The 129,785-nt window shown below is 52.9% G+C and overlaps 4 protein-coding genes across 25 annotated transcripts; 1 reads left to right on the top strand and 3 right to left on the bottom strand.

Moving 5' to 3' along the window:
- Window positions 1–5,086: 5,086 nt before the first annotated feature.
- ISLR2 (immunoglobulin superfamily containing leucine rich repeat 2) lies at window positions 5,087–13,397 on the bottom strand. Of its 3 annotated transcripts, XM_046010364.1 has the most exons (4): window positions 13,280–13,397; window positions 12,853–12,949; window positions 10,243–10,353; window positions 6,446–8,855 (listed from the first exon to the last, which is right to left on the bottom strand). In XM_046010364.1, the coding sequence occupies exon 4, from the start codon at window positions 8,832–8,834 to the stop codon at window positions 6,588–6,590; it is 2,247 nt and encodes a 748-aa protein (XP_045866320.1). In that variant the 5' UTR covers window positions 8,835–8,855; window positions 10,243–10,353; window positions 12,853–12,949; window positions 13,280–13,397; the 3' UTR covers window positions 6,446–6,587. The 3 variants fall into 3 exon arrangements, with proteins under 3 accessions (XP_045866323.1, XP_045866320.1, XP_045866321.1); XM_046010367.1 differs by lacking the exons at window positions 12,853–12,949; window positions 13,280–13,397 and having other exon boundaries at window positions 5,087–6,929; window positions 7,429–8,855; window positions 10,243–10,486; XM_046010365.1 differs by lacking the exons at window positions 12,853–12,949; window positions 13,280–13,397 and adding an exon at window positions 10,952–11,095.
- Window positions 13,398–24,601: 11,204 nt separating this feature from the next.
- PML (PML nuclear body scaffold) lies at window positions 24,602–64,044 on the bottom strand. Of its 14 annotated transcripts, none has more exons than XM_046008009.1 (10): window positions 63,814–64,044; window positions 61,397–61,863; window positions 44,846–45,426; window positions 43,276–43,346; window positions 43,138–43,170; window positions 37,967–38,101; window positions 37,313–37,571; window positions 36,187–36,239; window positions 28,233–28,383; window positions 24,602–27,155 (listed from the first exon to the last, which is right to left on the bottom strand). In XM_046008009.1, the coding sequence occupies exons 1-10, from the start codon at window positions 63,940–63,942 to the stop codon at window positions 26,368–26,370; spliced, it is 2,667 nt and encodes an 888-aa protein (XP_045863965.1). In that variant the 5' UTR covers window positions 63,943–64,044; the 3' UTR covers window positions 24,602–26,367. The 14 variants fall into 14 exon arrangements, with proteins under 14 accessions (XP_045863965.1, XP_045863964.1, XP_045863967.1 ...); XM_046008008.1 differs by having other exon boundaries at window positions 36,187–36,245; XM_046008018.1 differs by having other exon boundaries at window positions 27,008–27,150; window positions 36,187–36,245.
- A 166-nt stretch (window positions 64,045–64,210) lies between these two features.
- Window positions 64,211–75,728, top strand: STOML1 (stomatin like 1). Of its 7 annotated transcripts, none has more exons than XM_046009823.1 (8): window positions 64,211–64,611; window positions 65,548–65,605; window positions 67,877–67,983; window positions 68,972–69,121; window positions 69,430–69,633; window positions 73,496–73,691; window positions 74,096–74,308; window positions 74,825–75,728. In XM_046009823.1, the coding sequence occupies exons 4-8, from the start codon at window positions 69,041–69,043 to the stop codon at window positions 75,016–75,018; spliced, it is 888 nt and encodes a 295-aa protein (XP_045865779.1). In that variant the 5' UTR covers window positions 64,211–64,611; window positions 65,548–65,605; window positions 67,877–67,983; window positions 68,972–69,040; the 3' UTR covers window positions 75,019–75,728. The 7 variants fall into 7 exon arrangements, with proteins under 7 accessions (XP_045865779.1, XP_045865780.1, XP_045865778.1 ...); XM_046009824.1 differs by having other exon boundaries at window positions 64,211–64,450; window positions 64,982–65,605; XM_046009822.1 differs by having other exon boundaries at window positions 64,211–65,605.
- Window positions 75,729–92,662: 16,934 nt separating this feature from the next.
- On the bottom strand, window positions 92,663–116,247 carry LOXL1 (lysyl oxidase like 1). Its single transcript, XM_046007153.1, has 7 exons — window positions 114,787–116,247; window positions 100,845–100,953; window positions 98,127–98,264; window positions 97,517–97,673; window positions 96,871–96,966; window positions 95,148–95,263; window positions 92,663–93,007 (listed from the first exon to the last, which is right to left on the bottom strand). The coding sequence occupies exons 1-7, from the start codon at window positions 115,940–115,942 to the stop codon at window positions 93,001–93,003; spliced, it is 1,779 nt and encodes a 592-aa protein (XP_045863109.1). The 5' UTR covers window positions 115,943–116,247; the 3' UTR covers window positions 92,663–93,000.
- Window positions 116,248–129,785: the final 13,538 nt, after the last annotated feature.

Genomic DNA, 129,785 nt, shown 5'->3' on the forward strand with positions numbered 1-129,785 from the left:
ACCACAGTTTGTTTTTTTCCCATTCTACCCTTGGTGGCTATGTGGGTTATTTTCAATTTGGGGTATTACATACAAAGCCATGACGAACGTTCCAGCACTTGTGTCCACCAAAAGACCCGTTTGTCTTTCGATGGGATTATGTGCTCACTTCTATCAGAGAGATGCTGAGAGTGAAATTGCTGAGTCATAAACTATAATGTATCTTTCACCTTCATATACTGTCAGATATTTTTCCAAAATAGCTCTACCCATTTACATTTAATCACGCATAACTTTTAAAATTGGGGATAAAATGGCTATTTTGAGAAGTAAGAGAGACTGCAAGAGAAACTCTTTTTCCAGACAAACTTGATTATCAGCAGCAAAATTAGCGATATATAAAACATATTATCCTTCACTTAATCTGATTTATAGAGATATCAGAAGGAGGTTTGGTTTTATGGCTAAGAGCTCTGTTGCAAAGTACCAACCTCAGTCCTGCAAGTCACCAGCTATATGACTTTTGGCAAATGACTAACCCTCTCCGCTTTTGGTTTTCTTTGCCTAAGTTGGGATAATAATATTATCACCACACAAGATTATCAAAAAGATTAATAAAGTAATGATTATAAATTCCATACTATGTGTGTCCCTGAAATATGGTAGGAGTTCAATAAATGTTATTAATAAGTCATTTTAACTTAATTAATTTTAATTACTCATTGTTTATATTTACTAGGTGACCATTAACATTTTTAGTCTGTCTAAATACACAAAAGTCACTTTTACTAAAAAAAAGCATTGATAATTAATTCTCCACTCCCATTCTTTCCCTATTTAAACACTGATCAATTCTTACGAAGTTCCTCTCTGATGTTTATGATTGTGGCAGTTTTTCTCTCAAATGGCTGGACGCCTTGAATGGCTTTTAGACTCAATTTAAGGACTGGTTTGCTAGAGTGTTCCTAAGAGAAAGTGCATCTAATTTACTAAAACCAAATTAACTCTTAATACACAAGGGGACATGTTTAAGCCATAAACAGTTGATAAAAATATAAACATTTGTTTTCCTTATTCCACGTGGACCAAAACTTAATTATTAAACTTACATTCACATGTCCAGACAAAGCATGAGCAATTAGCACAATTTAAAAAATCATATCATCTTCAAATTACCTAAATTACTTGCTCAACCAAGAACGGTACAAAGTCTTTCCAAGTGATTTAACCCAATGAGTTGGTTTTATTTTCTGCCCATCATGGTGTCTCTGGATGGCTTTTTAAAAAAATCTATATCAAGTCTCATTAGGAAAACTGGCCATATTTAGAATTAAATGCTAATACTGCAAGACATTTTCTAATTCAATCTCTTTTATATGCCAGTCACAGCAGACCTTCCATTTTCAGTGCGTAATTCTCTACCGAGTCCTAAGGCAAAAAATCTTGTCATTGAACATAGATGTGTAGGTAGGTGTGTTACAAACGCAATCAATTAATTGACACATCACAGCTGAAATGGGTCTGCTTGCCCTGTCCCCAATCCTCCAACAGAATTGCTCTTGTCAATATCTTCATGTTGGCAATTTACAAGTAAAGGTATTTGTTAGGTCAGATTTCATAATTTAGGGTGCTCTACTTGGGGCCTTTCTTAGGTCCTGGTCCCTGAGGTTGGCTTTTTCGGTAGAAAATGCACCTCATCCCTGAAAGGTAAAGGTCCTCCAGTTTCTCTCGCTCAGTTTCTCAGACATCATCATTCTTTCTCTGCGGATGATGTCTCTGTTGGGCAGAGGATCTTTCTTTCCCCGTGGAGAATACCATAACTGGGGCTCTGATATGAACGAATCTGGGGCAAGACCCTTGTAGCAAGACGCCATCCCCTTTCCTTTCCCTACCAAAATGTTCTGCCCTGAGATCAAGGAGGGAAAATCAAGATTAGCCTCACCTCCGGGGATTAACTGTCCAAACATTTACTGACTTGAGTAATCTTTAGAAATGTTAGCTTTACTTATGGCTGTTATTCCAGTGTCATGGGTGGAGGGCTGCCTTCCAAATACAAGATCGGGAACACGGGGTGGCTGGTGGGGGGGGGGAGGGGTGTTGGGGGTGTGTGGGGGTGTGTCTGTTCCAGATGCTTCTTTCTCAAAGAAGCCCTGTATCCCTTTGTCCTTTTGTGTTAATGGACTTTCCCTAATGATCTTCATGATGGTTCTCATTCCTGCTGATCTTTAGGAGACACTTGGGGGGGAGGGGGGGCAGGGGGGGGACTCCTTTCAAATCACCTTCCTGCAGACAGGTTTCCAATCTGATTCAAGGCCACATCCTGGGCATCTGGTTTCTGTAGCTCAGAGAATTACTGCTCCTGATAAATTGCTCTGAGTTCCAAGGCTACCGCTGTCATATTGCATTCTCTGAGCATTTTCCAGGTCCCCTCAATAGGCGCTTACAACACACACACACACACACACACACACACACACACACACACACACACGAACTCCTAACCCACTCGATTCCATTCCTTTGCCGCATCCAGCTAAGTTTTACGACAAAATACACAAGAGAGAGAGCTAAGCTGGCACAGGACCTGAAGACAGGAAAAAAAAAAATCTGCATTGAATGGAAAGCTTTACAGCTTTGGAGTGAGGGATGGAGGTGGTACACATCAGCAGACCTCTGCGGGATCTCACGGAGATTTGAGCTTTATACCGCTCAACCCTCTGTTACTTGGGGGGACAGAGCAAGAGTGAGCTCCTCATTGTGCAGGAAAATAGCCTTAAACAATGGAATGTAGAAAGGGCCCACAGAGACGCCCTGGCTGAATACAGGGGACCAACCTCAAAATATCCAGAGGCCCTCACTGAACAATGGGCAGCTTACAACCAGGCCCAGTTACCAAAAAGGCAAATTCCACAGTTACCATACCTGCTCACCTTCCCCCTCTTAAAAAACAGCCCCCACCCACTGCCTCAGTTGCAGACAGCTGCTCCTCTGGGGCCCACCCCCTGCTCCCTTGGGTAGATTCAATAAGCTTCTGTCTCCTTTGTTCTGCCTCAGGTGAATTCTTTCCCCTCCCACCCTGCCACTGGCTTCCACCCAATCGTCACCCCATGTTTGAGGACCCTCATCTGATCTGGACAAACACCCCATATAGACACCACACCCAGCACTGGGTAGGCATGATGGAGCTCCTAAAACACCTGAGGAAGGAATGACGTCTCCGCTGGGCAAGGCTTCAGGGTTCCTTCCAACCCTGGGCCTTTAAGAGATTCTTCAACGAAGAAATAAGGTAGATGCAGAAAGAAAAAGAAAAGAGGAGAGAAGGGGAGGAAATGAAAGAATAAAATTTAAAAAGAGATAGCAAGGAAGGCCAGAGGCTGGAGAACATTCTGTGTACGTGCCAATCATCCTTTTGCACAGAAGCTGGTAAGGGCCAGAGGGGACTGGTATCCCAGTGGACAGTCAACAGGGTGTCATGGCACCCTGATCCTCCACTTCCAGCACCCGCCTAGTCCCATCCTGGGAGCTGAGCCTTTGGGCCTGGCTTTGCCCTGATAGCACTAGGCTAGCTCAGCCATGGGTGTCCATCCATTAGGAAGGCTGGCCCAGGACAAAGGAGGGGAAGAACTCTCAGAACTCTGCCTATCCGTCTGGGGCACTCAGGGATCTAGGGGGTCTCCAGCAAACCCCTAATCCTTAGGGAGGACAGGAAGGATCCCTTCATTCCCCTCTCCCTCTATACCCATGACCAGAGAACTGGGTTAGGCCCAAACTGCTAAGCACTCACCCGCCCAGCCAGGCCTCTGCCCAATGCAATCATGTGGGTGGATTCCTGAACCAGCTACAAAAACTGAGCCAGTCCCTGCCCCCTGCTCAAAGGCAGCATTTTCAAGCAAAACAAAGCTCTTACAATACAAGATTATATTTCTGAGCTGTGTCCCCAACAGTGAGGTGAGCTGCAGGGGCAAAATGGAGCTGTGACTCTCAGAAGGGACTTGTTCTCTGACACAGGTTTGCTGGTCTGAGCAGGGAACCGAGGCTCCAGCCCTGGGAAGAATCCCAGCTTTGAAGAATCCCGGTCTTTGCCAGGAGACAGGCTAGGATAGGAGGCTGGGTGTTTGGACATGGGCCCAGTCCCCAGCCTGCACTGGTCCAATTAGGAAGTCTTGATACTCACTGTCAGGGTGAGGAAGAAGAAACTGGAAGCTGGAGAGTAGGGATGAAATCTCGATTTGCTCCCCTATTTTTATGCCTTTCCTCTTACACCTCCCTTCCCAGCCACTTCCTATTCTGCAGGGGGATTCAGCTGGAACACATAACCAGCCCAACCCAAGCACCAGAGTCAGGTCAAGACCACTGGCTCCTGCCATTTCTTTTGCCTGTTCTCCTCAACACAAGAAGCCTCACTTCTAGGACGATTCAGTCAACCAGATTCTACTCACCTCCACTCACCCCAAGAGACTCACAGACCTTGTCAGTTGTCCATCATTCACTGAGCACCCCCCAAACATAAACACACACACACACACACACACACACACACACACATACACACACAGAGGCACACGCTTGGGCATGCGCACATGCCCCTGTGAATTCCCCCACTGGCTTCTCAGAGAACAGAGGGACTGGAGTTGAAACAGAAATGAGGCAGTCTACACACACACACACACACACACACACACACACACACACACACCATCATAGCGACTATGTCAACCCAAGGAGTATTTGGCAGCTACACAACACACTCAGGCGCAACCCCCCCCCCCACACACGCACCCCTGAACTGCATTTCAGTCTGCAGGGACCACCCCACCCTCCCTGAAGCCCCTCCCACTCATTTCCAGCCTCCTCAAAGCCACGTGGTTTCGCCCCCGGCAGCCCGGAGTTGGAGGCACTAAGAAGGAGCGGGTGCCGGGTGCCGGGTGTAAACACCTGGCAAAATCACAGGACAGTCCAAGCAACACGAACTCACACAAAGGATCCCAATGGGAGAATCCTGGGGGCTCCCTCCTTCTGCGGTTTCCTCCAGCATCCCCCAGGCTTCCTTCCTCTGTCTCCCCCCCCCCCCCCCCCCCCCCGCGCACAAAGAGTCACCAAGCCCAGATCAAATCGATTGTTTTATTGACTGTTTACATACAGATGCCTTTAGAAAAGGGCGCGGGCTCCGGGGAGGAGGAGCTACTCCGCCCCGGGCCGCACTTGTGCTGCACTTCGCGGACTGGCAGGTCCCGACAGCCGAATCCACCCCCATCCCAATCCCGACGTTTACCTTCAAGAATAAAAAAAGGACCCCGCCCCAGTCGCCGCGCCGCGTCCACCCTCCCGCCCCCTCCCTCCCCGCCCACCTGCCTGCCCGCCCGCCCCCCTACACTACACGGTCACACTTTACAGAACACAGACTTCTCCTACAGAGCACGCTCGTCTAGGACTACACGCCTGGCAAATAACTGTTCTCATGGAAGGAAGGGCGGGGCGGGAAGACGCGAGGACCCAGGGGCTTTTCTCCATCCGGATCCCGAGGCACCGTCACGCGCAGGCTTTGTGCGAACCAGGGCGCAAGCCCTTGCGCGAAACCCGGCCCGGGGAGACCGCAGTTGGCTTCCTTTGCCCCCAGCGCACCTCCACCGGAGGTCTGGGCCACGTGCAGCAGCGGAACCCCAGCTGTGGAGTGCTTGAACTCCAGAAACCCCAAGTCACCCACAGCGAAATTCACGCAGGACCAAGCCCACGCTCTCTGCGTTAAAAGGGAGCATGATTCCTCGGCGCTTTAAGTTAGGAGAGCCGGAGAGAGAAAACGGATTCCCTGCTCTACTCCCTCACACACATCCAATTTTCCCAGAGGCTGGGAAGGGGGTGTTAGCACCGGACCCGGAGCGTCGCTGTCTTTGGAAGGAAAAACAAACAAAACAAAACACGAAAATATGAAAATCGGAGCGCGGAGCTGAAAGGCGCCCCAGGCACCGGGCTTGGCTCCAGCTGATTAGAAGCGGATTGCGGGTGGGGGGACAGAAGGGTTTGTTTCCCAGTCGCAAGGGGGCTTTAAAACTAAAACTAGGGAGTTGCCACGGATTTCTGGCTTCTGGGACCTGCATCCCAGAAATGTTGGAGTAGGGGTCCAGGTGGGACCCTACAGCGCTCCACGCAAGGGACATCTGCTGCGGATCCCGGACTGACCCCACGCCACAGCATTACCACCAGATATTTCCGTGGTCTCCTCTGTTTCCTCTGGTTCCAGAGCCTACCGTGGGACAGGCTGCAGATTAGATATTGCAGATAACAATTAGGGTGGGAATGGAGAGGCGTGGATTCCGCTTCCCGGTCAGCGGGTGGTGCATTACAGGGAGAGAGGAGAGCGAGTAACTGTGCTTGCCGGGGAGGGGAATTGAGCCCTCAAGGACAGTGGTGATAATGGGTGGCTGGGAACTGGTGCAGTCATCCCACTCCCCTCTCCAAGTCCCCAGTAATGAAGGTCGGGGCTGGTAAAGGGGCGGAGTAGGCGAAGGTTGCGGGTGGGGTGGTGGGCGTACAACCTGCCAGCCCGAGGCTTCTTCTCCCAGGCACCCAAGGTGGGGGATGGGAATGGGCAGGCTGGTGGGGCTGGGGGTTCAGCCTGCCGTCTGCCTGTAATTGCCATTAATTTCCTGGGCGATGTTGACTGCCTCAGCGCCCAGGGGCAGCCGATCACTGTACTCAGAGCCCGCCTCGAACTCCTCTTGGTTGGCCTTGGACTGGGACTCCGCCAAAGAGCAGGCCACCAGACTCTCCTCCCTCTGCAGGTCCCCACCTGGGTCCCCTTGCTCCGCGTCTTCGTCGAGGCCCTCCCCGGGAGCCTCTTCTGGCTCCACGACGTCTGCCTCGCCGCCTGCCGGGTAGCTTTTCTCGGACTCGAGGTAGGAGGCACGCGGGTCAAAATCGGCGGCGATGCGTTTCTCCATGGGGTCAGGGGCCTGTGGCCGCAGTATAAGACGATAGGGCTTACCGGGGTGTTTGGCCAAAAGATGGCAGCAGGCGGCACCCAGCAGGGGCACGGTGGCCAGCACCAGGAGGAATACGCTCACCGCCACGATAACCAGCAGCGAGGGCAATTCCTTCTTGGTGGCAAACACCACTTGCACGTGGCAAGCCTCCCCGGCTAGCGCCAAACACACTGAGTAGTTAGTACCAGGCCGCAGGCCGCGGAACCAATAGGCGTTGACGCCCTCCTCCACGCGCGACCACTGCACTGCTGCGCCACCCCCCGCTGGGCACAGGTAGAGCAGGCGCAGCGGCCGCCTCCCGGGCCTCCCGGTTGCCCCAGCCCCGCCGGGCCCAGATCCCCAGCGGGCCGCCAGCGGCGTCAGCTGCACGCGAGCCTCGCGCTCCGCCACGTCCAGCGCGATGACACCCAGCTCAAAGACGTGCTGCTTGAGCTCTGCGCTCTGGTTGAATGCGTGATTGGACACGTACCGCGAGGGGTCCCCGTGGCCACAGCGTTGCTCCTCCGCCGGATCCACAGAGATCTGGTCTTCTGCTTCCTCTCCCTCACCTGCCTCCTCCTCCTGCTGCTCCGGCCCCGCCTCCGTTTCCCCGAGGAGGCTAACCCGGGCCAGGCCTTGGCCTTTGATCTTGCCCTCGGGCTTGGAGGGTAGAACGCTGTTGCCCCGGCCTTTGGCTATGGACTTGCGTTCAGAAGTAGGGGCCTGCCCTTCAGAGTCTCCCCCGGCGCCAGGAGCGTGCTTTGGGGGCCCAGCAGCCGCCACTGCCACGCGTAGTGAGGTGGAGTTGGCACCCAGCTCATTGTGGGCTCGGCAGGTGTAGACGCCTGCTTCCTTGGCACTCAGGAGGGGCACCAACAGGGAACCGTTTGTGAGGGCCAGGAAACGTGGGTTGGCTGGGGGCGCGGGCCAAGCGGGTGCTGGAGTCGGGGTTGGGGCCTCCGTCTGCGTGGGCCCGTCCCCATCTCCTTCCTCCTCCCCGTCATCGGCCCCATCTGCGTTGTCCTCCCCGCTCAGGACGGGAGGCTCTAAAACTATGGTGCCACCCGGGATCTGAAGTTGCCATTGCAGGCGGGGTGTGGGGTGTCCTTCCGCGACGCAGTGTAGCATGAGCGCCAGGCCGGCGGGCAAGGGGCTGCCCGGGGCCTCGGGCGGGGGCTCAGCACTCAGACGCACGCTGGGTGGTACACAGGACAGGGCAGGCAGGCGGTGCACCGGCACCCCCTGCAGCGCGGGAGGCGAGGCGCACGCAATGGAGTCGGGCTCCGGTAAGGAGACCCTGGTGCTTGCGGCCCAGGCCTGCAGCCACACAAGGCTGCAACCGCAGTGGAAGGGGTTGTGATAGAGTTGCAGATGGGACAGTGCACTTAACGCGTCAAAGGTGCCAGGAGCCAGGGTTCGCAGCCGGTTGTTGTTGATGCGCAGGGAGCGCAGGTCGGGCAGCGCACCGAGCGCATCCCGGGGCAGCGAGCCCAAACGATTGTGGTTCATTTTAAGCAGCTGCAGCGCACTCAGGTTACGAAGGTCGCTCCACGGGAAGCTCGATATGAGGTTGTGGCTTAGGTCGAGGTTCTTGAGCTGGCTCAGCACTGCCAGGGCGCCGGGCTCCACCGTGCGCACCTCATTATGCGCTAGCCACAACGACGTGACCTGCGTGACGTCGGCGAAGGCCCCGCGCCGCAGCACGGTGATCTTGTTGGCCGACAGACTCAGCGTGGTCACGTTGGCCGGCAGTCCTTCCGGCACCTCGCGCAACTCCTTGTAGGCGCAGTCGGCGAACTGGTGCGCGTACTTGTCCACGCAGGCGCACGGCTCTGGGCACGCTCCGGCCACTCCTAGCAGAGCCCAGGCCAGCCACAGAGCCCGCAAGGGTACCATCGCGGATACTGCGGATGGAAGCTGGGGAAAGAGGGGAGAAGGCGACTTATGAGATCCAGCCTCCCTCTCCCTATTAAGATCTGCCTCCGCAAACCCGTCAGGGGCAGACCCTGTCCCCAGGAACCTTCTTCTCTGTGCCCAAGAGTCTCTCTTGGACACGAGTGGGGCGCAATAAAAGTCTCAGGATTCAATGCATGCTCTCTCTCGGGGCCCTGACTTCCTTTTTCTAGCGGACTTGTGCCTCGACCCCTACCCCCCACCCCCACCTACCCATTCAGTCTGGCATTCCAGAGACTCAGCCGCTCACCTGTCTGCTCTGGGCTCTACCCTGACCCACAGGTGTGTTTCTAAGCCTTCGTTTAACTCCGTGACAAGGGTACACAGAAAAAGTATTTCTGTCTGTGGCCTGTTGTCTTTCCTCAAGCTCTTTGTCCCACTCACCGCATTCGCACTCACGCCCATGCATTCACACAACAACACAAACACAGCCTGGGCACCACCATCAAACTTGCAACTTCTGCAGGGGTTTAGAGGTTCACAGCACATTTTCTAGCACACAAACACAACGACACCCAGACATGGACACACTATACCCTGGAGACCTCATTGTTCTTTCAGCTGAACCTAGCATCCGGACAGGGTTCTCCACTGAGGTGCTTTCCTGTTCATTGTGTGAGCTGACAGACACAAGGACACAAGTCCTCACACGAACCCACCCGCACACAGGCAACACAGGCGTTAGCTTGCGCATGCACAATAGCCCTCCACTGAGACTGAAATCCCAGCGGCTAGAGAACTTGAGGTGGGAGGGAGGTGGGACCGGCGGCAATAGGATCCCAGCCACCCCTCCCCCCATACTGAAGCAGCCTGCCCTGGGCTGCAACTCCCTCGAGGGGAGAACCAAGGTTGCTGTATCAACTTCTGTCTGAGGAAGGAGGTCCTTCCCCATGCATGGACCTGGAACATTGAGGAGGATGTCACTAAAGATTCAAAGATTCCCCCCTCCCATCACGGAGGAGCCCAGGCAGCTCCCAGAGGGTATAGGGGTCCCCAATGGAGAGGTCATTGTGCAGGATTCTGTCCCTTTTCTACAGCTCCACGAAGCCTAGCACACTTCAACCCCGCCCCCCCCCACCTCCCCCTAAAACCTTATACCCAGCCACACAAACGCGCTTTCGCGCTTTCGCGGAGACTTCCCGCTCCCACCTAGAACTCCCTGCAGGTTGGGCAGAGCCCCTCCCACAAGCCCATCTTTGGGAACTGGGTTCCCTCACGCAGCCCTTGCTCCCGGGGGAGGGCCCCTCCCCACCCTTCCGTGTCCCCCCCTCCATAGCACCAGCGGTTTACGGTACCCCAGGTGGGACTACCCAAACCTGGGTTGAGGTTGTGGGGCGGTCCCGCAGCTTACCCGCTGCTCGCTGACTCTCCACGCACTGCCTTCGGTCTGCAGCCCCTTCTCCAGACTTGAGGTCTCCGAGCCAGGACACTGCCCAAGGGCGCTTTCCACATCTGTTGCTGGCTGTGGAAAAGACAGGGAGGGGCAGAGAAAGGGACAGGTAAGTATGGGGACCTCCCTAGCCCTGAAGTCCCGCTTCAGCTTTTCCTTCAGCGTCTGTTCCCCCCACGTCTGGCTGGCTGCAGACTAAAGAGAGTCCGCGCGCGCTCCCGGCGCGGCAGGGACGCGCACAGCCTCTCCCACCTCCCGCATCATCCACATTTGTTAAAGCCGTAGAGGCTCTCCCTGAGGCTGAGACACGTTGGGCTCAAGGGGCACCCCCCACACTCACCGCCCTCATCTGGACTCTTCCCAGTTCAACGTACACCCATACCCCCACGTCCCTCCGCATTTACACATCTGCAGACGTTGTCACTATGCCTAATTACATCGCCATCCTCCCCCCACAATGTTCAAACACATTGATACAGACACACACAGACCTTCACACCGTCCGCACACTCGACCTTCACATGGTAGAATTATCCATCATCATGTAATAATAACCGAGTCAATGTGTTGAGGCCTCCTGACATTCACACACATTTTCAAAGGCACACCTTCACTCGGGACACTCACCATTCTCTCCCTCCTGCACGCACACACTTTCACGCTCACTCACCCTCACGCGCGGGTCCCGCCAGGGCCGGGGAGCTTCGCTGCTAATTGAATGAGAGCCGCTTTTACGCCCCGCAACACGTGAGACAAACCATCTTTGAGGAATTTGGGGGAAGGCAAGGCGCACGACTGAAGGGGGGTGTGTGTCTTTGCCTTTAAACTCTTTTTGCAAATGCCGGCTGTGGCACCGACAGACCTGAAGTAGGACCTGCTGCGCTGTGCGCAGCCGGGCTCCCGCGGACCCTTCCTTCCCTCACCCCCCTCCCCACTACCAGCCTCCTCCCCGAAGCCACGTTCAACACGATGCATAATTGATAGTGTTAGCAGAGCGTCTCACCCTTCCTGCTATTTTTGCTTGGATCTGGGTAGATGGTCTCCCCCGCCCCCCACCAGTCCAACGGGAAGAGAGGAAAGCGCACGACCCCGCGAGGCGCCCCGGGAAGAAACGCCTGGACCCCAGCCCACCGCCGCCCTGGCCAGCTTCTTAAGCCATACTCTTTTAAGTCTCGTTTTTTGTTTTTTGTTTTTGTTTTGTAGCTAAACAAGCGCTTGAAGCCCTGCCGCCTGTGCGCCTTCCCAGGTGCGGTGGGTGCGCTCCCCAGTGGGCCAGCCTGGGCGCACCCAAGTGCCTCACCCTCGGGTCTTGCCAGCTCCGGGAAAATGGGGCCCCGGGGCTGCGGCAGACAACAGCACAGGGATGGTTACAAAACGTCAGCTCCTCCAGAGCAGTGTGGGCTGGGAACTTAAGGCCGGAGCATCTCTCTCACTGTCCCTCCCTCGCCAACGTCTTCACAGCCTCACCAGCAAACACACCATCAACCCCACACACTTAGCCCCCAGAGCCTCCGCGGCCCGCCACCGCCAGCATGTCTCACACCCTTACACAACAGCCGGCCTCGGCAGATTCGAATACTCGCTGTTCCCGACTCCCGCTCCCTGTCTCTGGCGAAACCCCGACATTTCTTTAAGCGACGAGGAGGTGGAGGCACAGGAATGTCGAGGCATTTGGCTAAAACTCTCCTTCACTGCCCATTGCAGCCCCAGAGACAGAGTTGCCGGCCAGAATCCAGAAGGGGATACTGGCTCCAGGAGACCCCCTCCTCCCTGAGAGCCTCCGCCCTTCCCCGTCCTTTCCGTAGACATAGAGCTCTCTCGGGGCACGCGCAGCCCCCAAGCCCTCACCCGGGGCCGGGTGGTTCTCTGGCTGGTGGGTCGATGTCCCGGGTTTGGGGCCTCTGAGGAGATCAATCTTCCGATTTGAGTGTTGAGCATTTTAATGAGCTGGGGAAGTGGGGAAGAGAGACGGCCGGGGAGCGCTGAAGCTGAAGAGACTATCCGACTCATTCCGAGGATCTTTTGTAAATTAAATATGAACCGACCTGCGCTCGCACGCTCTGCATCCCTCCCTCTCTCCCACTCCTGCGGACCAGAATTGAGAACCCAGAACTTCACTCCACCTGCCTGGGTCTGTGGTCCCCACAGACGACCTGGGGGAGGAGGCACAGGGACGCCCTGAGAGGGATGGTGTCTTCAAGGAGGGTGGAATGCTAAGAGCACCTGGACTTTGCAGTGGGACAGCGCAAGCAGCTCCTTAGTCTGCTACCTAGGCCAGGGAGTGGCGCGGTTGGCGGGTCTGGTACAGCCTCTTTGTCCGCGGGACAAGGGCGGGGGGCGGGGGTGTGTGTGCGTATTGAGAACGCTGGGTGGGGGGCGTTTCTGCGAGTCTCGGTCCTGGAAGAGGGGTCTGGGAGGTGAAGGACCAGTTGCAAGGATGGACAGTCAGGTCCCGGGTCGTCGGTCCTGGAGACTTCCCTGGGCGCGGGGGAGGGGCGCCGGCCAGAGAGGCTGGGACCGAGGCTCCGGCGGGGAGGCGCACAGCTTGTGGACCTTCCACCCAGTTTTCACCTCTTTTCTGGTTCTTTTTGCCGTCGTCGTGGAGGCGGAAAGGTAGGCAGGCGGGCGAGGGACAACTTGGAAGCGCTGATGTACTAGAAGACAGAGGCTGGGGAGGAGCAGGGAGAATGGGCTCGCTCATTCTCTGCAGAGAGCTTCCCAGGCCCGCAGGGACCCGCCCCGCCAGCGTCCCGGGAACCTCCCGGGCCCGCGGGCCAAGTAAGACCCCTTTTCCTAGGCTTACTTGCCGGGGATGCAGAAGCCAGGGGAATCCGACAGGGACACAGGGCTCCCCGGGCCAGGAAGGCGGCTAAGGATGTGGTGGCCACCCAGACAAGAGCTCAGACTCCCAGGGGTCCCTGCGACACCCGCCCACTCTCCAGCAAGCGCTTTTGTTCCCCAGCCGGCCCCGGGGGGTGGGGAGGAAGACAACCCTTACCCCCGCCTTCGACCCCGGAGCGCCCAGTGCCTGCCCTGGCAGAGTCCGCCGAGGCCTGGGATGGGAGCCACGACTCCAGGATCAGCCTCTGGGCTCAGCTGGGAGAGCACCGCACGTTTCGCCCCGCGCCGCCAGGGCGCGCAGGAGCAGGTCTGATGTCTATAATGTTAATAACGGTACAGTTACTAAGGGGCTGGGGAGCCGAGAGCGAACACACCACCCCCGCCACCGCCCACGTCTTTGATCGTTAAAGAAACAGGCACCTAATCAGGTGCGTGGACGTAGGTGAGGGAAGAAAAGAGATTCAAGGTTCTAAGCCGCCAGAGTTGGAGGGAGGAGGGGGTGTCCCAGAATCGGAATCTGGGGAATCCGGACTCAGGCTTTTTGACCAGACTGGGGTCCAGAACTTAGACAGACGCAGGAGCCGAGGGCTGTGGCTCCGGGCAGATTTTTGTGGACTGACTTCTAACTTCGACTTCTCCGACCCGAACGGTCTGGAGGGTGGGGCGGGTGGAAACCCAGTGGACCCTCGCAGTCGTTCCCGCGGCTGTGTGGACTCAAGGTTTCGGTCCAAGGCCTGGTTCGTGAGCGCCCCCTGCTGGACACCGCTTGTTGGGCGCAGAGGCTGGGGCAATGGTATCGGGAGGCTGGAGCGCCGCCCTAAGCCCTGTGCTGTCCCTGCTCCGAGGTCCAGCAGGCTGGGGGCCGCTTACCTAAGGCACAGAACCTTTCCTTCTCACGCCCACCCAGTCTGCAACTTCCTCTCCTCTGCCCAACACCGCCACAGCCCCCGCTTCGCACCCCGTTGTGTTCCCTGCACCAAGGGCACAATAGGCACCCCCAGAATGCCGGCTGAACGAATAGACCCTCCTGGGAGGAAACCTTCCTGTGTGCCTTCCTCACCAACAATCCCCCACCCACGCATCCCGGGCGGGGTGAGCGCTTTCTCTTTGAGACCTGTGGGAGGGTTCTAGAACACAGCCCTTAAGTCTTCTGACTTTGTCAGGAACCTAAAATGTCGAGATCTTGAAAAAGAAAATCTGTTGGCTCTAAGGTGGGGGAAAAAAAAAACCCTGCGAGATCGGAAGTCATAGATGCTTTAATGAAAAGTTCCCAACATATAACATTGTGCGAACGATTCCGTTGGCGACTGGCACGCGAGTGATATCAGGGATGTGGGAAGGGCCTCGGAAAGTCATTAGATGGGCGTCAAATTCTTGATGGTTGGCAGCAGGCTCAAGACATCCATCCCGCAGCTGCACTCCCGCAAGATCTCCATAACGCTCAGGGCTCCCACCTTGCAGCTCTGCACTTTGTCCCCCGCCTACCAACACACCTTCATAGTATTCCCACCTCTCTCCCTAAGAAGCAGCTTTCTTTTCTAATTTCCAGCAGAAAGCTCACCCTTCTGGGAAGCCAGTGCCAGTTTATGATAGTACCCCCACCCTAACCCGTCCATCTCTCCCTCCCCTTGTACACATTCAATGGAGTGTGTAGGAGGAAGGGTTTTAGCATCAGACTCCACCAGGTGCTAGCTGTGTGACCTTGGCCAAGTTACTTAACCTCTCTGTTCCTCAGGGAGAAAAAGATCATAAATAAGAATCTCTATTTTATCAGGTTGCTGTGAGGATTCAGTGAGTTAATGCATACAAGGCACCCAGTACTTGGCACTTAGTGCTCAGAAAGGAATTATTTTTTTTAACAACAACCAGAATTAGCTATTATTATTACCTTCTAGAGTTGGGTACAGCTATGATGAGATGTTCCTTGTGTCCTGCCTTCCCCACAGGGAGAAGGACCTTGGCCCTGACCCCACGTCTCTCCTTACTCCCTCCCTGCCCCACCCTCCATGGCATAGGCAACAATCAGAATTACTATTACTATCGATCGATCGATAGATTGTTAAAGATCTCTAGTCTCAGATACTGAAACTCAGATTCTCACGCTTGTAGCTGTCACCAGTGTGCCTTTTTGGAAAGAGAGACCTGCAGCTGCAGCCCTGGTGGAAGGTTTTTAATTAAAACCACAATCTGTTTAAGTATTTATTGGGCACTGTGACTTTAATTATTTTCCAGGGAAAAACAACAACAACAAAAAATCCACATTTGCATATGGGAAGGCTGTTGATTTCAGAGGGAAGTAGCAACTGGTGGCAGTTTGCTGGAGGCAACTGGGAGGAATTTCCTAAATGGTTCAAATGAAGCTCGACATTATTAATAATCTGGGATCCAGTCCACAACCTTCCTCCTAGTGCTTTCAGGAAATTAGCTTAACGTGCTGGCAAGGCCCTTTATTGCCATCAAAATTAACGACAGCTCTTCCAGTGGCATTTCATGTAATTATCTGGGTCTGTGCTTGTCTTGCTGAAGATGGGGAACCCCTGCCTCGAAGAGGCAACACTCCCATGGGTGAGGGGCAATGTGCTTAGCTGTTCTGCCTGGCCCAGGCAAGGCTGGGTCTCCCCAGAGTGGGAAGTGGGGCCACCAGCCCCTTCATAGTAGGGTGCAGCCAGGTGAAGGAGGGTTTCAATCTGCAGATAACAAACTTCCCATCATGAAGTGTTTTAAACTCTGTGGGTATCATCTTGCAGGGAAGAAGCAGAGCTGGCTTCAGGCCTGTTTGGTTCAGTGGCCCAGTGATATCAGCAGGCCCAGACTCTCTCTCCTCTGCCACCCCTAATGGGGCTTCTGCCGGAGACTCATGTCCCTTGATGCACTGGAAGGCTTCAGCAGCAGTTGGGGTGACATGCTTGGTGGTAACAGACTCGTAGTGGAACAGAGAGACTGGATTCCCTTTCTAGAAGCCATAACCTCTCCTTAGGTCTTATGGACACCTATTGGCTTAGGACTTCTCATCTCTGAGCCAATCAGTGGTCAAGGGGATTGAATTGATTGGCTGAGAGTGATCATCTAGCCCTGAAATGGATGTTGAAGAGTCAATCCCAAGATTATCTACAGGCAAGAAATCCCCTTTAAAGAAAAGCGCTGGGGGGAGGGGTGGCATGAGAGAGTAATCTACTATTGTGTCAAAATGAATTGAAATGAAACTGACCGTAACTGTAATCAACTGTATTGGACACCATGTTAGACGGTAAATCGGAAGAGACACCTTATCGGGACATCAGACCAGTCTACGTCCAACGTCTGTGGCTAGGATCAGGGTGCAGTGTGTGACCAGGATATAGGGAGCTCTCTGGGGTAAGGATCCATACAAGCTAGAGAATTCTTTGCTTTCACAGAATTCTTGAAACGATAAAAATTTGTTCTTGGAAATGCCTGTGCTGGGATCCAAAGCTATTTTGGGAGCCGTGGAAGCTTGAGTCTTCAGTTGGATATTTATGAACAGGAGACGTTTATGAACTCAGAGATGTTCCTACATGACTTCACATCCTGAGTACGTTGCCCAGTCCCATGGCAGGGAAGACAGGCCTTTGCTGTTGAGGTGGAAGACAGGAGGAAGAATTGTCCCCAGGTCTTCTGAAGAATATGGAGGCAGTGCAAAGCTCCCACAGACTCCTTGCATGACCTTACGTGACTCCTGTCCTCTCTCCTGCTAGGTCTCCATGCTTGCAAAGTTAGGAGGGTGGGGGCTGGGTGAGCTCGGATCCAGTGCTGCTGAGTTCTGGCTTCCTGCAGGAGGAGGTCTTTGGAAGGTCTGGGAACCATTGCTTGCCTTCTTCCTCATGTCCCTGGACGATTTCTTTGTTCTCTCTCCCATGGTACTGCACCTGCCTCATCTTTCCAGGTCATCAGCACACCAAGGCCAGGAGCTAACTGCCCCCTCCCCAAATAGCTATGCATTGTTCTGAGGGCAGGGAGAGTCCTCTTGCTACAAATTACATCTTGAAGGCCCTTCACATTGTAGGGTTCAGGGCGTGTGTGTGTGTGTGTGTGTGTGTGTGTGTGTGTGATCATTAGAAATTAAATCTGATCACTGAATATTTCAGAAGCCTGGTGTGTAGGCCCAGGAAGAAATGCCAAGGTTGCCAGGGGCTCCCTGACCAGTGGGGGCATGCAGAAGCAAGACAGGACTCTTCTTCAGTTCTGGCCACTCCTCTCTGCTCTGAGGCCCTCAGTTCTCCATCGCCTGAGGCCATCAGTGGAGAGAGGTCATAGTGAACACCTATTCTGAGACCCCCTCCTGAGCACCCATTAGGGACCACAAGGGCAGGGGCCAGGGCGTGGGGGATCCTCCTTCACCCTCCAGACTGAAAGCTTCTGGAGGGTCACCTGGAGCCTTCTCCTCTATGGTCCCCACCAAAGTCAGACCAGCATGGATGGGGCACTTGATAGCACAGAATAAATTAAATTTCCTTCGGGTTATCTTTAGTCTCTCACTGGCAACAGGCTCTTCCTTTGTTTCTGGAAAGAGTTTCCTAGAAGCAGAGCTGCTATGGGGATTCACGCACAAGCCATGATTGAGGAAATTTCTTAGCAGAGACTGGCAGGGCTCGAGAAGGGAAGTGGGAGATGAAGGGGAAGAAGCCAAGCCAGTGTGTGATTTCAGGAAGTCTCCGCCACCAAGGCCTGATCCCGGGGAGTTCTAGGCATAAATCACACCTCAGAGAGATGCACAGCAGTCAAACATTGGCTAGGGAATGCCTCCAGGGATGGAAACTTCCAGGCACTTCCTTCTCTCTGTGCCTGTGGGGAGTCAGCTCCAGTAGCCAAAGGGCAGGCCTAGGAAGAAAGCCACAGATGTGAGCTGTCAGAAGCCAAGCCCTGGGAAGCCAAGGGAAGGATGTGCAGAAATGGGTCTGCTATGTCCTTCATCCCACCGGCCAGAATCCAGCCTCCCCCATGTTGCCAGGCACTCTGCTTGCCATGGGGGCAGCTGTGAACCAGGTGGATTCTGTCTCTGCCCTCGCTGACCCAGAAAGTTCAGGTATCCTCAGAGAGAGGAGGTTAGGAGGCTGCTTAGGAGGTCTTTGGAACTCTGAGGCAGAGGTGGCCTCTCTGATGGCTGTTTCTGGGTGGGAAACATGCCCCCATGCAGGTCTCCTGTACCCTGCTCCAAGGCTCCTGGGCACCCGACGCAGAGCCCTACCATGTCTGGGAAAGACTGAGGCTGTGCCCTTGACTAGAGCATGTCCCAATTACTGACAGCATGTCCCAGAGAGGGACAGCACCTCCTGGCAGGCAGCTGGCTGGGATAGAGATTAGGAGGAAGGACGTCCCCCCCCTCAGGTGGGTCTTGGCAGGTCTCTTTCTGCACCCAGGGGAGGCCAGTTCTAATGGCCATGTCTTGGAGACAGCCAGGTACGATTCAATGTAAGGAGGTCCAGAACAGGAAACCAGGGAACAAGGGGCTGACCTTGCTTTTCCACTGACTATCTGAAAGGCTTTGGGAAAGTCTCTCTCCCTTCCTGGCCTCAGTTTCCCTTCCTGTCCCATGGGGCTAGACATACCTCTCCACCTTCCTGTCTCAGCTGGGACAGGAGCTTAGATCTGTCACATTCTTGCTCCCAGGCCTTCCCTACTGATCTAAAAGGAGGAAGCATCCTTCCAGAGCAGCGACTTCCCAGGAGGGACAGCCCCCTCCCTTAGTTCCTGACAGAGTCCTCTTTGAAGTGCCCCAAATAGGTTTTCCCTTCGAGTCAGTGAAGCCTCAGCCTCATCTCCCTGAGCCCTTATCTCCAGCCCCAGCTGGAAACTTGATGTATTTATTTGCTTTTCCCAGGACCTCTTCTGTCCGACCCACATCTCTGCTGGTGCAGCAAAAAGTGATCTTCCTGCAGAGGGCTGTGTCTGGTGATCAGGTGGGGGCTGAGGAGGGAAGGGAAGGCAGTAAATCCCTCCAGCCTGTGTCTGGTGACCAGGTGGGGGCTGAGGAGGGAAGGGAAGGCAGTAAATCCCTCCAGCCACCAGCCTGCCGGTGACCCCATTGTCCTCGTCATCATTGTTGTCGATCTGTATCCCAGGGGTAGAGGAGACAGTTGAGGCTTGGAGAGGTGGGGACAGAAGTACTGAGAGAAGTAGTTGGGGCAGGGTCTCTCAGATCTTAAATGGGTCCGAATTAGGAGAGGGAGAAAGGGAGAGAAGGGGGGGGAGTGAAGGAGAGGGGAGCAGGGAGGGCAGGAGAGAGAGGGAGGGCAGGAGAAGGGAGCAGGGGAGAGGTAGGGAGGAAGGGAGGGAGGAAAAAGAGAGAGGGGAGAGGAAGAGGAAGGGAGGAGAAGGGGAGGGCAATGACCAGAGGAAGCCCACAGGGCTTTCTGGCGGTGGGCACAGGGTCTTCTCTAGGGTACTGGAAGTATAGACTTATTTTTCATTCAGTGTTGCCAACTCACAAAGTTTAGGGCTTTATGTATATTATCTCATTAGTCCTCATCATTTCCGAAGTATGTATTATCACTTCCAGTTTGCATATGAGACCCCAGAGACTAAGTAGCTTGTCCAAGGTCACATGTAGGATTCTGAACCAGGTCTTTCCAAAACCCATGTCCTAACCACCTGGTACCCTTCCTGGCTCCCAAACAGACTCAACCAGGACTCCACCTCCGGCCCAGCCTCCCCTGCCCTCTGCCTCCTCCTTGGGTGGTCTGATTGACTATAGAATCAGTCTGTTCTGGTGTAGGCCTGGGCCATATGGCTATAGAACTCCAGGAGAGAGTCTTTTGGGAAAATTCTATCCCCAGGCCCTCTGCACTCAATCTGGTCAACAGTTTCAGACACTCAGACAGGTGACATGGGATTTCACAGTTATGTCCTCTCACGCTTGTTGGGCTGGCTAGCTTCATGGAAAATTTCTGAGGTTAGCGAGCTAGCTTTTGTAATCTGCTTGGCTATTAAGTTTGCGATATTTATATTTATAAACTGACTTTAGTACAGTCCAGGCAGCGGGTCTTTAAAGAATTCCTCAGGGCTGAGTTTAAGGAAGTTCCCTGAGCCAAGAATGAAGGAATTTGCCCTCCACTTGTCAGCAAATGTGTTTTGTAAGTGTGGGTAGAGACTTCAAACTTCGGGGTTTTTTTTGTTGGTTTTGGGTTTTTTGCTTTTTGTTTTTTTAGAAGGGGCGTCTCAATTGAAACCTAGACCCTTCTCCCAACAGAATCACCACAGGCATTGGCTTTAATCAAGTCTGAAAGATCTGGAACTGACATCTGGATTTGGATACAAAACTAAATGATGGGCCTGCCCTCATCTCCTCCAAGCCTTAGGCTCATCCCAGGACCAAGGCTACTCCAGGGAAGTATGTCCTTACAGATCTCTGCTCGTGTTCCCTACTGGTTTCCTGCAGCCCCTTCCCACCTCATTCCCACCCAAGGCACATGGTGGGGTTAATACCCTCCCCCCCAAGGACACTTTCCCATTGTACCTGGGGCTGGGGCCTTACCCTAAATCATGCATTCTCAGTGGAGGAAATATTACCCCACAGAGGATGAAAATGGGTTCAAGGGAGTCCCACTAACAACCTTAGATATGTCAATGGTTCCTGACCCTCCAAAGGACCACGGTATATAAACAAATAAACGGTACATGCGTGTAAGGAAAAAGTAGAATGATCTCTATTTGCAGATGACCTGATTTTGTATGTAGAGAATCCTAAGGAATCTATAGGGAAACTGTAGTATTAAAATTTCACAGGGACGGTGCGTGACTAGGTAAAAATATGTCTAAAGAGGTTCCTTATGGGGGTAATAAAAATAAAAAGGTTTGAGAAGCACTGCTCTAAAAGAAAAAAATATAGAAGTAGTAGAAATTCAAGTGCTGGAACCAGAATGTTGAGATGTTGGCTTTCTTTTTTTTTTTTTTCAAGTTTGACTTGCTTTTTAATATATATTTTTTTTTTTCAAGGAGATGTTGGCTTTCTAAAGGTTGAATTTCACATCTTGTGAGACCAACAGACCAGGAGGGTGTGGGAAGGAGAGGGCAGAGAACCGCCCCACCCCTCTCCTTCCCACCCCCACCCCCCCCCCGCCCCTCTCCCCCCACCCCCCTCAAAGAGGCAATGCACCAGGCAGCTGTGGGCCACAGATGGCTCCAGTCTAGACACAGGCGCCCTGCTGGGCTGACCCCAAGTTGGCCTCGTACAAGTTCAATGACCTTGAGCAAGGTGCGTGACCTTCCCGCCCCCCACCCCCACCTTGTGTTCCTCTGCAGAAAGAAGGCGATGACGTAACTGTAGAGGGGTGCTGGCGAGACAGCAGGAGGTTACCTGTGCTGAGAAAGCATTGGGAGCACGCGGTTACCTTCCAATTGTGTCCGCTGGGGGCAGGGTCAGCTCCCGGCTGGAGGCTCTGGCTCCGGGATTGGACCATGGTGGTGCCTCTCCACCCAGGGGTTCGGTGAACTCAAGGGGAACCTCTGCGGTGTGCTTTTATTTTATTTTAATTTTTTAAAAGATTTTATTTATTTATTTGAGAGACAGAGCATGAATAGGGGGCTGGGCAGAGAAAGAGGGAGAAGCCGACTCCCTTGCTGAGCAGGTAGCCAGACATGGGGTTAAGACGTGGGGGTCCGAGGTGGGGCTCTGACATAGGGCTCGATCCTGAGACCCTGGGATTATGTATGACCTGAGCTGAAGGCAGTCGCTTAACCAACTGAGCCACCAAGGCGGCCCTGTGAGGTGCTTTTAGAAGGGGATGCTGGGGAGGGAGGCAGGCCACACTTAGGGTGCCATATGAGAGTTTCGTGGACTCTTCAGCTGCCAAAGTGACATAGGGAGGCAATTAGAGTGACTCTAATTCTGTTCCTTTTGATTCTTACCTCCGTTGCTAAACTTCATCACCAAATGTGCCCCTAAATTTAATATAGCCCCAATCCTAACCCGAGGCTTTACTCCAGCTTCTTCTTCTTCTTCTTTTTTTAAAGATTTTATTTATTTACTTGAGAGAGAGAGCAAGCATGAGGGGAGTAGGGTCAGAGGGAGAAGCAGACTCTCCACCAAGCAGGGAGCCCAAAGCGGAGCTCCATTCCAGGACTCCAGGATCACAACCTGAGCCGAAGGCAGTCCCTTAACCAATTGAGCCACTCAGACACCCTTTACCCCAACCTCTAACCCCACGCCATCCTTACACTAGTTCTAACCTGGGCCCTGACCTTAGCTCCAAGCCTCATCCTAATTCCACTTGTAGGTAACCCAGGATTTCCCCACATGAAGCCACAAGTTTTGCTATACCTGTGACCCTCCTCAGCTTGTGGTTACCTAATTTTTTTTTAGATTTTATTTATTTATTTGACAGACAGAGCTCACAAACAGGCAGAGAGGCAGTCAGAGAGAGGGCCGGGGGGGGGGGGGGGGGGGAAGCAGGCTCACCACGGAGCAGAGAGCCCAATGCGGGGCTCGATCCTAGGACCCTGGGATCATGACCTGAGCCGAAGTCAGAGGCTTTAACCCACTGAGCCACCCAGGCGCCCCCCTAATATTTATCCTTAAATTTGACCTTTAAATAATTTCACTTTAGCATCATTCTGAGCAACTATATTCCAGAGATCACCGTTTTGATAAGCTGGCTATATTTTTTTCTGATAGATGTTAAAATAAACAAAACAGGGTTAATGTTTTTGAACTGCTTCTCCACGCACCATCTACCTGAGGCTACCTCCCATACCACCCGCAGCGTGCGGGGTTCTTGGGAAAAGATGGAGCGTTGTGGGAGCCTAAGCCTCACGCACCTCCACACCTCGTCTAAGCGGAGCAGTCGCCGTAAGGCCCGGCCACGCGGGGCTGCAGCGCCCCCTGCTGGCGGAGTCCGAGAGCAGCTCCAGCTTGGCTCCCTTCCCTCCGGGGTGGATAGGCACAGGGGCTTGGGGACACGTGTCGTGTGGGGTGGACATAAACCTGAAGTCAGAGGATCCAGGATCAGGGGCTGGGCCTGCTGGGAGCTGTAGGGTGCAGGGTAAACCCTGAGAGAGGGAGAATTGTCTGGGTTGGGACTAGCGGTCAGGGCGAGTCTGGGTAGGAATAAGGATGAAATGGGGTCTGTGGGGACTGGAGGAGGAGGAAAGATGGGGGAGGGGGTACCAGGTAGCAGCTGGGTGTTGTACAGGTAGAAGGAAGAGCAAGGTTGGAATTAAAGCAGGTTTCTGAGCAACGTTCCTGGGGATGTGAGCCCCTGGGGCTCAGAAGGAGGCACCAGAGCAAGCAGGGCTGGCCAGGGCTGAGCTGAGCTGTCACTAGAAGACTCTCTGCTTCAGGTATGCGTGGCTGAAGCCCCCCATTTCGGTGTGTTGGGGACACAGAACCACCCACTTCTCAGCCACTCCAAGGTCAACTCCCCTGCTCTCTTCCCTGACTCCCTTGGACTCCCACAATTGTCTGCTCTGCTACAGATCTTGCTTTTTATTCCCCGAAGCCAAGCCCATGTATATTTCTTGCCAAAAGCTAAGATCTATTAATTTCTTGTGACTTATGAAGAAATAAAACTGTCATCTTGGTTGTTTGTGAAATAAGATCCTATATTTGTGTGGTTCTTCACACATTAAAAACCTATTTCCACATTATTTCATTGGTTCATGCAAAAGCCTGAGGGAAAAATGATCGACGTGATCCCATTTGACAGTCAGAGCCTGTGAATCAGTGAACTTAACACACCAGACCAGTCAGAGGCTGTATCGTGAGGACTGAAACTCAGTGCCCTGACTTTGAGCCCAGCCAAGTTCATGGTTAGCTGACATGGGTGAATCTGAGATAGCATTCTGAGGCACAGAGGACACATTTGGATTTGGCTCTTAGAGACGAAAATTCCCCGAAGAATTTGGGTATCTGCGGCATGCAGTTGGAGTTGGGGTGGTGGCTCCAATCCAACAACATCACCAGGCTGCTTACTCAGGCCAGGCGAGGGCCACTTCCCCCACACTGCCTGTGCTGTGGGAATCCCCAGGCATACTAACTTAGATTCCATTGGTGACACCCTGGACAGCGGCACATTAATTACAGTTAATTACACATGGCTAATGTCCTGGGCTCCCCTCCCCCTTGCTGGGGGTTTTACTGTCTCTGACTCTGGGGACATACACAGGGATGCAAGATTACCCAGCACCGGGCAGAGGTGAGGTTCTTAGGGACATCCCTCTCTGGCTCCAGACGCCCTCTAGGGGGTGATTCGTGAAACTAGTGCTTCTTTCCCTCCATGTGGCTCTTCTTTGGGGAGATGATCCTTGACAGGCCCACCCTGGGTCTCCCCCTTTGGAAGGGGGAATTCACATCTGTGAGGCTCTCAGGACTGAACAACTAGGGGCTCTCAGCTCTGCCGAGTCCTGAAAGGATGCGACAAAGGGCAGTTCTCCTGTGTCCGGGAGTGTACCCTCTTCCCCAGGCAAGAGGCTGCTCGGTGGCTCCTGGAGTGGGCTGAGCAGCACTGGATTGGAGGATCAGACTTTGAACATTCACATCTTTATTAGAGGCTGTGTAAATGGAGAGAGGGCAGAACAGCCCTTTGTTATAAAACTTGTGGCCAAGAACTCTGCAGGTAGCAAGCACGGTAAGAGCTGAAAGCCAGTGGGTGCTGCCCAGGTCAGGGCAAGGTTGAAGGCTGAGGATCTTAGCAGTGGCCCAGGTGCTGCCTTGAAGTGGCCGAGATGGTCACTACAGCCAGGCTGTGGCCCCACCAGCCTGCTCCCACAGGAGCTTCTGGGCCAGCACTTGCTTGGAACGCGAATCCTAGTTTAAATGCATCAGAGCTCACTGGTCAACCGGCCCTCCCACTGTGGTAGCGAGTTCCCATGCAATCCTTCAGGGCATCTCCAGGGCACCTGCTGGATGGGGGCTGAGCTGTCGGCACACGGACCTCATCCCTGTGAAAGCTCAGGAAATGGATGTTGGAGGCCTGGGCTGTGTCCCAGTCGCAGGAGACAAGGAAGAGGGAAGAGAGGGGAGCAGTGTGGGGGCAGTGGTTCTGCTGGTCAGAGGGCAGGCCCTGACCTGCCTCTGTTCTGCTCCTGACCTCTGATGTGACCACAAGATGGGGGCCTTGGCTTAGGACTGAGAACTAGGGTTTAAGTTGAGAACCGTCCTGCCCACTGTCTTGGTGGCTGCGGTCCTTGTCTAAAATCTCAGAATGGCAGAGCTGGATGGGAGCCCATTTAGCAGGTGGGGGGATGCCGGAGTGCAGAATGGGGTCTTTTCCTAGGTCACCCTCCATTTGCCCAGTCAGGACCAGGACTGGTTCTGCCATTCCAGCCTGCTGCGCGTTTGGGGAGCAGTCTATCAGAGCACTGGTTCTAAGTATTAGCGGGCTTCAGAATCATCTGGAAGACATGCTAAGACAGCCCGCAGGGCCCACCTCAGAGAAGCTGATTCCAGAGGTCTAGGCTAGAGGCTCTCAGGGGACGCCAATGCTGTGCGCCCCTATGTAGCAGGCAGTGCTGGGTTAGAGGACAGTCATCGGTGGGGCTGAGGTCGGCAGCGCAGAGAGAGCGAAAGCCATGCTGAGAGGGGCTGGTGGCTCGAGGACAGAAGAGTGAAACCTGACTGTGAGGAGGTAGGTCTGCGTGGCTAGAAGGAATGCGGCAAGCTTGGAAGAGGGACAGGTGTGGGGCAGAAGCGTCTGTCTCTGCAGACATGAGGGGTGAAATGCATTTGTGTCCCAAAGAAGTGACCAGAGAGCTGGCCTTCAGATAGGCAAAGGGTGGGAGAACCCAAACTCATGACAGCGGCTTGGTTTGAAAGGCACTTGGGTACCTGTGGGGTGTTTTGGGCAGTATCTATGGGGCCTGTCAGCAGGCCTCCTAGGGCAGCGACCGGGGGTCAGGGAGGGGCTGCAGGGACACTCATGGGAGTAGCAGGTTGGGTCGCTGGGGGCTACTCAGCCCAGAGGCTGGGCCTTCTTTACTCCCTGGTTTTGGCTCCTGGAGGAGAGGAGCCAGGTCTCGAGGGAACCAACCCACGGTGTTCCCAAAGCCTGAAAGGGGATCTGGTGCCCCCCAGGGGGTTAGGACTTGGGACTTGCTTGGATTGGGAACCTTCTCTGTGGGGTTTTTAGAGAAGGGTAATTTGGTCCCAGAGAACTGATTCAGAGCAAAGGACAGCTGGGTGCGAGGGAACAGGACCCACCAATGCACTGATGGGCAGTGGGGCGGGGGAAGGGGGCTGGCTCAGGGACCCCATGCCCCTAACCCCAGAGATCCCGAGCCAGTCTGGGCCTTCTCTCAGCTCTGCTGACACACCCCCCCTGACAAGCTGTGGCCAGCGACAGGGGCGGTGAGGCCTTCTGCTCGGGCCGGGCTGGGCTCCTTGGACAGGTTTCTGAAGTAGGTGCCCAGGGCCTGCAGGGGGCTGGTGCCCTGGGTGGGGGGCGACGAGGCAGCAGACGGGCTCAGGTAGCAGCTGTACTGGTGCAGGCCCCGCTGGGGGTCACGGCGGTGCACGGCCAGCAGCTCGGTGAAGCTCACGTTGTGCAGGGCCAGGAGGCGGGCCTGGCCGCGGGATAGGATGGCTGCCTGCACCAGAGGCTGCAGGGACGCAAAGCACTGCAGGCTGCTGAAGCAGTAGACGTGCCGGGCTAGCTGGGGACTTGGGAAGATGTCGAGGAGCCGGAACAGGTCCCGCAGGGCCAGCACGGCGGCCAGGGCACTGCGCTCGCTCATGCTTCTCGCCAGGTAGGTCTCGGCCAGACTCTTGAGCTTGAAGCTGCTGGCCCCGGGCACCAGCTCCCGGACGAGGGGCCGTGCGGCCAGGAAACCCGAGATGACCTCCTCAAACTCCCATAGCCTGTTCATGTCCTCCAGGACCCGGAAGAGGTTGGGGAGGCCGGGTCCCCACAGCTTGTAGCAGGCCAGGATGGGGCGGTTCAGGGAGCCCAGAAAACCAAGGAAGTGTTGCAGCCCCACCTCCAGGGAGACGGCCTTGGAGTTGGTGCCGAAGAAGGACTTAGGCTGGATGAGCACGCGGAACTCACTCTCCCGGTTCACCGCTGCCAGCTGGCTAATCTTCTGGGCTGGGCAGGAGAGAAGGGCAGGGTGAGGTCCCAGAGGCGTGGGGGACACAGGGTGGGAGCAGGGGGACCTCTGGGGTTGCAGTCCCGCCACACAGAGACCCCACCGTGGGACCTGCCGGTGGGAACCAGACATCAGCCTCTGAACAGCTCTGCCCTGGCTCTCATGGGTACAAGGGTCAGAGGGGAGGGCTGGCTGCTCTCCAAACACCCGCCACGCACCTGCTGGGAGTCCAGCGGCCCCTTGCCCTTGCCACCTGCCCCAGACATTGCCAAACAGTTTAGATCCAGGTCCCTCCTACCCGCCTTCGGTTACCCTCACCCACCAACATCAGGGCCCCTCTTTGTCTCCACTGTATCCTCCACTCCCTGCCCCAGCCTCCAATCCCATCGGTCACTGAGCAAAGACTCCTGGCCGGTCAGAGTCCCGGGACACACGGCCCACTGGCCCAATCTACTCCATTCAGAACTGCCCTGTGAGGTCTGCCAATGACTTCCCTGTCCTAGGGCAACAGCACTACTTCTGCCTGGCTAGGCTGGCCCCATGCTGGGGCTGTGCCACAGGGTGGGCTGGGCCCTGTGGGGTCAGCGAAGGGCACTGCAGGGAAGCACCGTGGGGAGCTGATGGGCTTCCAGGAGAAGGGGTCATTTTCCCCGTGATCTTGGCTGTCAGCCTCCCGGTGCGGCCCACCTGTGGACCGGGCTCTGTACTCAGAATTCTGCAGCCATGGCCTAAGGCCTTGCTTGGATTTCTGGCCTCATCATGGTACTTCCCACATCGTGTTGTTTCTGTTTAGAGGGGCGTTGCCAGGGTTCTCTAAGAGAAGCGCTGGTCAGTGAGTTCATGGAGGCACCTGCTTCAGGCTTTCAGGCGCTGGTCGAGACAGAGGTCTTTATTCCATCAGCCAAGTGGGACAGCCAGAGTCCCAGGGAGACGCAGCGCCCTGCCTGCTCTCGGGCCGCAGTTACTGGCCAGAGCTCTGGGCTCTCCTGGGCCCAGGACATAGCTTTGCTTGCACTTATCTGGGGCACTTGGAGACTAAGCTAGAAAGGGGTGCGAGGGGCCAATGGAGAACCCACTTTCACTGTCAATCTTGAGGTCAAAGAAAACCAGGGGCCTGTCTTCTGCTTGGGGGCCGGCGAGGCTCTCGTCCAGGACCCTGAGGGAGCTGGGGCCCTCCAGCTGGAGGTCACTGGACCTGCTGCTGCTGTCATCCAGCTCTCGGGAAGACTGCAACACAGAAAAACCAACAGGTTAGGGGGCCGGAGGGGGAGGGCGCATGTTGGCAGCATGAGCACATGCCCATGAGCAAGTGTGTGTGTGTGCGTGCATGTGTGCGCACAGTGTGAGTGTGGGGACATGAGCTAGATGGTATGGCTGGGGGCATCTGCACACACGTGGGAACAGCAGGATATTGGGAAGGGGAAGGCGTGTGTCTGAGTGTGTGTGCAGGGGGACGTGTGCACAGGAACGGATGCGTGTGTGTGTGTTTGTGCCTGTGAGGGCCACGGGTGAACCATGCTGTAGTGAGTAGGAGTGAGAGGTTGAGATCACATAGGCGAGTGTGTGTGTGCATGTGTGTGTGTGAAAGCATGAGTATGGGAAGAAATGCAAATGTCAGATGTGTATATCACGTGTGAATTTGTGAACCAGCATTGACAAGTGTGTGGGAACGTGAGCATATGTGAGTGAGTGTGCCCATGGGTGCACGGTGCTAGGCATCGAAGCTCAGGGAAGGGACAGCTGCTGTGGTGGTTGGGGCTGGAGGGGTCTGTGCTCCCTTCTCTCTGAACACTCAGAAGAAACACCATGAACTTGGGACAGGAGGAAGGAGGCTCATCTCAAACCTCATAAGTTTCTCTGGAAGGAGCCAGGAGCCTGGCTCTTGTCCCCATGGCCAGCCTGGGCCCTAGTGTCCTGCACAAAGGGGGAGAGGAGGGCTGCTCAGCCTCAGGAATGCCTCGGTTAGGTGGACACGCAGAGCCGGGAAGCGAGAGCCATGGAGAGAGAAGTCTCAGGGCCTGGAGACCCATTGTCATTTAGTATCCAGGAGCCAGCTGCTCCGGGAAGCCTCACGCCCAGGGCTCCTCTAGCCTGAGCACCCAGGCCAACAAGTTTCGAAAGGTCTCGGGTGGGAGAAGGGCTCCAAGTTTGTGGGGCTCCCAAGGGGCTGTGGCTGGAGGGTGGGAGAGCTCTCCCCAAAGTGGCCAGCTCATCATCTGCCAGCTGCCTCACCCAGAAGGTGTCTTTGGCGGCTTGCTCAGAACTTCCTGGGAATGCCACCTGGGGATGTTAGCCAGAGTCCAGCAGGAAAGGACACGGCCGATGCCATAAGGCCACGTGTCACAGGGCTGGGGTACTACTGGGACAGAGTCTAGAGCAGACATCAGGTGCTTCCTACTTCTGGACCACCTCTGGCAGGGTGATGATGTTGGCCTCCTCTGGGGCTACCTGAAGCTTCCAAGAACAAACTCTGGCTTCTGGCTAATGCCCCTGGCTTGGGAGAGAATAAGCATGGGTTTAGGCCCTCTTCCTCTCTAGGTGAAACATTTTAACAAAACTTCAGCCAAGAGCAAAGCCATTACTAAGCACTGGGTACGATGTGTGGGATTTTCCTAGGAGTGCCTGATTCTTACTTTTTTTTTTTTTTTTTTACTCTTTTTGCTTTTCATAGCCCTACCCCCAGGCTCACCAACTTCCTCCCAGTCACTGATTGAAAAAGACATTTACTATGCATCCATCTAGAGCTGGGCTTGCTTACAGAAGCCTGGCCGTGAGGGGATTCTACACATAAGGTCCTGATTAAAGTCTTCGTCAAACGCCTGGCACATCCATATCCCTGAGTCCACCATGCAGCAAAGGTTTCTTCTGCATGCCTCGCCTCGCCTCTGAGTCTTCTGTCTCCTGGTCCCAGCTCCCTTTCCTCCCTATAAGGAGCCCTCTATAGGTGTCCTCCTCCAAGTTGCTGGCTGGTGAGCCAGAGATGCCGCCTTCCTCCACCGAGGGAAAAATCCAGGTGTTTTTTTTAATCTTCAGCCTTCCAGAACTTGCTCTTGCCCTTGGGCTGGTGGAAAGAGCTGGACTCTTCTTGCTGTGTCCTCCCCAGAGCTGAAGAGCTGTCTCTTTTCCTGAGTCGTCTCTGCCACCCACCGACAGGGCACACCGAGCTTTCTCTTCTTCCTTCCTCTTTTTGCTCCCAACATAATTGCAAAAGCCCGCGCAGTGGCCCTGAGGGCCTCCACCTGTCCCTTTCCTTCTGGAATGACTTCTCAGGCCTTAGAGCCACAGTCACCTTTTCGGATAATCCTCTTCCAAGATTTGAGCTCCCCTGGAGAGCAGCAGAGCTGTCTTTGGGCTAAATCCAACTTCATACCAGAGTTATTTATGATGGCCATCAGAATCTCATTCTTAAGGCCTCCCATTGTCCTGGGGTCATTTTTTCTCTTACAGTGGTGCAACATCTTTCATCTGGCTCCCTTAAAGAAGGGACACTCCCCTTCTGCTGAGTCGGCCAACGGCGGGAAGGCTGGAACTTCCAGCCCGGCCTCTTCTTCAAGTTCTTCCTCACCCTTGGAGACTCTTGCCAAGTGCCGCTCGGACACAGGAATGATCTCGCCAGAATGCCTTCTACTGAACTCCAGCCGGCCCATCCACTCAAGCCTTCTCCCTGCCTTAAATCCCAGCAACATGGCCAGGAAGTACCGGCATGCTTGCAAAAGGTGTTTCTAGAAACCCAGGTTTAACAAAAGGACAATCAGCAAGAGAGGCTCTGGTGTAGATGTCCTCCTGTCCCCCTCCCCCTCACGAGGGGAGCACCACTGCTGGGCTTCCATCCACAGTCCAGGTAACTGAGTTGTCTGGGTACAGAGCATAGAGGGATAGTAGCAGAGAGCCAGACCCAAGCCAGGAAGAGGACTTTTGTTGGAAAAGGCTTGAGATCTGCTGGGAAGGGAAAAGGAATGGTGGAATGGGAAATGGAGCGGGGAAGACGAAAGCTCGCGTGCACAGCCTGGAAAGCGAGAAGGAGGAAGCTCCAAGGAACTAGGGAGTGGGCTAGAGGGGAGCCGAAGAAAAGAGGAAGAGGGCTTGAAGATGTGCTGCTGGGTTGGGAGTCAAAGCCCCTTTGATACTGCTTGCAGTGCAAGGACACACTAGGTTTTATTTCTTCATTATACTCGGTTAATGGACTGTCTTTCTTTGACTGCAGAACGGCACTCAGACGGAGCCATGGGGAGCCCACGAGGTTTTCAGGGTACACCTGGAACTAGGAGACACATGCAGTCTGGCTCGTGAGCTACAGTTCACTGGTCTCCAACAAAGATCAACTTAGTGTGACAACTGCGTTCCAAATCCACACAGCGGGCCTCCCGGCCGCACCAAGCATACCCGCAGGAAATGCCGGCTTGACACTTTCCTCACTTTCCACCAGTGTAGGAGGTTTCTCTAGCGAAGACTCCGCGTCCCCCTCTCCCCTGCCGTATCGTATCCCAGGATGTATGGGTCACCTCGGTTCAAGGCTAACACATATGCGAACCACAGATCTGCAATCGAATCCCCAATTCTGGGGTTCTCCCCTTCTGGCTGTGCATTAGCGATCTCAACAACTCCAGGTGCCCGGGTTGCACCCCAGACCAGTTCAATTACAATCCATGGGGGTGGGACCCAGGAATCTGTCATTGGTAACAGCTGCTGCCCCCTCCTCCACTGGCCCCCCATACCTGGCCCAAAGACTCCAGTGTGCACTCAGGGCTCAGAACTACTGTCCTCCTGATTCAGTCCACGCCTGGTCAGCAGCCACTCCGACAGGAGCCAGACTCTTAGCATCCGGCCACCTGAGGTTGTCTAGACTGTACCCGCCATTCATTCTTATCAAGAGTCTCCAAGCTCCTGAGGAACTTTCTCAGCACCCAAGCTTCAGTGACAGGTGGGATCAGTTTGGCAAGACATGCATATTGCTCTCTCATGCAGACACAAAGCCCCAGCTCTTGCAAAGTGTGGAAGCCCCCAAATTATCTCCCACATAGCTGTGAGCTGGGTCATCCTGTCTGCTAGCCTGTGGTCCCTGCTGCCCTCCCACTCCATCCCCACGGATCAGCTGTCCCCCAGAGGCCTCCCTTCTACTGCTGGGCACCACCGCCACGTTGGTCACGGACCACCCCCTCCTGCTTCCACTTGGTCCCGCTCCTGCTCGACACTGGGGCCAGTCACCTGTCACAAGAGTGGGTGGGAGCATTCTATTTTTTCTTGCCTCGGACCCTAACCTGGGGACCACGGCAGAGGGACTGTGGCCCCCCCTTGTGTTCAGTCGTCTGCCCTCAGGCCTGGCCTGACCTCCCCACTGCCTCTTCCAGCTCCCAGATGGCTCTTCTCGCACAAGCAGTGTCTCCCTGAGCCTTGGCCGCCCAGCTGGGCCTGCACGGAAGTCCCCAGGCGTGTCCCCGCTAGATTCCAGCAACTGACACAGCGGCAGCCTGCGGTGGGCACCCTTAGGCACCTCGTACGCTTGGAAATGTGCTGTCCTTGTAGGCCAACTTTCTCACGTGGCAGGTGGGATGAAGGCCATAGAGCGGGAGTTTTGGGGTGTTCGGGAGCCTGGAGCACCTGGCGAAGGATGCCCTGTTCCCCAACCAACTTGCTGCGGGTACACTAGGAACGCCAGGGACTGGAAGGGGGCATAGGAGGTAGGTGAGCCGTGCATGAAGGGGGCCTCATTGGTTTTCTTTTTAAATATATGTTTTATAAAGTTTGGGACACGTGATGGTCAATTTAGAAAACATGCTGTCTAGGGACACCTCGGTGGCTCAGTTGGTTAAGTGTTTGCCTTCTGCTCAGGTCATGATCCCAGGGTCCTGGGATCGAGGTTCCTTGCTCAGCGGGAGTCTGCTTCTCTCTCTCTCCCTCTATCTGCGGCTCCCCCTGCTTGTGCTTTCTAACAAATAAAATCTTAAAAAAAGAACAAAAAAACATGCCGTCCGAAGAATACCAACACAGAAGCAGTGGTCCTTGGGCTCTCCCGGACTCCACAGCTGGTCTCCAAAAGTGAGTGGCTGCTTCTAATTATTTTAACTCTTCACGACCTAAAACGAGCCTCCCTCTCCTTTCTTGAATAACTGCAGACATGAGCTAGTGCCTCACTGCGGACAGCTGAGGCTGGACTGACGCCCGCCCAAGACTGCTGGTTTCCATGCCTGCACCCAACTCTCGCGAAGTCTGGCAAGCACTGGTGTTGCCGTCCTTTCTCAGAGTTTCCTTCCCAGGCTTCTACCTCTGCCCCAGGTCTGTTCTGTTTTGGGGGGCTTCTGGGATAGAAAGAAGTGCCCAGGGTTCAGAGGAACGTAGACTATGGAACGGTTAAGACTGAAAGTCTGATGGGCGCTGAGGAACAATCGAGAGGGGCCTCTGCTCATGTAGCCGAGCTGACAGCGTAGTGGACTGAGAGGAGCACACGGACGAGTCTGACGGCTCTGTGGGGCAACCAAGCGCAGACCTTGCAGGGCTACGGGCTATCTGTCCTAGTGTGGCAGCGAGGCTGCCCGGCATCAGCAGCCGCGGGCATGGCTGAGACCACAGGAAAGGACACACTAGGAAGAGAAGAGGGCTGTCACTGGAAGAACAACATGGAAAAGAACAGAGGCCTGACAGGAAGGAGGACAAGGAGCAGCCGCCAGAGCTGTGGGAACTGGGGTGGGGAGGGCAGGGGTTCCCAAAGTACCTGAGAGCTCGAGAGACAGGATGCCGTGGTCCTGTCCCTGTGGGCCAGTTCTCGGTAGGGTGAGGTGCAGGGGTTGGCCATGGGGCTGAGGGCTGCAGTGGGTGGGGTGAAGACCCCAGAGAGGCCGGGGTGCTGGCTGTTGAAGTCACCCAGAAAGAAGGCTGGCCCTGGCTCAAGAGAGGACCCGTGGGAGGCAAGGGCTGGAGGCGTGAAATGATCTGGGGAAAGGGGCGTTCCCCCCTCAAGACCTGGAACCTCAAGGCACCGGGGACCTTTCCAGATGGTGGGACCAACACAGCCCAGGAGGCACAGAAGGTATTGATGCACCACGCTGAAGCTCACGGGGGGTGGGAGGAGGGGGGACGTGGTCACCAAAGAGCCAGTTGCAGTGCCAGGAAGACATAAAGCCATCGGCAAGAGAAGAGCTAAGTCCCCCAGGGAATGTGATGGTCATGGAAGAAGGGTTTGCAAGGGCAATCTTTCAACACATATTTATTGAGCAGCTGTATCTGCCGGGTCCTGGGATCGACGCAGTCCCTGCCCTCATGGGCTCAGGTCCCGGCAGAGGCCCCGTGGAAAGCCTTGGGGTGGTGGGATGGACAGTGGGAGGTGCAAAGGGCGACAGGTGCTTCCTAGTTTTGGGAAAAGAGGTGCGGGAATGGGAGAAGTAGTGACCCAAATCTCAGTTGTGCCCTTTCCGGGCAAGAGGGCTGACGTCTCCCTGCTGAGTCCACACAGCCTTTCCTTCCTGGGTCTGCTCCCTGACTACAATACACAGGACGCCTGTGGTGCACAGGGCCTTGGGTGCGTGGGCCGGGCCAGGCTGCGGGGTGGAACAGGGGCTGCTGAGTGGCTGCATGGTGCTGGGAGTAGCTGCATGGTGGCCAGCAGCTGTAGAGGACGGAGGTGCTCGGGGCTCTCAGAGGCCTGTCTGAGGGGGGCCAGGCTGGTGGGGGAGCCTCTCCAGAGGGCAAAGGAGTGGGAATGCAATGGCAGAGACCTCCAGTGGAACCCGGGCTACAGGGTTCTCCAGGGGGCTGTGTCAGAATCCCTGGGGGAGATTCCTGCCCTAAGAGTCTGGGGTACTTTGCCTCCCCCCATTCTCCCCGCTGACAGAGGTGTCAAGCTGGGCAGCCACAGAGGAGAGAGGAAGGGCAAAAAAGTTGTTGAGCCACTGAGCGACAGGGGAGCCCCGGAGGGAGGAGCCGAGGGAGCGCACTGCTCCTCGAGCCCGGCGGCGGTTGCGCTGGCCCATGGCCCTCTGGAGACGGCAAGGACCCTCCTGGGCAGTGGCAGGATGGCCGGGAGACCCCGTGGTGGCAGGGGTGGTGGCCTGGACCTCAGGGGGAGGGTAAGTCCACCCGGGTTTACAGTACACTTTGAGGGGCAAGCGGAAGATACGATGAAGACGGGTGGTTCTTTGTGCTCTACGTGGCAGGAAGCTGGTCCCACGGCGGTGGCAGATGGTGGCATCCTCCTGGTGACTAGCAAGCTGATGGGGAAACTCGGCCTCAGACACTGCAGCTTGCTCGGCGGGACGGTGGGAAGACCAAGCTGGGAGGCGGCATGCGCCCGGTGGCAGACGGGAGGCCCGGTAGAGGCGGTAAGCTCCTTGTGCCCTTGGCAGGGGGTGGGCTGGCGAGGAATGCGGTGCAGCGGTCTCCATGGGCTCCGTGCACTTTCCAATACAGAACCTCAGACTGAGGGCTGGAAGGGACCTCAGGGGCCACCCAGTCCAACCTTTCACTCTGTTCACATCCCCTCTGCCCCAGCCTCCATTAACCAACCTCCAGGGACGGAACGGTCGCAACCCACAAAGGTACATGTTCCAACAGGGGACGGCTTTAACGTTTTTGCTTATGGAGTGCAAACTTGCCTATTTGGGTCCCACACGGTGCTCCCCATGCCCTCATGGCCCTGCACTGACCCTCACTGGCTGCAGGTTAACTGGGGTATGGGCTCTTGGCCACCCTCCTCGTTGAGGACTTAGAGGTTAGAGAACATGGAAGGAAGCTCCAGACTAAGGCATTAGCTAGTCCAGAAGCGAGACGGGGCTCTGTAAGGAAGCACACTAGCAGCATCGCAGAGGACAGATGGTCAGTGAGGGCTCCTGCCCCCGTAGGGAGGGAAGGAGGGTTGGGGTGGTCCAGGACTGCAGCTGGCATCTGGAGTCTGTCCTCAGGACAGCTCAGGACTCACTGCCTCGCTGGAGGACTCCTCAGGCGCAGGGCAAGTCTGAGAGTCACCTGCTGTGGCTGTGTCCCCTGGGACATGGAATGGGGGGAGGCAGGAGTCCAGGGCTGAACTTCTGGACCACTCACCGAGTTTTCAGCATCTGAGTCTTCTGAGCTGCTGATCACCACGACTCGTTCCTCTGAAACCGGGCAGAGGGGACAGTGTTAAGGCCCTGCCAGAAGGCCCAGTGAGTGGGGCCCGGGTGCACTCCATGGGACTCCCTACGGGCCAGTGGATGAGGTGGGCCATGTGTGCCCTGCAAGGGGGTGGACGGGAACATCCACCGAGCATGCCAGTATGGATCTATTTATTCCAAAGGGCTTTCCGTCACTGCCCACTGTGCCCTGTGAGTACTTAATTCAGCTGTCGGCCCTGAATTCGGAATCTGCTCCCTGTACAGGCTGCTTGGCAAACAGCCCTTGGTTTAGAACCTCCTGCCATCCTAAAGAAACACATTGGTTTGTTCCAAGCCTCAGCCTCCTGAGCTGAGGTGTTCGAATTAAAGATACTTTATTTGGTTAATCAGAATCTTTTGATTACCAATAGCATTGTTAGCAAGGAATGTCGGTCAGGGCTCAGTCTGGGACCTAGAATGAAAACAAAGGGGGCCTCTAGGTGAAGCAGATCTTGGAAGAATGGTCTTGACCATTCCAGAATTCCATTAGTTAACCTGAGCTCATGCCCGAGGACTCCCTATCTGGCAGTGTCCGTAAGAGACATCCAGGACAAATGAGGTCCTTGATACAGGTGACCTCTGCAGACAAATTTGGGAAGTGGTAGGTGTGGACTTCCCCCCCAGGTCTCTCTGGGCCCGTGCTAGGGTCCAATACACACTTCCTGGGGAGACCCACCTTGGGTGGGGGCGCAGTGCTGGGCACTGCAAGGGTGTGTTGGGGGAGGGAGCTACAGAGTCCCTCATGTTTCTCGCATGGGAATCCCAGCAAGTCACCTGGTGAACTGTACCATTCTCACCCCCCAGGCAAACCGCGCGCTTTCCCTGCCCCACCTGGTGGCAGCTGAGAGCCCGACACACAGGGGATGCAGGGGGTGGGCTGGCGAGGAGTGCGGTACAGTGGTCTCCATGGGCTCCGTGCACCCTGGGCACCGGCACTGGGCTCCCTGGGAGGGGTGAGGATGTAGAAGAAGGTTCCCATCCCGCCCCCGGAGGATAGCTCGCAGGCCACAGCCCCTTCTGCCCAGCTATCTCCCTACCTGCCTCACTGGCATTGCTGGCTGCATGGTTGTTGTTGGGCAGAAAGCCCTCGCTTCCCACAGTGGGGCCTTCGGGGCTGGAGGGCCCATCCAGGTGGGGCGGCGAGACTGCCTTGGAGGTGCTGGGCCTGGGCTGCTCCGGGGAGCTCCGGGCCAACCGTGTCTCCCTCTCCTCCTCAGACTCCATCTTGATGGCCTTTCTGGGGCACTCAGTCTGGCAGGACTTCCTCTTCTGGGGCGGGACTGTGCTGCAGACCTCCTATGCAGTGGGGAGTCACAGGGCCAGGTTAGCAGCTTTGAGGGGTGCTGGGGGGTGGGCGGAGACGCGGATCTGGGAGGCAGGGGCCTGTGGCCCTCCCCCTTTGCTCTCCTGCCAGGCAGATCGCGTCTCTCTCCACATAGGACGCCCCCTGGGCCACCAGGCACACTGGCTGGCTGCTGACCATGGACTCTGCCTGCCCTGGAGTGGCTCGTGCTTACAGGGGAGCTTCCCGGCAGCGTGGCCCAGGCGAGGGAGAGAATAGAGTAACAGAGTAGGTGTTGATTAAGGCCTGGATTCTCAACACCGCCCCCCCCCCCACCCCTGCCACCACCCTGCCTGCCTGGTGGGATCTGGGCCTCCAGGGACGGAGGGGGCGGTGGAGAGACCCTTACCTCTCTGCAGGAGTCTTTAATGGAGTAGGCGTGAACCGGCACTGGGTGCACCCCGGGCACCGGCTGGACCAAAGGCATAGTCTGGGTCTCAGCCAGCTCTGTGTCCTGTGCCAGAGCCCTCTGCACCTCCTCTGGCTGTGAGGTCCAGAAACAGGAGAGACATTAATGAGCAGGTGGCGAGCCCCAGGGCCTAGAACCTACACCTGGGGTGACCCAATCCCCAGGGCCCCCTGGGGACCAGGAGTCCTCCTCACGCCCTCCATGACTTCCCCTCTTCCTGACCTTGAGGTGCTGGCATTCAGGGTCACTTCAATTCCTGGCATCCTAAGTCCCCTCCCGAGACTGTACAGACCAACAATGCCTTAAGGCTTACTCAACAATAGCTCCCCACACAGTGCTCGCTCCTGATGGAAACCACTCCTCTACAGGTGCAAAGTTAGAATGGTGAGGAGACCCTTCCAGGGCACTTCCCTGTGACCTGCACTCTGCCCCTGAGCCTTAACGCCACCTGGGTCAGAACAGCAACTACACACCTTGGAGCTATCACTGAAAACTCAGGGCTCGGTCCCCCTCTACAGAACAGGAATACCAGTAACCTCTGTCACCGGTAACATCTGTCTCACGGGAACATACGGATGAACTCTGCTGTGCTTGGAGGAGCCGCTGACACTTAGTGTCACCAATGACACTGATGGTGAAAACTGCTTTTAGAGCTGTGCTGTGCCGGGAGCCGTGTGAAGTGCCTCCTACACCCAACCCAAAAGGAAGGAGGGAAGGGGCAGGTCCTTAAACATAGAATTTCCATATGACCCAACAACACGACTCCTAGGAAGAGGCCCGAAGGGCTGGAAACAGCTGTTTCGATGGAAACCTGGCACACGAGTATTCATAGCAGTCAAAAGGTGTCTATCAACCGCTAAGCGGATATACAAATGTGGGACAGCCACTCAGTGGAGCATTATTTGGCCGTAAAAAGGGACGGAGCTCTGTATTTGCAACCTGGATGAACCTTGTACGCCACGTGAAATGAAAAGAAGCCAGCCACAAAAGGACACGTTGTAGGGGTCCATTCATATGACTATCCGCAAGAGCTAAGGGACAGAGAGCAGGTGGGATGCCGGGGTGGAGGTGGGGGAGATGGGGAGCGGCCACAGCATGGGGATGAGGCCCCCTTTTCGGATAATAGGAATATTTGGGAACTAGGTGGGTGGGGTGGTCGTATAAGATTGTAAGCATACTAACTGCCCCTAAACTGTACCCCCTAAGATGGCTCAAATGGGGCATTTTCCTCTATAAATTTAACAGCAAAAAATAAATAAATTATACTTAAAAGAAAGAAACAGGGACCATCCTTGATCATTGCCAATCTACAGAGAAGCATCAGAGGCACAAAGATGAAATGACTTATTTCCCAAGGTCCTGGACCAGGGCTGGAATCTCATGTTTCTGAAAACAGCTGGGGGGGGGGGGCGCTTCCCCGAGCCCAGCTGCACTGGAGAAAGCAGGCGCCGGGCTGTGGGATGAGGAGGCCAGGGGTATCTTTCCTCACAGGGACAAGCTCCGTCCCTCCAGCGTGGTAGAAAAGGGGTCAGGCCCACCCGCACAAGGGAACCTGTGCTAGGGGCAGGCAGGGGAAGCCCAGTACAATGGGGCCCCCCTGTACAGGGACGGGAACCCCCTAGGAGGGGCTCCTCTTGGTATCGAGCACTTTGATGAGGGATGTGGGCTTCCACATCATTTGCTATAATGGACTGACTTCCTTTTCCCCTCCTTCCCTCCTGGGTTTCTTTTCCTCGACATCTGTGCAGAAAGGAAGGAGGGTTGTCTCTCTGGCTCTGAGCAGAGTGGAGCTGGGGGGGTAGGGGGGAGAACAGTGGAGCTCCCGGGCCTCTAGGAAAGTATACAATCTCTGCCGAGTGCTCCGCGCCAGTGGTTTTCAAACTACATTCTGTGACCCATTAGCGGATCACGAAAGCAATTCAAGCACGACTCATGTAACAGATGTAATTTATCCTGCAAAACTTCCATTTCGGCTACAATTATGCATGTGCATATCCCGTAGACTAGATTCAAAATATATTTCTTTACAATGGGTAGTGGTCAAAAATCGAAACCACCTCACACCCAATTTGGACGGCTATTATTGAAAACTGGGGGTGAGATGTAGAGAAAATGGAGACCACTGTCAGTGGGACCACAGCATGGCGTAGCCAACTGTGGGAAATTGCATAGTGACTCCTCAAAACATTAAAAATAGAATTACCATATGATCCGGCAATTCCACTGCTAGATAAATTTTATGTTATGTGTATTTTATCACCATGAAGAAATTTTTTTTTTTAAGTTGAAAAGGTCCTTTTGTGTCTGGATTTACAAGTCCCTGGTAGGTCAAAGACTCTGTCTCCACGTAGGCTCTGGACTCCCCACAGGTGGGCCTGGGTTCCTCTCTCTGCCTCTGTCCCACCCATGACACCCCCAGTCCCAGGTTCATGAAGCAGGGGACACACAGGAGGGCTCACTAAGACAAAAAATCATGATGACTCACTTCCAGTTGTTTTACAGTTTTACAGTTGTTTTTTAGCTTTTTTTTTTTCATGAAAGTATTTTAACGTCATTATAGAAAGAGCCAATCCTAGTCAAGCCTACTGCTGTTCTTCTCATCGCCTCTGTGTGGGCACATGACCCCAGCGAAAGTAAACCAACCATTTCAAGAGGGATCAAGGCCTGATGCCGGAAGCCCAGCTCCTGCCTCGTGAGGCAGGGGCTTCGGCCCAAGAGTGGCCTTTCTCCAGGCACAGCTGATGGACCTTTCTCCTGAGACCGCCTAACCACGCCTGCCTCCCAGCCTTGCTGGAGCTGCTCCACTGGTCCCTTGGGCTCACAGTGTGAAACCTGTTCCTCTCCCCCAGCTCCGCTGGCCTGCAAGTCCCCTCCTCCAGCCAGCTACCAAAGCAAAAGCAAGATGCTTTGCAAAAAAAGAGCATTCTTCTCATGCTCCAAGTTCAAACTGCGTAGTAGTGGATAGGATAATGAGAGGTAATGTAAAGACAAAGACCTGGCAAAAAGCTGTTAATTAACCAGCGACTGGCACCTGGAAAGACAGCCGAGCTCCGTGGACCTGGGGCGCTTCGCACAATTATTCAGAGGATTTTCATGGGGACATTATTCATCCTTATTCGTCCGAACAACCTAAATATGCGTCGGCAGGAAACTGGCTAAGTGAAGAATGCTACATCCATAAAACAGGCCACGGTGCACGTGCAAAAAGGCAGCAGGAATCTCCCTACCTACCCATAGTGTAGGAATTCCAGAAGATTCCAGAATACTTCCTTGGGTGAAAAAGCCTGGGTACAACACTCTGAATATAGGGTATTATGCTACCTTTGTCCCAAAAAAGAAAGGAAAAACCGATGACCTGTAATCATATTTGCTTGTAATGACATAAAGAAATTCTGGAGGGACACGTAAGAAATAAATAAAGACAGGTATGTGGGCATAAGAAGTGGGAAAATAGGGACGAGGTGGGAGTGAGACATCATGTATCTCTTTCTTTCTTTTTCTCAGTCCAGATCCCGTGTGTGCAGGTTCGGGGCAGCAAGGTGCCACATGTAGTGTAATGTGTGGAAATTCGGGTTATGCACAATTACAGTGTTTTTCGCATTGCCTAAATCATTGCAATGCTGACTAATGGGAGAGCTCAAATGAGGAATGGGGTAAGGAGAAATGGGAGGTGAGTATCCTTCCCACCTCAAAACAGTGGTTCTCAACTGAGCCACAAATTACTGTCGCCTAGGGATCAAAAAAGTATTTTAGGTCCTATTTACATACAGTGAAATGCAGAAACTGTAAGTGTACACATCAATGACATTTTACAAACTGGTGAGTACAGCTGACTTCCTTATCACTTTGTTTTTCCTTCTGACCATGTGATTGCATGACTTATCCAAAAAACAAAATACAATGTCCTTCTTGACTTGTCAAGCTATGTATACGGGGATGCAGTACCCAAAGCAGTTAGCAGTGGGCTTCTAGTCCTACCCCTAGCTTGCCGTGTCACGTGGCTCTGAGTTAAGTCACCCTCTCTTTGGGCCTTAACTTCAGCCTGTGCAAAAGAGGTCCCTCCTAGCTCTAAAACTCTCAGAGCCGAAATCCTGCCTGCCTCTTCCAGGAAGCCTGTCCAGATTGCCTCTGTCTCCTGCAATCCTCTCCCCTAAAGGCCATGTATGGCCAAGCCAGGAAGGCTCACCGCCTGACTGCTACCATCAGAAGATCTGCTTTCCATGGAGGGCTGATCAGTCCAGGGCCCACATCCTTGACAGGCAGGCACATACAAACCTGGATGACCACGCCGCTTGTTCTAATGGGGAACTCTGGAAGCTCAGCCCGAAGAAGACAAGCACACAAGAGGGCAAGCCAGAGGAGTGCCACTGCATTTTCACCCTGGCAAGCAATCTAAGAGCAGTCCAGAGATGGGAGTGGCTGCCTCAAGAACTAGTGAGCTCGGGGTGCCTGGGTGGCTCAGTGGGTTAAAGCCTCTGCCTTCGGCTCGGGTCGTGGTCCCAGGGTCCTGGGATCGAGCCCCGCATCAGGCTCTCTGCTCGGCAGGGAGCCTGCTTCCTCCTCTCTCTCTGCCTGCTGCTCTGCCTTCTTGTGATCTCTGTCTGTCAAATAAAGAAATAAAATCTTAAAAAAAAAAAAAAAAAAGAACTAGTGAGCTTCCTGTTCGTGGAGGTGTGTGTGTGGACAGCCACAGGTCAAAGGTGCGGCAGAGGGAATGCCATCATTAGAGGGGGCATGGACACCACCCAATCCTGAGAAATTACGGTCTTGCATCTATGCTGGTCCTGAAATCACACCAGTGAAACTTCAGGTGCTGGGACTGAGGTCTGATTCCCAGCCCCGTTCTCCTCTCCAAGAACCACGTGTGGGGGAAGAGGAGGGGAAGGCCCCTATGGTGATTCCAGGAAAAGGCTCACGTGTCTGGGATGGGGTACAGAGTAAGGGAGAGGTCATCTACCACATCTGTCAGAGCCACCCACCAGTGACCACCTTCTTCACCTCCTGTCCACCCCTTCCCGAATCCATTAAGTGCGTTTAGGAGCCCAGCACCAGTCAGTTCGCCGTCCCTTCCTATATTCCCTCCCACCAAGAGCTCCAGTCCAGCCACTCACTATTCCTCTTGGGCACTCTCCCTCTTCTACTGCCTGCAGACATAGGGACAACAAGACTCAGTTTCCTTCCTGCCAGAGGGGAACCTGACTGCCCTGCTGGACCCTACCGCCTCCCCTTCACACCTCAACCCATCTCACCAGGTCAATGTCAGGAGAGTCCCTGGGAGTGTTGGCAGCCTCTGGGCTGGCTCGCCGGGGTAGAGTTGCATCTGGAGAACACAGAAAAGGTTACAGGCAGGTCAGGGACATCCCTGGTGAGAGGCATCTTGGATGGGACAGTGACCGAGGAAACATTCCTTCTTGTTTTCCTAGAAACTCATGCTTCAGGGCCTCTCATAGCACTGGGGGAGCTCCACGGAGGGGCTGTCATTTGGAAGGACAGCTCCCTGACTGTAGGGAGCATGAACCCAGCCAGAGAAGAGAGAGGGGGGGCAGTAGAGTACAAACCCCAGAGGGGCACCCTCTGTCCATCTCCTGGCCACCACCAAGGCAAAGTGTGAACAATCCTAAGGTTATCATTGCTCACTGACCTCCCTGCATACAGTGAGAGCTTCACGATACTCTTGTGATCTACAGCCTGATTTCTATTACATCTAATCTAAATTTTTCACGCTTCAGAAAAGAGCTCCTTGCCCCTCCACTGCCTAGTTACAATATGGACGACAAGCTGTTTAAATCTGCTGGTGTCACTTCCTGTGTCCAGAGTAACATTCACTGCCTAGGTGGAGAAGGCACAAGTCCATGTGCACTCTAGGATTATACTTTTACAAGACCACTTCCCTGAGCTCTGAGGATAGCAGTGAGTGAGGGATCCCTGATCACAGGCCCTTGCCCAGATGCCTTCAGATTGTGTTGCTACCCACTCCTTTCTTGGAAAGGGCATCCTCACACCAGTTTGTCTATCTAGAGCTCAGAGTTCAGTTGAGAAGTTCTGTCAAAGAGCTTTTAAAGCTTCTTCACCCTGGAGGCCCTTTTGGATACCCCTCTCCCTAGTGTCTCTTGAAAGCCTCCCCGACGTTACCAGCTCACACAGAGCTGCTACAACTCCAGCATTTGGACCGCAGAGCCGAGCACTACCTTGTTCTCCAGCTGTGTGATGTGCTCCCATCTGTGCCCTGGTTGGGCTGGACAGCTCTCGAGGTCAGAAACTGGTCTGCTGTCTACTTCCCAAGTGCCCAATACCAGGCAGGGCCCACAAAGGTGGGCAGCTGGTCCGGATGACTGGCCATCCTGGAGGCAAAGTATCTCCTCCACTGAGCCAAAGCATGGTTTTAGGTAAACATCTGACCACCCCAGCGGGTTTCCTCAGCCCCCTTCTGCTCTAAGCTCACGTTCCAGTTGACTTCTCTGTTGCTAGACAGAGGGCTTAAGCGAACTTTCTAGAGTGATAACCCTTTGGGGCTAAAATGCTAGTGGGTCTGGTTCTCTGCTTTGTATTTTCTTAACTTCTCCAAGGGTCACAAGATCACAGCTAATCCAAAGGGTCTTGCAAATTAGTAAAATATGACCCCTCTGGGAGGCTGCAGATTCCATGTCAGAGCCTACTCTCCTCCTTATCCCGCACTCTAGAATCGACGATGTGAGCAAACCCTAGACTTAATAAAACAAAAACCAAAAAAAACCCAGTTTCCTTTCCTGTCTCATGTCAGAGCAAAGCAGAAGCTCTTAAGTGGTAAAGGGGCTGGTCACGCGGTGGTTCGGTGCTTACCTGTCCCCTGAGTGATGCAGGAGACGAGTTCCTGCAGGCGCACTTTGAATTCGTTGAAGCTGTCGGTGCGCACAGAGGTCTGCAGGTTCTGGGGCTCCTCCTGGCGCAGGCGGCCAAGCGCTTCCCGCAGGAAGCCATGAAGGTCCAGCACCTCCTGGTCAGAGGCGTAACGTTTCATCCTCTGCACCAGCGAACCTCCCAAACGGATGCGCTGCAGCACAGTTTCCAGGCGGCCCAGCTGGCCCGCGATCTCCTCGTAGCTGCGCTGGTACTGCGCGCTCACCCCCTCCAGCAGCACTTGCTCCTGGGCCAGCACGTGCGTCACCAGTTGGCGCACGTGTGTGTGGATCTGCTCCTCGATGTCTGCGCGCGCGCGGTCCAGCTGGCTGACAGCCGAGCGCATGCGCGCTTGCGCCGCCCCGAAAGCATGGTCCTGCTCCTGCAGCGCCTGCGCCATGGCGTCCAGCTCCTCCTGCCGCTGCTGGATCTCGGTGCTGATGTCGCACTTGAGCTCGCTGTGGATGTTATCCAAGAGCGCGCACGAGCAGCACAGTGGCTTGGAGCAGCCCCGGCAGTAGATGCTGCGGATACACAAGGCCGGCTTAGTTTTGGGATCTCCTGTTCTCCCCCAACCTCTCCCCCCTTAAACTTCCGTAATTAAACACCTCTTCAAAAATTACAAAACTTTGAATCATGGTATGTTTCTAGGTTCGTGGTTTTCCCGATTCAGTGTGTGTGGGTGTGTGTTGTTTTTAAGATTTTATTTCTTGATTTGAGAGAGAGAGAGAGCACAAGCTGGGAGGGAGAGGGAGAAGCAAGGCTACTTGCTGGGCGGGGAGCCCCATGGGGTTCCATCCCAGATCTCTGGGATTATGACCTGAGCTGAAAGCAGCCTTAACCGACTGAACCACCTAGGCGCCCCTCAGTTTGTGGTTACGGTGCTAGCCTCCAAATTACCAATAAAACATTAGAACATAAAAAAGTTACTAAGGCAACAACAGCTAGCCTTCGTCTGTGAAACAAGGCACAGATACACAAAAAGTTAATCATCTTCTCACACCACTTCTGAATTTCTTTTCCTTTCTTCTGAGGCAACCAGATGAGCATCTGGGTGCATGCTTCGACAACTCTTCACAAACCACTTTATGCAAATTGCCAGACAATGCAGCTGCTTGCAGGATTTTAAGGACTCGATACATTTCATCCCATATAAGGCTCGGTAGAGTTTCCATGGGGAAAATTATCCTTATCCTCATTTCACAAATGAAGAAACCTAAACATTCAGAGGTTAAAAAATTGGCTCAAGTGTCTACAACAATTTTGGTGGGTTGATGCTTGTTCCTCAAAACAAAAATAAGATCATGCTGTGAATGAGATCATGAGTAATGACTTTGCAATTTCCTCCTCTAATTTAACTTTTTTCAGGACATTCCTGGAGGTGTAATAAATATAGATCTTACTGTATTCTTACATATATTCTTTTTTAATAGATTTTATTTATTTACTTGACACAGAAAGAGAGAGATCACAAGTGGGCAGAGAGGCTAGCAGAGGTGGCGGGGCGGGGGGCAAGCCCCTTCCTGAGGAAAGAGCCCGATGTGGGACTCAGTCCCAGGTACAATAACTTGTCCAAGGTCACACACTTCAGTGATAGAGTCCCGAGGCAAGGTGTGGTAGGCAGAATAATGTACTAATTCCCAGAACCTGAGTATGTTACCTTATATAATGATAAGGACTTAGTCCATGTGATTAAGTTAAGGATCCAGGATAGGAAGATTATCCTGGATTATCTGTGGATGCAATGTAATCACAAGGGTCCTTATAAGGAAAGAGGGGGAGGCAGGCAGGTGTGAGGAGGAAGATGTGATCACGGAAGCAAAGGTCTTGTGATGCTACCTGCTGGCTTTGAATATGCAAGGGGGCCATGAGCCAAGGAAAGCAGGCAGCACCTATAAGCTGGAAAAGGCAAGAAAACAGATTGGCCCCAAGAGCCTCCAGAAGGAATGCGGCCCTACTGTGACCTCGATTTTATCTCCGTGAGACCCATTCAGACTTCTGACCTCCAGAGGTAGGTAGTAACAAACCTGTAAGGTGTGAAGCTCCTATATGTCTTTTAATTTGTTACAGCTGCAATAGGAAACTAACATAAGACCCCAGGCAGTCTGGCTCAAGTCCCTGGTCTGACACACCGCGCAACATCCCCTCTTCAAACGCTCCCAGAAAAATATTGTTGATCACTTCCTCAGAAAGTTTGCTGTGATTTATTCTCATTAGCAGTGATAGTCAGCCCACTTGAAGCCAGGAGAAAGGATTTTAGCTGGAGCCACTCTGGCCTTAGTTACTGAGATCAGCTTGTCCTGTTGGCCAGCCAGACTCCAAAAACTGCCGCCAGTCACCAGTCCTCAGCTTTGCCAGCTCCCAGCCTCCCCAGATCAGAAGAAGGCAGGGCCTCAAGCGTGAACCTCTTGATCAAACACAAGACACTTATTCCAGGCCAGCAGAGGTTTCTTGGAGAGCCCCGAGTGTGAGGGAAGCACGCGGGCTGCAGCTAGGTCTAGGGCATTCAGATCCGCCAGCCTGGGGAAATCTAATGTAAGCGACAGATACCCATCACAACGAGGCAGGGCCAGGGACTGAGGTTAAGTGGCAGCTGAAGCAGAGAAAAGAGCCAGGCAAACGTGGATCTGACCTGGGCTCTGTGCCTTGGCAAGTCACTTAACCTCTCTGCAGCTCGGTTTTCTTATCTGCAAAACAGGGATAATCCCCAGTTCATAGGGGAGTGCCACAGAGGATCAAATGAGAGAAGTGCTACATAAATGTTCTCAAAGGCTGTGATGACTGTAATTGACTGAACTATTAATACTCACCAAGATACTATTAACAAGAAATGCTGAGCAATTGTGAAAAGAAATAATTGCAGAGGGCAGCTTGGCAACAGACATCAAAATCACTTGGCAACAGTCATCAAAATCACGAACATATTTATCCTCTGACCCAGCAATCCCTGTCCTACGAATCTATTCTGTAGCTCTATATCTAATTTACAAAGTAACATCTGTACAATGCAACACAGTATGTAAGAGCAAAGAACAAAAACAGGGGTAGGTAAAGAGTTTCACAAATTAGGATTGTATTCCATACAGTGGAATGCTGTGTTGCTCTAAGAAATCGAGGAAGCTCTTTATATGGAAAAATCTCCATGGCAAAACGCAGATAATAATAGGAGCAATAGAAAGATTAAATGAGTTTATATATATATACACACATATACATATATATATATATATATATAGAAGGTTAGACTAGTGGCTAGCATACCATGAGTGCTCAATATTCATTATTATTATTATAATGTATATTTTAAATAAAATTGGGGTGCCTGGGTGACTCAGTCTGTTAAGTCTGCCTTTGGGTCAGGTCACGATCTTAGGGTCCCAGGACTGAGCCCTGAATTGGGGAGAGGGGAGTCTGCAGCTCCCTCTCTCTCTGCCCCTCCCCCTGTTCATGTTCTCTCTCTTTCTAAGAAATAAATAAATAATCTTTTAAAAAGAAAGAAATAAAATAAATAGGATGCCACCTATTGGGTAAGAATGAAGAAAAGTAAAAATACATTCACATTTGATTGTATCTGAATAAAAACATCTTAGAGGGACACACAAGTTAATAAAAGTGATATGGATGGGACAGAGGAGAGGTGGAGTGAGACACTTCACTGCAAGCCTTTTAAATTGGTATCATGTTTGGGGCACCTGGCTGACTCGGTCTGTTGAGTGTGCAACTCTTGTTCTCAGGGTTGTGAGTTTTGAGCCCTACATCGGGGGTAGAGATTACACTAAAATATGTTTTTGTTTTAATGAAATCCTGTGATTACTTTCATGTTAGAACCTTGTGAGTGTGTCACCTATTTTTTAAATGAAACAACAGAATACTAATCAACGTGGGCAACTATATAGCGTGTAGAAATATAGGAAGAACTAAGTAAAATCTGCAGTCACTTTCCTGGCTTTGGACCCATGGGAGGGGCTGAGTCTGAAGGTAGCCTCCCTTCCTTAGAAAGAGTGTTCCAAGCCTGGGAGTGGTACACCTAGGGTAGCCTGACTGGCAGGAGAGCGAGACCTTCCGGGTTGAACACAGTCTCCGCTGGGCCCTATTCCTGAGCCCATCTGCCCTGAATGGGATGTCCCTAGGGAAAGTGGCCCTCACTCCCCCACTGGCTGTAAGCATCCCCGTGAGGTGGTTGGCCTACAGCAGGGCCCCTGGGTCTGAAAGCCTCCAGCCTTCTGAGAAGACTGAGGTGCGGACCATAAAGAAGAGTGAGCCATCAAGGGGCTCCCACCTGGGACCAGGACCGAGTTCCTTGGCCTAGGGTTCTTTCGCTCTCCCTCAAGGAACACTCACCGAGCACCAACGGTGTGCCTGGATGTGGGAGGCAAGGGGAGGTTGGCAGGTGCCCACGAGAAGCTCCATGACAAAAGCCCAAACTTACCACAGACATAGAGAAGACTAGCTCTAAAGCAAAATGACAGTTATTTGCTCTCAAAAGAATGTACTAAAAATAGCATAAAATTAACAGGAAGTTGCTCCAGAAGGTGGCCGGAATGCACCAGAATGAAGAGTAGAAAATTGCTTAATTCTATCCCAGCAGTACGAACAAAGAGAAATATGGAAGAAATTTGCATGCTCCCATTCACAAACAGCAATTTTCAAATGCTTAAAAAAAAAGTAGACATAATCTAACAAAAAATATACATATGGGAAAAAAGACAAAATTCCACTGAGAGAAAAGTCTAAAAAACAGAAAGATGTGGGGCCCCTGGGGGGCTCAGTGGGTTAAGCCTCTGCCTTCGGCTCAGGTCATGATCTCAGAGTCCTGGGATCGAGCCCCGCATTGGGGTGGGGGGGGGGTCTCTGCTCAGCAGGGAGCCTGCTTCCCCTCACCCCCTTGCCTACTTGTGATCTCTCTGTCAAATAAATAAATAAAATCTTTAAAACAACAACAACAACAAAAACAGAGAGACGTACCCAAGGTCCCAATTGGAGAGGCTGAATATTAAGATTAACAATTCTTCTCAAGTTAATATAAAGGTTTGAGGCAATTTAAATCAAATTACAGATAAGAATTCGAAACTTCACCAACTGATTCTAAATTTCACAAGATGGGAGAAATAGGATGGGATAGTTATGAAAATTTGGGGAAATCAGCATCAGGAAGGGGAATTTTCTCTGCCAGATAACACAAGATAGAACGACTGTTTTTAAAAGAGAATGTGTGGGGCACCTGGGTGGCTCAGTCGGTTAAACATCCAACTCTTGGTTTTGGCTCAGGTCATGATCTCAGGGTCGTGAGATCAAGCCCCACAGCTGGCTCTGTACTGGGCATGGAGCCTGCTTAAGATTCTCTCTTTCTTCTGCTCCTCCCCCCAAAGCACATGCTCTCTCTCTCTCAAATAAATACATAAAACTTAAAAAAAAAAAAAAAGAGTATATGTGTGATGCTAGCCTCAGAGTAAAGATAAAGATTAGCAGAACAGATCACATAAAATCTGGCATCGATAAGACTGTGACTGTTTATGGAATAAAGAAAGCATCCACACTAATGGACATTAAACACTTTCATTCAACAACTGGCATGGAGAAAACTGGCTACCAGGGGGCAAAAGGCAAGTTAGAGCTTGCTTCACACATCACACTACAACACATTTCTGATGGGTTACAGAGTTAAGTGTGAACCGTGACACCAGGGATACGGTAGTTGACTACTTATGATGGTGAAGACCTTATAACCACTGAAGAAATGGGAGAAATCCCACAATCAACAGATGCAACTACCGAAAATTCAAAATTACGTATTTTCTGGAAAGACATTCACAGCTTCCTATCATGAGAAAAGCAAGTTATGGAATGCTACGTGCTGTTTGTTTCATATTAGATGATTATAGAGATTGCAAGAAGGAGAGGAAAGAGTGTATATTGGTGGGAGTTAGTTACTTCTTTCTCTTTCTCCCTCCCCGCCTTTTCATCCATTTAGATCTCCCCAAAATTTCCATAATCACTTTGAAGTGAAGGAGTTCAGACTTTAAATGGGAGGCAATGGAGACCTCAAAAAAACGTTCCATCTAGGAATTACAAAGTTCTTCCTCTTCCTCCCTGAGACGGATTGTTTCGCTTATCCGTTTACGACCATTTGGTGAATTGACTATGTTGTTGGTATTTTAATAAAAGCCTCAACATGTTTCCTGGGTTCTCAGTCTCCCCATAAACTGCTGTGCCAAAGGCCATGTGACAGCAGGAAGGGTGTGGGTTCTGGAAGTGGACAGCCGTGGGCTCAAATCTGAGCCGTTCTGTTCCTAGTGACAAGGCCTTGAATAAATGACTTTCTCTCTCTAGAGTCTGAACTTCCCCATCTATAAAATGGGAATAGATAAGGACACCACTCATGGACTGTTGCAAGGACAAAATGGACTTGTGTATGTGAAGTCACCCGAATAGTGGCCAGGTCCACATTGGATATTCTGGAACCATGAAAGAACAAGAGGCATGAGCTACCCCCGTACACATGACAGGCATAGCCCTTCTATGGGTGTGTGAACCTCTTAACCCCGATAAGTAAGGAAACATCACACTGAGTGTGGTCTCTGGGCTGTCCCCTTCCCACTGTGGTCAGGCCACCCCAGTGCAGCCACACCTCCTGCCAGAGACCAGAGCGGCATGCCACTTCTGCTGTTCTAGGAAACAGGGTAGCTCAGAAATGCAGGAGGCAAAAATCCTATGAAAATGGGAGCTGTAGAGGAGAGCTGGCCCCAGAGCAGGACTCCAGGGCGGGGCCCGGCTTTGCAGAATGGCAACCCAAAAACTCTCTCCTCTACCACCCTCCCTCCACAAGAGTGGTGGGGAGCTTTCCCTTGGGTGGTGTTAGCAAAAGGAACAGCCTCCGTTGCAGACTCAAATGATCAGCTGGAGGGCGAGCAAAGGGACCCATCAGTTATTTACATAGGAGTAGGAACTCATTTAATCAGACGGGTTTCCTGCACTCTGCTGGGGAACAGAGTTGAGGAAAGATTTCTGAAGCCGGGAGAGGAGCTGGGTAATTGCGGAACCTGGGTACTGAGAGTGAAAGCATTATTCCTGGTCACCTCCCCTTCTCCAACCCTTCGCTGGTTGAGAAGGTGGTGGCAGAGACGGGAGAACCTGAGGGCTCAGAGAGGAAGATGCTAGAAAAGAAGGAGCAAGGAAAGGAGAGAGGAGAAAGCCTTGTCTGTTTTCCACTATGGTCTTACGCCAACCCCACACCCAAGAATGATGAAGAGGAAGTTTGTGCTTTTCCTTCCCCACTGGTTTCTAGGCCATCCCTGCTCCCATGTCAGAGGGCTGGCATATCCATGGTGGACAGCGTTCTGAGAGGCCACATCACTGCCCTACTTATCCAGAGAACGGCACTGCATTGAAAGGCCACTCAAGCCAAAGACCAAGGGGACCGTCCCTGCCCCCTCCCCATTTTAACAGCTCATCATTAATTCTTATTGATTCCTTTTATGTACCTAAAAAAAAAAAAAAAAGGTTATTAAGCACCAACTGTATGCAGGCATGGTGCTAGGATATAAAGGTAGAATCCTGGTTCCTAAATTTGTCCCATCAGTTCCCATTGCTACCATCTTTGTTCTTGCCTCAGTCGCAACTTATCTACTTTGGCGCTGTCCCCTAAGGCCTCTCTGCCTCTGGTCTCTCCAATCAACCTTTCCCAGTGCCACCAACATGGTATTTCTCCAATGTGAGGACCATCACACACTCAGAAGTACAGTCAAGACGGTATCAAGCACAAGACATTTTTAAAGCATCTTATGAGTTCTGTGTTAATAAAGGAGATTCAATTTTTGGAACACTGTGAGATAACAGGGGAATTCACTGAGTTTTATAACAACACACTACAATTATACAGTATTGAATACCAGTGAACTTTGATGAAATAGGAATTTACGTGCCCAGAAATGTTGCAAGACAGCATGACAAGGTTTATCACACAGACGAGTACAGTGGTCATCAAACTATTTAAATCTGATCTAATTTGGGGTGCCCAGGTGGCTCAGTCAGTTGGGCACCCGATGTTTCGTTTCTGCTCAGATCAAGGTCTCAGGATAGTGAGGTCTAGTCCTTCCATTGGGCTCTGTGCTCAGTGGGGAGTCTGCTTCTCCCCACTCATCCTCTGCCCCTCCCCCCACCATGAGCACTCTCTCTCTCTCTCTCTCTCACAAATAAATAAATACATCTTTATATCTGATCTAGTTTCAGTAAAGGAGATGGCAAAAGAGATGGAAACAGCTAAAACAATCGATTAATTAAAGCCATGAATGAGAAAAACATTACTTGACGATTAAGTTAACACTAACTTAACACCTGTTATTAGTTAGGTGGCATATGGTATAAAAAGGCAGCTCTTCTACGGAGCCATACCGATCCTGAAATACTTCTCCAACTCTAACAGCTTTGGCAGAACAAATCCAAACACAAAATATGCCAAAGCAGGAATTTGTTACAAAATTCAAAGACCAAAGTTAATCATTAAATGTTAATAGAATCTGGTAAAATAGAAAACAGACAGTGACTCCTTACATGTAGGAAACAATTTTGATAGTCTCAAGTACTTTTATCACAATGCATACAAAATGATTTTATGTAACTCCGAATGTATACTGTGGTTCTGACAGTCATTACTCATTCAATGATCATGAAATAAATCAGTTCCCCCCAAACTGTAGTAATACTGTTAAGATTATGAACAGGGAAAGCCTGGAAATAATAAGTTAATGATTGTAATACCATAACGGTGATAGAGTAAATGAGGAAGAAAAGGAAGAGGAAATAAAGAGGAGTAAGAAAATTTCACTGACATAAAGAGACTTTAATTATTATTATTATTATTTTAGTCTCTAAGATTTTGTTTATTTATTTATTTGAGAGAGAGAGAGAGAGAGAGGGAGTGAGAGCAAGATGTACAAGCAGAGGGAAAGAATCCCAGGCAGACTCCATGCTGATTTGGAGTCTGATGTGGGGCTTGATCTCTCCACCCCAATATCATGACTTGAGCTGTAATGAAGAATCAGATGCTTAACTGACTGAGCCACCTAGGCCCTCTGAAATAAATAGAATTTTTAGATTGAAGGAGCCTGCCAGGTTCCAGAGTAATCTGATACAAAGCGCTCAACACCAAGACAGTTTGGTTAAATTAATAAACTTCAAGAAAACATATCTTTAGGTATCAAGACAGAAAAAGCAAATAAATTTGGCCTCAGTCCTCTCCTCATGAACATGGAATGCAAGACAATGCAGCAGTCTACAAAATTCTACAGGCAACGGCGTGTAGATTACATTATACCGAGCGAAGGTATCACTCACGCAGAACAGGAACTGATAGACATTTTCTAGGAATTTGGACTGCTTACCGACAACATCCATCCAACTAAGAGCTTAATCAAAGTAAAGAATTTGCAAGAGGGAATGCCAGAGTAAAACAGCCAGGGCCATGCCTGAGAGCATCTTAACATAGAATCAAGACAGGTAGATGGCAGTGGTCCATCCTGATCTTTCTCAGCAGAGACTCCATTATAAAAACAAGCTACAATGACTCCAACCTCTTAATGTATTAGCAACATCTATATAGTTTTTGCTTACTGTTAGATATTTTAGGAAACATTTTAGGATGAAGAAATAGTTCTTTGAAGTTTAGTAAGTCCAATTTTACTTCAATATCTTTTGCTTGTGTTAAAGTCAAGGGAATTTAAATTTATTATTGCTTAAACAGCATGCTTCCTTTTAATAATCCACTTCTGAGGGAAAAAAACACTGAGTTTAAAAAGCAACTTGCCGGGGCACTTGGGTGGCTCAGTGGTTTAAGCCTCTGCCTTCAGCTCAGGTCATGATATCACTCAGAGTCCTCAGCAGGGATCCTGCTTCCCTCCCCACCCCCCCACCTCCTGCGCTTGCCTCTCTGCCTACTTGTGATCTCTGTCTGTCAAATCTTAAAAAAAAAAAAAAGCAAATTGCAGAATCCCTTTTTGTACCTCAGTCTGGTTATGAGCTGCAGACTGCCTGAATGCAGCAGTGCCGGGAAGGGTACACACAGTCTGCAGTCAGGAAGCCCTGCTCCTGTTTGGGCCTTAGCTCAGACAAGATCTCCTATTCCGGTGAGCTCCCATTACTGCATCGGCCTCTCGCCTCATTTATACAATGGGAACAGTTCTCTGTTCCTCAATAATCTTTCAAGAAGGTATGAGAATAAAGGCGACAACCCAGGAAAACCAGCTCAAAAGACAGGAAAGTATGGTTATATTAACAATTTATGTATTAACTCCAACCAGAAGAGCCCATTCTCTGCCCACAGAGGAAAAGGGAAAGCTTTCTGTTGGAAGGGGACTGCCCAAGTGCCAAGGGGTTAGGGAGTTCCTTGAGGCTGGCTTCAAACCTGTCCAGCTGCACAGATAGTTAGCTGATACAATCAGAATCACACTCAGACTAGGCTTAGAATTCGGGAAGAGACTTTTGCTCTTTCCCAGTGGATTTAAGGATGAGGGCACATACAAGGGCCTCTGGAAATGCTGTGCTCATTTGGCAAACAGTAGGGAGAAAGGCTTCTGTGAATGGAGCTGACTGGGAGGAAAGCCACGTCCCAAGAAACATAGAGAAAATAGGTCCTGGTGACACGATTTGAATACCTAATCAAGCCGGGTCAGAAGGCAGCCACAACCTTATTCACCTCGTACAGAAGCCATTCATTCATTTTAGCTTAAGCCACCAGATAAAAATTTGTCACCAATTTACATATTTGTTTCAGCTGTAACTCATACAGAAGACCCTCCTCGAGGTACAGTTCACATGTCCCTATAGCCACACATTCAACCAAATCTACTTTTGAGCTCCACTCCACCCCCCCAATCCCACCTGCCTCCGTGAAATGAAAAGCAGTTGCTCTCGGTGATGGAAATAAGTCCCCTGGGTGAGTTCATAGGAAAACTTGGAAATGGAGTACTTGACCGTGCCCTAACTCCTGGCAGCAGCCTTCTTCCTGTCCACGTGGTGCTCCTGGGCCAGCTCTCGATCCCAGTAAGATCATCATTCCCCAAGAAGATGCAATTTACTGATAACTTCTACAGAGGGTACCAGGAAGGCCCCAGGCAAGGCCGGGACTAGGAGGCCAGCCACACACCTGCAGTGCAGACTTTCAGGAGGCACTTGCTTGGTTCATGAGGTCAAGGGGGCTCCTTAGAGGTGACGCCTGCGGCACCTGGCCTTCCTCTCCTGAGCTCTGACCCTCAGCGGGCCCATCAGGATGTCTGTTCCATTCCCTTCTCAGTTAGCAGCCCTTCCTTGCCATCAGCTCTGCAGCTGCATGCTGTCTGCCTCAGTCCTGAACTTCCCCTTGGCCTGTCCAGCCTGCTTCTCCCTGACCTGTTGTGACTCACACCACCGTCTGGTCTTGGGAACTCTATCTCCAGTTTATGATCTCATCACACCTTTCAAACTGGATTAATAGGTCTTTTGTTTTTTTCCACTCAACTAATTCAAATGCTTTCTGGCTACAAGCTTTGATGGCCCTGGACTCCTTCCCCTACCCCATCCAGCCAAGCTTTGGGATCTGAAACCCAGATATGGGTCTCAGTTCCCACTGCTGGCCTAGACCCATCATACTCTTGGGTTGAAGGCACTCCCTAGCACTCCCAAATACACACGATGGAAAGGCTGGCAGTCACCTTGAACTCCAGGTCAGGCAGACCCTGGGAGTGTGAGATTTGGACCTCTTCCCCAGCCTTCCATCTCTCCATTCTTGCAGACCTCACCCCCACCTGGACTATGGGCTCCATCTCCTAATGAGGCTCCCTTTTCTCTGGTGCAGATTTGCTTCAGTCTCTGCTGGTCAATCTCCTCAAATTCTTTGTGGAATGGGGTGATATGTAAATAAGCATGTAGCCAAACAAACAAAAAAATACGGCCCTCCAGGTCTCCCAAATTTACCCACTTTATAGAACCATGGTACAGAGAGAATCTGATCCTCCCACCCTCTGCCTTAACATCCATCAGTGGCTTTCAAAAGAGCCCCCCCCCCGCCCCCGACCAAGAGTCCCCTTCAAAGTATGTTCTCTAGGCCATTCACTGGTAAAACAAGGACTGCATAAAAAAGGAGCGAGCTGAGAACATTCTATGTCCCAGAAATGACAGGACAGAGTCGTCCTAACTCCAAGCCCCCCATGTCTGATTCCAGCTCCCCCTTCCAGCCCCTGCTTTCAGGCATACCCTTTACTTACAATTCCTGAAATGCAGCAGACTCCCTCGTGCATCTCTGCCTTTGTACCTGCTGCCTGGCCCACCCCACCATGCCCCTGATGCCATTTGTCCTTTTTTACGTATCAGGCTAAATGTGACAGCCTCTTGGAAGGAAGCTGCCTTCCCCAGACAATGCCTTTTCTAAGGGGACTCACTTTTGTGCCTGTGCACCTCCTCCCTTCTGCCCTCAACAACGGACAGAGCATAGACACCAAGGTCAGCCCTGTGCCGAGCAGGGAGAGAGTTAAGGGACAGTGTGAAATTATGCAAGCCCAGAGTGAGAAGGTTTCCTGTTGGTACTTTACAGCCCTAATGGTTAGTTGCAGATCTGGTTCTTCTACCAGACTGTGACCTCACAGAGTACCAGGCCTCTATCTGTTCACAGTTACACCCCAGTGCCTAGCGGATGGCCTGCCACATAGAGGAAGTAGGCCGGCAAGGGTAGTGGCCCCAGGGCAAACACTCCCAGGGTGAGTTCTAAGTCTAAAGTCACCTCTGGAGCTGCTCCCCAGCCAGAGTCCTAAATCAGCTTGGCATCAAGGGATGGAGTGCTTATTACTGCACTGTGACCTGAAGAAAGCTGTGGGTTATTTATGGCACTGAAGTTTCAGGCAGAAAACAGAAGTTCAGGGTTTCCAGTAACCACTGGCTAATTGTGAAACAATGTAAATTTTGAGTGTCTGTGTATGATGTTCAAAAAAATATACATCTTTTTTACTTAGCGAGAGAGAGAGAGAGAGAGAGAGAGAGTGTGTGTGTGTGTGTGTGTGTGTGCAGGGGAGGGGGTGGGGCAGAGGCAGAGGGAAAAGGAGAGACAGAATGCCAGGCAGACTCCACCTTGAGTGCAGAGCCCTGTGTGGGGCTCCAGCCCACAACCCCAAGATCACGACCTGAGCCAAAACCAAGAGTCAGACGTTCAACAAGTGAGCCACTCAGAAGCCCCTCTGTATATGATTTTTAGGCATTATGGTCAGGTTTTTGAAGCCATCCACTTTGCTCAGGGGACCGGAATCCTGCCCTCTTGGTGGTCCAGCCTTGCCCATTGTACCTAGAGAAAAACCCACTCCACCCCCTACATCAGACCACTCATAAGCCACTAAGAAGTAAGAAATAAGAAAGGGGGAAGAAAAGAAAAGAAAAGAAAGGGAACATCATTACAGTTGTAAAGGAAATTTTTAAGAATGCAAGATGAACTGGAAAATTTTCCAGAAAATCTAACCCAAGACCCATAACAGACCAATACCAGGGAGAAAATCTACTCTTCAAAAAAAGTACAAGTTTCAGATAGTTTTTTAAGAAACTTCTACAAACCCAAACTACATATGTTCTTCAGTTGTTCTAGAACAGAGCAGAGAAATTTTAGGAACTTAATGTTGACTTAGTACTTAATATGTGCCAGGCACTGTGCTAAGCAATTTGTGTGTGTGTGTGTGTGTATACCATGTTCAAAAAAGCTTACAAATTTACTAAAAGAGATTAGTAGAAAATAAGTCAAAAACCTTGAAAGAAAGCATATGTATTCATAAAAATTGATCACACTTATAAATACAGATAATAGCCTAAATAAAACAGTATTGAATAGAACTGAGCTATGAATTAAAGTAATAGTATATCAGGACCAAATAGACTTTTTCCTCCAGGGAATTAAAAAAAATGGCTCAACACAAATATTGTTATATAATTCATCACACTGAAAGGTCAAGGGACACTTTCATAGAATCCCAAAGAACACCCAATCCTGAGTTAAAAATAAAACAAAATAGCAGCCACACACAAAAAAACGTTAAGCTAGAAGTGGGAGGCAACTTTCTGAACGTGATTTTGTAAAGTTACCTAAGGAAGCCAGCAATAAAGAGCACAGTATACAAGAAAAACTCTCATGAAAGATAGGAGTAAGATAAAGTAGTCTTTTCTTTTCTTTTCTTTTTTAAGTTGCCTTTTCTAACCACTTCCTCTCACTCTTCAATGTTATTCTGAGGGTTCTAGCTAACAAAGCTACACAGAGGTAATATGTGTAAATCCTGGAGAGAAAAAGTTTTTATTATTTGCCAATGGTATGATTTGTTTACCTAGGAAATCCAAAAGAATCAATGGGAGAAACTTACAAGAATAAAAGAGCTCAATCAGATGGCTGATATAAAAAATTGGGAGGCTTAGAGGATGCTAATGATAACCAGCAAGAAATGGTAATGGAAAAGATTTTATTCACGGGGTCACTAAAAATTATAAATTTAACTATAATTTAAAAGTCCAAAAGTATATCCATAAAACTATAAAACTCCAAAGATATAACCAGAGATGACAACTCTCCCCAGATTCTATACAGTTTCAGTCAAAATCCCAATGAATACGTAAGTTTTTTTTTTTAAGATTTTATTTATTTATTTGACACAGAGAGAGAGAGATCACAAGTAGGCAGAGAGGCAGGCAGAGAGAGAGGGGGAAGCAGGCTCCCTGCTGAGCAGAGAGCACCTTGATCCCAGGACTCTGAGCCACCCAGGCACCAGGAATATGTAAGTTCTGAAACTGCATCAACTCTAAGAACATAAGAAAAGCAAAAGCCCTCCTGAAGAAGAATGGGAATTTGGCCCATGCAATTCCCTATGGCAGTAAGGATTAGCATAGCAATAGTCGGATCATCAGCACAAAACAGGTATTTACAAACATAGTGATTGCTTGGGCATTTAGTACTGGATGGAATGGGCATTTGAGATGAAGGCAAGAGTGGATTATCCAATAAAAGTTGAGAGGAACCAGCTTTCCATTTGGAGAGAAAAGCAAGGTGAGGCCTCCTACTTTATACCACCAAGAAAAAGAAATTCCATTTGAATTAAAGGTTCAATTATAAACATAAAACCATGAGATTGTTAAAATAGAATATAAGAAAATATTTTTAACATTGGCCTGGGGAAAAAAATTTTTTCCTAGCACGATCAAAGCAGGACACCACGCGGAAGACAGTGAGGAATTGGATGCTATAAAATGAAACATTTAAACACAATCCCTCACAGGAAATGAAATGACCAAGGTCAACAGGGGAAAACGTTTGGACTGTTAGTGGCTCTGAAATTAGAGACTAATTTCTCGAAGAAAAAAACCAAACAGGCAAAGGACCGAAATAGGCAATTCACAAATGAAGGAAAAAAAACAATGGCCAAGAAACATACCAAAAGCCACAAAATCTTAACAACAAACAGGGAAAATCTAAATTCTAATGTCTGTCTGTCGAGGAATCTGCGCGAGAGGCATTCTGGGAGAGCAGGTGGTACAAGTTCAAGCAGAGCCAGAAGCAAGCCACAATCAGTTTTAGGAGGAATGCAGTTCTGAGTGTGTACCCAGTGGGCAAAAATGCGTTAGCTGCACAGATCTCCTAAGGAGCGCTGCTAAGAACCTTACAGGAGCAGTCTCCTTAGAGCAGGAAGAGTTCATGTAGGTATGCTACCTTTCTGGCTAAAAAGGAGGAATTAGAATTTATAAGACAATATACCCCTACCTGTGCATATATTCATAAAGGAGCTCTGGAAACATTCAAAACTGGTAACAATGGTGAACTGTGGGTACAGGAGAAGTGGGAGGAATTCAGCAGATGGGGACAGAGTGACATGGAGACTTTGGCCCCTCTCTTTATAAACTGTGTAATTTTTTAAACCATACAAATGTAGTCTCAAAAATGCTGAATTAAAAATCCTGTACTGTTCAATAAAAATAATTTTAAGTAGATTCAATAGTTTGTTTGTTTCCATATAGACATTCCGAGATGGCAGGGTGTTACGGTTTTGACATAACTTCAGACAGAAACTAAACTACCTGCATCTCATTGAGAGTCTAACCAAATACCCACACTCCCTGGCGGTGACATGGAAAATTCCACTGTAAGACTTTCTAAAGGGCAATTTGGTAACATGTATCAAAGTGTAAAATTTTCATACCCCTGCACTGCAATAGCATTTCCAAAATTTACCCTGCAGAAATGAGGGGATAAGTGTTAGTAAAGATGACTCTGTGGTATTATTTATTACAGGGGAAACGGTTAACGATTACTATCCATTTGCATAGGCTAACATAAACCGTGGGCATGGCCCCAGATACTGTCTGTCTGCAGACCACACTCTTGAGTTGCAAAACCCTGGAAGCTCCTTATCTCACATTTCCAGCCATGTGACCCTTTGGATCTCTGCTCCCCCACACTATCTACCCTGCTCTGGGAGGTGCCACCCTACCATGGGCTAGCGGACTCACCTCGTCAACATAGGGGGGCAGTGGATGGGGTTGGAGCAGAAGATGTTGTTGGACTTGCGCATGCCATCGAGGAACTCCCGCACCGACTGGCCACGGAGCTCTGCCAGGGGCCGGACCTCGTGCTTGACGAACCACTGGTGCGCCTCGAAGCACTTGGCACAGAGGAGCTTCTCACACTCGAAACACCAGAAGTCCGCGGATTCTTTGCAGCGGTTGCAAACGGCCTGCACATCCACGATCTGCCTGTACACTGATAGGCGCCGCTGTAGACTCTCGAAGAAGATGTTATCCAGCACCAGTGAGTCGGCGCCTAAGGGCCCAGGCAGCTGGCAGATCGGGCACTGCAAGCTTGACGCCTGTAGGCATCCCGAGCACAGCGTGTGCAGACAAGGCAGCAGCTTGGGGCACTTGGCTTCTAGCTGGCACGCCTGGCAGCGCAGGAATTGGAATTCCTCTTCCAGGGTTTGCTGGGGGACCAGAGAGGTTGGTGTGAGCCTGAAATCCAGGAGTCCCCACCCACCAGACCGGCTCCTGAGGCTGGGAGTGGGACTCCATATTCCATTCCGGGCAGTCATTGGATGATACAAAACCCAGGCTTCCCAGGACCACACTCCCCCACTTACTCAGTTCTTCCTGCTCTCACCCCCCAATGGACTGAGCATCTACTTCGCATAAGACACAGTACTGGCCCTGAGATCCACGGATGGATAAATCCCTGCCTTCCTGGGACTCCGTGTAGAAAGGAGATCCATTAAGAGCATCTCATACAGCATCATGTAAAGTACGTCCTGTGGTTTGGTGGCACCTCAGAGAGTTAAACACAGGACTACCATATAACCCAGCAATTTCATTCCTAGATATATTTCCCCAAATAGCTGAAAACAAGTACCCAAACAGATACTTGCACACCCATGTTCGTAGCACCGTTAGGCACAAGAGCCAAAAGGTAGAAACAACCCAAGTGTCCATCAAGGGATGACTGGATAAACACAAGGGGTCTACACGTGCAATGGACTATCATTCAGCTTTAAAAAAGGAAGGTGGGGGTGCTGGCTGGCTCAGTTGGTGGAGCATGTGACTCCTGATCTCCACCTTGTGAGTTCAAGCTCCACCTTGGGTGTGCAGAGGTTATTTAAAAATAAAATCTTTACTGATAAATAAAAAGGAAGGGCCTTCTCATACATGCTATGAGAACCTTGAAGACATTATGCTAAGCAAAATAAGCCAAACACAAAAGGACAAATACTGCACAGTCCAGTTATATGAAATATCTAGACTAGGGAAATCCACAGCAACAGAAAGTAGTTTGGAGGTTACCAGGAGTTGGGACAAGGGGGTAATAATGAGCTACCACCTAAGGAGTACAGTTTCTGTTGAAGGTGATGAAAAAACTTCTGGAAACAGATGGAGGTGGGTTACCCAACACTGTGAGATGTACGCTTAAAAACAGTTAAGTTCTTGGGGCACCTGGCTGGCTCAGTCGGTGGAGGAGGCAACGCTTGATCTCAGGGTTGTAAGTTCCAGCCCCACATGGGGAGTGGAGATTCCTTACAAAAAATAAAATCTTTAAAAACATGGTAAGTTTTACGTTATGGATATTTTATAGCAAAAATAAAAAGTGCTTACTATACAGTACCTGGCCCATGAGGAGTGTTCACAATTAAGTAATACCACTCCTATTTCTAATAATGCAAATTATAAAAATCACTGCAACCTGGTGCTTTCACGAAGGGGAGCCCAAAGGGCCTGGGAGAACATAGAGCAAGGGATGTAAGTAAGTAGCTCCTCTGGGGGAGGAAGGCAGCTGGGGAGTTTGTCCGAGAGAAGGCTGAGTCAAGTTTCCGGGAGGACCTTGTAAGCCCCTTGCGGGGGTGGACTGGGCATGCAGAGTGCTCCAAGAAAAGGATCCTGGAGATACCCTAGCGGAGAAACCACCACAGGAGCTCTGAGGCCTTAGCCAGGGCACGTCTCTCACCCGGGCCAATTTTCCACTTTCTGACCTGGGAACTTGGGTTTTGGTTTTCCACACCTGGGACATGCCCCCGGCTCCAGGCCTGCGCAACTGGGCTCCTCCCGCCATTCTCCTTAATCCGTGCACCTTCTCCCCAGGCAGAGGTTTAGGGGGCGGGTCGCCAGAGTGGGCAGACAAGTCCAGTCCCAAGTGTCAGGGACCCTCAGCGTCTTGCCCCCTGTTCGCGGAGAATCCCAGTCGAGAGAGGCTCCCCTAACTCATCCTGCTGCCCTTTTCCACCCTCACGTACCCTTACCCCAGCCAAGAGGGTCAGGACCCAATACCTGGTTTTCTCTCTGTGTTGCTCTTTAAGGTACTTGGTCAAGTTGCCCTCTTCCTTCCCACCTCTACCCGCACCGTAAAAATCAACAAAGCCTAAACCCCATCTCCCCAAACCCAGTAGTACCTCCGCGGGGCTGGGGCTGGGCTGGTGGCCTTCGGGGACGGACTCCGGGGGAGGCATGGTGGGCGTGTGGGGCAGTGCGGGGTCTTGCTGGGGACCCGGAGATCGGGCGGGTGCAGGCTCCTGCTGCATGGATCACAGCAGTTTCGATTCTCGGTTTTGAGCTTGAGGGGCGGGAGGGGAAGCGGAACGAGAGGCGGGCGCCAGACGCGGTAGTCTCCTCAGCCGGTCCGAAAGGGGCGGTGCCCGCTTAGGGCCCGCCTCCCGAGAGGAAGTGAGACAGAGCGAGGGGCGGTTCTAGGGGCGGAGAGACAGGCGGCGGCCTTGGAGGACACGCCCAGAGCCGAAGGGAGGATTGGGAGCAGAGGAGACGCTCAGCTGACCTGGGGGTAAAGAGACTTTGGCAGAGCAGAGTAGAAAGAAGGCGGCGGCCGCCCTAGGCTTTGGGCCCAGTAGCTGAGTTGAGCCGCGGTGGCTCTGCTTTGGAGGAACTCCAGGTCTAATGGAAGAGCAACAGTTACCCAAACAGAGGTTTTCACACAATAGAGGGACTGGCTGGAAAGGAGATCCTCAGCTGGGACTTGAAGGAACTTGGGATGGGTCGGGGAGAGCTTGGAACAGCACGTGCCAAGGCCTGCAGGTTTGAAACAGGAGAGTCTGTTTAAAAACTAGTTTTCATTATTTCGTTATTTTCAGATTTAAGAGGGGACCCATGAGGGGGATCAGAGCTAAGAAATTGGACCAGGTGGGTGACAGTGAGTTTAGAACCCAGAAACATGATCCAAAATGCATGTTGGGACGGTAAGTCTGACAACCTAGGACGGTGGCCTGGTCTACGACAATGGTTGTGGGATGCAGAGGAGGGATCTGAGAGATGCTGGGAGGACACTGAGTGGGGCTGAGGGGAACAGGACGGTGCCTTGGGTGACAGCTAGAGAGATTGGTGAGTCTGAGGCAGAGGAGCAGGGAGGGAAGGAGGAGAGGTGGTGAGCAGATACGAAGACAGTGAGGACAGAGCAAGTTAGCTCTTGACCAAAGGAGAAGCATGCCAGCTCTCAGCTGGTGAGGGGAGAAAACACCTCTAGGCAGCTTCACTGGGCCAAAGGCTCTGGCTTCAAACATCAAACCATCCCAACCACTGTGCTAACTTCTGGTACAATTCTGTGCTCAGTTCCAGTTTGCAGCCGACTAGGAATGGTGATGGAACCCTGCTCCCGTAAAGCTGATCTTCTGGCCTGTGTGGGGAAAGGGAAAGGGAGGGAGAGCCAACTTCCCAGGACCCTGTGAGGCCTCAGGGGCCTTACCCTACCCTCCAGCCTCCGGGCTTTAGAATTGGGCCATTGAACTAGGAAAAGCCAAAGATGGTGAGCAGCAGCTGCAGAAGGAACCTGGAAGGGTCCCTGTTGGGTCTGAGGAGGCAGGGCTGTCATGTGGCTGAGACAAGGAAATCTTTATTAATTTCTTATTAATCACTTTCAAAGAGAGCAACATTTTAAACTCCATGTTGAAAATCATTGCTTCTCAGAGTAAATTTACCATTTGCATTTAGATTTTCTCAAGCCATGGAGAGGCAAGTTACCTCTAGGTCAGGTTACCTCTGGATCAAGGGGTGTGCTGTTTCTGGATTTTTGTGATACTCTGGAGGGCCTGCTCTGGGATGCTCTGTGCTGTCCCCTCCTTCCTCACTTGCTGTGCTCCCTGAGGTCTGCACATGAAATTTCTCTTTTTGTGCCAAAGTTAAGGCCCTCCCGCCCCACCTTGACCACGTGAGGCTGGCTACGGGCTCATTCAACAGGTTAAGTGTTGAGATCCATTCTGAACCAGGCTTGCCGTGTTGTGGGAACGCAAGGAGGAATAATTTGCGGGCTGTGCCCAGGAGAAACCCTGATTCTAGATAAGACACCCCACACACTCCCACCCCAGTATGTGACTTTGGAGCGGGAATGCTGAGAAGGCTGGTAGCATTTCCTTGATTCTGGAGGAAATTCGGCTCTGAAATCCCACTCGCAAAGCTCACCTTGCCTTCCAGCTCCTTTTCCAAGGCCCGGCGGGAGCACGACTCCTGCGGGCTCGGTCCTCCCGGCGCAGGGGGCGCTGTGGGATAGCGGGAGCCGGCCCGGCTAGCCGCCGCCTCCTGCGCCCGTGGCCAGTGAGACCGGAAGCTGCGGCCGACAGGGGCGGGCCGGATAGTGGCCGGCTTCTCTGGCCTGGCACCGTGCGGGGGCGCGGGGCGTGCCCCTGTTAAGAGCCATGCTCGGCAGGTCCGGGTACCGGGCGCTGCCCCTGGGGGACTTTGACCGTTTCCAGCAGTCAAGCTTCGGCTTCCTGGGCTCGCAGAAGGGCTGCTTGTCCCCGGAGCGGGGCGGCGTGGGGCCGGGGGCCGGTGAGTGGCCGCCCAGCACAGCGGACCCGGGGCGGGGACCGGCTGGTACCTTCAGGAGTCAGCCGGTCTGGCGCCCTCGCGCCCTAAGAGGAGACACCGAGTGTGGCTACGGGGCGTGGAGAAGGGGCTGGACCAGGCATTGGGATGCTAGCGCTCACCCGCCCTCCCTAGGGCTACTGGGCTGCTGGCCCGGAGCTCTGTCATCTTCTAACAGGCCTCATCCCTTCCTTTATCCTCTCGGCACTTATCAGTCCTTTCTTTAAGCCTGGGAAGGGATTTCAAATTTCTCATTTTGAAGATGTATTTATTTATTTGAGAGAGAGAGAGGGCGGGAGGGCGGGCGGAGGGAGAGGGAGAGAATCTCAAGCAGATGGGAGCAGATCTCAGGAACTGAGATCATGACCTGAGCAGAAACCTACAGTCGGCAGATTCACTGACTGGGCCACGCAGGAGACACCTCAAATTCCCATTTTGACCAGAAAGACCCCAGAGTCTCGTCATGGGAGGTCACCAGCGCTCTAAGGGTGCTTGGCCGCAGAGAAATGGCAAAATCTTGATTCCAGATGCCTGGAGTTTAAACATCTTCCTATTTCTTGGTGGATATGGGCAGGCCCTCGGCTGCCTGTTGTGTCAGCTTTGGTCGTCTCTTGCTCCAGAGCCTTGAGGGATTCCCTTGGCCCCAGGGCCAGATCCCACATGACGCAGCCCGACAGGCAAACCCTGGAGGATTTCTGGTTGCAGGAGGGTCTCCTGACCCTCCTGTAATGACAGCTGACCCTCTCCAAGGCTTCCTTTCCTGCAGGAGCCACAGGGGTCAGAGTCAGACAGGAAAGCATCCTGGGGTTTGGAGAGCCCAGAGGTCATAGTGTTCCTGGAAGTACTGAGCAAAAGCTCTTGTCTGCTTCCTGCCCAGGCTTGGGAGGAGAAATATACCAGAGGATAACCGTGCTAGATTCTGGGGCTCTCAGCTCCATTTTCATCGTGGGCTCTTGGTTCTCCAAGGAGCCAGGACCTCTGATCTCAGATGAGCCTCATCTTCCTCGTTCCCACCTCCTACCCGAAGTCACTTCAAGTATTTGATAGTCCTTAGGGCATTAAAGGGGGGCGTGAGTTGTGAGCTAGTGAACAACATCTTCACCCTCACCTATGGTTCCTGTTGAGCCATTAATGCTTTATCCTAAGCATTAGGATAGCCTAAGGCATTATCTCCAAGAGGAAGAAAACACACTTCTGGGGCTGATGGTGGAAGAGGAATATGTTCTACCACCAGCATTCAGTTCAGCCCCAGCACAGTGTTTACAGATGCCTGGGTGCTTCTGGCTCTGTGCCAGGTATGGGAAGCACTATCTATCAGACAAGAGAATTGATCCAGATCCCTGGTGAGGAGAGCATCACATGGATTGGCTTCTCAAATCTGAAGGCTGTTGCCTAGCAGAGACTCGGCCTTGTGGAGGTGGGACTCCAGGCAGATTAGTTTTGATGTGTGGGAGGAGGGAACGTTCTTCACTAGCATCTGGCTAAAGACAGAAATGAGGCAAGGAGGCAACTGAGAGCTCCGAGAAGGGACTAGCTGCTGAAGGGGGAGGTGGGCCAAAGGTGCACTTGACCAACTTCACTCAGCCTGCTCCTGTCCTGCCAGCACTGGTTGGTGTTCCCTGACTGCCTCTGCTCTCTTGTCCCCAGACGCGCCCCAGAGCTGGCCCTCCTACCTCTGCCACGGCCTCATCAGTTTCCTGGGGTTCTTGCTGCTGCTGATCACTTTCCCCATTTCCGGCTGGTTCGCCTTGAAGGTAAGGCTGGCTGGGTCATACTCTGGGGGATTGGGCCCCACTCTCCATCCTCTGTCCTCTTCCCCTGAATATTATATTATCACATCGCAGTGAAATGGGCTGGTCTGGGTTTCTTCATTTGTATCTTTCAGATGAGGAAATAGGCTCAGGCTTGCCCAAAGTCATACTGGGAGCCAGTGAGTGGCAAACAAGCCTTCCCAAATGCCCAAGTTCTGGGGTCTGGATGCTGGCTTTAAGGTGCACACAGATGTCTTTGCCACATCTTCCTTTCTTTGGGTTAGGCTGAAATTTGAACTGAAAACTACTCCACTTGGCCCAGTAGGTAATGAGTAATAGAAATTCAGGTCTGGTTTTTAACAAAGGCTGGTGCAGAGGGGAAAGCTGGAGCTGTACTTAAAGATCGTATCTGAGAGCTGCAGTGAAGGTGGAAGCCCAGGCAGGCTGTGCCCTTTGTGTGGCCCTAGGAAACAGTCAACTTTTCTAGAAAGCCTTCGGGTTTGGTGTGGTCTGGAAGGAAGTCTTTAGAAGGTGCTAAATCCTAGTTATAAAGCTGCCACTGAAACAAACACTGTGTGACCCTGGGCAAGTCACTTTGCCTCTCTGGGCCTTCATTTCTCAATTTGGACTTATTTACTTCTAAAGTTGACCAAGCCCTTTGGTTGGGGTTGGAGTCATTCAGAACTGCACTCAAATCTTGCCTGTTTCACTCGGGGGCTCTGTGATTTTTGAGCAAATCATTTAACCAATCTCAGAGCCTTGGTTTTCTCTTCCCAAAAGATCTAAGGATGTCTGACACCGACCAAGGCAAATCATTTTTGAGCAAATCATTTAACCAATCTCAGAGCCTTGGTTTTCTCTTCCAAAAAGATCTAAGGATGTCTGACACCGACCAAGGCAAAGGAGAGAGAGGGGAGGGGGGTATCTGGGCAGACGCCATTGTGAGCCTAGTCCCAGGACTTTCACCCCTCTCTCTCATCCTCTTGAACAGATTGTGCCCACCTATGAGCGGGTGATCGTGTTTCGACTGGGCCGGATCCGCACCCCTCAGGGGCCCGGCATGGTTCTGCTCTTGCCCTTCATTGACTCCTTCCAGCGGGTAGATTTGAGGACACGTGCTTTCAATGTCCCTCCCTGCAAGGTGAGGATCTTTTCGGCTCCCCCAGACAGAGGGAGTGGGGGCTTGTGCAGCATGATTGTGGGAGCCAATTCCATGGTGATGAGTAGCCATCAGGGGCAGGGTGGTGGAAGAAACCAGAAAAGTTGAGGAAGAAGGCTGGGAGGACATCCTTGCTCAATGTACCTACTGACATGCACTTGGGGACGTGATTTTCCCTTTGAGGAGCTAGGTACCAGGAGGGCGGGTCTAGCTGGGTGGTCTTGGTGGGCCAGACCTCCCTACAGCACCAGCCCTTTGAGTATCTCCTCTTTCACGACCTCCCCCAACAGCTGGCCTCCAAGGATGGAGCTGTGCTGTCCGTGGGGGCTGATGTCCAGTTCCGCATCTGGGATCCGGTATTGTCTGTGATGACTGTGAAGGACCTGAACATGGCCACGCGCATGACGGCCCAGAACGCTATGACCAAGGCCCTGCTCAAGAGGCCTCTGCGGGAGATCCAGATGGAGAAGCTCAAGATCAGCGACCAGCTCCTGGTAGGCAGCTGTTCACATGGTAGAGGTCAGTGGTGAGCTCCTGGGCAGCTCTGGGCCTCAGTTTACCATGAACTCCAACTTTGGAAGAGCCAGCAGTCTGGGTGGGACTGAGGAACAGAAGACGGGTGCAGAGCATAGTGGTCTTGGGCAAGCTTGTCTTGGAGAGGCACCAGGGCCCTGAGAGGGGCATGGCCTAATCCAGATTCTGGGGCCCTCCCTAACTGCTGGGGTTCTACCCTTCACCACTCTGCAGGCGTTGCCATGACAATACTGGGCCTCGGAGGCGGGCAGTGGGGGTGAAAGGAGTGGGGGCCCTCCCAGCACAGTCACCTGGGGAATTCCGGGCTCCACGGGGCAGCATGTGCGCTTGGGGCTTTGTGTTCCTTGTTCAGAACAGAACAAAGAGACACAAGGGCCTTTGGACCTTTTTCTTGTCTCTCCACGTGTGGGTCATTATCTACACCAGAATTCCCCTCTCATCCCTTCTGTGACAGGACAGGGTGGAAATGTGGCATGTGTCACACGTGGTGGCATGTCCCCTCATCCCCAGGCTCACCTTGGGCTTTCTCCTGTGTCCTGGTGGACCCTGAGTGAGGTTTCCCCTTAGTCCCCTTGGCTGTGTTTTCCCCTGGGGACCTGAGGTTTGAGGACGGGAATGGGGGGCAGTAATGCCAATCCTGGAGATCCCAGTCCCTTCCAGAAGTGAACCAGCCCCGTGAGGGAAGCTCCCAAGGAGATGCAGCTGTGCTGGGGATGGCGGTTCTCACATGCAGAGTGTCTTAGGGTCTATGAGTCCTTTTGCTGCCCGCGTGTATCCACTTCACATTCTGCTGCCAGAGGGCTGATATTATGGTTTTATTTTGGCAGGAGGAGACTAAGGGCTCAGAAGTTATTGGTTGCCCCCCAAGAACCATGGCAAGGGTAGAGCTGGCCCAGAGCCAGATCACTGGCTATCCCGACCCCCACCCTCAATCCAGTGCGCCGTCTTCTACAGTTGATAACAAATTAATAACAGCTTTTATTTATGAAACCGCATTCCATTTTAGCGTACTTTTCAGAGGAGAAAGCTGATCTCGGCCTTATTGCTGTCAGGGGCGGGTAGGAAACGAAACCAGAACACCAGGAGTGTTGTGCAACAAAGCCGAGAGAGGCGGTTTGGGGGAAGTCAGCCCCACACCAGGATGTTAGTCATTTAGGGCCTGTTGCCCAGACTGAGTTGGTGCCTATTAGAGTGGGGTCAGTGCCTGTGGTTACAACGAAGTCTCAGGAACACTAGTTTGCCTCCCAGAAGCCCTGGGTCAGGCATACATTTCTCATTCTCACTCCTCTTTCTGCCTCCTCCCTGGAGGGACTCACACTCTCCAGTCTCCCTTGCTGGACCCTGGTGAGCTGCTCACTCCTCCCCCAGACCGGTTGCTTGCTTCCATTCACTGCCGCCACACACTACATTCCCGTGCCGCAACCTGGCCTCTTCCTCCTCAGGGGGCAGACCCCTGGGACAGGAACCCTTTCACTCCTCCAGTATCAGCCCTTCAACCTCCAAGTCTGTGCTGTCCCTCTGCTCACCGCAAGCCAAGCGGTGCTTCTTCCTCTGAGGCTCCTCCCTGCGTGGGCAGTGCTCTGGGCTCAGGGCTCAGCTTCTGCTTCTGGTAGTCCTCCCTCCGCTCCTTTCTGTGTGGGCGTGGGCACAGACTCTCTCGGCAACCCAGCACCTGATAGCTCTCCCCTACTTCCCCCGCCTCTCCCCCCTCCTCGCCCATCCTCAGTCTAGGCTTCCTCTAGACTCCTAAGACAGCAGCGTGACCTCCTTCCTGCTAGCTCCCGGCACTTCTCAGCGCCACGCTTGCTTCACGTGGGGGGAGCCTCTGACTCTGTGCACCCTCCTTTCTCTCTCCCTCTCTCTCGGATCCTCTGCTCCCTTGGCTTCCATTATTCCACTTCCGCTTTTCCTCCTTCCAGCTCACTCCTGCTTACTATTTGCTCTCCTGCCCTTCAGTTTCCAAAGTTCTGCCAATGGCCTCTTCTTGCCTAGGACCTCCTGGGAGGGCTCATCCAGCCGGGCTTCGTGCTGCTTCTGGACACTGATTATGTACAACCCTCTGCTCCAGCTCCCCTCCTGTGCCCTGGACCCCGTTTATCCAACAGCCTGGCAGACAGTTGCTGTTGCATAGACACTTCAAGCTGAACATGTTAAAGAAAAAAGAAATAGTCCTCTTCCCTCCCCTAGCCATGGCTGAGCATATGTCTGCCTGTGTGCTCGCTCCCCCAGGTGAGCACCGTGCTCACGATCCTGCAGGAGCCCATGCCAGAGAGCCGGCCCCTCTCCGCCCTCCAGCACTCACAGGCAGGCAGCCACCACGCTTCCTACTTGTTTCCCTGGTGTCTTGCTGTAGCTGCATCGAGTTGACAGAGTTGTGCTCTGTCTTCTACGTGTCTCGGCTTCACGGCCACCTCTCCGTCTAACACCAGAGCCGCCTCATTTCTGCCTGCACTTTGAAACAGTGGCCCACGTGGTCTCCACGTCCCCACCCTCCGCCCCCTTCAATCCGGTGTCCACGGAGCAGCCAGGAGGAGCTTCCAACGAGCAGGTCTGCGGTTGCCCCCCTGCTGAACTCCTCTCGAGGCTCCTCGTGTGTCAGAATAAAGCCAAGTGAGCGGGGCCGCCCACCTCAGAGCCCTCCGCTTGCTCCAGTCTCCCAAGCCACACTTGAGGGTCTAGCTAAATGGAACGGTGGTTACTCACACTTCCCCAGATGTTCCAGGTTCTTCTGTCCGGGCTTTTATACATGTTGTTCCCATTGCCTGAAAGAGTCCTTCTTGTGGGGTTCCTGGACCCAATTTCGATGTGGGGAAGGGGGGGTTTCCACATACACAGCACCAAGCAATTTTCAGACACCGGTAGGGTATCCCTAGAATTCAACTCACTTTGAACACTGTCTACCAAGAGATAGCATCAGATCCCGTGGGTTAGAGGCTCAGTCCCACTAGACTGCCCCCCATCCCTTACTAAAGATGCCAGTCACAAGCTCCAGGCTGTTGTCTGTGCTTCTCACTGACTGGCTCCAGTTGAGGGTTCCAGCCACCTCCCTGGGTCCTTTTGCTAGAGCGGCTCTCAGAACTCCGGGAAGTACATCTACCAGTTTATTAAAGAATGTGATAAAAGCTATGAATCAACAACCAAAGACAGACATAGGGCAAGGTCTGGGGAAGGGGTGTGGAGCATTCCTGTCCTCCCCAGGCACCCCACTCTCTGGCGTTCACCACCCTGGAAGTTCTGGAACCCAGTCCTTCTAGGAATTCTCTGGAGGCTTCTTTGCATATTGAGGACCAAGTCATTGGTCATCGCTCAGGATGGGACTGAAGGTTCCAACTCTCCAATCACATAGTTGGTCCTCCTGGCAGCGAGCCCCCGCCCTTGAGTGGGTCCAAAAGTCACCTTTCTTACCTTCATAGAAGACCCCTTTATCACTCTTCTCACAGGCAATTCCCAAGGGTCATAGGAGCTGAGTCAGGAACAAAGACAAATATGTAGAAGTATATTTTAATCAGTTAAATGATCAAATGGAAACACCATTTCTTTTAGATCACATCATAGTCTTCCTTCCTGCTGTACTCCTTGGCTGGGGTGACCCCGCTCCACCCGGCATTACTGCCCATTCCCTGGGCTTCCATGGGGGTCAGGCCTGGTCCTAGTTACTCACACCAGTTGCCAGCTCTGGGTTGTATGTACTTGCCCTCTGCCTGTGTTCCTCAGGAGGGAGCCTGGCCCAGGACAGGAGGCATGGTGCCTCCAGACTGAAGAAGGTGCTCCCAAAATGGCTTGTTGGCTTAATTCCATTTCTCTGCCTACACTCTTTTCCAGATGGAAATCAATGATGTGACCAGGGCCTGGGGGCTGGAGGTGGACCGGGTAGAGCTGGCAGTGGAGGCCGTGCTCCAGCCACCCCAGGACAGCCCAGCGGGGCCCAACTTGGACAGCACTCTCCAGCAGCTGGCCCTCCACTTCCTGGGAGGAGGCCTGTCCTCCATGGCAGGAGGCTTGTCAGCCCCAGGGACAGGTAAGGAGCTCCAGAAAGAAGGGGAGGTGCTCCTGGGGCGCTCAGCTCAGTGTCCTGCACTGGCTCAGGGCCCATTCCCTTAACTGAGCTGAGCATGTTCGTGCAGCGCACACCCGCCCAGCTGCTCAGGCTGTCCCTGCTGCTTGAGCCGACGGGAGCTAAGGTGGCGAATGGAGCTGTCTGAGTGGGTGGAGGCCTTCGGGAGCCTCTGTGGGAGGAGGGGACAGCACCCAGGGTGAAAGCTGAGGAGCTGCTTCTTAGCCGAGGAGGAAGTCAAACTCGGGCTTGAAGGGCCTATAAGAGGGAGCTGCCATGAGAAGTGCAAGTCACAGTGAGCCTGACCTTGGGAGCACCCTGACTTTCTTCTCTCTGCTTCCTTCCCCAACCCTATTGGCCACCCCCAGCAGACACCTTGGAGATGGTGAGTGAAGTCGAGCAGCCTGCCCCTCCTGTTGGTGCTGTGCCCGGCCCAAAGCAGCCAGTGGCGGAGGGACTGCTGACTGCTCTGCAGCCCTTCCTGTCGGAGGCCCTGGTCAGCCAAGTCGGGGCTTGCTACCAGTTCAATGTCATCCTGCCCAGTGGTGCCCAGAACATCTACTTCCTCGACCTCACTACAGGTGCCACTGCCTTCCCTGCCCTCACTCGCCTTCCCAGCCAGGGTGCCTGTAGCTGCCCCTCCCCATGGTCCTTTTTAAAATTTAAATTTAAAATCCTTCTGTTCCCGCCAAAGTTTAGAGGACACCATAGCAGTCTGGGGTGCAGACAGCACAATCTGGGGGTTTGTCTCCCTGCCTGTCTCTGTGAGAAGGACGACTTTGATGGTTGCAGCCCGAGCCCTGCACACAGTGCAGGCCAACTGCGTGCCAGCCTCTGTGCTGAGCACATGCAATGCATGATCTCCCTACTACTCACCTCGAGCCTGTCTTCAGGGATGATCGTCCTCCTCGTTTCATCAAATTGGAAACTGAGGCCCTCAGTGCTCCTACAGCCAATAAGACTTGAACTCAGGGAATTAGAACCTGAACACCTGACTGTTACTTTCTCCTCCTCCCAGTGGGCCATGCTAACCAGACCTTCCCCCTGCTGCATAGCTGTCCCCCCTACCAATGCTCAATTTTTCTTTCCCTCCACAGGGCACGGGAGGGTAGGACATGGAGTGCCTGACGGCATCCCTGACGTGGTGGTGGAGATGACCGAGGCAGACCTGCGGGCCCTTCTGTGCAGGGAGCTGCGGCCCCTGGGGGCCTACATGAGTGGGCGGCTAAAGGTGAAGGGTGACCTGGCCGTGGCCATGAAGCTGGAGGCTGTCCTCAGGGCCCTGAAGTAGCAGCGTTGGCTGACTGTGCGTAGCCCAGCTCCGAGTCTGGCGTCAAGCCAGGGAGGCATCCTAGAGGAGAAGGCGGCACTGGCGCCACACCTTGAATTGCCGAGGCCCCCCTCAGCCAGGAGCCAAGGAATGGAGGCTGGGCCGACACCAGAGCTGGGAGAGACTCTGTCAGGCCGCCTTGCCCTCCTTACCTAGAGTGCTTCTCTGGACAAGCCTTTGCCCATCCTGGTCGCCGGCTGAATGCCCAGCCCTGAGCCAGGTACACAGTGTGGTAACGAGAGCCAAGCCAGTCCGCTCTGCTGGCGACCTGACTGGAGGGGCGGGGCCTGCAGACATAGCCTGGCTGCATGGATTCAGGCTGGTGTGAAGGAGCCAAGCATGTGGCTCAGGTCCCAGCTCCAGGGTGGGGACCAGAGAGGTTGAGTGGTGGAGAAGGAGGGCAGCCACCAAGAAGAGTCACTTCAGGGCAGGGATTTGGGGATCGAGCTGGGCCTGCCTTCCTGGTTGCTCTCTAGGCCCAGGCTAGTCGGCAGTGGGGATGGAAAAGCGTGGGGCCTTCTCTGTGTCTGGCCCTGCTCCTGAAGATGTCTTGACTCGTCCTCCAGCTCCGTCTTGCATGCCTGACAGGGCAGCATGTAGGAGAGCCCTGCTGTTCTGTGCTTTTTACCAGAGGTTGGCAAACCACCAATAAATGTGCTGTTTACAATGTATTGAAGAGAGGTGGGGGCACGGGGTGGGTTGGGGAGTCCCTGAGGCCATGCCCCTACTGCCACCTGGGCAAGGACCAGGGCTGGGAGGCTGACACACCCTTAATATATGCGTGTGAGTCACCCACAGTTCCCCTCCTGCCAAGGGTTTCAGAGACCCTAGGGCAGGTATGGGCTCTTCTGTTCCTCTTTGGGGTAGAAGTTGGCTAGGAAAGAGAGGGTATGGGTGTGTCAGGGCTGGTCCTGCAAACACCCTCCCGAGGGGTCGTCTGATCACAGTCAGGAGAGGAGTCAGATTTGCTGTCAGCTCCTGGCCTCTCCCCACCCGCCGGGGTCCCTGTTTCTCCACCAGCAGAAGGGAAGGAAACAAAAGGAAGTGGGCCTAGAAGCCAGGCCAGGTCTTTAGCCCTGGGAGCCTGGCCCAGCTTTCTGCCGCTGTGCTCCAGCCCAAACCCCAGGGACCCCAGGGAGGGGGCCTTTTACGTCTTCAGCCCTAAGAAATCAATCTCACTTCCCAGAAAGGCTTGTGAAAAAAGAAACCCAGAGAAATCGGGACCTCCCCTTTGTGAAACAGCCCTGGGCTTGTCCTCTGGCACCAGGCTGTTCCCCTCGGGGCCTCTCTAGCTCCCCTGGCACTGTCTAGTTTTCCCCCTTTGTTTCTGCCAGTGCCTGCGTTTTCCCTTCTCTGGGAAATCCTCTTAGTGTGGACTAGGTGGCCTTGGGGTTCAGGTTTCAGCGGCCAGCCACCTGCCCCTGCTCTGCCCTCAGCTGGAGACTGTCTTTCCTGCAGTCCTTCCCGCCCCCACCAGCCACCTTCCCACCACTCTCCGGGCCTAGTGGGGCATGGTCCTCCGCCCTCCATGGGGCCCCCCTCCATGTTGGGGCTGTCACGTCCATTCCCCACTATGTGTATTACCATTCCTTGTATCGGTGCCTCCCTCCCTGCTGGACTGTGAGCTTCATGCATGAGCTGCTCATCAATTCCTTCCCCCACGGCAGCGGCACCCAGTGTACTGGGAGTTTATGGGAAAGCCCCACGTCTTCCTCATGAAAGCTTAGGAGAAACTGAAACTCAGATTGTCTTTGTGGGTGTGGGAGGATCAACTTAACATTTACAGGAAACCGAATCTCCCAGATGTCTACATAGGAGGGGTGTAAGGCCTGCCACTCCTTCCCTGTGTTGAGGGGCACTCATTCCTTGGTGGGGCCGGCGCTCCAGGAAAGGGAGCCCGCAGGTTCAAGGGCCCCTGGGCTTTGAGGACTGAGCAGGCCTTGCAGTCTGCTGGGGAAGGCAAGGGACACTTCAGGGCGATAGTGTGTGAGGAGGGAGGGAGAGGGTGTCAGTCAGAGGAGGCTTCTCAGATGAGGTGATGCCCTTGCAGCCACAGGGCAGGGTGAGGAGAGAAGCAAAGAGATGGGACAAAGCATGCCACAGAGGGGACAGCCCCAGTGAGGACACACCTGGAAGAGGCAGCTGAGTGCCTCTGATTTCAGGAACTGGAACCTGAAGTATGGCGGGGGTGGGGGAGGCGGCTGCGTGTGGATTTGGAGAGCAGGGGATAGAAACAGTAACCTCTACCATATGTGTACCTGCACTGAACTAGACTTGCTTAGTGTGGTTACCACAAGGTAACCTTGTGGATAACGATAAGTAAAATGCTCACATTGACATATGTGTAATGTATTATTTTGATATTATTTTAAAAAAATAAGTAAATTTTGAATAGCTGGTATAGTCACATCATTCAAATTTTTTTTTAGATTAAAAAGGCATACTATGAAAATCGTCCCTCATACTCCTGACTCCATCCACATATTTCCCACACCTTCCTCCAAACAGGTATCTGCTGATGTTAGGTTGTTGGTTATTCTTCCAGAAGTTTTTTTTTTTTTTTTCCACACATATATATACACAAGAAAATCCAAATATATATCCTCTGGATTTTTAAAAAATACAAATACATGGCAAATATAATGTTGCTTTATTCACTTAACATTACAACCTTGAGGATCTTTCCATAATAGCACACACAGACTTTCCCCACTGCATTTTGTAGTTACATAGGATTCCATTGTTTGGATGCAAGTTAATTTAACCTGTCTGCATTGATGGACATTTAGGTTATTTTGGGGATTTTGCTATTTTAAACAACGCTGCAGTAATGACCTTTAATGTAGGATAAAATTCCAGAAGGGAAATAGCTAGGTTCAAGCATCTGTAATTAAACAAGTATTGTACAAATGACCTCTTTAAGGGCTTATTCCAATTTACACTCCCCTGATTAGTGATTCAGTGTGCTTTTCCTCACAGCCATGCCAGCACAGGGTGTTATTAAACTTCTGGATTTTTTTGACAATTTCATAAGTGAAAAACTGCATCTCAGTGGAGGGTTTTTATTATTATTGTCCAGTTGTTCATCACTCTTTAACTTGGATTTTCAAAAGCACAGGGTTTTTGCTGTCTTCCTCCAGCATTTACTTTTTTTAAAAAGTATACTACAGGGGCGCCTGGGTGGCTCAGTGGGTTAAAGCCTCTGCCTTTTGCTCAGGTCATGATCCCAGGGTCCTGGGATCGAGCCCCGCGTCGGGCTCTCTGCTTGGCAGGGAGCCTGCTTCCTCCTCTCTCTCTCTGCCTGCCTCTCTCCCTACTTGTGATCTCTATCTGTCAAATAAATAAGTAAAATCTAAAAAAATAAAAAAATAAAAGTATACTACAATGAGATGCACCCGTTCTAAATGTAGTGCTTGATAGGTTTTGACAAATGTGAATACTGTGTAACCATCAGCCAATACAATCAAGATGCAGAACATTTCCATCAACTCACAAAGTTCCCTCCAGTTCCTTCCCCAGCCCCTGCCCCCTCCCCGAGCCCCAGGCCACCAACGATCTCGGCTCTTCCATTGCTGTGGATTAGTAGTATTTTTTTAAAAGATTTTATTTACTTATTTGACAGATAGCAAGAGAGGGAACACAAGCAGGGGGAGTGGGAGAGGGAGAAGCAGGCCTCCCTCTGAGCAGAGAACCCCATGCAAGGCTTGATCCCAGGACCCTGAGATCATGACCTAAGTCAAAGGCAGAGGCTTAACCCACTGAGCCTGTCTTTTCCATGTCAGGCCTTGTAATTGGTGTGATTGATGGTTTCGAGCCTCTTTATATGCTGACTGGGCACGTGTCTTTTGTCAGTATCTTTATTGGCATCCCATTATTGTGTGAAGAAATGCATGAAAAATCGCAATCGTGATATTGAGTCTACGGATCCATGACCGTGGCCTGTTTTTAAGTCTTTTGTGTTCTTCAGAAGTTTTATAATGTTTTTCATATTGGTTTTGAACATTTCTTATTTATTCCGAAGTACTTTATCTTTTCTGACACTACTGTAAATAAGGTCTTTCCTTCCATTATAATATCGATGAGGATGCAATTTATAGCTCTGTGGGAATTTTGCCCCTCACTAACTTACTGTATTTTTCTTCAGAGAATTTCACCTTCAGTACACAGTTGTCTGCAAATGTGAAAACTTCATCTCCTCCTATCAAGGTTTTAAGATGCTTTCTCTTGTCTAATTGCATTGGCTGGCATGGAGGTGGGCACTTGAGGGCCATGAGAGTTAAGATCCAGTAGGAAGAGAGAAAGAGGTAGGGGTGGGGGGGGGGCAAGAGAAGGTAGTAGGACCTGAGCCTGATGGAGGGGTTAATTGTGGACAAATGGAGTGATCCCTTACCCCAGAGAAAGAAAGAGAAAATAAGGATGGAGTAAATATCTGGGCGAAGGTGAAAAACCATATTATAATCCAACGCACCCAGGGCCCCAACACATGGTTGGTGGGAAGATCTGTCATTGGGTCACTCACTCAAGGCCCTGGCTTAGCCCCTCGTGGGGCCCCCAAAACCTTGAAATGAGAGTAATGAGGAGGTGGCCTTTGGGAGATTTGTGTATGGAAGGGATGGGAACTGAGAGGAGAACACTTCTGGCTCTTTCTGGTGAGTGGTTTTTGGAACGAAGAAAGGGGAAGGGAGGAAAGGGGGAAAGAGAGGGGAGAAGGAGGAAGCAGTGGATAAAAGGGCTCACCTACCACAGCCCTTCTCTGCTGGGAGCTTCTGCCTCTACACTGGGACTCTGACTTGCCTTCACTGACCTTTCACTGATTGTCCTAGAGCCTGGCAAAGTGTCTGCCATGTAATAGTCACCAGCAGCTGGTTTTTTGTTTGTTTCTTTTGTTTTTTAAATTTTATTTATTTGAAAGAAGGGGAGAGAGAGAGAGAGAGAAAGAAAACACAAGGTGGGGGAGGGGCAGAGAGAGAGGGAGACAGGAACCCCAAGAGACAAACACAGGTGGGAGACTGGGACAGAGAGGGAGCAGGAGTCAAACCACAGTGGTGAAAACAGGTCATGTGGCTCGCCCGGGGAGGGGCCAGAATCACCCCGGAGAAGAAGCAGCCTGGGGAGTGCCCCCGGGGGCCTCCCAGCTCTGGCTCCTTGAAGGCCTCCCACAGAACCTCAGGCTTGAGCTTGTGGCACCACCTGGTGGCGATGTGGAGGATTGCTGCTTCCCCCATTCCAGAAGCCATCCCGGGATCCTTAGGAGGCAATGGAACAACCTGAGTGGTGAGCAAACCAAGAGGGGTAAGAGCCTGGGCAACGTGTACCTTGGTTGACGAGGCGCGCGCACACACACACACACACACACACACACACACACACACACACACACACACAGACAGACATACAACAAGATGTGGGCCTGTTGGTGATAGTGGGTAAGGGGGGGGTGGAAATAGGAAGGCAGGAGGACTTGGCCAGGAGAAACTGGGGAGGTTGACTAGCGTGACTAGGAAACTGCAGAGCACAGAGTTAAATCCGTAAAATGGGGCTAATTGTATCAAAAGCCATTTTAAGATGTCCGTAGGATGAAGTTCTGTTACTTTTGGAAGTTCCTCCCCAAATCAATTATTAAAATCCCAGAATTGCTGCATTAAATATAACACATCACTGTAAAATAATATGAAGTGATTTTTGTAAGTCTGCCTTGGAAATTATTTGGCTAAGAGTAATTCGTTCACAGTATAATTATCCATGAGTTCGCAGTGCTCTCCGGTATTCATTCGCATTCTTGAAGTGCTCACAGAGTTTTTAAAAAAATCTAATCCACGGGGCACCTGGGTGGCTCAGTGGGTTGAAGCCTCTGCCTTCGGCTCAGGTCATGATCCCAGGGTCCTGGGATTGAGCCCCGCATCGGGCTCTCTGCTCAGCAGGGAGCCTGCTTCCTCCTCTCTCTCCGCCTGCCTCTCTGCCTACTTTAGATCTCTGTCTGTCAAATAAATAAATAAAATCTTAAAAAAAAATCTAATCCACAAATTATTTCCAAATGTAATGAAATTCTTATGAACACAACATTTAATAATTAAAGAAGCTGACGCAGAATTAATGACATAAATTAACAATTGACGACATGCTGTAGACATTTCATTAAACATTTATTAATCTGGGTTATTGTACAGTTTTTGCATTTTGGAACCAGACCGCTTCTTGGGCTTTAAACTTTCATGTAGGTCTCTGAGGAGCTCGGGGACTCGGTACTGCTTTCCCAGGACTACCTTACTTGGACAGGAAGTGACTCTGATGACATCACCTCCATAGGAAAGCTATAAAGAATAAAAGTGGACAATATATTAATGCACTTTGCACAGTGCTCAGTAAACTCCAAGCACCTGGTAAAAAGTAGTAGATGTTATTAAATATATTTGCACACATATACTCACGTATGAGTTCACTCGTTTTTGTTTTTGTTTTTTTAAAAATTATACTGGGCACTCGCTCTGGGCTGGGCAAGGCAATATTCTAGGTGCTGGGATAGAAGTCAAGATACCAAGCCAAACTTTTATCCTCGTGAAATTTCCACTCTAGCTGGGATATAAACAATGAGCATGAAAAATAAGAATGTCATACAGATGTGAGAAGACCATAAGTGCCTTGGGAGAGGGCCTGGCACGTGCTGGAACAGCAAGGTGATCAGTGGGGCTGGAGTGGAGAGTACAAGAGAGAAGGAGGCTAGAAGGGGAAAATGGGGCCAGGTCAAGTAGGGCCTTAGAGACCATTGTGAGGACTCTGTGCAATGGGGACCCGCTGGAGAATTCTAGCAGAGGAATATGGGAGACTGAATATATGAGCCAACAATGGCCAGGCTACATATAAAAACAGAACTCTGACACGCACCTGCAGCGACCTGCACAGGAAACCACCCCCTTTTCTACAATCATCAGCGCAGGAAGCCAGCCCGCTGTGCTGGCGCTGTCAGGTTTGTGGGAAGCCACACCCCTATCTCTAGTGATGATCCAGGAAGCCAAACAACAGTCTCTGTGACAATTGGCCCCCCAAAGAGTCAATAACCGACGGGTTCCCCACTTTTGGTCCCTCGTCCCAAGTTAGAATCAACCAGGAAAAAGCCAACCCATCAACACAGGATGTCTCACTTCTAGTCAGCCCACCTCTAGTGGCAGCCCTGTGCCAAAAGCTTCCCTTGGGGGCACACCTGATGCCTCCCATTTTGGCCCATAAAGCCTTCCCACACCTCTGCCTGCCTCTGAGTGACCGGGGCTGACTTCCTTCCAAAATAAGCATCCGATAAATAACTTTTGCTTTTCTCACCTGGCTGGTCTTCATTTATTTCTCCTTCCATTTTAGAAGCTGCTCTTTTTTTGAGAATAGACTGTTGCGATAATCCATGTAAGAGATGACCTACGTCGGTTTGGACCTACATCGTAACAGGGCAGGTGACTGGAAGGGGGAATTGGATTCTGGGTATATGCATTTAAAATTTTTTTATTTTGAAATAATTCTAGATTCACAGGATGGTGCAAAGGAACGCACAAAGAAGTCCCGTGCATCTGTCCCCCAGCTCCCCTCCCCATCTCCCAAAACCCCAACCCAGCAGCAACATCAAGGAATTGGCGTTGGCATCCTCTAGTTTACTCAGATGTCACTGGTTATATGGATGTGTGTAGCTCTACTCAATTTTTGTCACATGTGAGCCTGGAGTCACCACCACAACAATCAACAATCAAGATGCTTGACTGTACCATGGCCACGAGACCCCTTGTGTCACCCATTTTAAGCCACATCCCTCCCCTCCTGTTCCTAAACTCCAGAAGCCACCAATCTGTAGCTCTGTGATTAAGGTCCCCACAACGGTTACATACATGGGACTGCGCCATATGGGTTCTGAGACTGGCTCTTCCACGCCGCATCATTGCCTGAAGATTCATCCAAGTCGTCGCCTGCATCACTGACTCATTCCCTTTTGTTGCTGAATCGCGCTCCATGGTACAGATGTGCTGTCCTACGGTGAGCCACTCACCTTTTGAGGGATATCTGGGTGGGTTCCAGGCTGGGGTTATTACAAACAAAGCTACTTAGGAACAAGTTCCTTGCAGACAAGTCCCTCCATGAAAACAGGTCTTTATTCCTCTGGGCTAAATGCAATTGCTGGGCCCTTGGTAAGTTCATTTTTAATTTGGAAAGGAAGTGGTTTTATTTTGAAGACAGAGCCACGGGGTCACCCAACAGATTAGATGTGGGTGTGAGAGAAAAGACAGGAGTTGGGGAAGGTTTAGAAGGAAAGGATACACTTAGAGCAGTGCTGGGACATGGTGTTGGCTCACGTCGGCTAGACAGCAGCTACGCAATTGACAGCAAACAACAGCGTGACGTCTGGGGAAATGAGAAAACTTGTGAGACACCGCACGCCACAGGCACCAGGGAGTCCGTCAGAGGGCAGCTGGTACGTGGAAAGCCCTTTGATTATCTGCTTGTATCAAAAGTGAAAGAGGGGAATTCCGCTTTCTCTCCTGATGTAGAAAGGCACAAGAGAATGTCACTCCCATTCTAAAAAGAAAAAGCCAGATAATCTACAAACTGCAAGTTTTAAAACTCGCCGGGCTGAGGTTGTTGTGAGCAACCAAGAGAAATGAGTTCCCGGGAGTGCCAAGTGCCTCTTAGGAAAGACAGGACAGTTTGCTTTGGGAGCTCATGTTGGGGGGCCAGAGGGAGTTGTCCCCCTTTCCCAGGGGGAAGATTGGAGGCAGAACAGGAGGAGCAGGACACACACACATACATGAGCAGGAGGTCATTAGCTGCTGCTGCAGGGCAGTCCCTGCGGCCTCACCTGTTTCTCAAGGAGGTTCTCTCAACCTCCTCGGGTGGGGTGGGGGATGGTGGGGTGCAGCCAGCTTTGATTCCACGGCTGCTGGAAAAGGGGCAGAAACTAAGATCCTCTGTTTCGGGGGAAGAATAAATGTCAAACGCCGCTGCTTGCCCTTGTGGGAGGTGCAGATCTACCACCAAGGTAGTGTTTTGTCAAAAACCCACTAAAAGTGGGGCGCCTGGATGGCTCAGTGGGCTATAAGCCTCTGCCTTCGGCTCAGGGCATGATCCCAGAGTCCTGGGATCGAGCCCCGCATGGGGCTCTCTGCTCTGCGGGGAGCCTGCTTCCACCTCTCTCTCTGCCTGCCTCTCTGCCTAGTTGTGATTTCTCTCTGTCAAATAAATAAAATATTAAAAAAAAAAACCCACTAAAAGACACAAGGCGAAGGTCAGGAGCACTGCCAGGGCCCACCCTCTGAGTCGCAGGTGCACAAGTTCTGCGAGGCTGGGCCCCGATTAACCGAGAAACAGTAACAGCAGTCTACCACTAGGGGGAGAGCAAGAGCACACAGAGGGACGACAAGGTCGCACAGGCAGACAGGGACCTCTGAAGGCTGAGGCTGGAACAGCAAAGGCGGGACCCCCCTCCAAGTCCCTTGCCGTGAACCCTAGGCTGCGTACAAGAAACCCACTTTAAATATAAAGACCTCGGTAGCTTAAAACTAAAAGAATGAAAAATAGACATGCCACGCAAACACCAATCCAAAGAAAGATCAAGTGCCTAGACTAACACAACACGAAGGAGACTTCCGGACAGAGTCAAGTTCATCAAGAGGAAAACCAACCTCCTGGGGGGAGAACAGCCCCCCCCCAGGGATAATTACAACTGATAGAACTGAAAGGAGACATAGACACATTCACTTGTCTCTCAGTACTTCAAAGAACGAGTGAGTAGACAATCTCAGTCTGGATGTATAACTCAAAAAACGCTGTTAACTGACTAAACCCGACTGACATTTATGGGACACTCCACCCAACAACAGTGGAATACACATTCTTCTCGAAGCATGTGGAACCGCCCCAACATTGATCATATTCTGAGCCATAAAACAAATCTCAAACAACTTAAAAATAATTAAAATCACACCAGGATGTTCTCTCACCATAATAAAATTAAACTATAAATCAATGACTGAGAGATATTGGGAAAATTCCTGGATATTTGAAAATCAAACAATAGGCTTTTAAGTAACTCATAATTCAGAGACGATACCATGAGACTAATTCAAAATATTGTCATTAAATAAAACAACACAACCTAGAAAAATTTGTGGGACAAAATTTAAAGCAGTGCTTAGCGGGAAATGACAACATTACACGTTTATATTAGAGAATAAAGGAGAGTATCTTGGTGACCTTGGGTAGGTAGAGATTTCTTCGCTGGAACAAACAGTACAGTCCATAAAAGAAAAACATGATTATATTGGCTTTCACCAAAATTAAAAACTTCTGCTTTTCCAAATGTACTAGGAAGAGAATGAAAACACAAACTCCAGACTGGGAGAAAATATTTGGATACAGAAACACATAACTCATAAAGATCCTATGTTGAAAATAGATGAAGAAGTCTTCTGACTCAATAATAAGACAGGCAGGCCATTTAAACATGGGCAAAGGATTTAAAGAGAGACTTCATCAAAGATGAGATATGATGGAAATACATACATAAACATATTCTTACCACTATTTGTCATTAGGATATGACAAATTAAAAACATAATGAAAAAAATAAATAAAACCCGATAATGAAATAACACTACATACCTATGAGAATGGCTTAAAAAAAAAAAAGGCAGTCCAATGTCCTGGCAACAGGCACTTTATGGAGCAATAGCCACTTTGGACAATAGTTTGGCAGGTTCTTGTACAGTTAAGCCTGCTCTTAGCATATGACCCAGTAATCTCATTCCTCGATGTTTACCCAAGAAAAATGAAGACATATGTCCACTCAAAGATCTGTTTGTGAATGATGACAGCAGTTTTCTTCATAATGTTGCCAAACTGGAAATGACCCAAATATTCATCTTCTGTAAGGAGGGGAAAAAATCTACAGTCCTTGGGATGGGATATTACTCCGCAAGAGAAAGGGACAAGCTATTGATGCATGCGAGGAAAGAGATGAATTTCAAAAACTTTCCATTGTCAAAGACGACAGACACAAAAGGCCATGCACAATATGATTCCATTTATATAAGATTCTAGAAAAGGCTAACTGTAGGGGCAGAAAAGAGATCTGTGGTGGCCAGCGGCTGGAGGTGGGCGTAGAAAATTGGCCACACAGAAGCATGAGAGAACTTTTAAGGAAATATTTTACATCTTGATTTTGCAGGTTTGTTTGTTTTTTTTTTAACAAGTGCACATACTCGTCAAAACTTATTGAACTGGGTGAATTTCACTGCATACAAATTATTCTTTAATATATCTGAATTAGTTTAAAAGTGAAAAAGACAGTTGCTGAGAATCAGAAGCGAGGTGGCCCTTGATGCCAAGTATCCTGGAAACAGAGTTGTGCCCCCTCTGGTGGTGTCCAGAGGCAGTGAAGTCCGTTTTCTTGCTGAGAAGCTCCCAGCCAGCGGGGACCACAGACGGAGGCCCAGACCCCTATCTCTTGTCTGGCCCGGGTGCACCTCCAGCTGGATCAAGTCCCTCAGGCTCAGGATTTGGTTGCCCAGGTCATCACAGGCACCGCCCGAGTTTTTGGGGGGTACGCATATTGGTACCGCAAAGAGGGAATTCCTTCAGGACTTGATTATTTAATCAGATGTTAGCAAGCCCAGCAGGGAGAGGGCAGAGGACGTAACCGATTTAAAAGCAAACAAGCAAAGACTTAAGAACCTCTCAAAAAGAAAAAGAAATGGTAAATTGTCAACCTCGCGGGGTATTCTGGCTGACCGCAAGTTTCCAGCCAGTAGCAGTGACTCAAGTTGTAGCCTTTTTGCATCTTTGCAAGCTTTGCGTGCTGTCTCTGCTTCCTGAGTGGGGCGCTTAAGACTGGAAGGGGGTGTCGCGTCCCTCTCGTTCGGATCGAGATAGCAGGGTCCAGTTGAGCCCCCAAGCACAGATCAAGGGTACGCGGAAGCATGACGCATGCTGGGTGTTGGATAATTGTGGGCAACACTGACTGCGTTAGAGGACACAATAAAACAGGGTTCAGTTTGCTGGTCTTTTATCCAGGTTTTGTACCCACTGCCAAGAGTAAAATTGGTCTGTGGTTATCGTCATGCGGGCAGGTGGGATGATATGGTTTTCTCTGTCAGATTTGGGTGTCAGGATTCTGTTAGCTTCATAAAATCCATTCAGAAGCATAACATCGATCTACATTTCTCCTATATGCTCTGGGAGAGTTTAGCGTAGAAATCACCTGCTCCCCCGGTTTGAAATAACTCATCCTTATACTCTTTACCTGTAGTGTCTTTTTAAGGAATGATAACTTTAAAAAAAAAGATTTTATTTATTTATTTGAGAGAGAGAGAGAGACCACAAATAGGGAGAAGGGCAGAGAGAGAGGGGGAAGCAGGCTCCCCGCTGAGCAGGGAGCCCAAGGCAGGGCTCGATCCCAGGACCCTGGGATCATGAGCTGAGCCGAAAGCAGACGCTTAACTGACTGAACCACCCCGGCACCCCTAGAGATGATAACTTTAAAAATTTATTTTGTGGTTATTGGTCTTTTGCTCATTGAGCCAATTTTGGCAATTTACAAATGTGTTCCTAGAATGCTCTGATTTAATGTTGAAACACTCTAACTTATAAGCATAGAGTTGTACATACTACTCTCTTGAATTTCCAAAATAACCTCCATGTGTTACTATTCCTTTTCTAATCTCATATTTTGTGTCATTTTTCTTGACTAGACTCATTGATGGCTTGTCTGTTTTAATTTGTTCCTACCTTCCCCTGCCCGGAAGGAACAATCTAAGTATGAATTATACTGCTTCTAAGAAGAATTTTGCCTCTCCCCTCCCAACCACTTTTTGAACTGCTGTTTCCAGGAATCATGATTCCAGAGAGCTGCAGAGGAAGGAGATGAAGGTTTGAACAGTGGTCTGGCTGTGCTTCAAAGCACAGGCATATGGCATTCTGTCTCTTCCCAGATGCCCACATCTAGAAATGTGGCTCTCCTACTTACCAGCTGGGGGAAGCGGGGCAAGCCACATGGCTTCTCTTTGCCTCAGCTTCCCCATCTGCAAAATGGGAATAATAATAGCACTGCCTTCAGAGGGTCATTGTGAGGATCAAAGGTGAATATTTGAATAGCACTTAGTGGGGAGCCTGGCACGTGGCTGTGTTCCAGAAGTTACCTTTCGTTAGCATCATTCCTGGTGTGTTCTCCTGCAGGGTCTTCCCCTCCCATCCCCCCGGAAGGTACTAGTGCTTCCCCACCCCAAGGGCCAGATCTGCAGTGGCTTTGTGAACCAACGCACAATGTGGGGGTGATGGAAGGTTGCCCCAAAGAGGAAGAGGAAAGGAGGGATTGGAGAGGGCATATGGAAGCAGGCAGAAGGAGGAGGCTGGGAGACCATTGCGCTGGACTGGAGAGACGGGACTGTGCCTCTGTTCGTAGCACGGATGGTGTCCGGCTCTGGGCAGCACCCTAAGGATGTAGTGAGCCTCCAGGGACACTGCTGCATGGTGTCCTTGTGCCACCCCACGGAGTTCAGCCAGTGGGCCAGCATGCCTGGAATGGACTGAAGACACAGGGTCCTGCTCTGTTGTTCAGGGTAAACCAACTAGGAGCCTGCGGCGCGAAGCCGGTTAAGTTTGATTTTGAAGAATTAAAAAAAAAGAAGATGTGATTTCACATAGTCAGGGAATGTGGAAACCCAAATTGATACCCGCTCCCCCGCCTTCTGTGTTTTGAGTTTCTCTCTGAAAGCTTCTCAGGACCTTCTTCTTTTTTTTTTTTAATTTTTTTTGTTATTATTTTTTTTTATTTGTTTATTTACAGCATAACAGTGTTCATTGTTTTGGCATCACACCCAGTGCTCCATGCAGTACGTGCCCTCCCTATTACCCACCACCTGGTTCCTCAACCTCCCACCCCCCACCCCTTCAAAACCCTCTGGTTGTTTTTCAGAGTCCATAGTCTCTCATGGTTCATCTCCCCTTCCAGTTTCCCTCCACTCCCTTCTCCTCTCCATCTCCCCATGTCCTCCATGTTCTTTGTTATGCTCCACAAATAAGTGAGAATCTCAGGACCTTCTTAATCTCAGAAAGTTCTGCTCCAATGTCCAAGGTGATGTGTGTCCCCCACAGGCTCCAGTGAGGGTCCTGGGGTGTGGGCAGCGTCACTCATTCTCCCTGGCTGGCTGCTGCTGACCCTGTCCCTGGGCATCCTCTTCATGATTCAGTCTGGGGGACGGCTGGGGGGCTTGTGGGCAGGCGTGTGGCACTTTCCAGCAAGTGCTGTGGTTGTAGGATGTACCCGCATGTAGACATAGGGAGGACCCAGCCCTGTGAGTGGCCACAGGGCTCAGAGGCTGTGGGTGGACAGCCCTTGGGGGGCTTTGTCCTCTTATCTTGAGCAGGGAGGGGAAAGAGAGGCCTGGAGGAGCTGGGAATCAGAACCCCCCCCCCAGATGTCATCAACCTCACTCAGTCTGAAATCCTCAGGGCCCATGGGAACCTCCGTCGGGAGGCTGGCTTGTGGGGTAGCATCAGGGGTGAGGTGGGCCTGTGGGTCGGGTGAGGACTGCGGGATCAGGCGGCGGGGCCTCTGATGCAGAGGGATAGGGGCTGGGCCCTGTGTTCCCCATCTCTTTAGGGTCAAACTTCAGGGGCTTTGTTTTCATGAAATCTGTAAATATCTCACAGGCCCCTCGCCCCGCCCTGGCCAAGCAGGGAGTGCTCTCTTCCGGCCAGTCCTACAGATTACGAAGCTCCTCGCCTAGAAGTCAGGAAGGACGGGGGCTAGCTGGGCCTGCTCACACTGTAGTTACCAGATGCTTCCATGACCCAGACCTAAGTAGCTTCTCAAAAGAAGTGAGGTTTGTGTGCAGTTGGAGGAGCTAGGAGGGGTAATGTTTTCTCCCCAACCCTACCCAGTGGGCGCTGCTGCTCTGGGGAGGGGGTGCGCGTGGAACTAGGTGGCGGAGAGGGGAGAGGACCGAGGCTGTGGCCAGGAGAGCGAAGGCATCTGGGTCTGAGCGGTCCTTTTCATCAGAGGCCCCTGCACCCTGCCCCCCCCCCCCCCAGCCCAAGACCCCCTGGAAGCCTTTATGAAGGTTCTAGCCGCAGCGTGGATTGGCATCTGATGCCCTCAATGCAAGCCTCTGTCTGTGGCCTCCCATAGGCCTCACGATGCCCCAGGCCCTCCTCAGGTGACAGTCTTGCCCCTAGTGCCCTGCTTGGAGTCCAACAGTGGTCCCCTGACCTGTCCCCAGGCGTGTCACCGCCTCTCCTCTCCTCCGCTCAATTCTCTGGAAGACAAGGAGCAGTATGGGAGCCCAAAGTGCCCGGCTCCTCAGGGCACAGGTGGGAAGACTGAGGCCAGTGGCTGGGAGCGTGAGGTCCACGGCCAGGTCCCTTGTCACTTGCAGGATGTCTGCTCTCTCTGTCCTTCCTGCTTCCACCCATGCCTTCCCCAAACTGTGAGTACTTCACAGATTCCGTGGCCCAGACCTGTGAGGAGGCTGACAGGAGGGCCGCTGTGCCCCGAGATGTTTCTCACAGTGTGGTCTGACAGAGAGGTGGTGAGCTTCTCTGCCGTGGGCCTGAGCAAGCTCGGGGTGGGGGGCAGGGGGTACTGGGCAGGTGTGCAGGAGGCCCTTTGTGCCCTAGATGCTGCATGGGTGCCCAGGCATGCTGGTGGAGCCCCTCTGGGTCTGTGGGCCCTGGAGGGAGGTGCTGAGTGATGGCTTGCCCACCAGGCCTCTCTTCTTCCCCCAGAAGGTCCTGTGTGGGGCTGAGTGCTCAGCTCAGGGGACACACAGGACCAAGAGGGACTCTCTGTTTGGCCCTGAGGACCTCACTGACCAGTCCAACCCTATACTGTTTTCTTGGGATGGGAAGGATTCCAGTGAGTCACCATTCTCGGTTCAGGCAGGGAAGATGGTCCCACTGTTCCCCCATTCTTCCTGCTGTGGTGTTGCTCTCTCCACCCCCCACCCCAACACTGTGCCTCCTAGGAGGCTTCCTAGAGCTGAGAGCACGGATACTCCCTCCCCGCTCCGAATACACCAGCACACACCCGGCATTTGGCCCAGGCCCGGAACTGAGAGCATGGGTTCCAGCATGGGGTCTGTCTTGAAACTCACCTGGGGCCTCAGACAGGCTCCCATTCTGGGTTTCAGTTGTCCGACCTGGGAACTGGGGACTTTTGACCCGACCTTCTAGGCTCCTTCTTGTCTGAGACCTCCCTTGCTCACTCTGGGGGCACCCAGAAAGGAGACAACTGGGGCTGGAATCAGGGCAGCATCTCTGGGGCGCATACGGGCAAGGCCACAGCACAACAGGGAGACCCGGATGACAGGTTCCCACCCACACTCCTCCTCAATCCTCTAGACTGTCCTTCTCCAGTGCCTCACGGAGAAAGACAGTGTCTCAGTACCTGCCCTTGCCAGGAAAAGAATCCCAGCACGACTCAGTGAAGGGAGGTGCGAGGCTGCAGACCGGCTTCACTGCAGCCTGCGGCCTGGGCTGGGGGGCGGCCCCAGGACCCTTCTGGAAGAACTGCTTGGCTCCAAACAGCCCTGCCTTTCCACCCCGTTGCTGCCAGGGGGCCCCAAGGCATGAAGCATGTGGGAGCAGAAGGGAGGTGGAGGGCTGGGCCCACCCCCCTGTGGCTCCCCCTGTGCCTGTCCCTGTCACAGTGGCTCACCAGCTCTGCATGTCAGCATGTGAGCCAGGCACAAGGGCATTCCCATCCTATGGATCGGGAAACCGAGATCCAGAGCATGCCTGACCCAAAGTCACGCAGCCAGTGAATGAGGAGAATTGGCCTTGGCCCCTAGGGCCCTGGTTCTCACTAAGTACCTTGCCCGTTCTCACTAGTGCTGGTCCCCTAGGAAGGGAGGAGGCTGGCAGGGGCGGATGGGTGCAGAGATGCCCCAAGGGGGGGGGGTGAGAGATGCCCTCCTTCCTGCACCGACCTACTGTCCAGGACCTTGGGGATACCCCACCCAGGCCAGGAGAGGGAGGGCTGCCCAGCCACGGGGCCTCCCTCCATCTCCCACTTCCACCCCTTTCAGCCAAGTTGATTCTAGTCCCTTCCCTTCCTGGGAGATGCCACCTGCCGTCAGAAGTCTCTCCCATTTCCCATGGTCTCACTAGGCATGGTGAACACGTTCCTCCCATCCCTGGGAGCTCCCTCACAGCAAGACGAAGGCGCAGCCCCAGCACAGGCCGGGCATTCGGTAGGAACTCAATATGTGAGTAAGGCCTTTGGTGGCTGGTAGAGTGAGGGACAGTGTGAGAAAGGGAGGGGGTGGGAGCGTGAGGCTGCAGGAGGAGGGGAGGGGGAAGTGGGGGACCCTGAGTAGGGGTGAGTGGGCTAGAGCTACCCCTCCCACCCAGGGTCCTTCCCGCAGGGCTGTGGGCCCCTGGTCACACAGCTGCCTTGGCCTTGGGATAAGCCCACGGGGTTTCCACACTGGTCAAGCTGTGGTCCTGACAGGTGGTGGCTGTCCTTCCCACATTCTGCTAGGGGAAAGAGGAAGCCGGAGGACGTCCCCTGAGCCCGACCTCGCTCTGGCCAGCCCAGCCTGGCAGGCCACAGTGCTGAACCACAGAGTAGAAAATCCTTGTTTTATTCAGCCCAGGCCTGGGCAATCTTGCTCTGTGATATGGCCAAAATATAAAAAATAAAAACCAACAACCAACAAAATACCGTTGTAGAGAAAAGTTAAGTACAAAATTGGGCCTGGCATCCGGAATCCCTGTGGTTTCGGTCTGCGTTTGCTCCCTGAGGCCGGCAGGGAGGGATGCCTGTGGCTTCCAGCTGCCCCTGCCTGTGGGGTGGGGGTGGGGGTGGGGGGTTGGGCCCCTCGGGCCGGGTCGGTCCTGGCAGGAGGCTTCCTGGGGGAGCCTGGCCGGCTTTGGGGAGTAGGGAGATTGACCGTCTGTCCATCCTCCATGAGATCAGGATCTAAGGAAAGAAAGCGAGCAGTCAGTGGTAGGCTGTGGGACAGGCCTCCTCCTTTGAGTGTCAGCAAGGCCTGCCACTGCATCCCCCGCGGACGGCGCCCCTTCCACGGCCCGGATCCCACGTGGGAGGGAGGGCAGGTGCGGGTGGAACCCTCAGCCAGCCCCAACCTCCAGAAGAGGGGTGTCCTGGCCTCTCCCACCCACGCAGGGGCCATCTCAACACCACCCCCTCCCCGTGCCCGGAGTTCCACAGTGTTCTCCAGGCCATTAGGAGAGCTGCTACTGTCTGGGAACGCTTTCTTGATTTTTTTCTAACAAAGTACTTTTTAAAAAAGGCCTCCTTCCTCCTCTTCAGAAACACGATCGCAAGCCACAGGCGTCAGTCCCGTGGCCTTTCTGGGAACACTGCATCCGGCTTCCTGTGCCCTGGCCCGGCCGCCTGCCTGCGGTCAGGGTACCACAGACGCTCTAATGAGACTTGAGCCTTTCCAAGCACTTATGTAAAGGGCTTGGAAAGGAGGGCCTCCGCCTTCCTTGGCCCATAGGCCCCCGGGGGAGCCAGAGGGGCCACGGGGCTGCTTCTCCGTCTGCCTTGTTGAGGAGCCTAGCTCATGGCATGGCTGGGAATAGGGATGCTGTTTTATTCCGCCCTTCCCGGCGGCGGGCAGGACAAGAGGGACGTAGGCTCCCTGCCTCCCTGCACACCCCTTGGCCCCTTCTTCTCTTGTGTGCCCCTTCCTTTCTTCCTCCTTCTCCTTCCACGGAATTGCTTCCCAGAAACCCTCTACCATTTAGGTGACCCCTGAATTGGGAACGGCTGAATGACACAGGTCCTGGGGAGGGAGGGGGTCAGAAACCCAGGCCTACAAAAGAGCCACGGTGCCGGGGATGGGGCAGGAATCAGCTGTTTTAAATATACTCTGTGACCTGGACTGTCTGATCAAATTCAGTTTATGAGGAATCTAATCTCTATACTGAACTAAAGGCCGCTATTCTCGTTTTTAATATACATGGGCTAGTGGTGGTGGTGGTGGTGGGGTGTGTGTGTGTGAATAGTTAGCTTAGTGGTCGCAGCTAAAGGGCAAAAGCGCTGTCTCTAAACAGGTCCTGACTCTGATACACAAAGTGAGCCTTAATCCTGGTCACACAGTGAACCCTAATCCTGGTCTCACACTGAGCCCTAATCCTGGACACACACTGAGCTCTGACCCTGGTCACACATTGAGCCCTGACTCTGGACACACAGTGTCTTAATCCTGGTCACACAGAGTCTTAATCCTGGTCACACACTGAGCCCTGAGCCTGGTCGCAGGCTAAACTTCATACCTGTCAATCATTAATAAGCATATGTTTTTGTCTCTCTGGGCCTTGAAATCTCTGCCATTTGTCCCCCAGCTGATGGATTGAAGTTCTAGAACTATGTCTATTTTGTTTTAGTTTTTGTTTTAATGGCAAAGTGTTGATTTGAGCTGATCAAACATTTTAAATTCTCATGGAGTGGGGCGGGGGGTTTCTTGGTGAATCTGTAAGCAGAAGGTCCCTCTGCAAAGTATTTCACCTGGGGAATCAGAAGGGCAGCCTGGAGCAGTGGCAACCAAGGTCCCGCCCCAGAGCCATGTGCCTGAGGCCTGGGCCAGAGTCCTGCAGTTTCCGGTACACCTGGGCCCAGCCACTGGGGGAAGCTTATCCCAACAGAATCACTTCTAATCTGGGGCTGTTTCTTTGAATGCACCTGACAGAGACACAGCTGCCATTCGCCGGGCACCCTCGGAAGGGTTCTCCAACACCACACAGCAGGACTTTCAATCTCTTAATCTCCCAAGCCTGCATGGGAAGGGTCTCTTTTGTAGTTGAGAAAAGGAATTCAGAGAGATGAGGCGACCTGCCCGATACCACAAAATGAAGACAGCTCAGAAGCAGGACTGCAGACTTTCCCCCTGTTACACTGTCCTCTGCTGGTCCCCCACTCCTCCCCGGCTGAGAAAGCTTAGGGAGCCACACCATCTGGGCCCAGAGCCCCACCAGGAGCACTCAGCTGGGGGTGGCACGGACAAGGCTCTTCGCCCTGAGTGGTTCAAGTGGCCCCACTTGTTCCCCCGGGAGGACAGGGACTGAGGAGAGGATGACGGGTGAGCACTTACTGGACGATTTTGCAGTTTGTCGTAGAAACATAGCGACCTGTGTAGTGAATGTTGCATCTCACCACATTGTTGGTGAAGTCGGACTCCAGAACGATGTACTTGGGGTTCACATGGACCTGATGAAGAAAGGACACCAAGGGAAAAGAGATCGGGTCAGAGGGCCGCCCCTCACCTGTTCACCAGGGAAGGTGGTAGAGATGCAGGCAGACAGACAGATGTGGAGGGGCCAGAGGGAAGGGGATGGGAGGACCAAGAACGATGACTTGAGACTGAGCGCTATGGAGACCGAGATCCGCTGGTGCAGAGACGTGGAGAGATGCAGAGACAGGAAAGAGACAGCGCGTGGTTGAAGAAAGCAGCACCAGGTCACTCCGACTGGAAGATGGGAGGCTGCCCCAGATCCAGAGCCCAGGCCAGGTGGGCCCTGCATGGGGCGCTTAGGGTCAGAGAGTTTGAATCTCTGCCCCCCGGAACACAGCAGTGAATGAGGGATCTGAGCAGGGATCCTGAGCCTGGTCTCCTGAGCCCGAGGCCGACACCCTTTGACCACACGTCCATCAAGATGACGCAGGCAAAGGCTGTCCCCCGTCAGGTGGAATTTCCCAGCCTGGAGCCGGGATGTCTGACACGGAGTTGATGGCCCAGGTGTAACCTGTGCTTTTTGTCTGGAGAAGAGCTGAAGGAAGCCTTCAGAATGTTGGATCAACCCGGGCGGGGGGCGGGGGGGCGCGGGTTGCCCTGGGGCGGCTACAACCAGACTTAAGTTGCAGAATATCTAAGAACATGTTACTTTTAAACCCTTTATTCTCCCCCACCACCACCAGGGCAGGAAGTGTGGGCTACGGATGTGGTTTGAATCCCGAATGCCTGGAACTCAGAGGGCCTGTGTACACATGTGGTGAGTGGCTGAACACGGGAAGGAGAACAGCCCTGCCAACACTGGCCCTGGTCTGAGGCGGAGCAGAGGGGCTGCTGAGCCCGCTGGGAGCCGCCAGGTTCTGGGTGTGACCAGAGGCTTCTGGGCTGCTGTGTTCCCAGTGCAGCTTTCCCAGTGGGCCGCATTCACGCGGGTCAGCGTGCCTCCCAAGCCCGTCTTCACTGCTCACTGCTCTGTGTAGTGCTTTAGGGTGTGGAACGGCGGGTCCGGGGGCACACAGGAAGGTTCCCTGCCCTTGCTTCGCACCTGCACGAAGGAGGAGGCCATGATGCCCTGGTCCCGGAGCAGTTTGCGTGGATGTACCACGCTAGGCTATGTGACCTTGATGTGCTTTTCTCCTTGTCTCCACCCCGCCCAGGGGAAGTGGCATTGGAGCAAGCAGACATTGGAGAAGGGGTTCAGGCCAGAAGGGACTCTTGGTCCCAGAAGCCTTTGGCTTTGCAGATATCGCTGGGGGGAGCAGGGGTTCTCTTTCGAGCCTGGCGATGTCCTCTCGCAGATGGCACAGAGCCTCCTCTGTCCCCTAGGGAAGACAGGGTCACTATCCCCTCTAACATCGCCACACCTAGGCCGAAGGTTCATTTTCTTATGGAAAGGGAGGCTCTGTTGGCTTGAGGCCAATACCCTCCAATGGGAAGAGGAGACCTCCACGTGATGTCCAGGCTGCTGCCTCTGCTCCACAGCTGGGGAAGAGGGAATGCCCTAGAGGCCAGAGCACATCCCCGGAGCAGGAACATGGAATGGGAGGGGCAGGCAGGAGGGAGCGCCTTGGACCAGGAGGCCCACCTTGAGGATGTAGTTCCCGGGCTGCACATCCGTTATGTCAATCCACTGGCAGTCGATGTCCGCATTGTAAGTGTCATAGCAGCCGGGGCTCAGACCCTGGGAAGAGGGACAGGAGTCAAGGCTGGGGTGCTGGGCCCTGCTCAGAGCCACTCCAGCAGTCTGGGCCCCTCCTTCCTCCCTTCCAGAGCCCACCGGGTGGATGGACCAGACAGAAGATAGGGAGGTGTAACAGCCAGCTGGGAGGGACAGAAGGAGGGGGATGCCTGGGGAGTTGGACGGAGGAACAGATGAAGAGACAGACGGGCAGGATAGACAGATGTTCTGTGGATACCTGGACAGACTGACAGAAAGGTGCATTTGGGTGGACAAACAGGCAATGGAACACCATGCCATCTAGACTTCATTGGAATGTTCCTTTCTTTCCACAGGCGGACACGCCTGGGAGTGATGCAGGAAGGGACCCCATGGTGACCCGACGACGGGTGAGAAGACCCTTGCTGCCATGGAGTGGAGTGGCCAGGAGCCTTGGCACAGGCCCAGCTGGGCATTGCTCTCTGCTTCCCCGCCCCCCACCCCTGCTCCCTTGGGCAGGGCTTTGTCCCCAGACCTCTGGGTCCCCGCCTTGGCCCTCTCGCCCAGCCCGGACCTGCGTATGAGAAGTGCACGCGTAGCGCTTGAGGTTGCCGAAGTCACAGGTGCTGTCCTCCAGGCAGAAGCTGGCCTTGTGGCCCTCCGCCACCTTCTTGCCTGTGGCTGCATCCAGCAGGTCATAGTGGCTGAACTCATCCATGCTGTGGTAGTGTCTGGGGGCAGAGGACGGGAGGAGAGACAAGGGGGCCTAGTCACCCCTGCGCTTCCTGAGACGGGCCTGGAGAGCCTGCTGTGACCCAGACTCCTGACCAGTCTGGGCTCATGGGGCTCCTTGGTCCCCTGTGTCCCCCAGGGCAGTGTCTCTGGGGCTGCTCCCAGCCAGATCACCCAGGGAGAGCTCCTCCTCTGGAGCCCTCACTTCCTTGCTGGGCTCCCATCTGGGCTAGCCTCCCTTGGACCATTCCCTGTATTCTAGACATTCCCCCTTAACACCCATCCTCCTCCAGGGAGCTTTAGCTAGGGAACTCTTGCCTGGGGTGGGGGGTAGTGGTGGTGGTGTGGATCCACCGCAGGCCCTCCCACCAGCATGGGTTCCGCCCAAAGCACCAAGTTGGGGGAGGAGCTCAGGCACCAAGGCCCCGCCCCACGGGAGGGGCCCCACTTACTGATGGCAGCTGTGCCATTCCCACGTGTGCCTTGGCCGGTTGGGGAGGAAGTCCGCGGTGCCCTGGTTCTTCACGCGCTGGGGGAAGCGTAGCAGCACCCGCACGTCGTAGTCGGTGGCCTCAGGAGTGTAGGCTGTGCTGCAGGGACAGGTGGGGAGAGCAGAGTGGGGCTGGATCAGGGGACACTGATGCCCAGAATGGGCCCACCCGTCCCTGAAGTTCCTCTCCACGGACTCCCCGTCCTGTGGCCGAGGCTCAGGCCTCTCCCCATCTCTCCTGAGCGCAGGAGAGAGGCTGTCCGCTTCTTTCTGGCTTCCAGCCTGTGGCCGGCAGCTACCAGGGAAGTCTTTCTCAAGTGGCATGGGGCCTGACAAGGACAATCGCACCTGCAGGTGACTCTCTGCTGGGGACAGCCTGGGGGTGGGGGTGGGGAGAGAGGCATATCGAAATCTTTGGAGGGCTTTTTGAAAGTGGCCCTATCCAGGAGATTCCGATAAGGGGACTGAGCCCTGACTGTTGACCCAAGTACGCCATGTCTCAGGTGCGGGCTCTTCAGTGTCAAAGCCGTTTCACTTTCCCAATCCTGTCTGCCCTGCTGCTCCCCCACACATCCTGGGGTTCCAGCTCCTAACACTGTTTCTCGAGCAGACTTCTCTCCTGCTAAGCTATATTGATGCCCGTGTTTGAGCCAGAACTCACCCAGCCTCCTAGGCCTAACTCAGGTTCCCTCATTCAGGAAGTCTGCCTTGATTGCCTCACTCACAGGCATCTTGACTGCCTGTGAGCTCCAGCAGCACCTCCTGTGGCCCAGCCTGATACCACAGGCCCCCTGGGCTATGTTAGTGTGACTAGGCCACCTTTCCCTGACTGCGCAGCTGCCAAGACTGAGAGAAGCTTTGTAAGAAGAGGAAGGGAGAGAGAGAGGAAAGAGGGGCAGCAGCAAGGGGAGCGAGACAGACAGCCCAACACAGACACAGACACACATGTGTGCAGGGCCTGACCGAGGCTCCTCCCCTCCCCGGAGGCCTGCTGACAGCTGTCCTGGCTGGCCTCAGGGGCACTTCCCTGGCACCCCTGAAGGTCTGGGTCCTGAAGCCAGAGGCAGGAGGCAGCCAGTTGCAGGGATTAGCTCGCTCTCCGAGAGGACATCTCCTGTCTGCCAGGACATAAGGCCCTTGGCCTTGTCTGGGGGAGGCTTGGAATCCGTCTGTGTCTGGGTTGGAACAAAACATTCTCCTTCCCTCTGTTCAGTTCAATCCTGCCCTTCTGTTCAGCTCAGCACACCATGGGAACCCATCAGGGCCTAGGTTCAAGGCCCAGCTTGGCCACAGTCTCGCGGTGAGACTTGGAGCGAGTCCCTCTCCTTGTCTCCGTTCGGCGGCAGCCTGTGCGCTGGCTGCGCTCTGCAGCCCGTACTGTCGATGATCGCGGAGAGCCCTGCCAGCTCAGCCTCAGTTCTGCTGGGTCGCTAGGTCTGTGCCCCGCGCCCCGCTCCCTAGCCCGTCTGGGAGCTCGGGCCTGGGCCCGCAGGATGCTCCGTGAACAGGGAATGGTAATTTGTCTTTGACTCAAAACTCCTCAAAACTCAGCCTCGGTGGGCTGCCACGGAGGCTGTGAGGTGCAATCCCTGCCGGAGGGATTGCAGCGGGAATGGGATCATGATGCTCTCTTCCCGGGGACAACTGACGAGACCAGACCTGAATGCGCAGGCCGACAGAGTGGTATAGTGGACCCCTATATCCGCAGTCTCGTCTTCCCTGGTTTTGGTTACCTGTGATCAAGGGCAAGACATTCTGGGCCAAGGAAGCAGTGAGCGAAGTCACATTCTGGTACAAGCACCTTAGCTCATGATGGACAGATGACGCCTTGTGGGTGAGCTACCCTGAGGGGCGGCAGTTCTGTAAGCGGGAAAATGCTGAGAATCTGACGGCCTTCTGGCACACTGAAGAGTAAAAGTTAATAAAGCATTCAAATGCAAAAACAAAAAAAGGGCAGCAAGTAACAAAGAAAAATAGGTGCTCTCCAGCATAGAGGGTCGTCAATAGACGAGGCAGGACGATGTCGTCTTTAACGAATTCTTTCAGCACAGGGAGATGGCCCCGCAGCGCAGGTATTTGAACAGAATGTTTGCAGTTCATACATTCGGGAGCAAGCTCGGCAGGCAATAGGGTCACCCAGGAATTAGGGAGAGCCGGCGGGGCTCTCCTTCCATAGTCTTGCAAACTGGTCTCCTTGTCCTCTCTCCCCACTGAGGTCTCTGTCATGTGTGCCCTCTGCCCCGGCTGGAGAGCCACACCTGTCCTCTGGGGATGGCTCTGAACTCCTGCCCTCTATCCTCAAGTCTCGTTTCCCCCACTGGGCTTCCCTGCATCCTTGTGGGAGCACCTTCTCCTGGGGGAGTGGGAAGGTTCTAGTCCTCTCTTTGCTCCTCAGCTGCCTGAGTGGAAAAACACATACCTTCAGGGCTGGTGTGAACATTCAAGGCCATAGTAAAGTTCCTTGTCTCATGACCTCTATGGAAATGCTCGCTTGTCCCCCTCCCCTCTTGGCTCCCTGGGGGTAGGCGAGACTCCCAGATGAAGAGGTCAGGGTCCCAAGAGGCTGAAGGGCTTGGCCAGGGTCATTCAGCTTGTGGGCAGCCTGACCGGCAAGAGCACGGGCTCGGGTGACTCCCCAGAGACTGTCCCCATGTTCCACACTTCAGCCTCGGCCCCTTACCTGGCCAGACACTTTTCCTCCGCAGCACAGCGCAGGGAGTAGAGATGGGCTCTCTGCACATAAGTGGAGGCTTGCACGTAGTTGGGGTCTGGGACCAAGTCGGGGAGACCTGGAGATGGAGTGGGAGAGATGGAGGAAGGGGAAAGAGTTGGCATCGACGGGTGTCAGGCTGGCCGCAGCTAATGCCCAGAGACCCCTTCAGCTGCAACTACCCTTTGCCATGCTCCTTCCCCTGTATAGGCTGTCACCTCCTCCAAGAAGCTACCTAACCCGAGCTAGGGGCATTGATTGGAACAATTCCCCCTGGGCTCAGGTGTGGGCCAGGGAGTTCAAGGAACAGGGGCTCTCTTCTGGAGCCCCCCATGCTGTGGGAACTTCTGAGATCCCTGCTTCCAGGGGGATAGGACCTGGGATAGGAGCGAAGCCTGGGAGGCAGGCTGGAGTCTGGTGAGCCAGAGAACAGGAAAGGGTACTCTTGGCGGGAGAGCCACATGAACAGGGGCCTGGAGACAGGACTGAATCAAGCAATTTCCTGACAGAGGCACTCCCTCCATGTCCTCGTTCCCCAGGCCTCTGGACACCAGCCTCCAGATGCCTTCTGCATTCTTCCCGAACCACCAGGAGAGCCCTGGGCTCTGGCCCCAAGTGGCTCCCAGAGAGCTCACGGGCAGAGCCAGGTGAATGGTGGTCGGCACAAGTGGGGTGGGCGGAAGGGTAGGGCGAGTAGGAAAACACATCCCCAGAGTAGGCTGCTGACGGGGCACGATTCTCAGCCTGGGCACCTAGCCTGACCTTCTCAGGATTCCTTTCTTCTTGCCATCGGCCCCCAGACCTGACGGCACCCTCCTCTGTCTGCAACCCGAGGGGCCTGGCTGCCTCCTCTGCAGGGCCCAGGGGAAGTCTGGAGTCTGCTCAGCCCCTGTGATCACTTGCTCCCCGGGACAGGCGAGAGCCAGGGGCCTGTCCCTCCGCACCTCCCCCACCTCCGTGCCTGAGGTGATCCCAGGTGGATTATTTGGACTGAGCAGAAACCAAACTCAGGTGTCCAGACCCAGTCCGCATCGGAATAGAGAAGGAACGATCTGACGTGGCTGCTGGGAGCACAGGGGCTGGTGGGGCCCGGGGTGGCTGGGAGGTGGGCAGGGGGGCTCCTGAGCCCCTGGCTCTCACCCAGCTTGGCCGAGGACTTCAGGGTGAGTGAGCCTGGGGCCTCTCCGTCCCCTCGCCCTCAGGCTCCCAGGATTCCGGCATTAAGGGAGCACAAGCCCTCTGCTCTTGAGGGGCAAGAAAGGTGCGGGGACTTGAGTCCTGCCAAAGCATTCCAGCCCCTCTTCTTGCTGCCAAAACCCTCTCGTCGGTTTTTGGGTCCCGAAGGTGAGGCAGACCCCCCCACCCTCGCCCATCCCCTGGGCTCTGAGCCCCCAGCCCGCTCACCCCAGTCCTGGGCCCCATGCGGGAGGCCGGTCCCCGCAGCCAGCGTGATCTCACCTACTCGGAATGAAGAGGAAGCTTGGAGCGCAGGGTGGGTGGGGATGAGGTGGCTCCTGGCTGAGGGGGGCCGTCTCGGCCAGCCGAGGTCCCATTACTCAAGCTCCAGGAATGCCTGCAGTCATTTCCCCGGGGACCCTTGGGCCCTCAAAGCAAGGGCCCACCTCGTTGCCAAGCTGCTTCTCACCCTCTGGTACCCGGAAGCCTCTGGTGCGGGAAGGTGAGGAAGACAGGAGCGGTCCCCTTCTCCATCATCAAAGTGCTTCTCCCGCAGCAACGTGTGGGGGTGGGTTAGCCGGCCAGAAGCCTCATGAGACCCAGTATTTGGCACCAGATGGCCTGCCTCCCCCACCCCAGGCCCGGTTTCAATAAACAGTGTGCAGATGGCTCCTCAAAGCTTTTCTGGCCCGACCCTTCCCCTCCAGGCCATTCCATGAGCTGGCTGGGCAGTCCAGCAAGGTTCCAAGAGCCAGCTGAGTAAGAGGCCAGAGGTACTGAGGCCCAGCAAGGGCTGGTGCCCCTTCTGGCTTATGGCTGAGCCCTGACCCTGGTCTTATACTGAGCCTGAACACACCACGGTTGGATCCTATCAGCAACTCTGAGCCTCAAACTCATTGTTTGTCCCCAGAGTATGTACTAAAAACTCTGTACTTGAAACACTTCTTAAGGAATTGCTTTGACATCATGAATCCTTTTTACTGTAACTGAGTGGGTGGGTTGGGTTTGGTTTTATAAGCTCCAAAGCTATGGGGGAGGGGCCTCTGTATCGTCTACGTGTGGGGATTTGGAAGGAAGACCATGGACAGGCGCCTCAGAGCTGGTCCTCACAACCTGAGCTCTGGCCCGGCCCTAGAGACCATCTTCCTCTTACTGTTGAAGAATCTCAGATTCACAGGTGCCTCCTGCTCCAAGAAGTCCTCCCTGACTGGCTGTGATATTCCAGACCACACATAAAGTCTGTCTCACCACTAGATCTGTCTTGATCTGTAGTTGGATTTCATTGTATTTACCTGGGTTTACTTCCCTCCAGACTCTGCACTCTCTGAGGGCAGGGACAAGGTCCCACTCACACTGTTAGCAGGCAATGCGCCACGCTTTGGGGCTGACTGCCTGCCCATCATATTGGCCTCTCTCAGGCAAGTTTCTCTCATCCTAAGTGGCTTTACTGTTCCAAAGACTGGGTGTGCTCTGTACCCTGTCCCCCGCAAGGCACCAGGGCACACAGAAGTGCTGGAGGGACCAAGGATCAGAGAAGGCAATGAATTTGCCCATGGTTGCACAGCGAGTAGGCAGCAGCCCTAGGAGAAGCTCCCCACCCCCTCCTAGCACTCCACCTATCATTCTTTTTATAAAAATGAGCTTTCTGGAAGTGTAATCTAGACACAGAAATGCAGACTTAAGGTATACAGCTTTGGTAAATTTTGACAAACGGTGCCCACTTGGGACCACGCCCACCATCAAGCTCTGTACTGTTTTCATCATCCCTGAAAGTTCCCTGCTATTCCTTCCTGGTAAATCCCCCTTTCCTCCTCCACCACCCCAAGTAACCGTTACTCCTCTTTTTTAAACACTGTAGATAGTTATGCCTTTTCTAGACCCTACATGGAACCACTCCTACCATTCTTTTCTTTTCTTTGTTCTGTATCTCTGACCAGCACAGGGGTCCCGTGTTTCCCCTAACAGGCTCCCCCTGGCCACGCTCCACCTCTGTCACACCGGGGAAGCTGCTGGAAAAGAGAGTAGCCTTGGGAGTTCAGGCGGGGTCTCCTTACTCTGGTCAGAGGTCCCTGGGCACCGCAGGCCCCTCCCTCAGCTGGAACAATGCCTCCTGCTCCGCCTGCTCTCCTATGAGGCACTGCATCAGCTTATAGGAGCAGTGGGCCCCCAGGCTTGGGCTCTCAGCCCTGGGGGATTGAGAGGGCACCCCTGTGTTGTTAGAAGTGGGGGAGGGAAGGTGTAAGCAGGGGCTTGCGGATGTAGGGAGAGGGGACTGACTTGCTGTTTCTGGCTTGGGAGGTCCAACCAGGCCTTCCGGGCATGATGGCCCATGTTGCCTGAAGTGTCACTACAGTAGAACGGTGTGCCCATCCCCTATCCCAAGAGGTGTGTGGAAGATCCCCAGGAGAGGGTAAGAAGAACACTCAGTGGTGCGGATGTCATTTTGAGGAGGGGCTGCGATCTTTTATCCAGAATATATGGAATCATCCAGCCCTGGGGCCCAGCGCTGGAGCCTCTAGAAAGTGGGTTCCAATGACAACACCTCCCAGAGACCCCCATTTCTCTAAATGCAGACACTGAATTAATTACAGTTCTAACATCAGAGCAAACTAACCATTATCGCTGGTCTGGGCAAGGCCCCTCTCTTGGAATAACATTTTTTTTTTTTTTTTTTTTTTTTGCTTTTCATTGTCACCCGACCCCTCTGACATATCCTCGGACATTTGTGTTTCTGTATACAACCTGCAGTGTATTGGAGGCAGGCATGCATTCTTGAAACATATAAATGAGATTGTCTTAGAATCTCATTCCATTTCTTGATTTTTCCATCAACATAAACTAGGGTCTACCTAGCTCAGGATTTGTCATGGCTAAATAGGGCTCCTAGGGAGTGCCCTCTGTGGCCACTATGGCCAGTCTTCTGGGGTTGGGTCCCAAGGTGGGACCAACCATAGACAGTCTCGGTGTATGGTTTACTGAGGCTACCCAAGGGGTCCTTGGTCACCATCAGCATCCCGCCATCCCATCCCAAGAGGGAGATAGGAGCCTGGCGGCTTACCCTCCTCTGCCACAGAATTTCTGTGGGACCCAGGGCCGGCCTACCCCCTCACCAGTCCCCACTGCCTCCATTCATCCAGCTCTGCTTGTCCTCTATCCCATGCAAAGCCTGGAAGGGCTCTGGCCAAGGACCCTGTGGGCACTGTTCCCCAGAAGCAAAGTGCTGATCGTGGGGGTTGGACACACAGTGACTTGGGATGTAGAGTCCAGACCAGGGCTGGACAAACACAGAGGCAGAGAGCAGTAGAGTCCCCGGGGATGGCTGAAGCCAGTCTTCTCTGCGGGGGAAGGGCTGTGTGTAAGTGAATCGGGGTCCCAAGGCCATTCTGCAGGCAGCCCTGGAGGCACCCTCGTCCCCATCAGACCCTCCTGGGCAGGGAAGACCCAGAACCCAGGATAAGGACCTTCTGCATTCCACATTCCTGCTCCAACCCTGGCAACCTCCTCTGAGGGTGATGCAGGCCCCTTCACTAGGCCCTCAGGACCAGCCTGCCATGCTCCCCACCCTAGGCTGGCCCCTGGGTCAGCCTGCGGGAACTTGAGGCCTATCTCCTTCTTCCCTGGCAGGACCCGGCTGGGGCCTTCTCTGGGGAAGACACCAGAAGGCAAGTTTGCCCTCTCATTCAGTCCCTGGGTGGGTAAACCTTAGGCCCGATTTCCCCACCTGGACGACGGAGAGAGACTATGCTAACCTGCAGAGGAGCCGTGAGGAGGCGTTCGATGGCTCCCAAAACACCTGGAGATGAAAACACTTTTCAGGAGCTCTTCAGTCTCTTCCCCAGCCTCGGGCAGGAGCCCAGACCTCTTACAACCTCCGCAGACGATTCTTCAGCAGCCAGGAAATTCTCCCACTGTCTGACCTAAATCCTTCCTGCTTCAGAAGAACTCCGGTCCCTCCCTCCCGGCAGCTCCTGGAGGCCGCCCAGTGCGGAGGGCCTGTGGTTGCGTTCCTGTCGCTTGCCCACACCTCACCTGTTTCCCCTCTTGGCTTCCCCCTTTTTGTGGTTCCATAAACCTTGGCCCCTTTGAATGCTTTCCTCTCCAGGCCTCCCGCTCCCAAGCCACAGAGGAAGGAGCAAGGAATGCAAGATGGTCCTAATCTCTTGAGTCTCGGGGGCTGGAGGATAAACAAGGTCCAGCAGGAACCGGTCAGCAGGCGGGCAGTGAGAGCTGTGTGGGGTGGGATGTTTTGGCTCAGCAGCCAGACTCTGGAGGAGCCCTGAGGTAGGGAAAAGGGGCAAGCTCACAGAGCTCGGTCTTGCGTAAAGAGGAGACGACAGGGCCTACAGGCTGGGAGCTGGGAGCTCCGAGCCCTGTGAACTCATCATCTCGTAATCAGGACATGAGACTGTCCGGGCTGGCCTGGAGGGGCCGCACCTGTGTGATGATCGGGTGGGCAAGGTGACTGCAGGATTCCCTGCGTCCTGCTGGGAAGGGACAGTCCCAGCCCAGGCAAAGGAGCTCTGACAGCCCTAACACCAGGCTCAAAACCCGCAAGGGCTCCCCACCGCCTACAGAATTGGGCCCTGACTTCTCAGGGCGGCAGCTAAGGCCTTCCGTGGTCTGGCCCTAACAGAGCCTTCCAGATCTCATAGCCTGAAGGGTCAGGAGGCAGCTCCCTCGCACACCAGACCTCTCCTGCCCCAGCCCCTGATGCCATATTTTGGAATTCTGCACACATGAGGGCATGCGCGCGCGCACACACACACACGACCTTGCAGGGGTTCACAGTCTTTAGGCCCCAGACCCTACCTTGTCAGTGCTGACTATCCCCTCTGCCAGCACACATCTGCCCCCCTCAGTGGGTGGAGACAGTCCAGGGGCCGTGACCACCTCACCCTTCCTTTGAGGGCCCAACTCTGAGAAGGGGATCTGTGAGGGTTTGTTCATCTCGGCGACTGCCCTGGACGTGGGCTGGGGCTGAGCTGGGAGCAGGCTGACATTAACCTCTGGGGAGGTCAGTTGCCTTCCACACTGACCCAGCCAGTCAGCTGCCTCCTTGCATACCTCACTCCCTCACACTCTCCCCGCGCTGTGAACACAGGGCCCTGCTGCTTTCTGCTCCCCTGCAAGTCTGCAGGGGTCCCCCTAGCCCTACCTCCAGGAGCCTTTGTGGATGCTTCAGTCCCCTGGGTCTCTCCCTGCCCCTCAGGCCCTTCACATGGACTCGAACTTCCATCTTTCTTATAAAACCTGCTCAGCCCACTGCCTTCCCCTCTCAGCTCATGGCAGCTTCATTCTTCCAGCTGCACAGGCTCCAAACCTTTGTGTTCATGCCTGACCTCTTTCTCTTACACCCCACGTCCAGCCCATAGGGAAATCCCAACAGCTCCATCTCCAGACTAGATCCTGAACCTGACTTCCCACAACCTCAACCATTAGCCTGCCTGGTGCCATCACCCCTGCCAGCATCTCTCCACCAGCCTCCCCACTGCCCATCCCAGCCCAGCGGTGAGGGGCCCTGTTTAAATGTCACTGCCCAGCTCAAAGCCTGCAGTGCTCCCTAGTGTAGGGGGCATAAAAGCCTAAGTCCTCCCAGTGGCCTCCACGGTCCCATGGCCTCTCTGGCTTGCCTCTTATCACGCCCCTGACTCCTGTCCTGCTCTGCTCCAAACAGATGGGAACACACTTGAAACCCCCAGGGAATTCCTGCCTCCGGACCTTTGCACTGGCTGTTTCCCCTTCCTGGAATGCTCTTCCTGATGTTGTGTGCCTCACTCATTCGCCTCCTTTGTCTCTGCTCAAATGTCACCTTCAGGAGGCGTACCTTAACCATCTTTGCAACCTGCTCCCTCCCCCTCCCCATGCCAGATCTTAATTATCTCCACTTTCCCACAGTCCTTAGCACATTTTATCATTTCCCTATGTATTATGTTTATGCATGAAAATATGTCCGCAAAGGCAAGGGTTTTGTGTCTTTCTTTTTGTTAAGGAAGATTCAGCTCTAGCCTGTGCCCAGCACACAGTAAGACACTCAGTAATAGTTCCTGAGTGGATGAATCTCCATTCAGGGGAGGGACTGCCCTTTGCCTGCTACCCAGCTGTGGGCCCAGGTGTCTGCGCGTAGCAGGTGGGAGCAGGAGACATCCGTGAGAGGGTGGTGGGTGGGGGATGTCCTGTGGCCTGGTTTCTGGCTTCTGTGCCGAGACCTTCATAAGGACAGGCTTGGCTCTGGCACACCCCCGACTTCTCTGTACACAGCCTGGGGCTGGCCCCTGTGGGCCCTGGCGACCACAGGCACAAACACCTTCAGGGCCTTGTGGCATCTGTCTGCGTGAGCAGACTTCATTACCAAGCAAAGGTTGGCACTGATTCCAAAAGTCCTTTCTTTTGAAAGAGGATTAGGGGCGCCTGGGTGGCTCAGTGGATTAAAGCCTCTGCCTTTGGCTCAGGTCATGATCCCAGGGTCCTGGGTTAGGGTTAGGCTTAGTGTTAGGGCAACTGGCAACAGGCTCTCTGCTCAGCGGGGGGGGGGGGGGGGGGGGGATCTGCTTCCCCCTCCCTGTCTGCCTGCCTCTCTCTGCCTACTTGTGATCTCTGTTTGTCAAATAAATAAATAAAATCTTAAAAAAAAAAGAGGATTAGCAACCCATGGTTGCTGTTGGTCTACAAGCAGGAGGAGAGGTTGGTTGTCTCCTGAGGCTTCGATGGCAAAGGCCTCTGGGACCTTTCCTTCCCCACCTGAGACCCTTCCTGCTCTGGCGTTCGGACAGCAGCCCATTTCCAGGTGACGGGGAAATAACCAGTTCCTGAGTGCTCGTCAGCAAGGGAACTGGGTCAGAGAGACCCAGGCCCAATGGTGGCCCTGCAATTCTGAATCCATACAGAAAGGCCCTCTGGGTCCAGCTGCCTCTGGCGAGGAGGCTGGTAGGTCAGAGCAGGGGAGGGGACCAGACCCAGCCTCTCCTTCCTGCTTCTGAGCCGATGGCTGTTCTGCAGGAATGCCTGGCATGGGAATTGGAAGCAGGTGTGGGCTGCAGGGGCGGACCACCCGCCTCCTCCCCGCCTTCCTCTCCTGCCATTCCGGTACTGCCCAGGGGAGTTTTCCGTGTGTTCTTGGCTTGGAGAAGAGTGGAGTGGACTCAGGCTGGGACTACTAGAGGTGTGAGTGTGAGTGTGAGTGTGAGTGGGTGTGTGTGCACCTTCAGAGCTGAGAGGACACTGAGATGGGGACCCCTGGGGTTAGGAGAGGAGGGAGGAAGAAGGATGCCCCTAAGGCCCAAACGATTCCCACCCTGCTCTGCTACCACCCCAAAGGCTTGTGGGGCCTGCGAACTTAAGGCAAAAGTCCAAATTTTGGCTTTCTGGGGTTTTAGACCTGAGACAAACAAGGAAATAGACTTTCCCTGAGGGGCAAGAAGAGAGAGGCTTCAGCCGTCCAGCAGGAGAGAGGGAAGGCCTGGCTCCGAATCTGGCTCTGATCCACGGAGACCTTGGATGACTTATGAACTTCTGTGGCCTTGGGCTCCTGGTCCGTGGTGGGGGAGGGAGGCAGGCGGGGGGGGGGGGGGGCGGGGGAGGCAAGCAATAACACTATCTACCTGCCGCCCCAGGCTGCTGGCAGCACTAAATGAGAAAGTGAAAATCCAACGCTTAGCATTATGTCTTGTGCACAGTCAGGGTTCAAGAAATATCAGCTTTGGTGAGTGTTATTTAAAATAGGAGCCCTCTCTTTTTGCGGGGATGGTCCAGTTTGGGACCTGGGGAGAGAGGATGTGGCCTTGCAACCTGATGATAACAGAGGAGACAGGAAGTCTGCCTGAGAGGAGACTGCTCGGGACACAACTTGTTTGTTCTGACACTAATGACTTTGGCCAAACAGGGGAGCAGGAAGAGGACCCAGGTCCCTCCGTGTCCACAGCCTGTCCGACCCCTCTCAACAGCTTTCTCGGTCTGAAGGCTCCACTTCTTTCTGAAGGAACACTCAGGACAACCTCAGGGAAGGAAGAAGGGAGGCTGACCTGAGATCCTGGCTCTGCTCGTCACTAGTGATGTGACCCTGGACAAGCCTCTTAACCTCTGAGAACCTCAGTTTGCTCGTCTGCAAAATGCGGCTGGTGAATAATACCTAGGGTTGCCCTGAGGATTAAAGGACTTGAACCGTAGAGCTCCAGGAAGGGTAGAAGACACCGAGAAAGCACGATATAAGCGCTTGTGACAAAAGTGTTCTGGAGTCTAGAGTGAGAACGGCGAGTCTTCGCAAACACCACACCGGGGAGGGACTCTGCTTCCGAAGTCTTGCAGGTCCGCTGGCCCGACTCAGTCCGTCCCAGCCAGGGCCTGGCACAAACTGGACAGTCAAACAGCTTAGGAGTGAACAAGCCAGGAGTGCAGCAGAAGCAAGAATACACCAAGTTAAACAAAATTAGGTCTGGGGGTTAGGAACTCGGGGTGGGGGTTCATGCAGGACTCACAACCTGGTTTCAGGACTAAAAGGCTGGGTGAACAGCAGCGAACGAGCCTGTCGCCTCATCTATGAGATGGGACAAAGAATGGTACCTGGCTCGTGGGGTAGCTGCGGGAACTAAGGGCGGCGATGCACCAAGTGCCCACAAATGCTAGTGTCAGTCTCCCTCCCCTGGTTGCAGCTGGGGAAACTGAGGCCCAGAGAGCCGCTGGAGGAGGCCAAGGTGCTCGGCCTGCCCCACCTGGCTCACAGGTGGTGTGTGGGTCCTCCTGGGGTCATCTGGGTGCAGTGCAGGGATGACAGGCTGGGCCTGAGCTCTGGCTCGGCCATGTGGGTGGGGAGGCTGCCCTGGGTGCCAGAGGAGCACCGTGCCCCCTCTCCGGGCGGCCATGAGTGACACTGCATGGTTTAGCCACCCGGCTCAGCGGGTGCTCCTCAGCAGATGGCCTGCTTGTTATTATCATCCCTGACCTGGGGCTCGAACTCTGGATGCTTCGGGGCTAGAGGCCAGCTTCTGCCTGTCTCTGCATCTACTCCAAGTCTGAGGAGGTAGGGAGGTGACTGGAGAAGGGGAGGTGGGGGTTGGGAGCTGGCCCAGGTGTAGGGAGCGGGGGAGGGGGGCAGGGAGCCAGGGCTACTGTCGGGAATGAAGGGGTCCTGTCTAGCTTCTTGGGTGCAGGAGACTAGATGGAGAGGGGAGGACGCGAGGAACACCTCTGCGTGTATGGGGAGGTGCAAACTCCAGGCCGGGGAGCAGTCTGGTTCCCATGAGGCTGTGGGGATGTGAGACGGCGAGAAAGAAAGAAAGAAGGTGCCCCTGCTTTTGGAGCAGTAGGCTAAGGTATTTATTTTGTCCTGAAGGCCTTCAGGAGCCCCACAACATTCTTGAGCAGGAGAATAATATGGTCAGCTCTGTAGAGGGGCTGGCCAGGGAGAGGCTGGGAGCAGGGGAGCAGGGAGGAGGCAGCCAGGGCTTCCTCCTGGGCTTTGATTGGCCGTGTGGAGACAGGGATGGAGGGCCATGCCAGGCAAGGCTTGCACAGCCATCCATCCTCGAGGCCCAGGAGAATGGCCAGGGAGCCTGCTCCATATTGTTTTCACGGGGTTTCCAGGACCAGTGAAGCCGGCCAGGAGTGGGAGGGGGAGGCCTGAGGGAAGAGCTGGGGTCTTCAGGGACCAGGAGTCACCTTAGTTGGTCCAAAGACCACCAGCTCAGAAAAGCTGAGGCCGTGAGGGGATGGGGTGGGGAGGGGGGGTGGGCAGGGGCAGGGATAGGAGGCCAGGAAGGGAGGGCCTGGCCACGGTGGAGGGCGAGGCACAGTGCAGGGGACACAGCTAGGTTTGGGAAGCCGCCTGCCACCCTCCAGGCGTCTGCACGGATTTGCTGAGAGCCAGGCAAAGTATGTGACCCTCTCTGGGCCTCTGTTTCCTGGTCTATCCAGTTACAAGTTCCAGAGTTGGAGACAATGGGATTGCAGGAGGCCCAGGCAGCCCCAGCACTGGGTGGGAGGGAAGAGGGTGCAGGCGCCAGAGGAATAAACCCGGGCTCTGGACAGACGCTTGGAAACCGCCCAGACGTGGAGGGATGTGGGCGGAGCGCACATGTGTTTGGTGTTGTGAGGACACATCCACGCCCACACACACACAGGCTGCCAGCACCCAGCCTCAGACCCCTGGGTGTGTGGCCAGGAGGAATGAGGTCAGTCCCAGAGAATCTGCCCTGGACTCCCACACCAGGCCTGGGGGTCTGATCTCAAGCACAAGACTTGGCCTTCTCTTAACTGGGATTTTTCCATGGTCTGGGCCTAGCAGGGTGGGAAGGGGGAGTCAATGATGAGAGAGAAGGTACTCCTCCTTCCTTGGTCTCTCTGTGAGCCCCAAAGTAGCCTGCGCCCCCACACTCCCTCCCACCCCACACGCCACGCCCCCGCCCCCATGACTAGGGGAAGGAGCACCTGGAGGGTGCCAATGGCCATCACCTGCAGCAATGCACATGTACCTTCTCCTCCGGGAAGTCCTCCCTGAGCCCCCAGCCCCTGACCGGGGAGTCCCTTCGTCTGGGCTCCCCTAGCTCATGCCTCCAATGCCTGCCCAATCACAGCACTCATGTGCCCCCTTTGCTATGCCTCCCCTGACCCCCAGCAGGGATGGAATGTGATGCTTACCAGCACACTTTTAACCCCAAACCAACTATGGGGCTCAGGGTCAAGACCGGAGACTCTGATAAGCACCAAGTGCCCTCACTCCAGACATGGCCTTAGCCCTGGCCGGTCGCCTTTGAACTTTAAGAACTGTCAGGCCAAAGAGAGTCCCTAGAAAACCCCACTGGTTTGGCACGCAGAGGCCGAGGCCCAGGCTTAGCTCTGCCGGTGGTGCTGTAGCACTGGAAACCTCCGACTTCTCCCATGCCCAGAAGTGGGCCACTTCCAGCCGAGCCCCACTCTGAGGTCACAGAGCCTAAGAAAGCCACTGCGAAAGCTTACTACCCTATAAGGTGGGATGCCCTCTCCTCCAAGGAGCTCTAGGAGCAGATGATGCCCAACTTAGAGCACCCTGCTGCCGGGACGCACAAAGTCTCAGTGAGGACCAGATGTGGGTGGGGCCACAGTGGGCAGGAGGACACAACCTTCATCCCATCCCACAAGGGCGCCCCCATCAGGCTCCTGCCCCGAGGCCCCTGCAGGTTCTGCAAGTGGGATTTGGCACCCAACTTGAGTGCTATGCCGTGGATGTGAGGCAGTGGGTGCTACCAGCGAGGACACGCCTCTCCCCTAGCCTTGGACTCTGGCAACCCCGAGGGAGACAGAACCACGCTGCCCCCTCCCCCTCCGGCCCCTGCGCAGTAGCCTCTCACCTAGGTTGGTGTGGCTGGAGACAAGCCAGCAGTCCCTGAGCTGACGGAGGTAGAGAAGCAAAGGTTGGGGCTGTGCCCCTGGGTCCCTGGGCCCTGCCGGGTTCAGCCCTCACCTGGCGAGCCTGGCCCGGCAACGTTGGAGTCGGGCAGAGAACTGGGGCACTGACTGCAGCCTGAAGGGACTGAACGGAAAACCTTCGTTGAAGCTGACTTTGGGCTTGCAGATACAGAGGCAGAAAAGGGAACTCTGGGACAGCAGAGGATGGGCCAATAGCCATCTAGCCTTGGGCAGGCCCCTAGTAGGCCCTCACCACAGTAGCCCCCCTGTGTGGGGGGTTCTCTGTCTGAAGACAGAGAGTTTCCCCTTCGCTGTGTTCATATGTACAGATGGTTTGGGCCTTTCCAAGACCAGGTCATATCTTCACAGTCCCCCTTCCCCCAGAAAATACCAGAGGGAGGCTTGTCTACAGCTCCCTCCTGGGGCTCTCCTCCAGGACCACGTGAAATGAGGGAGCTACTGGCCTGGGCACCAAAAAACTCAGTAACCACGAGAAGTAGTATTTGTGGCAACACTTCTAAAAATCAAGATCAGTGCCAGAAAAATCTGCGATGAACCAAATATCAGAATCTCACATAAAGACAGGATCAGTTTGCCTCAGGCTCCAGTATGGCTTTGCATGGCACCGTTACTAATTCTACGTAAAAGCTGGATCTTTTGCTCATCACAGGTTTTTTTAGATGTTTGCATTCATTTTTGACCTAAAAGGCATTAAAATATTACTTTTCTTGATTCCTGAGCTTGTTGACATCCCCTTAAATTTTTCACCTCTGGCGGGTGCCTCAATACCTCTCCTGTCTGGCCCTGGCAGTGTCCCCTGCGGGAACTCTGTCATCTAGTCTGGACTCCCGCCTGCAGCCAGAGTGGCCTCCCTAACCTTCTGCTCATCCAGGCCAAGCTCACAGATGCTAGTGGCTGGGACCTTGCCACACCTCCAGAGGCATCCCCAAGGCCTTTCTGACCCTGAAGATCCAGGTTTCTGATGCTGATACTCCCTGCTTCCCCCTGCCAGGCTGGCATAGGGGCATCTCCAGGGCTGGAAGTCAGGCCCTACTGAAATGATGGAGGGGCAGGAAGAAGCACTCCTTCCCTTTGTCCCCAGAGAACCCACACCAGGTCTGGAAGGTGCCTCAGTCTCAAGCCCAGCCAGTCCCTCCACCCCTGACCTCTCCAGCCAGGGTCAGAGCCCAAGCCTGCCTGGCTGAATCCGGCAGCTAATAATGCGTGGACCTGGGGAGGTCCGGAGGTGGGACGCACGGTGACGGTGGGGAGGCACAGCTCAGGGGAGGCCCACGGACCGCGCGGCTGTGGCCGTGGCTGTGACCGCAGGGCGGTCGGCGGGGCACGGGAAGGTACTCACCGCGGCCGTTCTGGTTGGGCCGGTACACGCTGCCCACGCTGAGGCGGCCCTGCTGCGCGCCGCTGCGCTCCCCTCCTGGCGGGGGCGCGTCCGAGCTGCGCACGGGCAGGTAGGGCGGCTCCAGCACGCGGAAGGGGGGCTGCGGCTCCACGGCCCGAGGCGGGACGTAGGCCTCCGGCGGCACGTTGGCATAGGGCGGGTACCAGCCGAGGCGGGGGTCGCCGGCGTAGGCACCGCCACCGCCTCCGCCGCCTATCGCGGGCGGCGCGTCGGGGCCCGGCTCCGGGTAGGCCTGTTCGAAGCCGGTGGTGCCCTCGTGGTAGAGGCTGTGCGAGTAGCGGCGGTCCAGGCCGTCGGCGGGCTGCGGCGGCGGCGGCGGCGGAGCGTAGGGCCTCTCCGGCGCGGGGTAGAAGGTCTGCGGCGGATACTCAGGCTGCTCCTCGCCGCCGCCGTACTCCTCGTAGCGCGCCCGCGGCTGGTAGGGGTAGATGACACCGGCCGAGGCCACCGCCGCCGCCCCGGCGCCGCCGCCGCCGCCGCGGTAGTACACATAGCCCTGGTCGTAGGTCCGCGACGCGGGGTCGTAGGTCTCGTACTGGCTGACGAAGGGCGCCTGCGGGTAGGGGAACTGCTGCGGGAAGGAGGGCGGCTGGCGGTAGGTGGTGGCGAAGGCCGAGGCCGAGACCGAGGAGGCGGAGCCCCCGTGTCGTTGCTGGGAGACGGAGGTGCGGACCCGGGCCATGCCTGTGCTGTCCCCGACGGCCACCTCGCGCCAGTTGTCCGGCACCTGGCCGAAGCCGAACGGGTGGCGCGCCTGGCCGCGCACGGTGTCCGAGCCGACGCGCCCGGGCAGGGGCAGCGACGGGGCCTGCCGACGCCGGAGGCCTCCTTGGCTGCGCCGCTGCGGGGCCTGGGGAGCGCCGGCCAGCAGCACCCGGGAGCTACTGTCGGTGCGCTGTGGCCCGGGCGGCAGGTACTCTGAGCCAGAGTTGAGCAGGCTGTACACCTGCCCGTTGTTCTCCCACTGAATCAGCTGCCTCCAGCGCCCCGCGTCGGAGCCCTGTCCCGGCCGCGCCTCCTGACTGTGCACCAGGACGCAGAGGCAGGCGCCCCACACCAGGGCCCCCAGCTGCCAGCCAGCTCGGGCTAGAGCCATGGTGGCCCCTCTGCAGAGGCCTGGTGGACCGAGGACCTCTCAGGAGTGTACTCCTGTGCGTGTTTCTCTTCCCACGGCCTCGAGGACAGGACGGCTCCTTGCCTGCCTGGGCTCTAGCTTTGTCCATCCTGGCCTTGTCCCGAGCGGGACAGTTCCTCCGATGACAGCATTTCGAGGCCAAGGGGTCAGGGCAGGGCAGGGGCGGTGCCCAGGGCAGCACGAGGCTCTCTGCAGGGCACGGGACAGGCAGGACTGCCTGGGAGACTTACATGGCCAGCCTGGTACTGGCTGGCCGCTGGGCTGGCGCTTTCCCACTCTGAATGAATAAGCAACAGGCTGGGAGCGTTGGGAGGTTTCGGGCAGCCCGGTCCGCCCGCTGGGGCCTCCTCCGCGGGGCCCTACGGCCCGCCGGGTTTTAGCTATGCTGCTTGTCCCACAGCTGCTGTGCTCCTTCAGTCTCTGGAGCTTCCAGCCAAGCTGCAGACCTGCCTCTGAGGAAGGGAATGAAGCAGGGACTAGAAGGGGGCCTCTGGGGGTGCAGGCAGAACGCGGCTGGGGTGTCAGCATCCCTAGGGCCCTTTCCACTTTGGACCCAGCATCCACCTTACCTGCTCTCTCCCCAGGAACCAGCCTCTCCCGAGGACCCCCTGAACACCCCTTCCCCAAAGTCAGTGCTAAGGGACACCCTCCTCATTGGTGGGCCTCCCTGAGGAGATGCTCAGCCTAATATTGGACCCCAGGGGCAGCTCAGTTGCTTAGGCCTGAGTACAAAGGGGCTGGAGCTTTGGCTTTTTCCTGTCTTGGCACATCTCTTGTGCTTACTCTCTCAATCTGTAGAATGGGTGGATGCCCTTGTGCTGACTAGAACTTGTGAAATCGTGGGAGAGGTCAGCCTCTTATGCATCCCATCTGGGAGGTTTCTGCTCTGTGTCTCTTGAATCAACGTCCTGAGTATGCCCGTGGTTAAAATGCGACCCAGAGGCTGTCTTTGATATGGCGCAGAGTAGAACAGCAGGAAGGGGGACTCAGGAGAGCTAGGCCTAGTCCTGAGGCTGGGATTAATTCACTGGGTGATCTTGGGGAAGCCCCTTCTTTACTCTGATCAATGGGGGATTAGACCAGATGGTCCCCAAGAGTGCTTTGGGAGTTTCTCAGTCTGATGATGGCAGAGATAGGAGGGATGCCAGAAGTTTGGACATCTTGGCATCCAAGAAGTCACCCTCTGAATGACTCCCCTGGGCTGCCGTGTCCCACCTTGCTCCTGAGCTGGAGGGCAGAAATTTCCCTCCTGTGCTTATACCCCAAGTAGGAAGAACTTGCCCTTAACTTGGCCCCTGCAGATTCCCCTCTACTTTGGAAACTCCTGGAGCCCACCTGGGAGAAGCCCCCAGAGTGGACATTCTTTGGGGACCCTGGCACCCTAGCCCTCACCCTTGCCAGCCAGCATTTGTTTGCCCATTTCACTGGGCCTCAGGATGAGGCTTGATTCAGGTGATTGTCTACCCTCATGAACCAGCCGGCAACCATTCAACAGGAGCCCCATGTGGGATTAGGTTTCAGACTCCAGGCAGGACTCCTGCAAGGAGTGACTGATGGGTTTGCTGCCCCCCCATACCCCCCACCAAGCTAGATGCAGAGCTGGGCTCATGGACCGCCCCGGGACCTGGAGAGTTAAGTCTTCCCTGCCTCCCGCCTGCCCCCTGCAGTGCTGGCCCCAGCTGCTTGGAATCCCTGGGGTCCTGTAGGGCCCTCCCGCCAGCCAGATGGGCAGCAGCGCTAGGAGAGGAGGAGAAGAAGTGGAAACAGGCCTCAGGGTACCCCCAAGTCGGGGAGGGGAAGGGAGGAGGATGGATGGGGGGGAGGACAGAGGATGGCCTTGAGGTAGGGGAGTCCCAGGGGCTGAGACTGGAGAAGGCAAGGACCGCTCTTGGAGAGCCAGGCCCAGGGCAGGGGCTGCCTCAGGGCTTTGGGGTTGCGGGGAGATCAGGGCACAGGCTGTCGTGCTCAGCTAGCCCCTGCCTCAGAGCCAGCACTTGGCGTGAAACCCTAGCCAGCGCTGGCTCCTGCTCCGCTTTCTTTTTTTCTTAATAAGGTCGAATCAGAGTGAGTCAGAGGAGCCAAGTTTCCTGTTAGGCTCTGTTTGAATAAACTCTGCTCTGAACAGAGCTTGGGCCTTTGCATCAGTTCCCTGGGCCAGGGCAGTGGCTCTGCCAGCCGTCCCTGCTGAGACCAGAGAGCTGGGGTCCTCAGGATGACCCCGCCAGGGACCTGACTTGGCCCTTGGCCATTCCCTGGGGAAACCCGTTCCGCTCTCAGGGCTTCGGTCTTCATCTGTGTCTTGGGGGTGATAATATGTTTCTTGCGGTAAATTTGGGAGGATGAAATGGGAAGATTATGAAAAGTGCCCGGCACAGAGCCAGGCACATGGCCACTATCTTTCCTCCTCTTGCACCAGTGACAAGAGGTGGGACTCCTCTCCCATGGGTGTTCCCTCTCCCCACCTCCCCCTCTGTTTTCTCTATCCCTTTCCTGTTTGGATCTGTCTCCAGCATCCTTCCTAGTCCAGGGGAAGCTTTGTGCAGGGGGAGCCTGGTGCCACCCCTTTCCACCTCTTCACTTCCTCCCTCAAGCTCCTTCTCCTTGTCTGCCTGCAGCTCTGTGAGCCCAGGGGAGCCTGCCCAGCTCCCCCTCTCCAGACACCATGCCGGGCCTTGCCTCAGTAGCTGGAGGTGTCCTGGCATCCTCCCGACTGAAACATTCAGAGTGGCGGCTCACAGAGACCTGGGCAGGCCACAAAGGGTGCCGAGCTTGGCTCAAGTGAGGCCCTTGAGTCACCAGGCCGGGCAGGACCCTAGTTGTCTGGCGTGGGGGTTCCATTCTAGGCCTTGTCCTTACAGGCTGGGATTCACAGCCACATTCTAAAAATCTAGCCCTGTGGTTGAGGTTTGTTGCTCTGGCACTAGGAACCAGGCTCAGGGGACCTTGGGAGGGCCGCCGATCCAGGGCTGAAAGCTTGGCGATGGCACGCGACTTCATTAAGACCTACTGTGTGCTTGAATCTAGGCTTTGTCGCTGGCGCTCTCATAGAGCAATTAGTGTCCCGTGACCCTGGGATGGAAATCCAGGTTCTGGAAAATCCATGCAGGAGTGAAGAAGCATCAGGCCTGACCAGCAGAGGGTCTGGGGAGCAGAGGAGGAACTGAATGTGGGACTCCTCACTCCTTTGCAGAGGGAAGGACCAGGAGGCCCACTGGGGGGTTTGAATGTTTCTGTGATGGGGGGTGGGCTGGGGTGATAGGGATGAGGCAGGCTCCAGGAGCTCCTGTCCTGGGTCTCCCCCTCCTCCCCGTGATCACTGGCTGCTGAGCCCGGGCCCTGGCACCTGCATGGACAGCTCAAGAAAAGACATTGACGGGATCTGTGTTGAATTGGGAATGGAAGCTGCAGCCCAAGCAGCCTTGAACTACGTACTACCCCGGCACTGTTTCCAGAAAGGGGGCTGAGGGAAGTAAGGAATGAGGAGGGCTGGTGAACTGGCACAGAATTTGTGGACTCTGCAGGGAGAGGACCACCGAGTGACCACTGCCAGCTGAGGCCTGTGCTGTCCCCTCCCAGGCAGCAACATCTGGCGCAGTGGTTGGGAAAGCAGGGGGGCTTTGGTCCCCAGAGCCAAGAAAGCCAAGGGAGGGGCCCATGGAGGGGACTGTGGCCCTTTGGTTTGGAGCAGCTCTCTCTAGGGCTGGAACTCTGGAGAAGTCCGGAAGTGGGGGAGGTGAGGTCAGGACCTTTTCCAGGGACAGATGTGGGGGGAGGGGAGGGAAGGAACCCACCCTTCTCTAGGACCCAGAGGAATTCGGTGGCTCTGGCTGCCTCCCACTCTGCTTTTTCTCCCAGCTTTCTGCACATCCCCCTCCCGGTTCCCTGGGGAATTGGAAATACCAGAGCTGAAATAACAGTCTGGGCACCGAGGCAAGTTTCCATGACTCCACGGAAGCAGGAAGCCCCCTCGGTCCCCCTCGGCCACCAGCCTGGCCAGTTTCTCCCTTTCCTGACTTTCTCCCCTACTCAAGGGGCAGGCGTGGCTGGGGCCTGCTGAATGGAAACCTTCCCTGTTCCCACCCCCAGCCCCTCCAACCCAGGGCCCAGAACTGGTAGAGGCCAAGCTGATTCTCAGTACCAGAAGGAAGAGAGGGGATCTCTTCCCAAGGCCTTCCTCAGTGGAGGGGTTGGCTGGGGCCTGCTGGGTGGAGAGCCCCTTCTGTCCAGGTTGGGGGGCAGGTGGACCTCAGCCAGCGTGCAGGGGGAAGAAGGAGGGAGCAGAGCCCCCTGTCCAAGGGAGAAAGCTGGCAAGACCCAGAGGGGTGCCAGTCCCTTGAGCTACAGCCCTGTAAACCAGAGGAGGGAAACTGAGGAAGGAACCCAATGATGCTGACTAATAATGCCCTGGCAAGGCTAAGGGAAGCCTGTCTCCTCTCTCTTCTTTTCCTGCCTCTTTAACTCTTGTTTGGGTCTCACTGGGTTTCTCTAGCTTTTGTTTCTTTTTTTCAATAGCCCCCCACTGCCCCAGCCATTCACTCATTCATCCTCACGTCCCTCCATCTCTGTGGCTCGAAGTCTCTTCCATCTGTCTGTGCTTTCACATGGCTTACCCACTCACGCCCTTTCCACTGCCAGTGTTTCTCCCAACTAGTCCATTTGTCTGCACATTCCATCAGCAGGCCCCCTGCGGGCAGGACAGGTGACAGAAGGTGCACCTGGCGGGTCCCCCAAGAGTTTGAGTCTGACACTTGGGCTTCTACTAAGAGGGTGTTTTGCAGGCAGTTCTGGCTAAGAGGAAATGCTGGTCATGGGATGGATTAAACTACTGTATGTTGCAGGACTGGGCAGAATTAAGGTTCTTCACTGATAGTACTCTCCATAGTTGAGTGTATGTGACCCCCGACCTCCGACCCCAGGAGTCCTCCAGGAATTCAGTTTTACCCACCTGGGTCCTGGAAGTGGGGGGCACAGAGTATGAAAGTGGAGTGGAGACAAGATACCAGCAATCTCTCCCTTATGTCTCCTGTAGCTTTTAAATTTCAGATTTCAAAGGAAACACGTCAATTATAGGAAATTTAAAATGTAGACTAATAAAAAAATGACTTACTCTGTAACGTAGAGAAAACTACTCTTAGGCTTCCCCCCTCTCTGTCCCTTTAAAAAATCGAGATCGGACTGCCTACGTTGTCTTATGCTTCCCCCCCTCTCTGTCCCTTTAAAAAATCGAGATCGTACTGCCTACGTTGTCTTATAACCTGGTTTGTTTATGCAAGATTTGGTGACCGTTTTCCCATGGCAGGGTAACAGTCAAAACCTGTTTCCCTTTTCAAGTATTCTCATTGCTCACTGGAGCTCCTATTTGCCTAGAAGAAGAGGTGGTCAAGCTTTCATTCCCTCTGGGTAGGACCCTGGGGGAGGGGGGCTAGCTCCAGGACCCACCCCTCCCCTGTTAAGCTCTTACCCCTTCAGGGCTGAGCCTGGACCCTGAGGCCATTATTGTCAGACCTTCAATTTCACTGAACTCAGCTCTAACTGGGGAACATCCTGACCCACTGGTGAAGATGGCAGGTGGGATGATAGGGGTTGCCTTAATTTCTATCTGCCCAGGAGGCTTGCCACCTCCTTCCTTTGTTCCTCATGGAGCAGGTGGTAGTTACCAGTCTTAAGCCTACATAACCAGGAGGGACTCCGGGGACCCTAGAAGACCTGCTCCACAGACATTTTTGTGTTTCCCAGAAAGAGAAGCATCTGGCAACTTAAACTTTCAAAAATAGCTGTAACATTTTTTACTATAATATATACATAGAAAAGTATGCGACGTGTACAGCTTGATGAATGATCGCAAAGTGAGCACACCCATGGAATTACCACCTAGACCAAGAAATGGAACATTCCAGCAGCTGGCCACCGCTAGCAGGAAGCAGGAAGCTCCTGGAAGTTCTGCCTGTGTCAGCATTCGGCCGCATCTAAAACAATTTTTCTTCAACAGATTTTTAATGACCGAATTTATGTGGATAAATCATAATAACCTCCCTTGGTTGGTTTCATTTCACTTTCTTAGCTGTTCTCAATGATGGTGTAATCAGCACCCTCGCACAGGAAACTTTTGTGTCTGCCCTGCTGTGTACCAGCCTCAGAGTGCCCCAGTTTGGTGCCAAGCCCTCCTTTGTGCACTGTAGGACTCCCTCTGCCTTTTTTCTTTCTGTAAAATGGGAAGAATGATAAGGATTTAAATGAGGTGGCATGTGAGGGGTGTTTAGTACACGGTCTCATGCGTACAAACACTTAGAAAACAGCAGGCATTATTAGTGCCTTAGGTGAATTAGAATTGGATTTCTGGAGAAAGGGTTTGATTATTTCTAAGGTTATTTTATTTTACTTTATTTGTCAGAGAGAGAGAGAAGGAGAGAGCAGGGGGAGTGGCAAGCAGAAGGAGAAGCAGGCTCTCTGCTGAGCAAGGAGCCAGATGTGGGACTCGATCCCAGTATCCTGGGATCATGACCTGAGCTGAAAGCTTAACCGACTGAGCCACCCAGGTGTCCTTATTTCTAAGGTTTTGACACAAGTTACTCAGCTGCTCCCAGAAATGTGGTCTCCATTTACCTGCCCAGAATGCCCTGGCTCTTACCACTACCGTGTACTGTCTTAAGTAAAAGAGCATTCAACGTTGGGTAGGGTTACAAACAGAGTGTATTTTTTTTTTTTTTTTTTTTGGTCTTTCTTTGATTACCTGGGCGAGTGAGCCTTTTCTCTTGTGTTTGTTGACCTTCCTTATGCTTCTATGTTTGTACACAAGTCTGTTCTAGGACAGCAGCCAGAATGGTCCTTTGAAGACATGAGTCAAAATTTCTCTCTTCTGCTTAAAACCCTACAGTGGTTCCCCATTTTACCGGGAATAAAAGCCAAAGTCCTCTTTGTGGCCTCCGGGGTCCTCACTGTTTGGACCCTCACTCTCCCTGCTCCACCACACCTACCCCCTCTGTCCCTCCAGCACCCCACCCCACCCCCCACAGCACTCTGAACTTGTTCAAGGCTTTGCTCAATGAGGCCCCAATCCCTCACTCCTGATCTCCTTATTCTTCTTTTTCTTTTGCCCATAGTACTTCTAAAAGTACCCTAAAAGTACCATAGTACTTCTACTGCACAATTTACTCCTTTGTTTGCTGCCTGTCTCCCCTAGAATGTAAGTTCTATAAGGCTAGGCACCTTTGTCTTGGTCACTGCAGTGTCTCGAGTACCTACAACTGTGTCTGGCAGGTAGGAGGCACTCAGCAAAATATTTATTGACTAAATGAATAAACGGTGAATTTCTTGGTCATAGTCTTTGACTATTTTTTTGGGGGGGGGATTTTATTTATTTATTTGACAGAGAGAGAGAGAGATCACAAGTAGGCGGAGAGGCAGGCAGAGAGAGAGGAGGAAGGCTCCCCGCGGAGCAGAGAGCCCGATGTGGGGCTCGATCCCAGGACCCTGAGATCATGACCCGAGCCGAAGGCAGCAGCTTAACCCACTGAGCCACACAGACGCCCCATTCTTCAACTATTTTCTACCGTCGCATTCATCTGTGTAGTCTGGATTTATAAGATGTGATATATTCAGCACTTTTCCATATAGAACTCTGTCACATCTTGCACAATGAATTTTTGAAGTTTGTTGCTCATATTAATACTTTTTATACTGATATGCCAAAGGGCTTTGTTTTTTCTACTGTCAAATTATTTTTTTTAAAGATTTTATTTATTTATTTGACAGACAGAGATCACAAGCAGGCAGAGAGGCAGACAGAGAGAGAGAGAGGAGGAAGCAGGCTGTCCGCAGAGCAGAGAGTCCGATGTGGGGCTCGATCCCAGGACCCTGGGATCATGACCTGAGCCGAAGGCAGAGGCTTTAACCCACTGAGCCACCCAGGCGCCCCTCTGCTGTCAAATTATTTGTTTCCCCTTACGATCTCGGACTTTGTTGTGTGACTTTTGCCTTTACCAAGCATATATACATTTTCAATTAAAGTTTCTTTCATGATTTTATGATTTCACTTTTTAAAAAAAGATTATTTATTTTAGAGACAGTGTGTACACATAGTGGGGAGGGGCAGAAGGAGCCAGAGAATGTTGTTAGGCTCCCCACTGAGCGTCATTCTCATTCTCACTGGGGCTCAATCTTAGCCCTGAGATCATGACCTGAGCTGAAAATCAAAACTGACTGTGCCCCACCCCCCACCAGATGCCCCCATGATTTCATGTTTTAACTCCTTAACCTCTTTATCTTCATGTGTGGTAAGAATTAAGAACATAACTTTAAAACAAATTAAGCAACTATCCCAATATGGATCGTAAGCGAATCACTTTCTAGTCATCTGAAAGGCCATTAATCATATACTGAATATATTTTATGTTGTTTGGGCTTTCCGTTCCACTGGCCTGTCAGATCATTCTTACACTGATACTGCCCGTTTTAATAATCGTGACAGTTCCCTTTATCATTTTTAAATTGTGTTTTGCTGTCATTATTTATGTGAACTCTAGATTTACTTGTTATTGCCAAAGTAGACAAAATCAAAACAATACTTCTGGGAACAGGAATACGTTTAAACTTTCAATTTAGTGACAAACAGCTTTACAACATTGAGTGTTTCCATCAGAAATATAGTGTATCTTTCTACTATGAAGGTCTCCATTCTTGTTATTCTTCAGTGAAGTTTTGTTTTATAGATGAGTCTGTTTCGTGCTTCTTTTCATGAAATGCAGAAATTGTGTCCATGGTGGGCGGCTTCTGAAATGGCTCATGGTGATCCCTGGTATGATCCCCTGCCCTCGTCTGTGGGCTGACCCTAGTGACCTGCTTCTAATGAGTAGAATATGGCAAGAAGTGATGGGATGTTACTTCTGTGATTATGTTATAAGAAACTGTGACTTTTGTCTTGCTAGAACTCTCTCTGGCCCTCTCACTCGTCTGCTCTGATAACACCAGCTGCCGTGTTTGTGAGCCATCTTATGGGAAGCCCACGTGGCAAGGAACTGAGGATGACTTCCGGCCAAATAGTAGCAAGGAATTGAGGCCCTCAGCCCCACAGCCCATGAGGAAGAGAATACTACCAGCAACCATGTGGGTGAGCCTCTCCAAGTGACCCTTCAGATGAGACCACAGCCTTGGCTAAGAACTTGATTGTAGCCTCATGGGAGACCCTGAGCCAGAGAACTCAGCTAAGCCACACCCAGACTCTTTTTTTTTTTTTTTGAAAAAATGACATTTATTATACTGAGTTGTAAACAGAGAAAAAATTACAATAGAACCCAGTGTAGATCTTACATAAACGGCACCCATTCGGTGTAATGACTCTGAGAATGTCAGTGCTAACAAGCACATAATTGGCACTGGGGAGATAATTTTTGCCACCTTATGCAGAGGGGAAACTGTTCTGCATAATGATTTTACCTAGGAATATTCTTTATTTAACAGACCTATTTGCATACCCTCCCAACTTTCTCGAGTTAACACAAAATGCTCTAGAGACATTGCCAAGTCTCTTCCAGAAGATGTCTGCTTCCCCCACCCCCCTTTCCTTTCTTTCTTTCTCTCTCTTCCTTTCTGCCTCCCCCCCATCCTCCCTATCTCTCGCCTCCCTCCCTCCCCTCCATTCCCCTTCCTTCCTACCTTTCTTCCTCCCTCCCTTGCTTCCTTCCTATCTTTCTTTCTTTTTTTCCCTTTCTTTTTAGTTTTTCTCATCTTCCTCCAACTTTATTGAGGTATCATCAAAACATAATATTGTATAAGTTCACACCCAGACTCTTGACCCACAGAAACTGAGATGATAATGTCTTAAACTTCTAAGCTTTGGGGTAATCTGTCACACAGCGATGGATAAATAATTTAGCATCTTTTATTTTGTGTTGTTGTGTGTATTGTGTTTTCTAACAGGTTAGTAGGCAGTAGAAAGGACATTAATTTTTCCGTAGTTGTTCTGTAACTGGCCGCTTCACTAAAATCTTCTATTCTGATAATTTTGTGTTTTCCGAAGAAGACCGTTGTATTTACAAATATGTTATAATTTGTTCTCTCTTTTTTTTGGGGGGGGGACTGTAACTGCATTAACTAAGATCTTTAGAACAAAGTTGAATAATGAAACAGTAGAAATCTTCCTTGTCTCCGTATTTAATGAGAATGTTTCTTGACTTCCACTCTTTTGGTGTTGCCTGTGGGTTTGAAAGTTTAGTATTTTTTATCATGTGAGATAAGTATACTTCAATTTCCAGTTCACTAGAGCTTTTTTAAAGAAAGTCAGGAAATGGATGTTGACATTTACTGAACATCTGTTGGGTATGGGAAATGAGCTTTTTCTTCTCCGACCTGTTGTTGCGGTTAATCAGCTCACTGTGTTTGGGATAGAACATCAACCATGCATTCCAGGAAGGTTTGCTCATGGTGTATTATTTTAATATATCGCTGGACTTACTTTTGACTTCGCCTGATTAAACTTTCATTAGGACTTTACATCTATATAAACGAGACTAGTGTATGACGCACTCATGTATCCCATCTTTCTTTGGTGCCAGATGTATTTTAATACCAGGGTTTTTCTGGTTCTACAAAGAGAAGTGAGACGTGTGTGTGTGAGTCAAGGTCCTGGCATGAAACATTCTCCCAAAATGGCTTAGATAGAGACACCTGAATGAAGGGACGACATACAGATGTGTGAATAAGGGGAAGGGAACAGACAAGGGATTGCGAGGCACCTGGAGACTAGCAGTGACCAGGAGTCATTACCATCCCCAGGACCACAGGGACCGGGGAAGAACCCATGTGTCTAGAGCACAGAGAGCGCTGGAACTGAGGCTGGGAACATTAGTGCCTAGAGAGAGGGCACTAAAGTAGGGAGGGAGCAGGAAAGGATATCCCAAACAATTCCTACCCACACCCCCAACCCTCCAGTCTCCTGCCCATGCCTCCTGTGGTCAGAAGCCCGCCAGAAGCTGGTGGACCAGGCAGTCTCTGGGATGAATGCAATTGCTGGGGGTCAGCTCTCTGGGGCCTGGGACGAGGCAGGGAAGGGTGTGGTTTCTGTCTCATGATGGGACCCTGATGTATCTGTCTAGAGCCATGTGTCTAACAGCTTTTAAATATTCACTTCCAGGTCTTTTATACAACTTCCTCATACAGATTTTTTTAAAAAAATTCCTATGGGGGCGCCTGGGTGGCTCAGTGGATTAAGCCGCTGCCTTCGGCTCAGGTCATGATCTCAGGGTCCTGGGATCGAGCCCCGCATCGGGCTCTCTGCTCTGTAGGGAGCCTGCTTCCTCCTCTCTCTCTGCCTGCCTCTCTGCCTACTTGTGATCTCTCTCTCTGTCAAATAAATAAAATAACAATTTAAAAAAAATTCCTATGATTTTGCTTATTTTGCTTCTCTCCTGCTTGCTAGGAGTGCATGGCTGAGTATCCCCCACCATGGAAAGAAGAGCTGTGTGTGATGTGTCCTAAGTTGTGGCATGTAGGAACGTCTTTCTCTCTTGTCTTCATGCAAGAACACACCTGGAAGACGGTTGCAATTTTAGGTCACAACCGTGACCTCTCAAAACGCTGTAGAAGAGTGGTTCCCAAGTGTATTCCATTGAGCGCCATCTGACCTCATGGGTTTTATGGGGCTCATAGGGTTTCATTGAGTTCGTAGGTTTCAAGGGTTTCATTGTCAAATAAATTTGGAACACTGTGCTCACTAATCTTGCTAAGTTAACAAGATGCGCTAACACTTTAAAAGCCCTGAGAAAGCCTCATCAGTCTGGGATTTGTCTTTTTTTTTTTTTTTTTGCTTCATTAAGCATTTCTTAAGTTTGTTTTATGGCAGAAGCTCTTTTCTCCAACAGAAGCATTTTTCAACATTCCATGGAATCTCTCTTCCAATTATGCATTTTCAGAAATATTATAGATACTCCCTGCATCTCTCCTTCTCCATGGGTGCTTATAGGATTATTTCTTTACCCTTAAAATGAACAAAATCCTGGGTAGTATTTCCAAAGATGCCTTTGTTTTTACTAATTTGACTTAGATAAGAAGGAAACCTTTTTTTTTTTTTTTTAGATTTTATTTATTTGACAGAGAGAGAGAGATCACAAGTAGGCAGAGAGGCAGGCAGAGAGAGAGGGGGAAGCAGGCTCCCTGCCGAGCAGAGAGCCTGATGTGGGGCTCAATCCCATGAGCCTGAGACCATGACCTGAGCCGAAGGCAGAGGCTTAACCCTCTGAGCCACCCAGGTGCCCCTGCTTTTGGTTTCTTTATAGATTTTTTTTTTTTTTTGTATGGTTTGCTCTTAATTCCCACCGGCTTCTCAACCAGCAACTTTCTCATTTCATTCTTTCCATTTTGTTTCCAACTCTCCTTTCTGAGAGTTCACATTTTAACTAAATGACTCCAGTACAAAGTGAACGTGGACTGATCGTCAATTACATTTCTGTGATAAACCTTTGTCAACAGAATTCTTTTTCTCTGCCTTTCGAGAGACATGATATTTTCCCTTCATGATACAGAATCTTTCTGAAGACTGGGTTTGCAAGCCTGTGTTTGCATGTGGGTGTTATTTGCTTTTATTCTTCCTTAAAAAAAATGAGTATTTTGTGAAATCTTATTTTTTCCCCCAAAACAGGAGGGAAAGAAGGAGATTCTCCATCCCCCTGGGTGTTTTTCAATTGTCCGATCACATTTCAGGCTGAAGGACTGGTTAACACAAACGTGTGTCACTGGGTGGCTATGAACACAGACTGTCTGTGATGTATGTCCCCCCACCTCATTGCCGGAGTTGACCCGTGGGTCTCATTGGCTCTGGAGTATCTGTATGTGTGTGTATTGTGTGCATATACCCGCTGTTTTCCGGTCAATGGCTTCCAAGGGTCATTTACAAGCTCAGGGATCTAGTTGAGGGAAAGGGGAGGGCACTGGCAGAGGGCAGAACCAGTGGGGAACTCTGTGCATCAGGGCAAGCTGTGTGTCATGCCCCCCCTCTAGGTAACTGACAAAGCCATGCCGAGACTTATGCCCATCCTGTTGGGACAGGAGAGAGGTGCCATCCAGTTATCTACTGTTATGTTGGTCAGGGAGGAGCTTCCCCCAGCTATCTACTTGGCCTAGCAACTATGGGCACCCCAGGACCTCGCAGTGAGCTCCTCCCAAGTGCTGTTGATCCCCAGCACTGGCACATCTTCTAAATGACACACTGTCCGCAAGCCCCATGCTTCCCGCCTGCCCTCCAAATTCAGAGGCAGTCAGCAAGTGCTGTCAGGATCTCATCTGCTTGCTTCTCATGAGGGACGTTTTTACTTTTGCAGAAAGTAGAATTGTGATCCAACTCCTGGGGGGGGGGGGCGCTGGGGGGGTCTCCCTCCAGTCTGGATCTTGCCCATTTCCCACAGATCAACAGCATTCCTGGCCCACGGATACGCCTCCCCTGGCTTCCAGGCCAACACAGGCTTTCCCTTCTTCATATTCATCTGATCAGTTCCGCTGGGATCTGGGCAGGAGAGCCCTGCAGCAGCATAACAGGAGGTTGCGTGGGACTCTTCCTTCTGTTCTGGAATGCAGCAGAGACCCAAGCCTGAGTACGAACAACACGAGGGACCCTCTGTCCCTACACTCAGAGTTGCCTGTGAATAGCGGAACTGTATCCTCTCCCTCTGGCAGGGCTCTCGGGGGGCTGCACTGGCCCCTCTCTCATCAACCACCACTGCCTCCCAAGGGGAGTACGAGGGGCAGGGGTTGGGGGGAGCCATCTGCCATGAGGGGAGAGCGGGGTTTATGACAGGCTACTCTCTCCCTTCTTTGG

Source organism: Meles meles, chromosome 6, assembly GCF_922984935.1.
Source record: "Meles meles chromosome 6, mMelMel3.1 paternal haplotype, whole genome shotgun sequence".
Taxonomy (NCBI): Eukaryota; Metazoa; Chordata; class Mammalia; order Carnivora; family Mustelidae; genus Meles; species Meles meles.

Coding starts and splice junctions, on each gene's coding strand:
- ISLR2 (XM_046010364.1), bottom strand. CDS start 8,834: ATGGTACCCTTGCGGGCTCTGTGGCTGGCCTGGGCTCTGCTAGGAGTG.
- PML (XM_046008008.1), bottom strand. CDS start 63,942: ATGCAGCAGGAGCCTGCACCCGCCCGATCTCCGGGTCCCCAGCAAGAC. Junction 45,427..61,396: donor TGCCCCCCTATGTTGACGAG/GTGAGTCCGCTA, acceptor GTGTATCCGCAG/CATCTACTGCCGGGGCTGCT. Junction 43,347..44,845: donor CTGCATCACTCAGGGGACAG/GTAAGCACCGAA, acceptor TGTGTTCTCCAG/ATGCAACTCTACCCCGGCGA.
- STOML1 (XM_046009816.1), top strand. CDS start 66,061: ATGCTCGGCAGGTCCGGGTACCGGGCGCTGCCCCTGGGGGACTTTGAC. Junction 73,692..74,095: donor CTTGTCAGCCCCAGGGACAG/GTAAGGAGCTCC, acceptor GGCCACCCCCAG/CAGACACCTTGGAGATGGTG. Junction 74,309..74,824: donor CTTCCTCGACCTCACTACAG/GTGCCACTGCCT, acceptor TTCCCTCCACAG/GGCACGGGAGGGTAGGACAT.
- LOXL1 (XM_046007153.1), bottom strand. CDS start 115,942: ATGGCTCTAGCCCGAGCTGGCTGGCAGCTGGGGGCCCTGGTGTGGGGC. Junction 100,954..114,786: donor GCCCAACCAGAACGGCCGCG/GTGAGTACCTTC, acceptor CTCCATCTCCAG/GTCTCCCCGACTTGGTCCCA. Junction 97,674..98,126: donor GAATGGCACAGCTGCCATCA/GTAAGTGGGGCC, acceptor CTCTGCCCCCAG/ACACTACCACAGCATGGATG.